The following is a 144,179-nucleotide window of genomic DNA, read 5'->3' on the forward strand; positions in this document are numbered from 1 at the left end:
TGTTTGTTTCTGGGAACTCTTTAGTTCCAGTGAAGACATACACAGACATCTTATCTAACTGTGTGCTTTAAACTTAGTGGCAACAGTTTGGGGAAAATGTCTACAACCCTTTGGCCATATTGTTTTCTTCTTTTTGTTATTCAAAACTTGTTATTCAGGGGAAAAGAGCTGTAGTTATAAACTAATAATTCTGCCTTGAATTTAAGAAGAAACGCAGGCTGTGCACAAACATCTGAATTATAAGAAGAAAAAAATATATGGATGTGAGTGGAATGGTGGTGCAGTGGTTAGCACTGTCGCCTCACAGCAAGAAAGTTTTGAATTTGAGTCCCGCACTCAGCTGGGGCCTTTCTGTGTGCAGCTTGCATGTTCTCCTCGTGCCTGCATGGGTTTCCTCCCACAGTCCAAAAGTCATGCAGATAACATCAACTGCCTACTCTAAATTGCTCAAAGGTGTGAATGCGGGTGTGAATGGATGTTTGTGTCTGGGTCAGCCCTGTGATGGATTGGTGACCTGCCCAGAGTGAACCCCACATCTCGCCTGATGTCAGCTGGGATTGGCTCCATCTTACCTGCAACCCACAATGGATAAGTGGTACAGAAAATGAATGAATGAATGAAACATATGTGCATTTTATCAGTCAAGTTCAAATTAAAATGCTGGTGTATCCTGCAACATCACAAGCATAAAAAACTAAAAAGTTTGTAAAGAATCAACAGGGAAAAGCCAAATTTTGACAACTCTCAGGGCATGATTAATGGTATTATTCATAGATTAAAATACACAATTTTGGTCTTTCATAACAAACAAACAAACAAACAAACAAACAAACAAAAAAAGCAATTCATTTTTGCTGTAAGGGTGTGCAAACTTTTGCAATCAACTGTAAATATTTAATTATAACGGAAAAGAAAAAAGTTCATTTTCTTCAAAGGGTGTGCAAACTTTTACACTCAACCTGTAATTATTTATTTAATTATAATGTAAAAGCAAAAAAAGCCCTTCATTTTGTTCTAAGGGTGTGCAAACTTTCGCAGTCAACTGTAAATATGTATTTAATTACAATGGAAAAGCAAAAACAAACAAACAAACAACCCCCGCCCCTTCATTTTGTTCTAAGGGTGTGCAAACTTTTGTACTCAACTGTAAAAATGTATTTAATTACAATGGAAAAGCAAAAACAAACAAACAAACAACCCCCGCCCCTTCATTTTGTTCTAAGGGTGTGCAAACTTTTGCACTTAACTGGAAATATGTATTTAATTATAATGGAAAAGCAAAAAAAAATCCTTCATTTTGTTCTAAGGGCGTGCAAACTTTTGCACTCAAGTGTAAATATTTATTTAATCATAAATGGAAAAGCAAAACAAACAAACAAACCCCTTTCATTTTGTTCTAAGGTGTGCAAACTTTTGCACTCGACTGTAAATATTTAATTATAAGTGAAAAGAAAAAAAAATCATTTTGTTCTAAGGGTGTGCAAACTTTTGTACTCAACTGTAAATATGTATTTAATTATAATGGAAAAGCAAAAACAAACAAACAAACAAACAACAAAAAAACCCTTTCATTTTGTTCTAAGGTGTGCAAACTTTTGCACTCAACTGTAATTATTTATTTAATTATAATGTAAAAAAAAAAAAGCCCTTCATTTTGTTTGAAGGGTGTGCAAACTTTTGTACTCAACTGTAAAAATGTATTTAATTATAATGGAAAAGCCCAAAAATTAAAAACTTTCATTTTGTTCGGAGGGTGTACAAACTTTTGCACTCGACTGTAAATATTTATTAAATCATAATGGAAAAGCAAAAAAAAAAAATCCTTTCATTCTGTTTTAAAGGTGTGCAAACTGTTGCACTCAACTGTAAATATGTATTTAATAGTGCTGTCAAGCGATTAAAATATTTAATCGCGATTAATGTCGCGACTGTCGTAGTTAACTCGCGATTAATCGCAATTTAATCGCACATTTTTGTCACATGAAAAACCATTGTAATTCTCTTATCAGCATAAAAAAGTGAATGGGCTTGCTCACCGTTCGAACTACGGGGGGACTCGGGAGATCCGAGATCCCCTGAAACAGACATGAGATCCCTTGAAAACATGATTTGGGAAATGTTGGGGGGTCTCTAAAATATTGGCAAAATGATGTTTATTGACATAGCAATCGTGTGTAACGGGAAGCATTTGCATATCCGAAGTGAGCGCGCGATGGAGAGCCGCGCTCTGAGACAAGCGCAAGCACCCCCCCAAGGGAATAAAGGGACCCCCCGAAAATATCGGCATAGCATAACATTGCAGAGCATAACACGTCTTGTCACAGCCACTGCAAAGTGGGGCTGGAGCCGCCGATGGGAAAACGAAACCTAAGCCGAGCACCGTGGCTCTTCGGGGGAGGGCAGAGGACTCTGGCTGTGCGGGGCGTGGCATCATGTCACAGAGCGTTAATCTCGCGATAAAAAAATTATCGCCGTTAAAATTGAGTCAAGTTAACGCGTTAATAACGCGACATTTTTGACAGCACTAGTATTTAATTATAATGGCAAAGCAAAAAAAAAGAAAAAAAGAAACCTTTCATTTTGTTCTAAGGGTGTGCAAACTTTTGCACTTAACTGCAAATATTTATTTCATCATAATAAAAAACCAAAAAAAATCAAGTTTTACTTTGTGCATTTTGGAACTTTATTCAAAATCTGTGCAAGTAAACACCAAAATGAATACATTTAAAAATGATATCACAATAATATTCAATATGCTGCAGTTCAAACATGTATTTTTTTGTTGTTGTTGTTTAAAACCAAGTTAAATCCTCAAAGCGTGAGAGTAAATCCATAACTGCACCGTTGCTGTACATGACGTGATTGTTTTACCAGTTTGGTTTTCCTCTTGTAAAAAATAAAATAGAATAAAAACCAAAATAAATATTAGTTTTTATATGCACATCTCTTTCAAAAGTTCAGATATTTTACTCAGCAGTGTATTTCTGAGAATAAACAGACAATACATTTTTTTTTAATCAGGCTTCATGACAAAATAGTTATGCTTAAGACTTGAATTCCTCCATGAGCAGTAATACGTAGGAACCTTCTCATGCATCTGCATGCAACAGGCAGCTGTGGACTGTTGAATATCTGACATAACACAACATCGTTGCAGAACGGATTATTGTCATTTTACCGAGAGACACATGCAAAAAGTAGGATCAAAAAACAAACTTAAAAAAAAAAAAACCAACCCTTCTCTAATTATGTACATATTCACACAGCCGTGACAGCTGTGTGGACTCTTTAGGAAATTCCAAAACTAAAAGGTTTCTCTTTTTCAGTCATATAAAATAGCCATCTTTCATAAAGATAAAGATTACGGTATGTACATAAATATAGTTTATAACAAGACTTTAAGATTGAGGGACAAAAATAACGTGTTATATTCCCATTCTTCAAAGGTAAGACCATTATCATAGACATTATCATATGCAGGGAATGACAATCGTAGCACAGTACTCCCGTAAAACACGACCGTTAAAACAACACACATTCCGCACAGAACTAGAACACTCTCTGCATCTCCGGCAAGCTCGATTCGGCTTGTTTTAATGCACCTTTTTTGCATAATGCTAGACATTTATGGCACATGCTGATGCTGATACCTATTCATATAATCAGATTACATCTTCATCTTTAGCTGAGCAACATATCAAATAATTTATCAAGTTTTTTTTTTGTACCATTTTCTTCTTCATCATCATCATACAGGGTATTGCAGAAATCTCTATTCTTGGCTTGGTGCAATGAAATGCTAAGTTATTTGTACTTCACAAATTAGTAAAAAATAAAAGCAAAAATAATAAAATGAATAAATAAAAAGCCACCAATACCAAATGATACAAATCACATATCATGCACATACGATATTGTGTTTTTATACTGATGAACCGATGAAAAGTATGAGCGAGATAAATAACTGTATACTTTTGTGCAGCACATCCCAAAGAAAATTAAAATTTGCTTCGGGAAGTTGCCGGAAAAATCAATGACATAACCTGCAGCACTATGAAAACTATCAAAATTCAACAATGGAGGAAGTCTGATTCGGAAATGTAGATATATTATCAGGCGCATGTCAGGAACATGTTATATTTTAACAATCAAACAAGTTTTAAAAATCAAAAAGGTTCAAATAAGAATATGAAGTATTTTTTGTTAGGTTTTTGACATTGAAAACCATTCAGATAAGAAATGGCAAGAAACGAAGCACTGATTTTACAGAATAGAGAGTAGACAACAGTTTTCATATCAACAAACAAAATGGCAATACAGAGAAGCAAGAAGAATGAAGAACAAGACATTTTCATTCCAAAGCAGTCTTCTTCATGACTTCTTGAGCGACCCGTTGATCCGTGGTGAGTCAGAGCTATGAGTCCCATTGTGATGTGGGTTTTGTTGCAAGTGTACTTTGAGGTCAAAGGCCTCAGAGTCATCTTTCTCTTTAGTCTGCACTCTGCAAGGTCCTGACTTTGCTTCAAGCTCCATTCTGTCCCTAACCAAATGTGCATTGCTCCTCTGGAGCATATAATACAAAATAGGGTTAGCTTTAGTCAATCGTGGAGAATCCAGGTGACAGTCTTGCGTTTTATCACCATTCACAAAACCAGTTGATGCCTTCAAGTCTCTCTGTGACTCGATGTCATGTCTTTTTGGCCTGGACGAATCCTGCTGAACATCAGAAAAGAACTCTTCTCTGCTTATTCCTGCTCTTGCTGAAGGTGCCTTGCCCTGGTTCAAGGTCTGGCCAAAGCTTTGAAGTTGACCGTTGTTACATGGTTCTTTGATCGTACTCCCATTTTGGACCGGACGTTCCAGCGAACTGAACGTACCCCTTGACTGAGACAGTTCCTTCAAACAGTTGTCTGAAAGAAGTAGCTGCTTCAGGACATTGAATCCCCCATTTTGGTTACGTGGTGACTCACACGGTGGAAACTTAGCTGGAGGACTGTCTGCCTGTGGAGGGCTGGATGGATTGCTGGAGTCTTGAGACTCTTGAATTCCAGAGGTGGAGCAATCGCTATCATCCTTTTGGCTTTCAGATCTATTATACGTTCTCTGCTGGGTCGGTTTAACATGGTCCTCTGGTGGTTCAACCGAAAATTTCCTTTTCTTAGGTATGGTTGGTCCCTGGTGATGTTCCACTGGCTCCTCTTTAATGCATCCCTGATTTGAGTGCTCTAAAAAGTTTGGCTTTAGGTTTCTGGGCTTCTGATGCAGGAGATGACAAAGGAGACCATCTCTAGGGACAGCCACTGGGGAAAGTGGTTCTTCCTTTATACTTCCCTGATTGAGAGTGTGGGGACTCTGTCTGTGTGACTCTGCTAATTTCTTCTGCCATTGAATGGCTACTTTTTCATCATTACACTTTTCATCTTCTCCAGGCTCAATTTTGACTGCAAGATCTGTTGAGGGTCTGTTCAACGCATTGTGAGATTTTGAATGATTCGCTTGCTTTCCAGAGTCTCCTTTTCGCTTAGTGCCAACTCGTTCTTTTTGAGATTTATTCCCCAAAAGAAGCTGTAGGACTGTACGCCTCTCAAGGAGATTTTCAATCTCGGAATTATGTTGTGGAGCTTCTGCCACAAGAGAGTTTACTGATTTCACATGAGGGGGGTTGTTTTTCTGAACTGGTACAGCAAGCTTTTCTAACAAAGTTGAAGACTTTGAAGTTCTAAACTCTTCAGTTTGTCTTTTGACTGGAGGCATAAGAGCCTTCGGTGTGGGGGAACTGGCAGCATTTTGTTTTCCACACTGAGCTAAATTTTGTAACAGTTTACTAGCACTAAATGCTCCTTCTTTGACACTTGAAAGTGGTTTATTCTTACACAGATCCAAGGGTACTGACTGTGTATGAGGAGAGTTATGCACATTGTAAGGCGATGCACGGATGTTACAGTCTCTGCCTTGGGAAAATGTTGGCAGTAATTTAGGACTTCTGGCATTCATTCTACAATTAGGGCTAGGCTCTCTTGTATCCTTACACTGACCTGGATAAAAAAGAGTGTGATTACTTGTTGATGCACTACTGACCTTAGGTAGGAGCTTAGGCTGTAAATCTGGATTATCAGGGGCTTTGTTTGTCTTCTCGATGTGTTTTTGATCGAGAAGCAATTCCAAAAGGGTAACCTTGTGGTGGGGTTTAATCTCTGAACAAGTGTGTAACTCTTTGGGTTCTGTAAGCAATTTTGAAGTTGGACTCTCTGATGTCCACCTGCTTTTCAGACACTCTGTGACCTTGTCTAGTGCAGGTGAAGATGAAGAAGAGAGTGGTGTTGAGATATTCGCTTTGTTCTTCAAAGAGAGGTCGATAGGAGAGCAACTGGAGCGAATACTCTCACCATCACTGCTATCTTTTGGTATGCTGTTGGAATTTGAGTGTTCACTGTCTGAGAACATAGGAGACCCTCGATTCAAAAAGATGTTCGCATCATCCTTCAGGTGATCCTGAGAAATAAGTCTCTGTGGTGTGTTGTGGCTGTTGAGAAGTTGAAGGAGCAGACTGCTGCAGGTCTGTGATGGCCTGCCATGCCTTTCAAAAGGTCTGCGCTCCCTGAAGGGATGTGTTTTCCGCACTGAACCTACTGACCTATTCTGTCCTGTATTTAGGCTTTGATTTTGTCTGCTCGAGCTTGTTGGCATTTGCGACGGTATCCCATTTTTGGACTGTAAGGAGCCATGTCCATCATGGTTTGTCTGAGATATTGTAGGCTGTTTCTTTTCTTGAGTTTGCTGTGTGGCAATGGCTGCAAGCCTTTCGCTGGCAGATCGCCCAGCCAGTTGAGCTTTAAGTGCATGTTCTCTGGAATACTGCTGCAGGTGAGCCTCACTCGAAAGAAGAAGGGCCAGCTGACTGCAGGCCACACTGGGTTTTGGTGAAGGAGCCGGACTGGACCTGATATTTACGAGACTGGCAACAGCTTTTAGACGCTCAGTGCAATGAAGGGATTCTGGTGAGGAGGACTGAGCACTGCGCTGTAGTGCTCCTGGAGACTTTGATAACCTTTCCTGGCTGGGTTGTCGGTGGTGGTGGTATATCTGACTGCTGGTATTGTCCTGCATTGTACTGTTTCCAGCCAAACGTAGGCCAGATCCGTCAGATCCATGGCCATGCTCTGTTGTCTTGTCCTCTTTAATGGGGTTACTGCCCGAACTGGATGCCTTCTGTGGTGTCAAGTTTTGTACAATCTGCTGTGACAGGGCCACATTTTGGAGCCTTGTGCTGAAATTTTGAAGCAGACTTGCCAGCAATGTGCTCTCTCCTTTACATTGCAGTGAACCATTCAGGCCACCACAGTGTTCCTGCTTTCTCCCATTGAGCTCAGGAGAAGGCACAGACATTTGTCGCACTTGGCTCTCATTTTCAGTCCAGACTTCAGAGCGAAGCAGCCGAGCTTTCTTCACATGATGTGTTGACCCTCCTTGGGGAGTTGTTTTGTCCTGTTCCTGCTGAACGCTATGCTTGGGCAATGTAAGCCCTGGTGTCTCCTTATTTCTCTGCTCCTCGTTGCCTTTTTCAGCCTCACTTTGCTGTGTTGCTGTGGCACTTTGCGCTCCTGCTACCCGATGCATGAGTAAGCCTTCCAGATATGTTAGAACAGCAGAATCCTGGTGTGTCTCAGGGCCAGTCTCTTCCCCATGAGTCATGTTCAATATTATGGTCCCTTCTTTGGCTGGCCACCACAACAGAGAAGAAAAATGTTCGGACAGTTTCCAGCAAGAGATCCAATGGCTTTTCGCTTCACAATATAGCTTTTCAATCCACACTGGTTTGGGGGATGAAATACAATTTTACAGGGTATTTCCCTGTCATAAAAGACGTTGCGGAAATATCCTCCTTTATTTTTCTATGGCAGAAATAGGACCACGGTCATGGTGTTATGATTCTTGGGAGTTTCCATTTTAGTAGATGTGTAACAAGTTTGCTTCTTGGGTACTGATTCAGGCAACTGGCCAGAACATGATGTCCTGAGCACAGGCAAATTTGGAGATGGTCCTGTATGATAAAAGGGGGGGGGAGAGAAAAATTGAATGACAAACTGGATCTGTAGGATTCTGCTCACAATACTACATTTAACAGTTATTCTACAAAATCGAGTCGTACATGAGCTGATAGCCGATGAGGTGCATAGCACGGAGTTGGCTATGAGTCATGTACAATAAGATTGAGTGGAATAACTGTTTTATTTTATTCACATTCACTGGATTTTGAGAAACAGAGCATTTTTATTTTAATTTTTTTGCAAATTTGATAAAAAAAACTTTATCCAAAACGTCCAACAAAATCATTTCCGCTTAGAATATAAACAAACCAGAGAAATGACAGGAACAATTTGTGAAAAATGCAATAATAATAATTCTTGAAAAAAAGATACATCCTTATCATCAAATATTTTTATTCCGTATTTTGTTTTTTTGTATTTTGGGGGCTTTTGTTTTTGAGTAGAGTTTTTATTTCATACTCGGTTGATTCAGCAACACGCTCTGCCATTTTGTTTTTCTCTACTCATGGTATATGAGCTGATATCCTAGTGGTAGAGTAGCCAATCAGAGTGTGCGATTGCTCATATCCAGTGAATGCAGATAGAATATATACAACCCCAATTCCAAAAATGTTGGGACGCTGTGCAAACTGTAAATAAAAACAGAATGCGATAATTTGCAAATCATGAAAACCCTATGGTTCATTAAAAATAGTACAAAGACAACATATCAAGTGTTGAAACTGAGAAATTTTATTGTTTTTTGAAAAATATATGCTTATTTTGAATTTGATGTCAGCAACACATTTCAGAAAAGTCGGGACAGGGGCATGTTTACCACTGTGTTGCATCACCTCTACTTTTAACAACACTCTGTAAATGTTTGGGAACTGAGGAGACCAATTGCTGTAGATCTGAAAGAGAAATGTTGTCCCGTTCTTTTCTGATATACAATTTCAGCTGCTCAACAGTTCGGGGTCTCCTTTGTTGCATTTTGCACTTCATAATGCGCCAAATTTTTTAACCGGGAGACAGGTCTGGACTGCAGCAGGCCAGTTTAGCACCCGGACTCTTTTACTACGGAGCCATGCAGTCGTAATATGTGCAGAAAGCGGTTTGTTGTTATCTTGCTGAAAGAAGGAAGGCCTTCCTTGAAAAAGATTTGGTCTGGATGGCAGCATATTGCTCTGAAACGTGTTTATATCATTCAGCATTAATGATGCCTTCCCAGATGTACAAGCTACCCATGCCATGTGCACTAACGCACCCTCATACCATCACAGATGCTGCTTTTGAGATGTGCACTGATAACAAGCCGGATGGTCCCTCTCCTCTTTAGTCTGGAGGACGTGGTGTCCGTGATTTCTAAAAAGAATTTCTACTTTTGATTCGTCAGACCTCGGGACAGTTTTCCACTTCGCCTCAGTCCATCATAAAAGAGCTCGGGCCCAGAGAAGGGGGTGGTGTTTCTGGATATTGTTTATATCTGGTTTTAACTTGCATTGGTGGATGCAGTAATGAAGTGTTTTCACAGACGATGGTTTTCTGAAGTGTTCCTGAGCCCATACAGAGATTTCTCCAGATTCTCTGAATCTTTTAATGATATTATGGACCATAGATGATGTGATCCACAAATTCTTTGTGGTTTTATATTCAGGAACGTTATTCTTAAATTGTTGCGCTGTTTGCCCATGCAGTCTTTCACAGAACAATGAACCCCGCCCCATCTTTACTTCTGAGAGACTCCGCCTCTCTGGGATGCTCTTTTTATACCCAATCATCTTACTGACCTGTTGCCAATTAGCCAAATTATTATTATTATTTTTTTTTACCATTATGCAACTTTTTCAGTCTTTTGTTGCCCCGTCCCAACTTTTTTGAAACTTGTTGCTGACATCACATTCAAAATGAGCATTTATTTTTTCAAAAAACAATAAAATTTCTCAGTTTCAACATTTGATATGTTGTCTTTGTACTATTTTCAAAGAAATATACTGTAAAGTTTCCATGATTTGTAGATTATCTCATTCTGTTTTTATTCATGCTTTATACAGCGTCCCAACTTTTTTGGAATTGGGGTTGTACAGTATATACACAAATTGTACGGTATATAATAAAATAAAGAATGTACAAACATTGATTTGTGGAAATGTAAAATAAATTCTCAGTAAAAGTGTTTTTTTTTCTTTTTCTCATCAGCTTGGCTAGCAACAGTTTGTTGATGCACAAGGACAACTGGAGAAGGATATTAAGCATGAAGTCAGCCTGGAGTCAGTTCACACACACACACACACAAAAAAAAAAATATGATCAAGGACTAGTGAGTTCATGCTCTCAGAGGCATTTGGTCAGTTTTGTCTTTTTGCACATGAAACAAAAACAAGAATTTGTGTGAGGATTGAAGGTCATGACAGAACTCTTGCCAGAATAATCACACAGCTGCCAGGTCAGAAGTCAGCTCGTATTTCGATTTGACATCCTACAATTCCTGTTTCCTTTGGCCTTTCTTAAACATGGTGGTAGGTAGATTGGTGACTCCAAACTTCCTTCTAATGTGACAGTTATTTCAATGCAAATTTTGAAAAAAAAAAAAAAAAAAACAAGCCACGATATTATCGATACTAAATGAGATCCAAGTCAAAGAACACAGCTCAGCAATCAGTGAAATGTCAGAGTTAACCACAGCTAACACTAATTGGCATCTTTGCTGGCTTTGCTTTCCAGAGACCATAGAGGGGAAGGAGATCTCATGACCTTGTCAAGCTACTGCTCCATGAAGCAATGGTGGTGAGTGTCACAAGCCACTAACAGCCTTGAAAATGAACCAAACTGCCTCTGATCTGGATCAGAAGAACGTCTACACAAAGTGCGACTTCCAGTGATTTATATTTTAAATTATACAATTGCTTTTGCTGATCCGTTATATAACTATAAAACATCAGGGGTTCATCGTGTACCAACTTTGTCGCAAAGCACTCGCAAAGAGTCCTAGCTGCAAAAAGTACATCATGGATTTGGGCAATAAATCTTGTAAATTGATTAAAACTGCAGAATGAGAATGGGGAGGAGACGGAGGACAACAACCTTCCCTTGTTTTTGCCAACTGGTTTCTTTTCTTTTTATGAAGTATGTTCGCACAAGTGTAGACATGACAAAGACAGGATTAAGAGCAGGTTCTTTTCAGTGCTCATGTTTCATGTTTGGGGTGTGAATACACTACCGTTCAAAAGTTTGGGGTCACCCAGACAATTTTGTGTTTTCCATGAAAAGTCACACTTTTAGGGCGGCACGGTGGTGTAGTGGTTAGCGCTGTCGCCTCACAGCAAGAAGGTCCTGGGTTCGAGCCCCGGGGCCGGCGAGGGCCTTTCTGTGCGGAGTTTGCATGTTCTCCTCGTGTCCGCGTGGGTTTCCTCTGGGTGCTCCGGTTTCCCCCACAGTCCAAAGACATGCAGGTTAGGTTAACTGGTGACTCTAAATTGAGCGTAGGTGTGAATGTGAGTGTGAATGGTTGTCTGTGTCTATGTGTCAGCCCTGTGATGACCTGGCGACTTGTCCAGGGTGTACCCCGCCTTTCGCCCGTAGTCAGCTGGGATAGGCTCCAGCTTGCCTGCGACCCTGTAGAAGGATAAAGCGGCTAGAGATAATGAGATGAAGTCACACTTTTATTTACCACCATAAGTTGTAAAATGAATAGAAAATATAGTCAAGACATTTTTCTGGCCATTTAATCGACCACACAAATGTGATGCTCCAGAAACTCAATCTGCTCAAAGGAAGGTCAGTTTTATAGCTTCTCTAAAGAGCTCAACTGTTTTCAGCTGTGCTAACATGATTGTACAAGGGTTTTCTAATCATCCATTAGCCTTCTGAGGCAATGAGCAAACACATTGTACCATTAGAACACTGGAGTGAGAGTTGCTGGAAATGGGCCTCTATACACCTATGGAGATATTGCACCAAAAACCAGACATTTGCAGCTAGAATAGTCATTTACCACATTAGCAATGTATAGCGTGGATTTCTGATTAGTTTAAAGTGCTCTTCATTGAAAAGAACAGTGCTTTTCTTTCAAAAATAAGGACATTTCAAAGTGACCCCAAACTTTTGAACGGTAGTGTATATTTTCCTGCTCCATTAAAGTGCCATTCCACCATTGGATGTATTCTTTGGCATAAAATACAATATATTTTATGACAACATGACTAGACAGAGAAATCTTTTAGCTTCAAAATGATATATCAAACATAATTTTTTGACAACGACAAGTATATTAATTTTGCGACCAAAGTCACCTACCCTTTTAATTTCCGCGCGGTAGTGAAACGTGATGTCATCTGCAGGTTCCCCTTCTTGTGTACCACGTGTCGGTCTATTTTTAGACCAGGAAACCCCCAAAGTGAGAGAGTCATTTCTCCTCGTATATGGGGGCCAAAAAAATTGCGAAAAATTTTGAGTTAATCTTTCAGTTAGCTAGATTTATTGGTATTAGCTAGATTTATTGGTATTATTTTTATCGCGTTCTATCCGCCATTGCTGCTAATATGTGCCACGTCACACGTCACGTGGTACACAAGAAGGGGAACCTGCCGATGACATCACGCGCGGAAATTAAAAGGGTAGGTGACTTTGGTCGCAAAATTAATATACTTGTCGTTGTCAAAAAATTATGTTTGATATATCATTTTGAAGCTAAAAGATTTCTCTATCTAGTGATACCATTTATATATGTTGTCAAAATATATTGTATTTTATGCCAAAGAATACATCCAATGGTGGAATGGCACTTTAAGGTAGAAAACAGGGCTGTGTAGGAACCCTTAGACAGACAGGTGCTCAAAATTAAAAAAAAAAAAGGCACAATGATCACAATTTTAAAGCAGGACAGTACTACAGTATAACCTGCTGAACTGTCGCTACTGATATTCGAATAAAAAAACTATAGAAAATATCTTTAGGCAAACAAAAATAATAACTACAATAACAGTAGGGTTGGTCAAATGTTCTGTAGGAAAGGCCTGGATTGGTCAAGCGTGTCTGCTGGAGCATGTCAGCACTGCTCTGTGAGTGGGCAGGACAAGAATTAAACTTTAAGATATCACTGAAGTTGTACATGAATATAATTCTGCAACCTGACAGACAGCAGCTGGACCTTTTATTTAGAGTTAATTTATAAATAATTTAAATTTCTATCACTTATAAATATATATTGTATACATAATATATTCCCTGTATAGAAATTTAGACATTTAACAGTTATTCCATGAAATCGAGTCGTACATAAGCTGATAGCCAACAAAACGCGTAGCACCGAGTCGGCTATAATCCATTTACGACGAGGTTGAGTGGAATAACTGTTTTATTCTATCCACATTCACTGGATTTTGAGAAACGGAGCATTTTTATTGTTATTTTTTGCAAATTCGATAAATAAAAACTTGATGCAAAACATCTGAGAAAGTCATTTCCGCTTAGAATGTAAACAAACCGGTGAAACGACAAGAACAATTTGTGAAAAATGCGACAGTAATAATAATAATTCTTGAAAAAAAAGATTTGTTCTTACCATCAAATACTTTTATTCCATATTTTGTCACTTTTTAAAAAAAATATTTTTTTGGCGGGTTTCTTCTTCTTCAGGGTTTTTTTTGGCGGTTGGGAAACCAATTTATTAAAGGTGCATCACTGCCACCAACTGGGCTGGAGTGTGGAACAGGAGCTGGTGGGTAGGTGGGTGGGGGGGGTAATTATATTCTTTTAGCTATTTCTGCTTCTTTTAAATACTTGATCATTTTTGTGGTTTTGTTTTCAAGTTTTTATTTCATTCTCGGTTGGTTCAGCAACACGAGAATGAATTTGTTTTTCTCTACTCACGGTATATGAGCTGATAGCCTAGTTGTAGAGTAGCCAATCAGAGCGTGCGATTACTTATATCCAGTGACTGTGGATAAAATAAATATAACGCAGTATTATGACTTATGTATGGGGAGGCCATGGCCTAAGGGTTAGAGAAGTAGCTTTGGGACCAAAGGGTCACTGGTTCGATTCCCTGGGCCAGCAGGAATGGCTGAAGTGCCCTTGAGCAAGGCACCTAACCCCAAACTGCTCCCCAGGCTGCTCTGGGTATGTTGTATATCGCTTTGGATAAGAGCATCTGATAAATGATTGTAATGTGTATATGTTTCTAAATGGAGGAAGTGGGTTAATGTTGGTTCCTGAACAAATGCTGCAGTTTTCTTCGCAGTGATGTTTAATCCATTTAGAAATCAGGCATTTTAAAATCATTTTTAACACCAAAAGAGAATCCGTAGTCAAATCTGTACTCGGACACTGGAGTGAGTTCAGGAATATGACTGAGCAGTGCTTATTCTGTCTGAGAATCGTTAAAACCCTGGTTATTTATGACCCCTTATTGGCTGTTCTATTCAGGTCTACAACGTCATTATATTATCACCATAAGAGATGAGTGAAGACACGCCTGAACATGTATCCTGGGGGAAAAAAAAAATCCCTGCAAAACGAGCAGCCCGATATTAATGGAAAGGGCTTGATATCCGGACTGGATCCTTCATTTGTCAAGAGCAAGGTTGAAGATTAATTGACCCTGGGAAAAAAATACCACATAATAAATTATCTCCACGGTCCAAAAATTGTATTCCATTTATGCTATTTAAAATGCATGATGAAGCAAAAGAGGCAGAACCTGCTCCTGTTTGAAGTCAAGGTCATTCCCTGAGCCAGGGCTGTTTGAGTTGATGCAACAGCTGGCGTCCATACAAAGCATTAGGCCCTAATAAAAAGTGACAAACCTGCCCTTGCTTTTGCGCATACGCATCCAACATCTGACAAGTCTTTGCTGCGCAGATGTGGCCTCAGCATTAAACGAGCGCTCAAGGTTGGCACGGTTCGACATCAACACAGCAAGTGCGGCGCTTAAGCTCTGCTTGCACGCCGGAGCTGCAACATCACATTCCTAAGATAACGTTTCATGACTCAGTCAATCATGGCACTGTTCAAACTGGGTCACTGTGACCTACTTCTAAAGAAGCATGACGGGCATCAGACGCTGCCATTTTCCAGCTGGAGTCCCTCATTAGTGCTCCACCAATCAGGCTGGAGTTAAAGGCATTAGCTTGACCTACATTGCTCATCCAAAACGGAGGAATCTGTATACAGCTCGAGTGGAATAAACAGCACGGTTGTCAGGAACGACAGCATGACCTTAGACCGGTGGAGTATTGCTAATCGTAGATAAGCTTAGGTTATCTGTCATATGAGAAATAAAACACAACAGGGTGTGCTGTTATAGCAAAATAATCAACAACCAGGTGGTGTGATGCAGGCTGACAAACAGCGTAGTTACTCCTACCATCCTAAAGTTCATTATTTTCCAATAACAGCCACGAAGCAACTTTCGTTTACATTACACCGGCTGCAAAACCTTTTCGTTTGTCCTGAAGTTAACTCACAGGTTGTAATCTCACTGAGAAAATAAATGCACATTTACATACAGTACGCTCTACTCTATTATACATACAGGACACTTTCTCGATGGAATAAAAACATGTTCTATTCCCTTCTAGCGGGTTTCATTCATTCGGTTTGAAAGCATGCGATATTATTAGCATATCGCTTATCCTACTGTACGTGTATTATGTCACTCTACCCAATGGAGAATGAGCATTGAATATGGTTTATGATATTGCATGGTTGTCAAGACAACATGACATCACACGTCGGAGATGTAAAAGCAAGCGACTGGGACAATTTGTAAACAAACATGGCCGCCAGGTTTGCTTCATTAAACACAGAAGATCTTGAGAGAATTTTGAAATAGAAAGACGCATCGAATACCTGAAAGGAATGTGTATGTATAATAATAATGAGACCGTTAGTGACGGTGTAGCTCATTCCAGCCCCATCTAGTCCAGAAGGAACGATCTAAAGTGGGTCACCTTGTGCAATAAATGTTGCAAGCTATACACTACCGTTCAAAAGTTTGGGGTCACTTTGAAATGTCCTTATTTTTGAAAGAAAAGCACTGTTCTTTTCAGTGAAGATCACTTTAAACTAATCAGAAATCCACTCTATACATTGCTAATGTGGTAAATGACTATTCTAGCTGCAAATGTCTGGTTTTTGGTGCAATATCTCCATAGGTGTATAGAGGCCCATTTCCAGCAACTCTCACTCCAGTGTTCTAATGGTACAATGTGTTTGCTCATTGCCTCAGAAGGCTAATGGATGATTAGAAAACCCTTGTACAATCATGTTAGCACAGCTGAAAACAGTTGAGCTCTTTAGAGAAACTATAAAACTGACCTTCCTTTGAGCAGATTGAGTTTCTGGAGCATCACATTTGTGGGGTCGATTAAATGCTCAAAATGGCCAGAAAAATGTCTTGACTATATTTTCTATTCATTTTACAACTTATGGTGGTAAATAAAAGTGTGACTTTTCATGGAAAACACAAAATTGTCAGGGTGACCCCAAACTTTTGAACGGTAGTGTATACACTATATACAAGCTATATATAGAAGCTATATCCATCCTGGGAATACCGAACAATTTACCAGAAAGAATCCAAAACGGTGAGGAATTGACCGAGAAGAAGTGATTTTTATTGAACTGCTCATTAAGGCTTAATTAGTCCATAACTTCATGAATAATTGTAATAAAGCAAATCTGGGTAGAAGTTATATGCACCCTAGGTCCCCCTACCTTCATGCCAGAAAGAATCAAAATCGGTGAAGAATTGAGAGAGAACAAGCGATTTGAGTGAAAACTGCTAGTTAGGGATTGATTAATTACTGCATATCTTCATTATTATTTGAAATTATGCAAATTTGGGTAGAAGCTATCTATGCACCCCAGGCAGACCTACCTTCCTGCCAAAAAGAATAAAAATCGGTGAAGAATTGAGAGAGAAGAAGCGATTTTCGTGAAATGTGGACGACGCCGGACAGACAACGGACAACACATGATGGCATAAACTCATCACCTGTCGGCTGGATGAGATAAGGATATTGGCTGGCTTTTTTCACTGGTGACTGATTTACACGAATACTGTCAATTATAGTCGGTTCTGTCGTGTCTGAATGCCTACTAATTCCAGAAATTTCTCCTGTTCCTCGTTTGTTGGCTTCATCGCACTCAATCCTGTGCTTCAAAGTTGTCAGCACATTTTTCCCTGAAAATGTTTTGGCTTCTGTTCTCACACTATCCCATCCTGATGATAGGAAGTCGCAGGATTTGAATTCAGTCTCATCTCAGTTGCAGGTGTACTTTGTGTTCGTCAAGGCCAAATACTATAAAATAAGGCCATTGTACATATAACAGCCGAGATGCACGATAAGCTAAATATTTTCAGTTTACTCGTGGAAAATGGCTCAATTTCCTCGGAGGAATCAGACTGGGACTATTAGCCGATGATTATTCCACAGAACTGTGCGAAGATATTAAGACCTGGGTTATGTGAATTGCGAGGAATGGGCCTGAGAAACGCAATTACTGACCTGCCATAGAGAACACTGGAGAAAGATGTAATAATATAACTCTCTGTGGATTGCTGCGAGAAAATACAGGGTTATAAATAATATATAGCGATACACTGTGAAAACATTCATAAGACAGCAACTAGGGTATATTGATGAGAATCATTAACGTGAACGACCTCCGAAAAAATCCTGATAATAGTCTCTGACAATGTGCAAACAATAAAATACAGCATCTTTATCCCCTCTGTCATTAACCGGAGTCATTACGGCCTAATAAACGCCAGGATAGTTGTTATTGTTATTGGCTCAACATGATGTAATCAGACACAAGACAACTCCGAGCTGACAAAATATCGACTGCCTCAATATTTCCAGTCCATATTATTGGTCACTGTGGGACTCTTAAGCCAAGCTGGAAGCCTAATAACCGAGTAGAGACAATTCAATGTTTCATAAACACAAGCACTTAAGCAACAATGACTTGTCTCTGGTGTTTAAAAAGGAAAGTACATTATACAAATAAGATCCTTTAAGCTGACAAAAACTCCCCATGTCACTATTTACTGTAAAAGAAGATAGCAATCAGATAGTCATATAGGTGTCCCACAGGGTTCAATCAAACACTCCGGTTCAGATCTGCTGATGTCATCAGCCACTTCCTCTCTCTACACTCTACATAAACATTGTACAATCTGCTCTGACATCTCATTTTAATTATTTAAATACAACCCCGATTCCAAAAAAGTTGGGACAAAGTACAAATTGTAAATAAAAACGGAATGCAATAATTTACAAATCTCAAAAACTGATATTGTATTCACAATAGAACATAGACAACATATCAAATGTCGAAAGTGAGACATTTTGAAATTTCATGCCAAATATTGGCTCATTTGAAATTTCATGACAGCAACACATCTCAAAAAAGTTGGGACAGGGGCAATAAGAGGCTGGAAAAGTTAAAGGTACAAAAAAGGAACAGCTGGAGGACCAAATTGCAACTCATTAGGTCAATTGGCAATAGGTCATTAACATGACTGGGTATAAAAAGAGCATCTTGGAGTGGCAGCGGCTCTCAGAAGTAAAGATGGGAAGAGATCACCAATCCCCCTAATTCTGCACCGACAAATAGTGGAGCAATATCAGAAAGGAGTTCGACAGTGTAAAATTGCAAAGAGTTTGAACATACCATCATCTACAGTGCAAGTGGAAAACTGTTCTGTGGTCAGACGAATCAAAATTTGAAGTTCTTTATGGAAATCAGGGACGCTGTGTCATTCGGACTAAAGAGGAGAAGGACAACCCGAGTTGTTATCAGCGCTCAGTTCAGAAGCCTGCATCTCTGATGGTATGGGGTTGCATTAGTGCATGTGGCATGGGCAGCTTACACATCTGGAAAGACACCATCAATGCTGAAAGGTATATCCAGGTTCTAGAGCAACATATGCTCCCATCCAGACGACGTCTCTTTCAGGGAAGACCTTGCATTTTCCAACATGACAATGCCAAACCACATACTGCATCAATTACAGCATCATGGCTGCGTAGAAGAAGGGTCCGGGTACTGAACTGGCCAGCCTGCAGTCCAGATCTTTCACCCATAGAAAACATTTGGCGCATCATAAAACGGAAGATACGACAAGAAAGACCTAAGACAGTTGAGCAACTAGAATCCTACATTAGACAAGAATGGGTTAACATTCCTATCCCTAAACTTGAGCAACTTGTCTCCTCAGTCCCCAGACGTTTACAGACTGTTGTAAAGAGAAAAGGGGATGTCTCACAGTGGTAAACATGGCCTTGTCCCAACTTTTTTGAGATGTGTTGTTGTCATGAAATTTAAAATCAGCTAATTTTTCTCTTTAAATGATGCATTTTCTCAGTTTAAACATTTGATATGTCATCTATGTTCTATTCTGAATAAAATATGGAATTTTGAAACTTCCACATCATTGCATTCCGTTTTTATTTACAATTTGTACTTTGTCCCAACTTTTTTGGAATCGGGGTTGTATACACCATATCCTCTAAAGTATGTATATACCGTACAGTATACACTCACCGGCCACCTTATTAGGTACACCCATCCACTTGCTGTTTTATGCCGTTATCTAATCAGCCAATCCCTTGATGCATAAAATCCTGCAGATACAAATCAAGAGCTTCAGTTAATGTTCACAATGTTCAAACATCAGAATGGGAAAAAAAATTGTGATCTCACAGTGAAGTGGCTCAAACCAACACTGTGGCACAAGTGTTGGTTTGAGCCAGATGGACTGGTTTATTTGAGTATTTCAGAAATCTCCTGGGATTTTCACACACAACAGTCTCTGGAGTTTACACAGATAGAATGGTGCCAAAACCAAAAAAACATCGAGTGAGTGAATGACAGTTCTGTGGGTAGAAACAAACACCTTGTTGATAAGAGAGGTCAGAGGGAAATGACCAGATTGGTTTGAGGTTTTTGGCCAGGAAGGATATAGTAACTCATATAATCACTCTTTACAACCGTGGTGAGCAGAAAAGCATCTCAACATGCAACAGCAGAAGAACACATTGGGTTCCTGCAGCCAAGAACAGGAATCTTAGAATCAAGAACAAGTTCCTGTTAAAGTGGCCGGTGAGTGTGTATATAAATGCATGGGGGGGCAGATTTTTCTCAGTCTGATGTCATTTATTTATGACTAAACAGCCAAACAGGAATTTATGCACGCACAGTTGTAACTGTACTGTTTCTAGAAACTTTATAGTGATACAGATCCAGTAATCACATTCTCTAATAACTGATAGAAGTAGCCAACCGCAGTATATCACATGAAACGTCATCTAGCATGTCTTCCTGTTCTGTCTATCATCATGTAATTCATGTACAAAGTCGTACAAAATTAGAAAAGTAGAAACTTGGTTGTGGGCGGCGCGGTGGTGTAGTGGTTAGCGCTGTCGCCTCACAGCAAGAAGGTCCGGGTTCGAGCCCCGTGGCCGGCGAGGGCCTTTCTGTGCAGAGTTTGCATGTTCTCCCCATGTCCGCGTGGGTTTCCTCCGGGTGCTCCGGTTTCCCCCACAGTCCAAAGACATGCAGGTTAGGTTAACTGGTGACTCTAAATTGACCGTAGGTGTGAATGTGAGTGTGAATGGTTGTCTGTGTCTATGTGTCAGCCCTGTGATGACCTGGCGACTTGTCCAGGGTGTACCCCGCCTTTCGCCCGTAGTCAGCTGGGATAGGCTCCAGCTTGCCTGCGACCCTGTGGAACAGGATAAAGCGGCTAGAGATAATGAGATGAGATGAGAAACTTGGTTGCATCAAATATAGGATGTATTTGAAGAGTTTGGTTCCAAAACGCGATAAACGGCAAATTTGAAAAATTGAAACTCCCGCCACCAAACCATCAGCAATTATCATAGTTTACTCATACCATATTCAGTTTTCACCAAAACACGATATCTGCCATTGATTTACACACTGCATTACGGCCTTTCCCCTGTGATGACCTGGCGACTTGTCCAAGGTGTACCCCACCTCTCGCCCGTAGTCAGCTGGGATAGGCTCCAGCTTGCCTGCGACCCTGTAGAACAGGATAAGCGGTTACAGATAATGGATGGATGGATGGATTATGGCCTTTCATTCCAAAACTCAACAAGCGCCATGACCAATTTTTCTCAAAACCAGACATATCCATTTGGCCAATCAGAGGCCGCCACTGGCTTGAAGTCTTCTAAGGTGGTTGTGCCCATGAAGTAGGAAATCGCTTCAGCACTTCTTGCATTTATTGGAAAATTTCACGCTTAATTATGAATAATTTCAATAAAATAATCTCATCTCATTATCTCTAGCCGCTTTATCCTGTTCTACAGGGTCGCAGGCAAGCTGGAGCCTATCCCAGCTGACTACGGGTGAAAGGCGGGGTACGCCCTGTACAAGTCACCAGGTCATCACAGGGCTGACACATAGACACAGACAACCATTCACACCTACGGTCAATTTAGAGTCACCAGTTAACCTAACCTGCATGTCTTTGGACTGTGGAGGAAACCGGAGCACCCGGAGGAAACCCACGCGGACACGGGGAGAACATGCAAACTCCGCACAGAAAGGCCTTCACCGGCCACGGGGCTCGAACCCGGACCTTCTTGCTGTGAGGCGACAGCGCTAACCACTACACCACTGTGCCGCCCTATAAAATAATCTACAAAATAAAATAATCTGTCATGAAAGAACACGGTTAAGTGCACTTTAAATAGAAAGGGATATGTAGCATTTTGGGGAAAAATGCCGTGGCATGGATATGTAGCGACTTGACAAAAAATAATTCCTTGGTTCAGTTAAAAGTTGTTAATTAGTTCTGGATTTCATTTTTGAAGTTTATTATCATTAAGGAGTTAGTCAATAAATTTTAAAACAGGATACAGTGGTTTTCCTTTTATCACTTCCCGTAATCAGAAAAAGTGATTTTCTCAAAATAATGGAATTGGATATATAGCGTTTTGGAACCAAACTCTTCATTTTGTGCCAGAAATAAACATCTTCCATACAAAAAAATTCATTTAATCAGATTCAGATTTATACACAGCTACACCAAGCACTTCAGAAAAGCTTGAAGAGATTAGACTGTCGTTATTTCATACAAATTCGACCTAAATGATCAGGCTCTGTCGTGGGTCTGAAATTAAATGAATTTATAATGTGTTGTTCAGCCACAATTAGAAAAAAAAAAAACAAAAAAAACCCCTGATTTTGTTAACTTATATGCTTTCTAAATAAATTAATTGTATGATCAGCACTTAAGTGTGATTTATAAACCTGAAAAATATAAACTAATATCAAACATAAACATCAGATAATAAGAATTAGATAGATCCCTTACATGGAACTACAATGAGCCAGTCACATTTGAAATTATATAATTATTAAAGGTCTAGAAAAAAAAAAATCCACAAACTTCATCTTTAAAGGCAGGGTAGGTAATTTTTGAGAAGCATTTTCTGTTACATTTCTTGAAATTCTCTTAACGTCCCGGCAGCAATGAATGAATCAATTGCTCTGATAATAAAAAAGAAAAAAAAAGTGTAATTTTTGGCAGTCATAGGACTCGCTGTGTGTCCTCCACAAGGCGAGACAGACATATTGGAGACATATTGCTAAATCCAGAGAGCTAGTCGACAGCTGTGAGGACTAACAATAGCCATGTTCGTTGTTCATGTTCACAGTGATAATATTGGGTGTTTTCTTACATGTGAATGAGACGAGGTAGTTGGATATGATAATGATGCATTACGCTCCTCCCCCAATGATCTCTTGCTCTCTCAACCAAAAGGTTGATATTTTCTAACCAGTGTTACAAGCGGTGCAAATCATTATGGAGGATAGTGTATATATCCAGTACTATTAGTAATCAAATTCTCTAATAACCGATAGAAGCAGGGCTTTTCAAAGTGTGGGGCGCGCCCCCCCTGGGGGTCGCCAGAGTTCTTCAGGGGGGGCGCAACGTGAGAGACAAAATGGATCGGTTTTTAGCTGTCTATGGTTTTTAGTACCTAAAGCTACAGTGAGTGAGGAGACAAAGTCTGGGCCAAGCAAAAAAACAGAGCCTCCAGGATGTTGCGATTTGCAACTTCAGCGCAAATTCAACCAATCCCCGCGAATTCAGGGCGGTGCTGCAATTATATCCAATCACCGCAACTTTCCCGCAAATTTGACCAATCATTGGCGTCGTCTTGAGGTGACGTCGACAAACTACCTTCCGCCTTACTTCCGTGTGTTCAAGAGAAGCAGCATGCGCGTCGTGTTGCCAGATTGGATGATTTCAAGTGCATTTTGGCGGGTTTTGAACATATTTTGGACTGGAAAACGTCAGCAGTATCTGGCAACACTGAAAGTGTGTTATGTTTACAGTGAAGGACTGTGCACTTTTTTTTTTTTTTTTACTTAATACAAGAAGTTAATGGATGCCAACATTTTTGCCAAAATGGTATTTTATTTTCCATTGTTTAGGCAGCTTCAGCATCATACTGTGAGATTCTGTTCAAATTGTTTTTTTCTTCTATGAAGCCTGAGCCACTTATTTTATTAGTTTATAATTATTGTTTAATTTAGTCTTCAGGAGAGACTGCCTGCACACAGTACTAGTATTAATAGGTTTTTTTTTCTTACATGAAAGCTGAGGCATTTATATTATATTTGAAGGTAACTTCATGTTGTGCTGTGAGGTTCTATGCACTTTAACTTTTGAACCAACAGGTGCATTTGGATAAGTAAAGCCTATTTTTCTGCATTTTTGTAGTCCTGGTAATCTTTTATATTGGTAAAGTTGTTTATAGGAACATTTCTCTTTGTTTTTTTAATCAATAGTTTTTCAGTAATAACTTAATATTTAACATATCAATCAATTTTAATCACAAAAAGAGAAAATCGCAACAATTTCTCGCAACTTTCACTTCCTCCCGCAATGTAATCGCAACAAAAACCTAAAAAACACCGCAACTTTCATCGCACTTTTTTGGAAACCCCCCGCAACATCAGACATTTTAGCCTGCAACAATCACAAAAAAGGCCCGTGGAATCCTGGGGGACTGGAAAAAGAAGGAAGTATGACCACGATTATTTAAAGTTTGGATTTTCATGGACTGGATCTGAAGATGCTCCACTGCCACAGTGTGTTGTCTGCCAAGAGATGCTAGCTAACGATGCTATGGGATGTTTAAAATGTGTAAAACAAGATGTTTTAAAAAGCACAGATGTTTAAAATGTGAAAAAGAAAAAAATAATGTGTACAACAACCATTTTTTTAAAAATACGAATGGAACATTAAGTATAGCAACAACAAAAATTGTAAGGGGGGGCGCTGTTGTTTATTTGCTCTCCGAGGGGGGGCTGACTCTCCCACACTTTGAAAACCCCTGGATAGAAGTAACCAACAGCAAGCAATCAAAGTCCTTCCCACGCCATGTGGCGGCGCCAATCTCCGTTTCTGTAGCCCTTGGACTCTTGCCAATTACATAGCTAGGGTTACGGGGGGGGCTAGTCCTCTGGTAACCGCGAGAGTTTGATTCCCCACTCGCATCTGTATTGCAGCGTGCCTTGCCAGTAGGTACCATTTTTATGACGGTCTTTGGTACGACCCGACTGTGACTAGAACTCGCGATCTCCCGATCGAGAGGTGGACACACTAACCACTAGGCCACTCGCTGGTAACCAACAGCAATATATCACATGAAAGGTCATCTAGCATGTCTTCCTGTTCTGTCTATCATCATGCGATTCAAGTACAAAGTCGTACAAAATTAGAAAAGTAGAAACTTGGTTGCAGCACACAAAGAGTACCAGTCAAAAGTTTGGACACGCCTTCTATTTCAATGACTTTCATTATTTTTATTCATTAAAAGACACTTCATGTCTTAAAGTAATGATAGATGTCGTTTCTCTTTACTTAGACTACGTTCAGACTGCACCCTGAATGACCCATATCCGATTTTTTTGCCCATATGCGACCTGTATCCGATTTGTTATTGACAATCTGAACGCCACAGATCCGATTTTTTTCACATGCGACCCAGGCCGCTTGGATATGTGGTCCTAATTCCGATGCATATCCGTTATTTTCACATGCGACTGCAGTCTGACCGGACAGGTCGCATTCATGCGACCTACACGTCATCAACAAGAGACAAACGTCACTATTCTGCGTTGGCTAATCCCGCCTCTCTGGTGGAAAACAACAACATTTGTACAGTTTTCAGAATTTAAATAGACTTTTATAGAATTGATCAAGCTAATGGTGGATTTGGTAGGGACCTGGATGTTAAACCATCCTGTATAAGAGCAATTCCAGCGTTATGGACGTGACACTTGAACTCAAAATGGCAACAAATGACCCAGTGCATGTTTTATTGTCTCCCAGTATTTAAACAGGTGTTGCATATTTTAAGGCTGTACCATACTGGAGAAGTGATAGAACAAGAACAATTCCCATAGTACATCTAGGGCATGCCAGAAAACGCCAATAAAAGATGCGTTATGGATGTGACAGAAAAAGTATCACTTTTCTTGGGTGACTGTACATTTTTATCAAACTCTGTGAAATCGTAAACCTAATGTCGAAATGGAGAGATCCATTTGATAGAGGGGTCCAAGGTGAATATTAAAAAATCTTTGTTTAAAATATTTTGTATTTCATGCAGAGTTTCGGAAGGAAAAGTCAGCGTTATGGATGTGACGAAATTCCGTTATGGATGTGACGCGTCTGAAATAGACATGGCATATGTTTAGAAAATCAGCAATTTAACCACCATAACCCTTTGAAAAACTCTCTAAATATCAGCTAAAACTATCAAAGTTCTTAAATAATATTGATGATGGCTATTGTTTTGCTGTTTTGTGGATTTTAGCATACATTTCTGTGGCTTGTGGCAATAATATAGAATTGTACATGATCAAAGTTGATTTTAGCTTGGGTTTTACATTATAAGAAAGAAAGACTGACAGTGACATATTAGGTTGGTTACAAATTGGTTCAACTTATTCACACCTGTAAAATACAGGCCTAGGTGATATCTCTGGGAGTGGTTTTGATGTATTACATGTTGCTTTATTTTTGCATGGTGAGGTTGACATTTACATGGAATTGCCCATTACAAGATTATAAGATTGTTCTGGAAATTTCCAGTAATTTGACACCTTCGGTCTCATTAGTCTGCTGCCCACATTAATCAGATTATTGTGTGAGTTCCGCCGCCGCCACAAAAACCACATCGCCAGGTCTCGCCTCATCTCCATGCTTTACTTGCAAACTTGAAGAGTGCGCTTTTTTTTTGTTTACGTATTACGTAGATGTGCTTATTACGTGTCAATTTGCGCATGCGGGACACTTTTGGGTCGTTTTCCGTTCATATTGGAGATCGCATACAAGTCTCATATAACTGGTAATGTGAACGGCCTAACAAAAAAATCGGATTTCACAACAAATCGGATATGGGTCGTTTCAGGTCGCAGTCTGAACATAGTGTTAGTTGAGTGGTTCTTGACATACAGACGTGGATACATTTGCTGGTACCCTTCCATCAAAAAACAAAAAGAACCCACAATTTTCTCTGAAATGACTTGGAACTCATCGCATCTCATTATCTGTAGCCGCTTTATCCTGTTCTACAGGGTCGCAGGCAAGCTGGAGCCTATCCCAGCTGACTACGGGCGAAAGGCGGGGTACACCCTGGACAAGTTGCCAGGTCATCACAGGGCTGACACATAGACACAGACAACCATTCACACCTACGGTCAATTTAGAGTCACCAGTTAACCTAACCTGCATGTCTTTGGACTGTGGGGGAAACCGGAGCACCCGGAGGAAAACCCACACGGACACGGGGAGAACATGCAAACTCCACACAGAAAGGCCCTCGCCGGCCACAGGGCTCGAACCCGGACCTTCTTGCTGTGAGGCGACAGCGCTAACCACTACACCACCGTGCCGCCCCTGACTTGAAACTGACAAAATTAATTGGCATCCATCATTGTTCATTCCATATTTAATAATCAGACTTTGCTTTTGATTTGTGATTCAACTGAATATTCGGAATAACAAAACAAACAAAAATGGCAGGGACAAGGTTACACGGATGGTACTCTTAACTTAATATTTTGTTGCACAATCTGTAGCACCAATCACTGCTAATAAGTGATCTCTGTCGCTCTCAATGAGACTCCTGCATCTGCGGACAGGTAGTTTGGCCGACTCTTCCTGAGCAAACTGCTCTAGCTGTCTCAGGTTTGAAGGGTGTCTTCTCCACACTGCATGTTTGATGCAGTCTTTCCAGAGATGTTTGATTGGATTCAGATCAGGGCTCAGAGAAGGCCACTTCAGAATAGTTTTGTTCTTTGCCATTCTTGAGTGCTTTTAGCTGTGTGTTTTGGGTCTTTATCCTGTTGGACGACCCATGACCTGCGACTGAGACGGAGCTTTCTGATTCTGGGTAATACGTTGCACTCCAGAATGCCTTGATAGTCTTGAGATTTCATTGTGCCCTGCACGGATTCAAGGCACCCCGTGCTAGACGCAGCAAAACAGCCCCAAATCATAACCGAGCCTCCTCCGTGTTTCATAGTAGGTACGGTGTTCTTTTCTTCGAAAGCTTCATTTTTTCTTCTGTGGATAGTCACATAGCGCTGATGTGACTTGCTAGTACTTTCTCCCAGAAGCATTGCAGACTGTCAATATACATTTTAGTAAAGTCCAGTCTGGCATTTTAAGTTTTTCTTTCAACAATGGAGTCCTCCTGGGTCTTCTTCCATTGAGTCCGCTGTTGCTCAAAAAGTAACGGATGGTACAAACAGACATTGATGTACCTTGACCTTGGAGTTCAACTTTTATCTCTTTGGAAATTGTCCTTGGCTCTTTGTCTACCATTGGCACGATCCTTCTGTTCAATCTGTGATGGATTTTCTTCTTGCAGTCACGTCCAGGAAGGTTGGCTCCAGTCCCATGGAACTTAAACTTCTTAATAATATATGCTACTGTACTCACAGGAACATCAAGCTGCTTGGAGATGGTCTTATCACCTTTGGCTTTAACATGCTCGTCTATAATTTTCTTTCTGATCTCCTCAAACAACTCTAACCTTTGCTTTCTCTGGTCCATGTTCAATGCGGTGCACACAACGATACCAAACGGCAGAGTGATGACTTTTCTCCATTTAAACAGACTGAATGACTGATTACAAGACTGAACACATGACACTAATTAAAGAATACAGCTAGTTTGAAATATCACTATAATCCAATTATTTATAATCTTTTCCAGAGGTACGAACAAATCTGTCCAGGCTATTTTAGAACACCTTTCAATATAAAAAGCAATAATTTATTTCTTTTCACACTTTTTTTTGTGCTCTATGAGATATGAAAGGCATGTATGTATTTCATCTCATCTCATTATCTCTAGCCGCTTTATCCTGTTCTACAGGGTCGCAGGCAAGCTGGAGCCTATCCCAGCTGACTACGGGCGAAAGGCGGGGTACACCCTGGACAAGTCGCCAGGTCATCACAGGGCTGACACATAGACACAGACAACCATTCACACTCACATTCACACCTACGGTCAATTTAGAGTCACCAGTTAACCTAACCTGCATGTCTTTGGACTGTGGGGGAAACCGGAGCACCCGGAGGAAACCCACGCGGACACGGGGAGAACATGCAATCTCCGCACAGAAAGGCCCTCGCCGGCCACGGGGCTCGAACCCGGACCTTCTTGCTGTGAGGCGACAGCGCTAACCACTACACCACCATGCCGCCCCATGTATGTATACATGAGAAAAGTGCTTTCAATTTCATGACTTTTCAGGAGGAATAAAGCATTGTTTCAATGAGCTCTAAGGGGACCAAATTTGTCCACATCTGGAATTAACAATTATTTACCGAAGGTGAAGTGAGTATCGATGAGTCTGAGGTGGATAATTGTTTTAGTATAAATACACAGGTGATTATTTCAAAAAAAAAATCTTATTTAAAAAAAAATTCAAAAGCGGTATGCAAATATAATAAAGGCGCAGCGCACAGACTTATCTATGCCGAGCCACATAAAATCCTTTGTTATGAAATGAATAAAATAAATCACAATTCCACCTTACCTTTGAATAGTTTTAGACCAAACTTCGTAGCATCTTTAGCGCTTTTAGGAACAGCATTTTCTTTCATGATTTGTAACTCTTCCTCACTTACGGTGACGAAACGATCGGCCGCCATGTTGCCGAGTCGCTCGAGGTGATTATTGAGAAATATTCCGAATTTCTCGACCAATCAGCATGTGCGAGTTTCTCTAATCACCTGCGTACTTATACTAATATGTATGACTACAGTTGTGGAGTTGAATAGAGCTATTTATTTATAGTATTGTTATTATTTACGATTTACTGTTTGATCTCAAACACATTAAGAAGGCAAGAAACTCGTCCACTAATTAATTTTTGACGAGACACACCTGTTAATTGAAAAGCTTTCCAGGTGACGACCTCATGAAGCTGGTTAAAGAAGAACTGAAGGCAATTTTTTTTATTATCAAAATTCTATTTCTCATTTTATTAAATATACAAATGCATTTTTGATCGCTATTTTGTCGCTGCTATAGCAAGTTCTGAGTGTTTGAAATATGCTCTGTAATATATCAGTCCATATGTCAAAGCAACGGCCGTAAACGAGATTCGTTGAGACCTGTGCGAGACATCGTAGGACGGAAGTAAAACGGACGGCGGAAATCAAAACGACCAACCCTGTGTCTGAAATCGCTCACTCGTTCACTATTCCCTACTCCCTATATAGGGAATTACTACACAGAGTGAGCTCATTGGTAAAATGAAAAAACGCTTTCGGACACTAGTCCGTCGCGCTGGTATTTACGTCATTACTGTCGCACAATTAAAACGTGCCAGATCAGTCAGCTGGTGGGTTTCAAAATAATAAATACATGCGTGTGTTTCTGTGATAAATCCATATTATACTGAGCGTATTTCCCACATTAATCAATACAAAGTACCTGCAGCTTTCAGTTCTTTTAAATCAAGGCTGAATACTTTCTTCTTCATCGCTGCCTTTTATTAAATCAAATTTGAGGCTTTTAATTTGATTTCTTTCAGTGCGACCGCGATGCATGATGGGATATATTGCTTTGGTTAGTGACCATCGGTTGTACACTACTTTTCATGATGCATTGTGGGATAGTTTGCGTGCACTATATAGGGTGTAAATAATCCTCACTAAGGTTTCGGACAGCGCTACAAAATGGCGTCCTCACTATATAGTGCCCTATATAGTGAGTAGGGAGTGATTTCGGACACAGGGCAACATCTGCCAACATTGTCGAAAGACGCGTGCCCTCTTTTGAATGCTGATGTAATCAAGTTGGAAGTTTTGTTTGTTTTGATAGCAATCAGGAAAGTTTGAAAAAAGTCGGCAGTAATCGTCATTTAAACTCGTTTTTGTGCAATATTTCATTTGGAAAACAGTTTTCAAAATGGCGGCACGGGCACCTGGCTGATGCTTCACGCTTCGAAGTCTCGCACAAGTCTAAACTAACTAACCAAACCAAACGAGCTAAATTCAACATGGCTAAAAACCGAATAGGCTGATAAGTATAATATTTAATTGCAATTGCTGTAGTCGCCAATACGAGTCACGATATAAGGTTACGAAAACCGAAAACGTAATTGAATAACACGTTAATTAAGAAATAAAGCAAGTTTAAAAATGACTTCAGTTCCCCTTTAAGATAATGCCAATAGTGTGCAAAGCATCATCAAGGTAAATGGTGGATACTTTGAAGAATCTAAAATATGAAGCATATTTTGTTTTTTAGTACTTTTTTTGTTTACCATGATTCCATCTAGGGCGGCACGGTGGTGTAGTGGTTAGCGCTGTCGCCTCACAGCAAGAAGGTCCGGGTTCGAGCCCCATGGCCGGTGAGGGCCTTTCTGTGCGTAGTTTGCATGATGTCCGCGTGGGTTTCCTCCGGGTGCTCCGGTTTCCCCCACAGTCCAAAGACATGCAGGTTAGGTTAACTGGTGACTCTAAATTGAGCGTAGGTGTGAATGTGAGTGTGAATGGTTGTCTGTGTCTACCGGTATGTGTCAGCCCTGTGATGACCTGGCGACTTGTCCAGGGTGTACCCCGCCTTTCACCCGTAGTCAGCTGGGATAGGCTCCAGCTTGCCTGCGACCCTGTAGAACAGGATAAAGCGGTTAGAGATAATGAGATGAGATGATTCCATCTATGTTCCATATGTTCTTTCATCATTTTGATGTCTTCAGTATTGTTCTACAATGTAGAAAAGCATCAACATACAGAAAAAGCTATGAATGAGTGGAGTAGGGGTGTAAAAGCTTTCGCCTGCTACTATATATAAGGCGGCACAGTGGTTAGCACTGTCGCCTCACAGCAAGAAGGTCCGGGTTCGAGCCCAACGGCTGGTGAGGGCCTTTCTGTGCGGAGTTTGCATGTTCTCCCCGTGTCCGCGTGGGTTTCCTCCGGGTGCTCCGGTTTCCCCCACAGTCCAAAGACATGCAGGTTAGGTGTGAATGTGAGTGTGAATGGTTGTCTGTGTCTATGTGTCAGCCCTGTGATGACCTGGCAACTTGTCCAGGGTGTACCACGCCTTTCGCCCATAGTCAGCTGGGATAGGCTCCAGCTTGCCCGCGGCCCTGTACAGGATAAGCAGCTACACATAATGGATGGATATCAGTTTCTCAGCCAGATGTTCAAACACTTTTTCTCGGAGCCTTGAATTATTTGTTTGGTCTTTGCTCAATTTTTATCTGTGGAATTTATAGAAATCTAGAAACACCCTTAAAGATTACAAACCGCAGCTTTAAACTGCAAAACCTAAGCTCATATCTAACACCTACACAATACGAACACCATTCACGAAGATTAGTAACTCATAACTCATGGCAGATCCTCAGCCAAACGCTCACCCTGGTCTAGTCAAGTGTGATTCCTTTGCTTGAACCGGTATACACCTAATTTCTATCGGCATTCATTTCTGGGTCTGAAATATGTTAATGGATGCTTTAAACTGACAAACTAAAGTCAGCCTGAAAATCATTGCACAACTTCAGCAGAAATACAAACTATTTATTTCTCCTCATCTGAAATTCTTTGTGTGGTTATACTAAGTTTACACCTACCCATATCTGGAGGTAGAGCTTATTTCTGGGCCTGAAAAAATGTCAAGAGCAGCTCTAAATGTTCAAACTAGGTAGATGAATTACATGTGACATGCATGTTCATGAATTATCTTAGAAATTAGGTGTCAGATTTCCAGAAATACTTTTAAAGAGCATAAAGAATACACGTCTCACCTTGAAGTAGATAAATGAGATCAAATAATAAAGGCTAATTCTGTTAGAATGTAAACAACACACTTTTGTAACTTATGTCAGTTCCTCAGCCAGACATTCGATCATCTCAAGTCCAAGTATAGAGACCTACCATGATGCTGAGGGTTGATGCCAAGAACAGGTACAGTGTGGTAATCAATTTGCTCTGCAGGCTGGAAGGTAGGTCTGAATACTAATGTCTGCACAGCACCCCCTCTCCCTCCATTAGACTCTCTCTCTCTCTTTCCTCTTTTTTCTTCCTGTCTCCCTTTCTGGGCTTGACACCTCAATGTGCCCCGATCCAGAGCAGTAGCTAAAGGGCAACAGCTCATCCTCTGTGCAGATAACCACTGCCACTAATCAAGCGTGTGTACGTGTGTGTGTGCGCATGCTACAGTATGGGATTAGAGGGCTTGCTCAGTGCAACTCAGCACAGAACCGCAGCTAAGTGCTCACACAACAAGGTCACCATTAAACCTGCAGTAACCCTGCCACTGCCTCCCGTCTCCTGCCCACACACACACACACACACACACAGATCCTATCCCTCATTTCACTTTTTCAAGTGCACACAAATCTCTGTCGCCAATCTCCGCCAGGTAAGGATAATTCATCATATTTTACTAGTGACGGCTTTCCACCTCGCCTGAATGATATTGCATCCTGGCACGGTGACAAGAGCAAGGCGCAGGCGGGTTGCTCTCCGCCTCTGAGGATGCTCCACTGCATCGCCACACACTCACTTTTATACCACTGAAGTGTGTGACTATGTGTGTGTGTGTGTGTGTGTGTGTGTGTGATACAAGAAGTCAGAGAAGTGGGCTCTGGCTGTTTCACTATGCTCAGGGATGAAAGCTTAAGCCAAGCTGAGATGCTTGAATGGACATGACTGTTACTGCCCAAGTTCAGCCTGAAGCACTTAGGAATCCATACTTTTTCTTCTCTCATAGAGAAAGAGAATGAAATGCAACCTGCTCTCTGGCTGGAGAATGCACTACATTCATATAACAGTATGAAATAGCATTTGGAATCATGAAGTTTTCATCATGAACAACCTGAGTTTTTTAGTTTTCAGGAAGCATCCAGGATATAAATTGAGCCACTTAATTAATTGATTGCTTGATTAACCAATCAAATCAACCAATCACCCACCCACCCAACCAATGAATCAATCAACCAATCACCCACCCAACCAACTAAACACCCAACCAATGAATCAACCAGTCGTCCAACCAACCAATTAATTAACCAATCAACCAATCAACCACCCAACCAACCAACCAACCAACCAACCAATCAACCAACCAACCCTCTCACCCAACCAACCAATTAATCAATTAATCACCCAACCAACCAATCAATCAACCAACCAACCAACCCTCTCACCCAACCAACCAATCAACCAACCAACCCTCTCACCCAACCAACCAATCAATCAATTAATCACCCAACCAACCAATCAATCAACCAACCAACCCTCTCACCCAACCAACCAATCAATCAATTAATCACCCAACCAACCAATCAATCAACCAACCCGCTCACCCAACCAACCAATTAATCAATTAATCACCCAACCAACCAATCAATCAACCAACCAACCAACCCTCTCACCCAACCAACCAATCAATCAATTAATCACCCAACCAACCAATCAATCAACCAACCAACCCTCTCACCCAACCAACCAATCAACCAACCAACCCTCTCACCCAACCAACCAATCAATCAATTAATCACCCAACCAACCAATCAATCAACCAACCAACCCTCTCACCCAACCAACCAATTAATCAATTAATCACCCAACCAACCAATCAATCAACCAACCAACCCTCTCACCCAACCAACCAATCAACCAACCAACCCTCTCACCCAACCAACCAATCAATCAATTAATCACCCAACCAACCAATCAATCAACCAACCAACCCTCTCACCCAACCAACCAATCAATCAACCAACCAACCCTCTCACCCAACCAACCAATCAATCAACCAACCAACCCTCTCACCCAACCAACCAATCAACACCAGTTCATACCATACGTTTTACTCCTTTTATACTTACATTTCATTTTGTCCAAGGTTCATGAAACAAGTTCCTTTTATCACGTACATATTCTATACTATTGCAAATACTATAAACAGCCATCCTTTCATCAGCTTTTCTATTTTCTCTCTCTTGAACTTAGTTACAAAATTGTAGCTTGTCATAAACTTCCTGTCCTCAAGACTTCCCCATGTCAGAACATTTCAAATAACTCAAAGAACGCCGAATTCGGCATCAGACTCCATTTCCCAGAATGCACTTGCGCCAACAAATATGGCCGCCATCGACTCCGATTCCTACGTCACATGTTCAAGTTCACCCGATTACTCACTGCACACACTTCGACTCAATTACTCCAAATGATACGAGCGCACACCCCAGTCTTTGGTTTTACGTTTGCGCATTCTGGTTTTGCCCCACATTTCCTTCTTGTTTATCAATCCTTGATTTGTGCCGACGTTTATGCACAATATTTACAAGGCAAGTTCCTGTTTCAGAAACATTAATGTAGTTGCTCAAGCATCTGTGACATGTGATTCGCCTCGTGATAGAAAATTCATCCAAACCTTCTAGCAAATCAGCTTCAAGAATTCAACAGCACTGTAGTACGAGCAGCTTTTTGCCATGTAACTGGGACATCGTTTAAAAAATGTATAATAGACATATATTTCTCTGACATGTTTGGACTTCAGGGGACATATAGGTCACTGGTGTTAGTCATCTAAACATAGAAACTGGAATATTAAACATTCGAATGTAGATTTTTGTTTTCGCTTATGAATATGTAAATACGATTGCCCTACATTGTGTGTTATTCCACTATGTAAAGACTGTCGAGTGCGAGTTGTGCATTTGATAGGAGACGGAAATACAATGTCCTTATTCTGTCAATAAGGACACAGCCAGAGCAATAAAGGGTTACTGAGTACATAATGAGCATCATTATCACTCCCAGACAGAAGGATTTGACCTCCATGATGCTGTTTCCGACTCAGCAGGAGGGTGCTGGAGAGACTGACAGAGAGAGAGAGAGAGAGAGAGAGATGCAAATGAGAGCGAGTGAAAACAAACGAACAAAACACAGGCTCAGAAATCAACTGCATTGAAAATTTCATTCTCTACGCTCTAGATTGAGAAGAAAGAGAACTCGGGCGAAATGCGTTTTGTTGTACGTTGTGTAATGTGCCCTTGACATGTTGGCATCAGGTGACACTTTGTCACCGGCCACCTGGCAGATCTTCCACCTTCTCGGCCACTTCATCCTCCAGTGACCTAAAACGGTGACCGAGCCCCTCCTCCTTTCATCCGACAGGCCCCTCCTCCTGCTCGGGGAAGGTCGAACGGGTCAGCGTGTCCTCATCTGTAATCCGCTGCCATTCGTCAGCAGCCGGGGCTGGGGGAGGCAGCCTCGCAATGATGGGAGAATGCCCAATTAGGCAGCTGTCACACAAAGCGGGGGCGACAGAAAGTCAGCGATCGAGGTAGGGAGGTAGTGGGGAAAAAAACATCCCCTGCTGTCTGCTGAAAGGATGAGCAGCTGTGAGTGCCAATAACAGCAATATGTTAACCATTTCCACCCGAAAGGGCATGGAGAGAGCGTCAGGTTGCTACGTTCACTCTTATTTTATCTGGCGCGTAACAAAATATTACACCCGGTGTCATGCACAGCTGCTCAGGAACCTGGCTCGGGTTCTAGCACCTCGATTGGGGCCATGCCGGAAATGCATTCGTGTATATTTTTTAGATCTATTTGAGTCAATCACATATGCACACACACACACACCACAAAAATAAAGGATCAGGACCTGTAAGAGGAGTTCAGCACCCAGAAAAGGGCAAACACTCTATATTTTCTATAACAACAGCTCTGAAAGTAGTGCAGCTACAAATCACAGGTTTATATTAATGCACTCTTTTTAATACCCTCATCATTTCTATCGTACCAACTCATTAACGAGGCCTTTATATGAAATAAAATAACGTTTTGGGGAAGGACCCTCCAGTGTCAGTGCTTCGTAAGATTCAGGAACTTCAAGAGAGAAAAAAGAGATGCTAGTGTCAGAACAACGTACCGTAGTAGTTTATAGCTACAATATATAAGCTACTGTGCGCTCTGATTAGCTACTCTACTACAAGGCTATCAGCTCATATACCATGAGTAGAGAAAAACAAAATGGCGGCATGTGTTGCTGAATCAACCGAGGACGAAATAAAAACTCTACTCGAAAACAACCCCCCCCCCAAAAAAAATACAAATAAAAGCAACAAAATATGGAATGAAAGTATTTGATGGTAAGAACGTATATTTTTTATTTTTCAAGAATCATTATTATTGCCGGGCGGCACGGTGGTGTAGTGGTTAGCGCTGTCGCCTCACAGCAAGAAGGTCCTGGGTTCGAGCCCCGTGGCCGGCGAGGGCCTTTCTGTGTGGAGTTTGCATGTTCTCCCCGTGTCCGCGTGGGTTTCCTCCGGGTGCTCCGGTTTCCCCCACAGTCCAAAGACATGCAGGTTAGGTTAACTGGTGACTCTAAATTGGCCGTAGGTGTGAATGTGAGTGTGAATGGTTGTCTGTGTCTATGTGTCAGCCCTGTGATGACCTGGCGACTTGTCCAGGGTGTACCCTGCCTTTCGCCCGTAGTCAGCTGGGATAGGCTCCAGCTTGCCTGCGACCCTGTGGAAGGATAAAGCGGCTAGAGATAATGAGATGAGATTATTATCGCCTTTTTCACTAACCGCTCCTGTCATTTCGCCGCTTTGTTCACATTCTAAGTGGACATGATTTTGTCAGATGTTTTGTATCAACTTTTAATTTATTGAATTTGCAAAAATGCTCTGTTTCTCAAAATCCAGTCAATGTGGATAGAATAAAACAGTTATTCCACTCAATCTCGTTGTACATGGATTATAGCCGACTGTGCTACGCGCATCGTCGGCTATCAGCTCATGTACGACTCGATTTCGTGGAATAACTGTTAAATGTTTAAGTGAGAATAGCGGCGAATTTTTTTTTTCTCGGCTCTTCCGTGACAGACATTAAACGTAATTCTGAATACCTTCTGTGATAAAATTTGGGATCGTTGGCAAATTGCTGTTGTATAAGAAAGGAAAAAGAGTTCTGGTTGTATTAAGTAATATCACACAATCATCTCATCTCATCTCATTATCTCTAGCCGCTTTATCCTGTTCTACAGGGTCGCAGGCAAGCTGGAGCCTATCCCAGCTGACTACGGGCGAAAGGCGGGGTACACCCTGGACAAGTCGCCAGGTCATCACAGGGCTGACACATAGACACAGACAACCATTCACACTCACATTCACACCTACGGTCAATTTAGAGTCACCAGTTAACCTAACCTGCATGTCTTTGGACTGTGGGGGAAACCGGAGCACCCGGAGGAAACCCACACGGACACGGGGAGAACATGCAAACTCCACACAGAAAGGCCCTCGCCGGCCACGGGGCTCAAACCCGGACCTTCCTGCTGTGAGGCGACAGCGCTAACCACTACACCAACGTGCCGCCCCATGCTGGTTTTATCTCATCTCATCTCAGTATCTCTAGCCGCTTTATCCTTCTACAGGGTCGCAGGCAAGCTGGAGCCTATCCCAGCTGACTACGGGCGAAAGGCGGGATACACCCTGGACAAGTCGCCAGGTCATCACAGGGCTGACACATAGACACAGACAACCATTCACACTCACATTCACACCTACGGTCAATTTAGAGTCACCAGTTAACCTAACCTGCATGTCTTTGGACTGTGGGGGAAACCGGAGCACCCGGAGGAAACCCACGCAGACACGGGGAGAACATGCAAACTCCGCACAGAAAGGCCCTCGCCGGCCACGGGGCTCGAACCCAGACCTTCTTGCTGTGAGGCGACAGCGCTAACCACTACACCACCGTGCCGCCCCATGCTGGTTTTATACGATAGTTATATCAACAACAAATATGAATTGATATTTTGGATCCAATACAGCTAAATGTTGTTTATTTTTGCTTTTACACTCACTTTATAGCTATCCGGTTAGCTAGCTCACACTGTTGTACATTCACGTTAAAAATGTTTGTGAGATCAGTGTCCCTTTTTTGCAATCTGAAAATATGAGCGTTCGTGTTTTACTTCAAAAGTTACAGCTGTCAGACATGTAGAAAGCTATGGCCTAATGGTTAGAGAAGCACCTTTGGGATCAAAAGGTTGCCAGTTTGAGTCCCTGGATCAGCAGGAATGGCTGAAGTGCCCTTGAGCAAAGCACCTAACCTCCAACTGTTCCGCGGGCTGCTCTGGATAAGAGTGTCTCCTAAATGCCATTAATGTAACACCGCGTCTTATTTGTGATGCCCATTGATGATGTCGTTAACGCTACTGTTTTGAACAAGGAATTGGATGTTTTTGTGATCCAGACAGTGAATTACACATCCCAGTGTGTCTATTCTGAATATAAACAGTCTTGGAACGCCACTAGATCAATCAAATTAGTGGACCAGAACTGGTGTATAATGGAAATTCATCAACCTGTGAGCAGGAACAGTAATTCAGCTTCATCACGTTGAACATTTTCCGAAAATACCACACCAAGTCTTTGATTCCTGACATGTAGGACAGGCAATCTACAATAAATAAATAAATAAATAAATAACCTTCTGCTGTACTTTTCACATTTTTTTCCCCCTCGTAGCCATTTTCATAACCTTTCCTTCGCCGTCACAATCCCTCCTGTTTCTCTGCCATCCTTGGAACCAGCCGGCAAAATACAGTTACTGAATATTACAAGTTTAATCAGAGATAAATGAGGCCCTGGAAGGGAGAGGGAGCTGACTATGGGTTGAATAATCTCCCCATTCTTAATTAAATGACTGAAGAAAAGCCAGCACATTAAAGGAATGAGAGCGCCTGGATCCCCTGCCTTCTCCCTAGATGGGAGAGAAGTTAATAAGACAGTGAAGCCTCCGCAGTCATCAAGAGCCAAAATCAGGCACCGGAAGAACAGAGAGTTTTCAAGGATGTGACCGAGCTCTGACAGAATAGGGCTGAAGGCGAGTTAGATAACGCCACTACTGCGAGACTTCAACCAAAAGCGCCACTTTAATATAAAATCAGAGACGGCAAGCACAAGTCTGATCATTTGCAATGCACAGTGTGAAGCCTGCATAAATTACACAACTTGGTGGAATGGCTGGATTGTTTCTGTTTAATTAAGGAACAATTACGTGACATTTGCAAGTAAAGAAAAGGAGAATGCAGTCTTTTGAAACCTTTGTCTTACCGGTATGAAGTGTTCTTAAAGAGACATGGTGAAAGGACTAACAGTTAAAAATCTTCTCAACTAAATTAATACTCCGGTAAAAGCTGAAGTACATCTTTATATTATATAGACATGAGTGTTTTAATGGGAAATACGACACTCATATTTTTCATACAAGCTCCATTTGGGACATGGAGAACCAAAACCGTGATATAAATCTCTATATGTCATTCGTGAAGAAATCAGTGAATTGTTTTGATAAATTTGGGGACTTTTTGTTTGTGAATGTGTCTGTATAATAAAAATAAAATCACACGTTGGCTTGAAGATGTGAAATTTATCTTCTCGTATTGAAAAACTCGCATTTTTCATACGAAATACATCACTGAGTAACGTATTTAAATAATATTGGCTGGCTTTTTTCGTAGTCTATCAGATATATTCCATTCAGCTAACAGGACACTGAATGAGTCGAAGACGAAAAGCTAGCCAACATTATTATTATTATTATTATTATTATTATTATTATTATACATTCCTTTCGGGTGTTCAATGCATCGTTCTCTTTCAAAATTCTCTCCAAATCTTCTGTATTTAATGAAGTAAACCTGGCGGCCATGTTTGTTTACAAACACTACGTTCAGACTGCAACCTGAAACGACCCATATCCGATTTGTTGTGAAATCCGATTGTTTTGTTAGGCCGTTCACATTACCAATTATATGAGACTTGTATGCGATCTCCAATATGAACGGAAAACGACCCAAAAATGTCCCGCGTGTGCAAATTGACACGTAATAAGCACATCTACGTAATACGTAAACAAAAAAAAAGCGCACTCTTCAAGTTTGCAAGTAAAGCATGGAGATGAGGCGAGACCTGGCGATGTGGTTTTTGTGGCGGCGGCGGAACTCACACAATAATCTGATTAATGTGGGCAGCAGACTAATGAGACCGAAGGTGTCAAATTACTGGAAATTTCCAGAACAATCTTATAATCTTGTAATACAGGATGGTTTAAGTTATAAATCAGTTATAGAAACTGTTTTATTTAATCAAGCTAACAGATCAACATCCAGGTCCCTACCAAATCCACCATTAGCTTGATCAGTTCTATAAAAGTCTATTTAAATTCTGAAAACTGTACAAATGTTGTTGTTTTCCACCAAAGAGGCGGGATTAGCCAACGCAGAATAGTGACGTTTGTCTCTTGTTGATGACGTGTAGGTCGCATGAGTGCGACCTGTCCAGTCAGACTGCAGTCGCATGTGAAAATAACGGATATGCATCGGAATTAGGACCACATATCCAAGCGGCCTGGGTCGCATGTGAAAAAAATCGGATCTGTGTCGTTCAGATTGTCAATAACAAATCGGATACAGGTCGCATATGGGCAAAAAAATCGGATATGGTTCGTTTCAGGGTGCAGTCTGAATGTAGTCATATTATCCCAGTCGCTTGCTAGCGCAGAAGTTTTACGTCTCCGATGTGTGACGTCATGTTGTCTTGACAACCATGCAATAAAGTAAACCATATTCGACGCTCGTTCTCCATCGGGTAGAGTGACGTAATACACGTAGGATAAGTGATACGCTAACAATATTGCATGCTATCAAACCAAATGAATGAAACCCGCTAAAAGGGAATAGAACACGTTTTTATTCCATCGAAAAAGTGTCCCGTGTGTATAATAATTCCTGATATTTCACTCTGATGACGTCACTCCCAGTGTTTTTCCGCTGACTAGATGCATGTTGTCAAAATAGCTAACCGGTTCAAAATGAAAATTCTTTTGATTAACTTGCAATTTTGTTTCTTTCTGTGGACGTGTCCATATAATATGAAGAACATTACACGGTGGATTTCTTTGTAGATGATGTCAAGCTGGCACGAGTCGAACGCTTCAAGTACCTTGGTAGTCATGCCTCCAAAGACTGTATGATGAATGAATAGATTAAAGTATGAGTACAAAGTGCTTCTTGTGCTGTCGGATGTCTGCGGAAAGGAGGGTTTGACTGCAGAGATCTGACGACGGTGACTAAAATCAAAGTCTACGACCAGTGTGTTACCCTTCTTCTTCTGTATGGCAATGAAATATGGACTCTTCACCAAAAACATGCAAAGCAGTTAAGAACTATCCAGCAACGTCAACTTAGGTCTAGTTGACAATGATGAATCAAATGGGATCATTTTGTCATGAATGAGGAAGTCTTAGAAAAAGCTAATGTGGAAGACATAGAGATCAAACTGGTCAGAAATCATCTCCATTGGACAGGGCATGTTTGCTGTATGGATGATGACAGACCGGCCAAGGCCTTGCTATATGGTGAGTTGGCTGATGGAACAAGAAAAGTTGGTTGGCCAAGAAGACTTGCAAAAGTGCTCTCAAGCTTGGCGAGGCTATGACAGACTGGAGGTCTATGGTTAATGACTTTAGGAAGTGGAGAGCCCTTACACTCAACATCTGTCGCAAGACTGACATCAATAGAAAAGAAGGCCAAGAAAAAAGACGTGAAAAGTGCCATAATAGTTCGACATTCTTTTTTTCCAACTTCAATGCTTTACAAACTATGGACTATTTGATTGTTTTTACTGTGTTCATGTCCATATCGGCATACATGTCAACCTTTGGTCAATCAAACCTGTATAACCAACCTCCAAAATCCGTATTTCCCTTATAAAATCCGTATAAGATGCAAATTAAAATAATTTACCTAAAATTTGAGTGATAATTAACAATGATATATCCCAGTTACTTTTTATTCAATATTAATAACAATAAACCTTCAGAATGAATACAAAGCTCTAATGTTTGACAAAAACACAAAGTGTTATCAGCGTAGTTACGAAGGAAATACTTCGTTGTTTGGAGACAGGTTTCACCGAGCGGCTATTATGCACGAGACTTCATATTAGCCACAAAGTCAGAAAAATCTGTTCGTAAAATTACGTTATAATGACCAAATACAATGAAAAGTATTTTTCCAGTCTCACCTGTGAAAGGTAATCCCATGTGATCTCGTTTGGACAGTAAACCTGTTGGTACAGTTAAACGCAGCACATGAATGAGGCATCTTTATTCTCGGCTACTGTCTAGACGCTATACCAGAGACGGTTGAAGAATCTCCACTTTGCCACATCCGATATGGCGGCGAGGATGACGTATGATTCTACGCAGAAATCTGTGGTTGGTTGAAGAGAGCAACTGGACTTGCTTGAAGATTCTTGAAAACGTTTCGAAACGTTTTCAAGAATCTTCAAGCAAGTCCAGTTGCTCTCTTCAACCAACCACAGATTACTATGTACCTGGATGACTGAGATTCGTCAAAGATATGATTCTATGCAGAAGGCGGCGTCTATGTTTATATGTCTATGACTTCCCGTTTGGCGGGATTCTCGCAATGCGGTGTGCGCATGATCAAAAGTGGAACGAAGTCTTGCTACCACAAGATAACGCGCGATTTCATAAGACTCTTTACTGGCTGTCTGTGGTGTACAGTACGTTTGTAAATGTTATGCGCTCTTTTATCATCGTGGGAATTGATTATAGCTCTAAATAAATATTGAAGTTTTTTTAAAGAATCCGTATAACTTTATTTATACGCCCGTATACTACATTTATTGAATCAAATCCGTATAAAATACGGACATTCCGTATAGGTTGACATGTATGTATCGGGTGTAAAGGCGTGTATATACGGTGGCGCGAAGACATGAAGTTTATCTTCTCGTGTTGAAAAATATATCACTCGTTCGCTTCTCTCACTTGTGAACATGTTCAGCACTCAAAGATAAACATATCTTCGCACCACCATGAAATATCCTCTATATATTCTTTACTCAACTTAAACATCTCAGCAAAGTTCTCAACCCAACAGCACTCCATAAACCACACAAAAAGAACTGAAACTTGCAAAAAAAAATTCCAGTGATTGGAAAGGGAAGACACATTTTTCTTCTTTTTCTCAATCTTTGCTTGATTAACATGGTCACGGTGGTACGCACGCACTTCTGATTTACATTATCTGCAATATCGTCCACTCCTTAATCCACTTTTCCCTGTCCCAATCTTTACAATTTATCTTACAACAGAAATGGTTGTGTGTATCATAGATATACTGTCTGCATTTACACTTTCCCTTTGTTTACCACAGCAATCGATCACTTTTAGCTTTCAAGGAAGAAAAAAAAAACTAATAATGATCAGAAATCCAGTTGTTGCTTCATACTCGTAGGTTCACAAACAGGTATTCTGCAAAGATTTTGTCCAAGATGTAAGGCAATAATAACCAAGCAGGTAGCAGCTTTCAAACAATAATGGTCATATCAGACGCTCGCTGGCCGTGCTGTGAAAATTGTGCATGCAGACGCTCATCTAAGTTTCCAAATATGTCATTGTTTAACTTTTGAATATTTTCTATCACAAACACTCTCATTAAAAAGCGTATAACCTCTGGGGGCGTCGTGGCTCAGGTGGATAAGGCGTGCTTTCCAATGAAGGTACCGCGCCTTTTAAATTTGATACCTGGTGGGTGCGTAAGTTCCAATAGAATAACTAGAAACAAACAAAGGGAACTCGCACACCTAGATGCCGATATAATAATGCACTTATATACTTATATAGGGGGGACTCTAAATCGCCAGTTGCAAGACACTTCAATGAAGCTAAACATTTGGCTAATGATCTTAAAGTGCCATTCCACCATTGGATGTATTCTTTGGCATAAAATACAATATATTTTATGACAACACGACTAGACAGAGAAATCTTTTAGCTTCAAAATGATATATCAAACATAATTTTTTGACAACGACAAGTATATTAATTTTGCGACCAAAGTCACCTACCCTTTTAATTTCTGCGCGGTAGTGAAACGTGATGTCATCGGCAGGTTCACCTTCTTGTGTACCACGTGTCGGTCTATTTTTAGACCAGGAAACCCCCAAAGTGAGAGAGTCATTTCTTCTCGTATATGGGGGCCAAAAAAATTGCAAAAAATTTTGAGTTAATCTTTCAGTTAGCTAGATTTATTGGTATTAGCTAGATTTATTGGTATTATTTTTATCGCGTTCTATCCGCCATTGCTGATAATATGTGCCACGTCACATGTCACGTGGTACACAAGAAGGGGAACCTGCCGATGACATCACGCGCGGAAATTAAAAGGGTAGGTGACTTTGGTCGCAAAATTAATATACTTGTCGTTGTCAAAAAATTATGTTTGATATATCATTTTGAAGCTAAAAGATTTCTCTATCTAGTGATACCATTTATATATGTTGTCAAAATATATTGTATTTTATGCCAAAGAATACATCCAATGGTGGAATGGCACTTTAAGTTTGTTGGCATTGACAGAGTTCTCCCCAATCATCGTAGTAGTTGTACTAGCCAGTTTTTACTGAGATGTGAGGCCAGATGGATTTTTTATTGAAAAACATTGCAACCGAATGGACTGAATGATGATTTTGACTTGACTTGTTTTCTATGAATAGTTTGTATACTTAGTCTTACGCTTATTGTCCGATGTTTTTTTTTTAATTATTATTTTTTTTCTTTTCATGTGACATTTGTTGTAATTATGTATTATGTCATTGGTTGTATTATGGCGGGAACGGTGCTGATGATAGGATGTCTTTATTCATGCACCCTAACCTGCACTCAGGCTTGGTTATAGGCCTACTACCTGTCTTCCGTGTATGTGGCCTTGTCTATATAAGGGCGTGTCTTTATTTTTAATTGTTTGCACTGAGGATGGTCTGATTGTGACCGAAACGTTTGTACTTTTCACTTTGGTAGCACTTTTTGTTTGTTTTAATCAGGGTTTTGAACCGGTTCAAGGAACGAAAACGAAAACCGGGAACTTTTTCTATTTCACATGGAACAGAAACGAAACCAGAAACTTTATTATTTTTTATGTTCCGGAACAGAAACGCTTATTAAAAATAATGGTAATCGGTTAATACCGGTTTTTATTTCGTTCCTCAAAGTTTCCGTAGCCTACAAATAAAAAAGTCATTCTTCTCCTGCGCAAGTTTCTATGACCCGCTGGGGTTCACTTCCTGTGTGACGTTCGCTGACTGAATGGAGAGAGCGGGAAGGTGGACTACTATCACGTCTCCACATCTTAAATAAGAGGTAAATATTGCAGTCTATCGTTATTCAAAAACGTCAAACACGATATCAATATATTTGTCCACGTTAATGAGAGGCTCGCGAACATTAAATGACGTTAACCTCTGTTAGCCTATCAATGCATAGGGCCTGACTAGCCTTTGGCAACACACTAAACTAATTATCTTTCATTTTTGGCACTTTTTCTGTTTGTGTAGATGGGAAGACATACTGAGAATCCAAATCGCCAACATTTGAAATAATAATTGTTTTGAATTACTTCTTGTCTTATTTAATGAAGGTTGTAATAGAATTAGCCTACATTTGGCTTAAGCTGGATGAGACAGAGACATAATTTTATAGCCATTTGTTAAACAGCTGACAGGGAACGTAATTAACCGTTCCGGGAACGAAATTTTTTTGTTCTAACCGGTTCGGGAACGTCTATTTAATGGTGGAACCCAAAACCGGAAACGTTAAAATTCCGTTTCTGTTCAGAACGAACCAATAGGAAAAAAATTCTGGTTCAAAGCCCTGGTTTTAATATGCAATAAAAGTGCATTATTATATCGGCATCTAGGTGTGCGAGTTCCCTTTGTTTGTTTCTTTTCAGGTGGATAAGGCGCCATACCATAAATCCGGGGACCCGGGTTCGATTCTGACCCGAGGTCATTTCCTGATCCCTCTCCGTCTCTCTCTCCCGCTCATTTCCTGTCTCTACACTGTCCTATCCAATAAAGGTGAAAAAGCCCCCCCCCCAAAAAAAAAAGCTTATAACCTCTGCTTTGCAAAGAAATGTATCTGGTTAAGATCTGTCCAGTACTTTCGGAGTAACGGCAGGTTGAAGTCGGTACAACAGAGTAAAAACTCTGCTTGCGTGACGTCAGGAAACTGCCGGTGCTTTTCTTTTTGAGTCACGGGAAAGCGGTCAGGACCTCTCTCTCTCTCTTCTGATTGGTTTCCGACTGGATTACTCGTGAATATCAATCAGATAACTTTTATAAAGATGTTCTCTCGCTCGTAGTGGGCGGCACGGTGGTGTAGTGGTTAGCACTGTTGCCTCACAGCAAGAAGGTTCTGGGTTCGAGCCCAGTGGCCGGCGAGGGCCTTTCTGTGCGGAGTTTGCATGTTCTCCCCGTGTCCACGTGGGTTTCCTCTGGGTGCTCCGGTTTCCCCCACAGTCCAAAGACATACAGGTTAGGTTAACTGGTGACTCTAAGTTGACCGTAGGTGTGAATGTGAATGGTTGTTTGTGTCCCTGTAATGATCTGGCGACTTGTCCAGGGTGTACCCCGCCTCTTGCCCATAGTCAGCTGGGATAGGCTCCAGCTTGCCCGCGACCCTGCACAGGACAAGCGGTTATGGAGAATGGATGGATGGATAACTAGTAGTTGTTTTGATGAAAAATACTGAGATCTTAGAGGTCGGAATGATATTAAAAAAAAATGGAAGTCAGAAACGCGAGTGTCAATTTCAATTCAATTAATGTGAATTGTTTATTGGATGTGGCTCACACAGATTTTTCCAGGTTCGCCTTGAAAGCTGTGAATATTAATCAAAATGAGAATGATTTATATTATTCATATAAACACTAGTAGGCCTTACTTCTGAAAAATACAAACGCCTAAAGAGCACAGAGAAAGGATTAGAAATAATATTTTATTACTTTTTTATTTTGATAGAGAATGGTAGATGTGAATGACATTCAGTGCTTATTTATGCACATTTTATAATTCACACTGATTTCTCCTTCTTTGTGATGTATAAATGAGAGTTAAGATCAGCTTTATATTGCACAAATAAAGCCATTTGGTGAAACTTTGAATTAGAGAGTGTACCGATTTAACTTGTGTCCCTAATTAGCATAATTCATACTAATTAAATACTAATTTGCGTAATTTCATTCATCTCATTATCTCTAGCCGCTTTATCCTTCTACAGGGTCGCAGGCAAGCTGGAGCCTATCCCAGCTGACTACGGGCGAAAGGCGGGGTACACCCTGGACAAGTCGCCAGGTCATCACAGGGCCGACACATAGACACAGACAACCATTCACACTCACATTCACACCTACGGTCAATTTAGAGTCACCAGTTAACCTAACCTGCATTTCTTTGGACTGTGGGGGAAACCGGAGCACCCGGAGGAAACCCACGCGGACACGGGGAGAACATGCAAACTCCACACAGAAAGGCCCTCGCCGGCCCCGGGGCTCGAACCAGGACCTTCTTGCTGTGAGGCGACAGCGCTAACCACTACACCACCGTGCCGCCTAATTTGCATAATTTGTTTTTACTATTTTTCAAACTTTGTATTCAGTATACAGCCATCTACAGTATGTCCCTGCCAATTTCCAGGCAAATATCTTGAACAAATAGAAAAGTTATTCAGAAAAAAACGTTTGCTCTCAGGCCAGGACGGCTTGCCATCATTGATGGAACAATGAATTCTGAATTATACCAGTGAATTCTAAAGGAAAATGTCAGGACATCTGTCCATGAACTGAATCTCAAGAGAAGGTGGGTCATGCAGCAAGACAACGACCCTAAGCACACAAGTCGTTCTACCAAAGAATGGTTAAAGAAGAATAAAGTTAATGTTTTGGAATGGCCAAGTCAAAGTCCTGACCTTAATCCAATCGGAATGTTGTGGAAGGACCTGAAGCGAGCAGTTCATGTGCGGAAACCCACCAACATCCCAGAGTTGAAGCTGTTCTGTATGGAGGAACGGGCTAAAATTCCTCCAAGCCGGTGTGCAGGACTGATCAACAGTTACCGCAAACGTTTAGTTGCAGTTATTGCTGCACAAGGGGGTCACACCGGATACTGAAAGCAAAGGTTCACACACTTTTGCCACTCACGGATATCTAATATTGGATCATTTTCCTCAATAAATAAATGACCAAGTATAATATTTTTGTCTCATTTGTTTAACTGGGTTCTCTTTATCTACTTTTAGGACTTGTGTGAAAATCTGATGATGTTTTAGGTCATATTTATGCAGAAATATAGAAAATTCTAAAGGGTTCACAAACTTTCAAGCACCACTGTACCTGAGAAATGTCATGATGTACTGTAGTTTGGAAACGTAGCAAGTACAAAGTATTGAAAGTATTTTTTTAAACGTTTTATCTGAAACAAAAACTCAAGGTCTTTAATCTAACAGATTCAAATACAGTAACATAGGCATATATTCTTCCCTGCTCATGTTTTTTTTTTTCCCTTACACTAGCCAAGGACTTGAGGCACATCTCGCATAAAAGGAAAAAAATATCCTTCTGTATGCAGTTTGATCTACTTCCTAAAGTATGCCAAAGATTTCAGATGTTTCTGTGCCATCGTTTAATACCGGATTTAATAAGACATGCAGCGTTAAAGTGTTCTAATTCATCTGTGGCTCCCAAATACTGTATTTGCCCTGAAAGTGACACACATCTTGTTTCTAGTTTCCGGGAATTCCATATGGGAAGAAAGCTCAGATTTGGGTAGTGAAAGTAAATGTGTAGACAGCTTGCTTTTGTGAGTTCCTTTTTTTTTTTTCAGCTCTAAAGGTAACATGAATAATAAAACACGCATGCAAGGGTCTGCTAACCGAAAAAGCTGACATCTTTTCAAAGTTGGCCATACAGTAGCAGTGGTGTCTAAACCCTGATTTCTTCATAAGAATGGGTTACAAATGATAAATTCTTGTCTATAGTCGCAAACATCGTACAATTGTGCATAGTAACATGACCTTTTTTAATGTTTTGTTTTTAATCTGACAACTTTTGAAACATTTCTAAAGAATAACGTAATAAGGTATGGTAATTTTAGTATTACCAGATATAGGATGGGGGCGGCACGGTGGTGTAGTGGTTAGCGCTGTCGCCTCACAGCAAGAAGGTCCGGGTTCGAGCCCCGTGGCCGGCGAGGGCCTTTCTGTGTGGAGTTTGCATGTTCTCCCCGTGTCCGCGTGGGTTTCCTCCGGGTGCTCCGGTTTCCCCCACAGTCCAAAGACATGCAGGTTAGGTTAACTGGTGACTCTAAATTGACCGTAGGTGTGAATGTGAGTGTGAATGGTTGTCTGTGTCTATGTGTCAGCCCTGTGATGACCTGGCGACTTGTCCAGGGTGTACCCCGCCTTTCGCCCGTAGTCAGCTGGGATAGGCTCCAGCTTGCCTGCGACCCTGTAGAACAGGATAAAGCGGCTAGAGATAATAAGATGAGATGAGACCAGATATAGGCAAACTCACACCCATGTGGATTTTTCTACATTTATGAGGACCTTCCATTGATGTAATGACTGCTGCAGCTAATTAATGCTATGCTACACCTAAACCCAACCCAAACTTAAACCTCAGTAGCTCTTTTTGTTTAAAAAAAAGAAACAAACACACTGTCGAAACACTACTTTTGTGAGGATATTTGACAATATGATAATCTCATCTCATTATCTCTAGCCGCTTTATCCTGTTCTACAGGGTCACAGGCAAGCTGGAGCCTATCCCAGCTGACTACGGGCGAAAGGCGGGGTACACCCTGGACAAGTCGCCAGGTCATCACAGGGCTGACACATAGACACAGACAACCATTCACACTCACATTCACACCTACGGTCAATTTAGAGTCACCAGTTAACCTAACCTGCATGTCTTTGGACTGTGGGGGAAACCGGAGCACCCGGAGGAAACCCACGCGGACACGGGGAGAACATGCAAACTCCGCACAGAAAGGCCCTCGCCCGCCACGGGGCTCGAACTCGGACCTTCTTGCTGTGAGGCGACAGCGCTAACCACTACACCACCGTGCCACCCCACACATCTGGCATCTTAAAACTGAGATTTTTTTTTTACTTGAATATGATGTAAATAGCATCTAAATTGATAATAGAATCAATAAAGTTCTATCTAATCTAATACAATTAGCTACAATAGTGTGTTTTAATAATACCTTTTTGCAAAATGTTATATCTCTTGCCTTTGATTAGTGCAAATAATTTGGTTAAAGTCCTTCCTGTGCCAGGACCTGGTCTTCCCAGGCAGTCTCCTGTCCCAGTACTAACCTGGCCCTGAAAGTACATTGGGCAGCACCAATCTCCATTTCTATAACCCTCTACCTCTCGCCTACTACATCATGAGGGTTACAGTGGGGGGCTAGTCCTCTGGTAACCGCGAGAGTTTGACTCCCTACTGTATTGATGTGCCTCGCCAGATGGCAATAGGTACCATTATATGATGGTATTTGGTATGACCTGACCACAAGTAGAACTCATGCGCTCCTGGTCAAGAGGCGAACACACTAACCACTAGGCCAACTCATGGTAAATAATTTGATCACTCCTAAAAAAAAAAAATACTTAAAAACATTCGGAAATATTTGTTCATGGGCAGATCCTGTATACAGTGTGTACATATACGATCCAGGATCAGGTAGTTGAATACATGTAACATATGAATACCGTATGTAAATATAACAGCTGTTAGTTAGCAAGATTAGTTTAGCTACTGAGCTTCTTAAATACTATCTTACTAATTAATTCATCTAATGTAGCTCTCCGGGTTAAGCTAATGTTATACTATTTAACTGCATACAAGTAGCAGGGCTGCTAGCTAGCTATATAAAGTCAGGCTAATTTATTTACTCATCTCATCTCATCTCATTATCATAGCTGCTTTATCCTGTTCTACAGGGTCGCAGGCAAGCTGGAGCCTATCCCTGCTGACTACGGGCGAAAGGCGGGGTACACCCTGGACAAATCGCCAGGTCATCACAGGGCTGACACATAGACACAGACAACCATTCACACTCACATTCACACCTACGGTCAATTTAGAGTCACCAGTTAACCTAACCTGCATGTCTTTGGACTGTGGGGGAAACCGGAGCACCCGGAGGAAACCCACGCGGACACGGGGAGAACATGCAAACTCCGCACAGAAGGCCCTCGCCGGCCACGGGGCTCGAACCCGGACCTTCTTGCTGTGAGGCGACAGCGCTAACCACTACACCACCGTGCCGCCCCTAATTTATTTACTTACTTACTTAAAGCTAGACTGCCTTTCAGATTTTTCAAGTGTCGGTCATAAAAAAAAATTTCCCCGACACCCAATTATTTTTGTTTAGTGGATTGAAAGCTACTGAATTTGAAGCACAGACTTCCAATTTTATTCATTTTGTCTAATAGAACAATTAATGAATTTAGAGCCACATGGCCCTAAATTCTCCGCTATTTTTTCCTGCTTCACCATGATATGACATCATGCATCATGTAATGGGTTTTCCCCATTCACACAAGGCATTGTGGGATACAAATTTGAAACAGGAGAGAAAAATGGAGGACGTGAGTGTGCGAATGAAATGTGAAAGAACGACTACAGTAACGGAAAGAAAGCGAGAAGAAAAGACGTTATGTTCTATATGAAGGAAAGGAAACGCAGGACCAAACTAATAAATATCGGCGCTCAGCGAGCACCTCGGTGTGATCAGCTGTTCGTTTAGTGACAGAATGATGGAACTGTCAGTGCACGCTCAAAGGTAAACCTGTAGATGGCAGTAATGCAACACTGTGGCTGCCAGCTGCCGTAAAACCCAAAAGAAGAAGAAGAAGGTAAACCTGCGCATGCGCACACGGACTTCCTCTGTCTGCTTGACTGCGCGAAGCAAGCGATTTCATGCGCATTATTTGCTCGGGAATCCACTCAAATTAAATAACTTGCCAGCCACAGAATGGCCTGTTTGGGTTTTTTTTTGAGATAGTTGTATTACAGAAATAAACATATATCACAAAGACCAAATTTCAGTGGAAACAAAATTTCACCAATTTTATGAAATCGAAAGGCCGTCTCGCTTTAATTGCATGATTAACCAAATTGGCCATGAAATATCCACAGTTGCGCTAACATCATTTAAAACTCAACCACTGAATCATTACATTGACCAATTTCAGATATATAGCCGTGACGGATATAAGCGAACTCCATGTAGTGATACAACAGATTTCTCAATATTACATTCGACTCATTTTACACATTCTACTAATCTGCTATCGGCTCGACCTCACACCTACATAACTCCATTATCAGAGTTAGCATGTCGTGTAGCCAGGACAGTTGACTAGCGCTGAGTGTTGATCCTCATGGGTGGGTTCCCATTTCCTATCCTGGCCTTCTCACAGTGTCTCTGTACTGCTTTCCTGTCCTAGAAGAGCTGACTACACACTTCTCCGTGCTTTGACTTTAAATAATAATAAGCACTTTTGAAGGACTTAAAAAAGACAAAAGTAATGAACGCATCTCGGTAGAGGTAACTCAGCCCTTGCCATAGACGGATGGGCAGGACGAGGCCTTGCATTGGCAGTGCTCGCTCTCACCAGTGGTAATTAGCACAAATGAAGCAGGATTAAGAAGTTAATGGGGGGGGAAATGGCATGAATCGCAAAGCTAAACGAGTCAGCAAACTTCAGGGGGGTTGTCTTCTTGAGCAGTGTTTACACTATTGCAATGACGCACAGCCATTTAGTCTGGCTTTAAAGGTGTCCAGATATGTCTCATCTCATCTCATCTCATCTCATCTCATCTCATCTCATCTCATTATCTCTAGCCGCTTTATCCTGTTCTACAGGGTCGCAGGCAAGCTGGAGCCTATCCCAGCTGACTACGGGCGAAAGGCGGGGTACACCCTGGACAAGTTGCCAGGTCATCACAGGGCTGACACATAGACACAGACAACCATTCACACTCACATTCACACCTACGGTCAATTTAGAGTCACCAGTTAACCTAACCTGCATGTCTTTGGACTGTGGGGGAAACCGGAGCACCCGGAGGAAACCCACGCGGACACGGGGAGAACATGCAAACTCCGCACAGAAAGGCCCTCGCCGGCCACGGGGCTCGAACCCGGACCTTCTCGCTGTGAGGTGACAGCGCTAACCACTACACCACCATGCCGCCGTCCAGATATGTGTCGGGTGTATTTGATTACTATTGTTATCAGTGATCGGTGTAATATCAAAACAAAGTGAAATTAATACTTGAGCTGGTTTTCTATTTGGGTGTTTAGAATGGCTTCATGCTACACAAATATGGTATATACACTCACTGGCCACTTTAATCGGAACTTGGTCTTGATTCTAAGATTCCTGTTCTTGGTTGCAGAAGTGGAACCCAATGTGTTCTTCTCCTGTTGCGGAGGCGAAGTGGCCAAGTGGTTAGAGCGCTTGACCACTAAGCGAACGGTCCCCGGTTTGAGCCTCGGCTCGATGGGGATCTGGGGCTCGCTCCCTGTCCACCCAGCAGTGAATGGGGACCTGGTGGAAACACTGGGGGAAGTAAGGCGGCGAGGAAAGGAACTGGCCACCCTACCTCACTATGCCGATGGCCCAGGACAAGTGCGCTCTCTAACAGGCACTCCCCCAATGTACGAATCGTATATGGGACCCTCTCTTCTTCTTCTTCCCCTGTTGCATGCTGAGATGCTTTTCTGCTCACCGCGGTTGTAAAGCATTGCTATGAGTTACTATATCCTTCCTGGCAAAAAAGCTCGAACCACTCTGTCCATTTTTCTCTGACCGGTCTTATCAACAAGGCGTTCGTTTCCACCCACAGAACTGTCCCTCACTCAACTCAATGCTTTTTTGTTTTTCGCACCATTCTGTCTAAACTCTAGAAACTGTTGTGTGTGAAACCCCAGGAGATCAGCAGTTTCTGAAATACTCAAATAAACCAGTCCATCTGGCTCAAACCAACACCCACGCCACAGTGAAAGAAAGTCACACTTTGAGATCACAATTTTTCCCATTCTGATGTTTGAACATTGTGAACATTAACTGAAGCTCTTGATTTGTATCTACAGGATTTGATGCATCGTGCTGCTGTTGAGGGATCGGCTGATTACAGAACTGCATCAAACAGCGGGTGTTTATTAGGGTGTACCTAATAAAGTGGCTGGCGAGTGTAAAACAGTCATAAGTATGTAATATTTAATCGAAATTGCAATTCCTCCGTATATACAGGACCTGCTTGAGCTGACTGTTCGGGAAAAATGAGTTCGGTGAACTTGATTTGTTCTGTTTGTACTGTGGGTGGAGCTGATTTCTGGGTCAGAAAAAAAAAATCTAACTAAAGCCTTAATATAGAAATCTAGACATATATAGCTAAGAAACAAATTGCAAATTGTATCTTTTGTACGTTATGCTTGAAATTAGATTACTATTATACATCTGAGGACACTTTTAAAAATGACCAAGTGTGACTTTAAAATTTAAGAGGTCATGAGTAGTTACTTCCTGCTTCCTGCATTTGAATCAAGTTGCATTCTGGTTTGTCTGAAAGCCTTTCTAGAGCAACTAAAATGATAAGTTTTTGCAGTCAGTCTGATCTGAAGACTCCTAACCATTTGCGTAGATCTAACAAACGATGCCTTTTTAACACACACAGTATTACTGGTCTGTAAACTTTGTTTGATTATGTAGTATAATTATGTAGCATTATGGGAAAACCCATCGCATGATGGTGTGATTGTACAAGTAACAGTTTCGACTAAGTTCTGAAAAAGACAGCTATCTAACAACTTGATCGAAGTGTGACGTTCTCTGTGTAAAGCTACGGTCACACTCCAGCTCGCGATGCTTTGCGATGGGTTATCGATGAAAACGAGGTGTTTTGGTGACGATGCATGGCAACATACAGGTGATATAAAAGTTGTGGTCACACAGCAGGCGAACACTTGACTGTCTCACCTTCGTGCACTCGAGCGGCCGTGCTCGCTCACAGGACCCAGTCGTTATGGGAAACACCTGATTCTGATTTGAGCGCAATCAGCACGTGCATATAAGGACACAGAAGCTTTGCGAAGTATTATCATCATCATTGTCACATTTGTTTCTAGCCGTGTTCATGACTCTACTTTCAGTTTCATTTTTGTAAATATCACGCCTGGTAATAAACACTCTTCCTGCACTTAGCGCCGTCTTCTGCCGCATACCTGACAGAATACTTCATAAAGTCTCTGTGAAAGCAGCGTCCTTATATACGCATGCTGATTTGAGCTCACATCAGTATCAGGTGTTTCTCATAATGACTGGATCCCAAGACCGCACACAACCCACTCCAAAGGATCCCGGAATGTAAATGCACATTTTAAGTCTCAGCGAAGGTTAGGTTATACCGAGCCGCTGTGTTGATGAGACTCCTGTGAGCATCGGGGACATGGATTCGAGACAAATACATCTCAAGAGGCTTGATGAAGGTTCCTCGAGCTTCAGGAAATATTCCCAAGCCTATCTGTGAGTATTCACTGCTTAGTTTGCCAACGAAAACATCACCACCAAATTTCAATGCATGCATTTGAAATTTTCCGCAACGTTTTTGGCCACTCATGAGGCCAAAAACACAGCAAAAAACAACTCCTGAAGCTCGGAGCACAGTCACTGTGTATTGCATGATTGGTGGTGATGCTACCAATTTTTCATCGCGAAGTATTCGCAAACTCATCGCGAGCTGTAGTGTGACCAGGGCCTACGGAAATCCCACTTAGCTCTCAAGGCTTGCTGTTCATTTTTAGGCAGATTTGTTTCAGTTTTCCTGCTGCGTTTGTTAAACTGGCTTCTTACACAACATGACACACATCTTTACACAAAGATGAAAAAAGCAAATAAAAGATTTTCAGTTTGTTTTGGTGAAAAAATATGTGTGTTTTTTAAATTAACAGTGAACTTCTATCTCAAGTTCAAGTTTTGGCCCAAACTTGATTTGTCATCTATTTTTGGCACCCAAAGGGTTTTCCCAGGCTGGTGTTTTTCTTGGCCATGTTGTCTCTGGCTTGCTAATTAGTAATCTAGATCGAGGTTGCTTACACAGCGGGGGTCCAAAAGTCTGACAGCACGACTGAAAATTTTGCATTCTTTTCATTTCATACACAATTTTTCATTACAATGTACACTACCGTTCAAAAGTTTGGGGTCACCCAGACAATTTTGTGTTTTCCATGAAAAGTCACACTTTTATTTACCACCATAAGTTGTAAAATGAATAGAAAATATAGTCAATACATTTTTCTGGCCATTTTGAGCATTTAATCGACCCCACAAATGTGATGCTCCAGAAACTCAATCTGCTCAAAGGAAGGTCAGTTTTATAGCTTCTCTAAAGAGCTCAACTGTTTTCAGCTGTGCTAACATGATTGTACAAGGGTTTTCTAATCATCCATTAGCCTTCTGAGGCAATGAGCAAACACATTGTACCATTAGAACACTGGAGTGAGAGTTGCTGGAAATGGGCCTCTATACACCTATGGAGATATTGCACCAAAAACCAGACATTTGCAGCTAGAATAGTCATTTACCACATTAGCAATGTATAGAGTGGATTTCTGATTAGTTTAAAGTGATCTTCATTGAAAAGAACAGTGCTTTTCTTTCAAAAATAAGGACATTTCAAAGTGACCCCAAACTTTTGAACGGTAGTGTACAGCCCTGTGTAAAAGTCTTAGGTACACGTAAAGAAATGCTGTCGATCAAAAATGGCTTAAAAAATAATGAAATGAAATGTTTCAACATTAAAAAAATACTATAAACAGTAATCAGTAAACCACAATAAATGAAAAAAAGTCAATATTTGGTATGAGAAGACCTTTTGCTTAAAAAAAAAATAGTAGTCTGAGGTCCAGTGAGTTGCAGTTTTATGCGGAAATGAGCTGCAGGTTTTACTGAGCATCTTCCAGAACCAGCCCCAGTTCTTCTGGACACTTTGACTGTCACACTCGCGTCTTCATTTTGCACCAAAACCCAGCAGCCTTCATTATGTTTTCTTTTTAATCTGAAAACTGCTCTCTTATGGATGCTTCTCAAATACAATTCCCCCCCGTAACATTTAATTTTGTGCTGGAAAACGAACGTTAGGACTCTAAAATGTTTTTGTAATATTTTGACTCAATAATGTAGAAGCCATAAAATAGAAATCTAGAACAAAGTTTGTCTCATCTCATCTCATTATCTCTAGTCGCTTTATCCTTCTACAGGGTCGCGGGCGAGCTGGAGCCTATCCCAGCTGACTACGGGCGAAAGGCGGGGTACACCCTGGACAAGTCGCCAGGTCATCACAGGGCTGACACATAGACACAGACAACCATTCACACTCACATTCACACCTACGGTCAATTTAGAGTCACCAGTTAACCTAACCTGCATGTCTTTGGACTGTGCGGGAAACCGGAGCACCCGGAGGAAACCCACGCGGACATGGGGAGAACATGCAAACTCCACACAGAAAGGCCCTCGCCGGCCACGAGGCTCGAACCCGGACCTTCTTGCTGTAAGGCGACAGTGCTAACCACTACACCACCATGCCGCCGTGTAAAGTTTTCTCAAAATCCAGTGAATCAAACAGTTATTCCACTCAATCTCGTCGTACATGGCTTCTAGCTATCAGCTCATGTACGACTCGATTTCGTGGACTAACTGTTAAATCGCAGAGATAAAATCTGAGATTTTGTGTAGGGGAGTTAACGTGGCCAATATAAATATTGAATTTATTCAAGAAATGACACTGAACTTCGGGCGGCACGGTGGTGTAGTGGTTAGCGCTGTCGCCTCACAGCAAGAAGGTCCAGGTTCGAGCCCCGTGGCCGGCGAGGGCCTTTCTGTGCGGAGTTTGCATGTTCTCCCCGTGTCCGCGTGGGTTTCCTCCGGGTGCTCCGGTTTCCCCCACAGTCCAAAGACATGCAGGTTAGGTTAACTGGTGACTCTAAATTGACCGTAGGTGTGAATGTGAGTGTGAATGGTTGTCTGTGTCTATGTGTCAGCCCTGTGATGACCTGGCGACTTGTCCAGGGTATACCCCGCCTTTCGCCCGTAGTCAGCTGGGATAGGCTCCAGCTTGCCTGCGACCCTGTAGAAGGATAAAGCGGCTAGAGATAATGAGATGAGATGAGATTTTCTGTTCATTTGTAAAAAAAAAAATCCTAGATTTTTAATATGGTCTTAAACATTTGGACGCCAGTGTATGCTGATAAAAGCGGCATACGAATAAAATTATGTTCACACGTGCTTAAATGAACTGCACTGGAGTAAATACACGGTATTTAAACAGACTAAAATACTGCTTATAAGTGTTTCAATGCTTTAAGCTATGAGTCCAAGCTAACTCTGCATGTAAAAAAAAAAGCCTGTGGAGAGGCCGCCAGAGAACAGCATGTCTCAGGATGTCTGCAAATAGGGGAGATGAGCAAAACCGGCTGAGCAAATGAGGCCCTGGCAGTGCTCGTCAAGTACAGCGGGAACTCACTTCTGCCCAGTGCATGAGACGACTTTCACAGCAACCCCATCCTCCCTGTTCTCTCCCTTCCCCCACACGCTCACACTCACACAGCCACATAGCTTCCCTCCTCTCACATACACTCGACATCTCATTCTCTCTCTCCGGCAGCTGAATGTCAGGGGGTGAGCGTGCATGACCTTGAGTGGCGTCAGAGGCACAGTGAGGGTCGCGTTGCCTGCAGCCGCCCTTCAACAACATCAGCAAGACAAAAAAAATCTCCACGGTGACTTGATGCATATCTCAAAAATTCTGCCTTTCTCCAGTCTGGATTATCAGTATGGAGACAGAACATTTCAGCCAGGCTGTGCACCTTTAACCTTATGCCGTGACGGCTGGCTGCAAATACGAGACCTATTTCTATACGCCAGACTCATTCAATGACGTCCAGCTGCATAAAATTCCTTGCTGGATGGACAGCATAATATTACTGATATTGTGATAAATGAGGTCATAGTATGCTTTTTGGATATATCGTATCAGAGAAATACCTTGGGGAATCGCCATGATGTTTCTGTTACATCGATAAGCGCCTAATGTTGAAGTTTTTAATGCCGAAACTAAATTCTAAAGGTTGATGGTGATGGTGCCAGTGCCATGAAAGATCCTGTTACAAATTGTTTAGAAATGCGGTATTTATTTGGCTGAGAAACTTCTGCATAGAGAACATTATATTGTCGACTTCTGACAAGAAAAAAATAATCACACTTGTAAATCTACATGCCGCTAGTTTCACAGGAGAGGTTTTTGTTGTTGTTGTTGTTTAGATTATAAACAAGATGCATACATCAGTGTTAATTTCAACAAGAATTTTAAATTTAGCCGCTTACTGAAAATTGTAGTTACCTTTTAGTCATAATTTAGTCACATTTTAGTCTTTTCTGTCTTTCTGTTTTACAGGGATCCCAGCAGTAATTGAAAAAAATAGAGGAATGTAAGAAACTATCAGCAGGGGTCAAGGGGGCTGCCTGAAGCTGTTGAGATTTTAACATTTAAAGATGCTATAGAACACATTTTTTACATAGATTTAACGTAGAAAAGCAACAGAATTTAACAATAATGTGTATCTATTTGATGCCATATTTTGTAATCAATGACATAAGTGGCAAAAAAAAATTATAAAAATTAGACGAAAATGTAGCTTTGAAGAATATACTTGCCTAAATATTCCACTGATTTTGTTATAATATAACAATAGTATCCATAGTTCATCTCATTTGTTTATTTTTTTGTTTCAAGTTAATGTCAAAACTAGTCTAATATAAGCCACATTCATTTTTCAAAAATCATGAATATGAGCAGAAATCAATGATTCAGTAATATTAGGTATATACATATGTACAGCAAATACTGGAGATATTTGATTTAAACCTTTCTCTTTTTGAAAGGTTTCACTGCAAAGGAATTTAATGCTCTTTTCTGGGGTGCATTCTGTCTTTCCTCCAGTTTTCTCTGCTTTTGTTTCTCTGATCTTTCCTTCTGCTTTTCTGATGTTCCTGCAGTGCTCTGAATTAAGTTCAACACATTAGAATTAAATTAAGTTCAACGCATTAGAAACAAAAGCACGAACGGAGTTAAAACATGTTTTCTAGCAAATGGGCGCAGCCATATTGTTTTCTCGTTCTATCGCGTACAGTCTCGCGGTATTTACATCAATTTAACTTCCGAGTGTTCCCGATCAGCCCGGTAGATGGCGGTAATACACATCGATTGTTAACCACCAATAAATCGACAGAAGAAGAAGAAGAGTGTTCCCGAATGTCAACGAGAACAAACGAAGCCGACGAAAACATCGCTAAACAAGCAAACCAAATCAGAACGTATTCTGCTGGTCATTTTACTTAAACATATTTTTAATGGATATACAAGAGATTTAAAAAAAACCTTTCGCTAGAAAATAGCGGAATTCCGCTAAATAGCGGACGTCTGGGATCCCTGGTTTTAGTCCAGATTTAGTCAGTGGATCTCAGTTTTAATTTTCGTCGAATTTTAGTCAAAGTTTTCGACTTAATTTCCTCAGACAGTTTCATGTTGTAAAATGTGCCCTGTAGCTAATTATTGAGTGAAGTTACTGAGTGAATTTGGTACACTTTGATGGTGATATAAATCACTATTTTCATATACAGGCTGTTTCATGATCATAGTTGTCTTTTTTTTTTTTTATAACACCAACTAACTCTCCTGCAACTAGGTCTAGTACATTTATATTTATTCTCTCCACATTCACTAAAGCAATCGTGCGCTCTGATTGGCTACTCTACTACAAGGATATCAGCTCATATACGGTGAGCAGAGAAAAGCAAAATGGCGGAGCATGTTGCTGAACCAACCAAGGATGAAATAAAAACTCTACTCAAAAACAAAAGCCCCCAAAAAATGCAAAAAAAACCCAACAACATAGAGAATGAAAGTATTTGATAGTAAGAATTGATGGTATTTTTCAAGAATTATTCTTGTAGCATTTTTCACAAATTGCTCCTTTCATTTCGCCGTTTTTTTTGTTTTTTACATTCTAAGCGGAAACGATTTTGTCAGACGTTTTGTATCATGTTTTAATTGATCGAATTTGCTAAAAATAAAAATAAAAATGCTCTGTTTCTCAAAATCCAGTGAATGCTGATAGAATAAAACAGTTATTCCACTCAATCTCATCGTACATGGCTTATAGCTATCAGCTCATGTACGACTCGATTTCGTGGAATAACTGTTAAATATCTGCTGGAGTTTCTTCTACCTTATTTTACAGGGACACACCTATAGCCCGACCTACACACTAATGTCTCTTACTGTATAAGTTCTTATAAATATGTCTGTAAGAGTCAAATGCGGCTCAGTTTTGACCTTGTGGTCGTTTCATTTAATTCTACTTTCATTATTACACTTAGACACTTTTACTGGTTAAATCAGAATTGCATTTTTAAACACTAACTAGGTTTTACTTTGAGACGTATACAGTACTTTGATTCACAATAGAAAGATATTTAAGTGGAAGTTACAATTTTTGTAAACTAAGCACCTCTGACAGGATTTTTTGTCCATCAAAAATGTCCTGTCCGGAAATCACTGACCATATGATGAGATTGTAAATGATTTTTGAAGAAAATATTTGTCTCTTTTGAAGCAGAATATTCTGCTGTTGCATAGTAAAAGAAAAAAAAAACAGGACTTGAAACAGATGCGAGACACATTTGCAGCGGAGCTTCCCATGTGGTTGAAATGTGAATCTGTCAAAAAGTGTCCTCTTGGGAAAACCACAAGGATTGTGGTCACCACTTCAGCTGTTATTACAGTCACCACCGTGTACAAACATCGCTGCACAGTATGTACTTGAAAATTTGTACTTAACATACATCACATTTCATTTCAACAGCTTTTACCTCGCCCGTGACGGCATCAGCAGGGTGAGGTATTGTAATCAGTACGGTTTGTTTGTGTGTTTGTTTGTGTGTCTGTCTGTTAACAATCTAGCGTCTAGACGGTTGCACCAATTGACTTCAAATTTTCAGGGTAGGTGGGCGATGGTCCATAGATTACCTGATTAAATTTTGGGGGTAATCGGATCAAGGTGAAGGTCAAGGTCACTGGAAAGGTCAACCTTTCGGTCAAAATATTCCATTATAACTCAAAAACGGTTGCTGATAGACAAATGATTACTATTATGAGCATACAGGAACTCCCATATGGCCTTTCATTTGGCACCATAATCTTTGACCTTGAGTGACCCTGAAAGGTCAAACTCAAGGTCACGGATTTTCAGAGGACTGTAACTTGAAAACGGTTGATGGTAGACACATATTTACTATTATCGACTTATAGGAAGTGCCATATGGGCTTTCATTTGGCACAGTGATCTTTGACATTGAATGACTTTGAAATGTCAAATTCAAGGCCATGGATTTTCATAGGACTATAACCTGACAGCTGATGATTGAGAAATATTACCATTATCAACATATAGGTATAAAAGAAGTGCTGCCGGGCGAGGTTTGTTTTGCCTGGCAACACTTGTTCACTTTGTATCCCTCAAGGCCAATTTATGCTGACAACCCAGTCCTCACAGATAGCGTCGCAGACAGTGTCTGCGTAGCCCCCCCACCTTCGCAGACGCTCTGCGAGCACCTCCCAAAAATTGTGACCACTGCAGAAGCCTCGCAGACAGCGCCGCAGACAAGAGGGCTCTGATTGGTCCACTCTACATCCGCTGTACACGCACTTCCGCTTCCCTACTTTCCCAGTTTGGTTTGTTTTCACGACCAGCATTTTTAAAAACACGAGCGAAGATGGAGCAGCACGAAGAGCGGTTGATTGAGGAAGTACGTACATCTATACGACTCCAGTTCTAGTCATTATAAAAAAAAAAGTTCTATTCATTATAAGTAACCGGAGGATAAACACTCCACTAACCACACCCACCAACTACTCCTAGCGACTTCGCGCCCCCTTGCGTTGTGCCGGTGAATAACATCGCGCACGCCTATTACTCCCCGCTCAACAATAAATTACAACTGTCTGCGAAAAGCTATCTGCGAAAGCCTTGTCGCAAGAGCATGCAGAGGCCTTTACTCTTGTGGACTATTAGAAAGGTGGTCAATTTTAGAAATACACTAGACGCTTCTTCTCACCACAGTGACACGCCCAGTACACAACCTGTAGCTCTGGCATTCTGCGCAGTTCATTTCCATCTCAAAAGGTCATTTTTGGCAGCAGAGAAATACAAAAATCCGAGGTTTGATTTTTGCACTCTTATGGACCTGAAAAGTTTCTCCTGATTGTCAAACAGCCCATAAAGATTTGACTTCATTCAGACCAATGCTGGTGTGTGTGTGTGTGTGTGTGTCCTGACTCATAAACCTGTTAGAATCCAGGAGCTTTGTGAAATCTGCACGAGCAGCTAAGCGAGAGAGCCGAGCGAGCCGGATTCCCCGCATTCCCAACTATGGTCAGGAACGTGAAACAGGGAAGGTAACATACTGTAATGGATTTTGTTGAAAGATATTTCTTCTGGCTGTAAAAATTCCTTTGAGAAATAAGTTAGGTTGTCTGCCTGAACACAGCCAGCTAGTTCGTCTCGTCTTTATTTGCCAGAGCATCAGGAACAGAGATTTTGCCATAATTTTCTTTGTCAAAAATATTTTCATTTATGTTGTCATTACAGTGTAGTCCTGAAATACAAGGCCATCAACGAAGACTTTTCTTCTTTCTTTCTCTCACATTTTTATTCACTTACACATTTCATCTGACACACATGAAACTATAATAATCATGAAGAATGATAAACACATCATGTATTTGAATTCAAAGCAAACTGTTCAAACGAAATATGAAAAAAAATATACAATACAGTATAAGCGTCAACCATTCATCATATCATGAGTTCATATCTATAAAGAAGACATTCTGAAGTGGTTATGTTTTGTTTCTCATGACCAATTCACAGTCCCATTTTTGACTAGTGGCACTGTCTCTGAACAGATTAGGGCGTATTCACACCTACGTTGTTTGGTCCGGACTAAACGAACCAAATTTCCCTTGGTCCAGACCTTTTGGGTTGGTCTGAATACAAACCACTGAACTCTGGTCCGGACCAAACAAGCGGACCGAGACCGAGCTGCAAGGTCGGACTCGGTCCGGACCAAAGGAACCCTGGTGCGGACCTTTTGGAGGTGTGAAAGCAGACCGGACCTAATCCGACAGTTTTGCTTTTTTGTACCTCGGGAGCTTCCGTCGTTTGTCGAGCATTATGGGAAACAGAGTCTTGACACTCCACCACAAAGTGCAAACACTGTTTCGGTTGTCAAGGGAACCTTACAACAGTTGTTCAGTCATTCAGACCAGTGGTAGGCTAGACTACAGAGTACAAAAAATGAGTAGGGGGCAAACGTGGGCCGAGGAAGAAACGCGTACCCTTGTGGATATATGGGCAGATGTCCACATATCTGAGCTTTTGGAGAGAACACACAAAAATGCCGACGTGTTTGCTGTATTCAGTGAGAAAATGAAGGAGAAGGGGTTCACGCGCTCCCCAGAACAATGTCGGATAAAAGTGAAGAAACTCCGTCAGACCTGCATTAAAATCAGGGACATTCTTTCAAAAAGTGGCGGTACTAGCGACGCAAAAAAGAAATTCATCTATTATGATGGATAAGGCGAATATCCCGACACGTACCTCCTCCGTCTTGCGTGAAGAGCCAGAACTGTCACAACATGATGTGCGCTCATCAGCGCCATCCTCCGTAGCCGCCTTGCCCTTTGTCGTCGTCGTTGATAAATTACTTGTACAACAGCATAGTAATCGCACAATTGTGAAAACAGTAAAAACTGGAAAAAACATATAGCTTTGATGACATTAAAAAGAATAACAGCACGGAAAGCCTCCATGACTACTTTTGAACTTAACGCTTTGTGCGCGTGTCGTCTCTGACCAATAGCTGAATGACCTCAGGGCGCGTGGCTTTGTTGACAGATTTTGGTCCGCTTACTAAAATGTACAGTGTGAAAGCGAACCGCACCAAAATGAAAAAATAAAAAAAACATTTGGTTCGGACCAAAGCAAGTGAAATATCGAACTATACTGGTCTGAATACACCCTTAGATACAACTATTTTAAAGTTGACATCAGGAGAATAAATGTGCATGTCTGTACTTTAGTCCTTAGCATTCTGTTTGCATTACGATTCTTTGATAACAAATGCTGTTATTCCGCTGATCAGACCTGAGCAGGCTTGTAGTACTTGAGTCCGATTCGTGCCCTAATTTTAAGGACTTGTGACTTGACTTGAGCCTAGGTCACAACCAGACGTACGATTTTTTGGCTGTGCGATTTTTGGCATTTCCCAAATCGCTGCGTTTTTTTTGTTCGTGGAGAAAGACGCACGTTGGCCGTAAGTTTGTCTTGCAACCTGAAAAAAACGTAAGTGCCCGTAGAGTTTGTTTGACATGACAAAGAACCTCTGCAGCCGGTCTACGGCTCGAAAATCAGCACATCACACGTGCGCCCTCCGTGCGTTTCACGCGCGCCCTCCGTGCGTTTCTTGCGTTTTTTGCACGTAGACCGGCCATAGGAGCACGTACGGCCGGTTGTGACCGAGGCATTGGACTTGAGCACTGATGACTCGGACTTGTAAATTGGAGACGAGGACTCTGATTTTTTTCTTTATTTTTTCGTAACACGCCACAATAATTTGGCATAAAATATTTATATCTACATTAATTTTTATACTAATTTTGTGCAAGAGAATGCACATTCACCTGTTCATACTTCATGCTCAGGAACAAACTAACATTAATGGCGCTGAAATGCCTGGAGAGACGCCCCTAGGATTGTCCGCTTTGCTTATACAGACTTCTCGTGCAGTGGGAAAAAATGCACTGCTATGTGTTCCATATGTCGAAGAACTATCGAGGAGACGACGGGGACGACCTCGAACTTCAATCGTTATTTAGCAAGACTCCACCCAGAGAAAGAAGTTACACGCTATGTTCATTGCCCTGTTGATAGTGGGCGGGGCTTGTTGAGCGATGAACTAGCTAGTGTTAACCCTCTCTCATGTTATTTGCCCTGTTGATAGTAGGCGGGGCTTGCTGAGCGATGAACAAGCTTTTTATCTGTAGCCTGTTAACTAAAATGGGGCAGTCGAGCAGTAACGTTAGTCCGACACAGTAGCAGAGACGCTTTCACATAAAGGCAGCAACAGCCACCGTCAAATGGTGCGGGTGGAGTCTTGTTCTCGGACTTGACTCGGGTCAATAGTGGACTCGACTCGAAATTTTCTTTCATGACTTGGACTTGAACACTGGGGACTCGAGACTAGACTCGGACGCAAGGTTTAGTGACTCGACTACAACACTGACCTGAGAGGGGAAATAATTTAAAAAAAATATATCTTTGAAAAACCCTGTCACTTGTCTCTAGTCAAACGAGGTGCCTTTATTTAAACAGACTCACTAGCCACTTTATTAGGAACACACATCCATCCACCCACCCACTGTTCTGTGTTATGCAGTTGTGTAATCAGCCGATCCCTCGACAGCAGCACGATGCATCAAATCACGCAGATACAAATCAAGAGCTTCAGTTAATGTTCACAGTGTTCAAACACCAGAATGGGAAAAATTGTGATCTCAAAGTGTGATTTCCTTTCACTGCGGCATGGGTGTTGGTTTGAGTCAGATGGACTGGTTTATTTGAGTGTTTCAGAAACTGCTGATCTCCTGGGGTTTCACACACAACAGTCTCTAGAGTTTACACAGACAGAATGGTGCCAAAAAAAAAAAAAATTGAGTGAGCAGCGACAGTTCTGTGGATGGAAACGAACGCCTTGTTGATAAGAGAGGTCAGAGGAAAATGGCCAGATTGACTTGAGCTTTTTTGCCAGGAAGGATATAGTAACTCATAGCAACGCTTTACAACTGTGGTGAGCAGAAAAGCATCTCAGCATGCAACAGGAGAAGAACACATTGGGTTCCACTTCTGCAGCCAAGAACAGGAGTCTTAGAATCAAGACCAAGTTCCTATTAAAGTGGCCGGTGAGTGTAAATCACATGCGTACTGTACATGAGATCGGATAAACCAGAACAGGGATTATTACCGAACTCTATGTTTAGAGTTGCTCAAATACAGCCAGGTTTTTTCATACGTTTATCGGCAGAACTTTTTACATGTACCTGAGTCGAGCTGACTCCACTGAAATACTCTGCAGGCTCCGTATCTGGACCACAGCTCACCAGTTGACGACTTCTCCTTATGTTATTATGTTCTTGTATATATTCTTGTGTGCTGGTTCACAGCCACTATAAGACACAGCCAAGGCGTAGATTATTATGTACAGCATTACATTATCACTTCATGCCATGACACCCAAGATGGGCAGCTTATTTCGAGAGCAGCTTGATACAAAGAGAACATTTGTGACGCCAACGATGACAGGTTCTTGGAGGTGCAGGCCCCCTTCTGAGGAAACGGAGCTGGCTCTGCTGGTGCATGAAACTTTACACCGTTCAAAATGACGACCATGCGTGCAGCCAGCTGTTCTTGTCCTGCACTTGAGGAGGCCACGCTTCTGCCATAATGCCAATGCTTGGTCAGTTAACCTCCGGGAAATCATCATGGAGGGACTGGAATTCGTGTCGTGTACATCATCCTATTCTGGTATGGCCCGAGAATACGCTGCCAGATACCTTATCTGAAAGTACTACGCTTGCAGGGTGGCCTGTGGCATAACAGATAAGTTTACAAGCCTGGCATGGATGGGTGGGATGCCTGAACATGGTTTCCTTGACACAATATAAAAGGAAGGGTCACCTATTCGTAGTATAGGGTGTGTCCTGGGTTTAAATATTAAATTCCTATCAGAGAGAGAGCATGGTGGAAAAAAAAAGAAAAGAACCATCCTTTTCTGATCCAGAAAAGCATTTACTCAAATTTTTTAGCTCATAATTTGGTCAAAAAGTGGTTCACGCTGTCGCCTTACAGCAAGAAGGTTCTGGGTTCGAATTATGTGACCTACTGAGGTCTTTCTGTGTGGAGTTTGCATGTTTTCCCCGTGCTTACGGTTTCCTCCAGCAGTCCAAAGACATGCAAATAAGATCAACTAGCTACTCTAAATTACCCATAGGTCAGAAAGTGAACCGTTGTTCATGTCTGTTTGCCCTGTGATAGATTGGTGACCTGTCCAGGGTGAACCCCGCCTCTCGTCTGAAGTCAGCTGGGATTGGCTCCAACTTCCCCCATGACCCTGACAGATAAGTAGTATTGATAATGGATGGATGGATGGATGGATGGATGGATGGATGGATGGATGGATGGATGGATCTTTTTTGATTTGAGGGAATCACTGTTTAAAGCTGCTATAATATGTGGACAGATAGAGCTATCCTGGAGAACTATTTAACAATTATTCCATGAAATTGAGCCGTACATGAGCCGATAGCCGACGAAGCGCGTAGCACCGGGTCGACTATAAGCCATATACGATGAGATTGAGTGGAATAACTGTTTTATTCTAGCCACATTCACTGGATTTTGAGAAACAGAGCATTTTTATTTTTAGCAAATTCGATAAATAAAAATACTTTACAAAACGTCCGACAAAATCATTTCTGCTTAGGCGGACTTCTTAAAAACCTATCGATGGCTGCACGAATTTACTTTAGCATTGTTTTTTTTTTGTAGAAAGTGCCGTCTTGCTGTCATACTGAGGTATAGAATAGCTTTAGACATTTATTTAATTCTTCCTTGGACATTTCAGTTAAGCAATTTTCAAACTTCTTTGAGCTTTTCAACCAGTCTAAAAAAAATTCAACAAATTTTAATGCTTAAAAATGAAGAATGTAAACAAGCCGGCGAAATGACAGAAGCAATTTGTGAAATTACCATCAAATACTTTCATTCCATATTTTGTTGCTTTTTTTTTTTTTTGGTGTGTATTTTTGGGGTTTTATTTTTTGAGTTTTTATTTCATCCTCGGTTGGTTCAGCAACACGCGCCACCATTTTGTTTTTCTCTACTCACGGTATATGAGCTGATATCCTAGTTGTAGAGTAACCAATCAGAGTGCGCGATTGCTCATATCCAGGGAATGTGGATAGAATAAAAACTTATATAACTACTCCATCCATTTGTCATATGCACAATAAATGGTTAAAAATTATACTGTGTCCTCGTAATTGCCCCGGCTTCCTGCCTCATGCCCAGTGTTTCCGAGATAAGCTGCGGATCCACCTTGACCATGACCGTGAAAAAAAAAAAAACCAACCAAACAAAAAAAAAAAAAAACAATTGCTTGAAGGAGAGAATTGTAACCATTGCCAAATTGTTATGGTCTAAGAGGAATAATATTCTTCAGTACGTAGTGTTATAGAAAAATAATCAACATCAGGGTTGTAAGAGTAACTCCACTTCACGTCGACGCCACGTCACACCACCTCATCGTTGATTATTTTCCTCTGACAGCAAAAGTATCATGAATGTTACATGAACAATGATGGAATGGACTTCTTCTTCTTTTTCAACAAAGTACTAATGAGTGCTATCCATCAGCCAAATCATATCAGATGCCAAGAACACACAGCTGAAGTCATTTTACATTAAATTAATTATTACAGCGTGTTCAGAGCTTCATCACTTGTAATATGTAGTTATGAATTTCCATTGCCAACAAATTAATAATTTGGAAAAAAAATAACTGTAAATAAGAATACATATATAATTAATGTCACTTGGTAATCCTGGTAATATATGGTTTATGGAACGGACGTGTTACATCTCTGGATATCCAAGATTCTTGACTTTCCACACCACTGTAATCATTATAAACATTTCGATGTACTCCAGAAGAAACTCTACAGAGTGAGTTTCTTTCAGATGTTAACTAGATATATGAATACGTAGTAAAAATAGGTCACTTCCTTTTAACCCGACAAAAGAAAAGTTCCAGTAAGTAAGTTTTATCTTCAACTTTAAGAAGTACCACCTTCATTAATCCCAGCGATGAGAGATCACACACTCATGTAGCTGTGCGCGTTTGAGCCCTTATCAGGCAGCATGCATGTGAAACGGGCTGATCTTAATTAAATAGTGATTCTAGCCAAAGGCAAGGCTGCCTAGCACTCATTTCACCAACCTCATAGCCGGCTTTTCCCCAATCAGCATGAAGCTCATTGAGCAACTAATGGCAAAGGACTTTTTTTAAGCATGAAAATCCTTCGGTTGTGTGGAATACAATAGCTAAAGCAAATGGGTTTTATTTTTGTGATCGAATGAATCAATGTATGGTTAGTGCTATTGTTTCTTTCAGATTTCATATGTTTCCATCCAAAAGTCTGTCATCAATGAACACAATGTTCAGTTTATTTATGGAAATAAACAAATCTCTGACACATTATATTTACCTCCGCCAGCTTGGTTTGTTTGTTTGTTTGTTTGTTTGTTTGCTTTTCCCAATGTAATTCAAAAAGTAGTGAGTGCATTTTGATGAAATTTGGAGAAAAGGTGAGCCATGGGCAAAGGAACAATGGATTAGATTTTGATGCAATTCTGGATATGTATGTGGATCCAGAATCCAGATATATTTGTGAATCTAGGATTTTTTGCTTTTCCCAATGTAACTCAAAAAATAGTAAACAGATTTTGATGAAATTTGGAGGAAAGGTGAGCCATGTGTCAAGGAAAATGTGATTTGATTTTGATGCAAATCTGGATATGTATGCCGGTCCAGGATCCAGTTTTGAATGCAGATCCAGGATATTTTTATGTTTTCCCAACATAACTCAAAAAGTATTGAACAGATTTTGATGAAATTTTGAAAAAAGGTGGGCCATTGGTGAAGGAACAATCGTTTAGATTTTGATGCAAATCCGGATATGTTTGCGGATTCAAAATCCAGATATGTATGTGGGTCCAGAATCCAGATATCTATGCAGATCTAGGATATTTTTTACTTTTACCAACGTAACTCAAAAGTAGTCAATGTATTTGGATGAAATTTGGAGGAAAGGTGAGCCATGGGCCAAGAAACAATTGATCAGATTTTGATGCAAATCCGGATATGTATGTGGTCCAGGATCCAGATATGTATGCAGATCCAGAATCCAGATATTTATGCGGATCCAGGATATTTTTGTCTTTTCCCAACGTAACTCAAAAAGTAGTCAACATATTTGGATGAAATTTGGAGGAAAGGTGGGCCATGGGCCAAAGAACAATTGATTTGGTTTTGATGCAAATCTGGATATGTATCTGGGTCCAGGATCCAGTTATGTATGCAGATCCAGGATATTTTTGGTTTTCCCAACATAACGCAAAAAGTATTGAACAGATTTTGGTGAAATTTTGAGGAAAGTTGGGCCATGGGTGAAGGAACAATTGTTTAGATTTTGATGAAAATCCAGATGTATGCGGATCCAAGATCCAGACAGGTATGCGGGTCCAGAATTCAGATATGTCTGCGGATCCAGAATCCAAATATGCATGCAGATCCAGGATGTTTTAGTCTTTTCCCATTGTAACTCAAAAAGTCATGAAGAGATTTTGATGAAATTTGGAGGAAAGGTGGGCCATGGGCCAAGGAACAATTGCTTAGATTTTGATGCAAATCTGGATATGTATGTGGTCCAGGATCCAGATATGTATGCGGATCCAGAAATTTATGTGGATCCAGGATTTTTTTTTTTACTTTTCCCAACGTAACTCAAAAAGTAGTGAACGGATTTGGATTAAATTTGGAGGAAAGGTGAGCAATGGGCCAAGGAACAATTGCTTAGATTTTGATCCAAATCCAAATAAGTGGCTTGGCACAGGTATGCACTCTACCGAGTGCCCTTCGAGTTAAATTATGATTGATCAGTCTGGAAGGAGTCTCTGTTGTCAGTGCTTTGCCAAAACAGTCTATATTTTCCTCAAGTCTTCAGGAATTTACACGTTATGGTTTGTCTACAACATGACAAGCTGTGATTTTTGTCTTATTAACTTCACAAGAGAGGAAAAACAAGAGGCAGCTGAGGGAATGACTGTTTATAGCTGCTGTAACATCGTGCATAAACTATTTTTTAATGGGCAACTTAAAATGGATAAAAAGTGTCATTCTGTTAATGTATTATTCTTTAATAAATTACAATTTCTTAGTGTTGACAAACTGCTGTGGTATAACAGGAATACAAGACTTCAGGACATGCCATTATTGGAAAATAATAAACTTTGAGGTGGTAACAGTATCAGGCTGCATCACATCATACTGATGTTGATTATTTTCCTATAACAGCAATTAAAATCTAGGATTGAACACAATTAAGAGGCAAATCCCTTTGTTGAAGATTATTTGGCATTCGATTAAATCATTTTTTTCACTTTGTTTTCCCGTTTGTGTAGGAAGCAAACATTTACAGTATGTAGTATGTGTTCTTAAACATGGAGCATTACTACAGCTGGACACACAGCCAATATAAACAGACAGTATAAAAATAGACATTTCGTGAGCTGGAAATTGTTGTTGTGTTGGACTGCGGTGTGTCTTCTCTGTCTCTTGCATACCTCCCTGCGTGCAAACTGCCAGTCTCACCCTGGCCTGACCTTCAGCACAGAGAGGCAAACAAGTCTGACCCTCTGTTAAACTTCCCTCGGCTGGATGATAAGCGGCTGTTTAATTATATTCATCTACATGGATCTGACATTGTTCCAGGATGAAGTCAGAGTTCTGCAAGGTTACCGAGTGCTGAAAGTGGATGGGAATTTTAAACGCCACACGCTGCAGCACTTTGCAGCCAGCGACTATATTTTCTGTTTTGTTCCACGAGCCACAAAGGACAAGCATCACTACTTGTTAGAGGGCAAACACAGGGATTTTGCAGATATCACCAGTACACACTGTAAGTTGGGATTTTCACTGAGAAATTTGCATAAATTAGGTAAATGCAACGATGTGCCACAAAACATTGTGTAAATTTAATCCAAGGAACTTTTAGAATATATAGGATTGTATCTTAGCAGACTCTTTAGATTTAAAACATAGTATTTGTTCATCAAGGATAACTGAATGAACCCTTCAATACAGTGCTATACATTAGTATACCGCAACCTGGCGAGACCAGGAGATTGTGAGTTCTACTCGCAGTTGGGTTATACCAAAGACCATCATAAAAACGGTACTTAGTACCATCTGGCAAGGAACACCACAGTACAGATTACCCTAGCTATGTAATATGCGAGAGACTGAGGGCTATAGACACTGAGATGGGCGCCAACCAATGTGCCTTAAGGGTCTGGTTAGCACTTGGATGGGAGACTGCCTGGGAAGACCAGGTCCTGGCACAGGAAAGAGTTTGACTTTGATACATTAGTACCAAAAGAAATACTCCAGCAAAGTAGCTGTGTTATATGTATGTGATAATACACGGCGAGCCATGCTGTAAAAGGGAAATGAGACCGTCACTGACGGCGTGGATCACTCCAGCCCCGTCTGATCCAGAAGGAACATCTAAAGTGGGCCACCTTGTGCAATAAATGTTGCAAGCTATAAACACTATATACAAGCTACTGTATATATAGAAGTGATATCCGCCCTAGGAATACTGACCTATTTGCCAGAAAAAATCCAAAACGGTGAGGAATTGACCAAGAAGAAGCGATTTTTGTTGAACTGCTCATTAAGGCTTAATTAGTCCATAACTTCATTAATAATTGTAATGAAGCAAATCTGGGTAGACGTTATATGCACCCTAGGTACCCCTACCTTCATGCCAGAAAGAATCAAAATCAGTGAAGAATTGAAGGAGAGGAAGCGATTTGTTTGAAAACTGCTCATTCAGGCTTAATTACCCCATATCTTCATAATTTTTTGCAATTATGCAAATTTGGGTAGAGACCATATGCATCCCAGACAGACCTGCCTTCCTGCCAAAAATAATACAAATCGATGAAGTATTGAGAAAGAAGAAGCGATTTTTGTGAAATGTGTACAACGCCAGACAGACAACAGATGATGGACAACTCATGATGGCATAAATTCATCACCTGTTGGCTGGATGAGCTAATAATCAACGCCAGGGTGGTATAACACGATGTATTATATTACAGGCATTTAGCAGACACTCTTATCCAGAGCAACTTACAACAGGACCCTGACATACCCCACCCAGGGAGCAACTGGGGGTTAGGTGCCTTGCTCAAGGCATTTAATCCTTTCCTGCTGGTCCAGGGAATCAAACCAGCAACCTTTTGGTCCCAAAGTTACTTCTCTAACCTCTCAGCCATGCGAAGCAAGGAAACCAGGAAACATAAACTCCTCTGTCTTGAAGACTTTCCCATGGTGGAAAATTGACTGTTACAAATTGCTAACACTGGAGACTCATTCCCGAAATGTTGCATAAACATCCCCTAACAGAAAACGTCACCATATCAACGAGTATACATTTTTCTTTGTTAAATAACAACATTTCTGGTTTTTTCGGTGTATTATTCGTCTTAGATAAACGTGGCATGTGGAATCATTAACGTGTTTCAGGGATGTCCCACATCACTAAACGTAAAGTTATCAAATTCAAAATTATAATGACTGTTTCCTGTAGTATAAAGGGAATAAAACACTTTTGCGATGTGCTGTTAGAGCAAAATAATCAACCCATAGACCCACATCATGCCCATGTGTTTTATTTCTTACCTAGACTTTCATTATAAGTGATTAACCAGATTTTCTTTCTTTTCTCGGTACAGGAAAATGTCAAAATTCTGTCCTGTGGTAATCACACATACGCTTCCAGATCAGGTTTAAGAGGAAATAGGTCATACGGCTTCTTTTATTAAGTGAAACTGGAGTGCGTGAGACCCTTCATGTATGTGAAGGACGCTGAAGTGTTCCTGACAGCAGCCGTTCCCATAACTCACACACGGGTCAATTCTCTCTGATAGATAGGTTTACATGTGTGTGCACCCTGGGGAAAGAGTGAGCAGGGCACCTATAAAATATCCTTAATGGCTGCACTCGGTGCTCCTCCAGTCCTCATCACATTTACAGGCAACCCAGATGTTTTATCACCTTCATCTCTCCTTGTTAGCTCTGCCTCACCCACACAGCTCAGGTGGATGTATCGACACTAGCGCTAATTAGATCGTTGCCCTTATTTATGGCATTCAAATGTTTTCAGGTCAGCTCTAATCTCATCCTAATCAGTAAGGTCAACCCACAAAAAAGTGCAGAGAGATTTAGAAAAAAAAAAAAAAGGCCAACTCCATTGGTCCAGGTAAGGGTGTCTGCCGCTAACTGGTAAATAGCGTTATATAAGCAGCACAATGGCACAGAAAAAGGTTCACTACTGTGGCTTCACTGAACCATATTTGAAATGGTGTCACTGCATCAGAGATGAGATCTACATCAGTACACCAGAACACGTCGGGTCACGAGCTATCTGATGGCTGATAATATCAGTGAGGTTGCTTCACGCTACAGTTACCGTGTTTCTTCAACCTCTTGAACCAAAGACGACTGAAAGTCTCATTCAGTTCCTGGATGAGTTCCTGTTTTGACTTCCCATCATACTGCAGGAACCCTGACCATCACGCTAGCGCAAAAGCAGAAGTGACACAAACCACAGTTAGCTCATATTAGCATGTGACAACATTACAACACAGTAAACATTGTGTATGAAGCTTGTTAAAACTGAAGTTATGTTTCTTTTTGTCGTTGTTTTAGATTGTTTATAAAAAGCTAATTCATTTCCGTTTCGATGGATAATTCTAGCTATATAAATTACCAAACAGGACTTTCGAGATAAAAATTCGCAGACTGCTGCATAACTCAGATGTAGATTCGGACCAATCATCATGGCATGGAACTCTGCATGCTAATCCAGCTAGCTAACTTCACTAATGTTAGCAATGAACAAATTGTACTTATTTTGGAATGTCTGTTTGGTTTGACTGAGTTAAATAAACTGCTCAGAATACGATAACAGAAATCGAGACTCTGATACTAAAAACCCCCGCATGTCGGTGAGAAATGTGAGCAAGTTTACTAGCAGCTAGCTAGCCGAATAGTTAAGTTAGCCAATGTTAGGGATGAATTCATTAGTTTCATTATGGTATATTCATCTAGTAATATGAAAATGCAAATTGAGTCACCAAAGCTAAAATCCCACCCAAGCCTGTGAGAAATGTGAGCTAGTTTGCTAGCAATTAGCTAACAGCATTGCAAATACACTAGACACCAATCAGCCATAACATTATAACCACTGACAAGTGAAACGAATGACATTGAATGTCTCATGACAGTGGCACCTGGTGGGATATATTGCAGAGCAAGAGAGCAGTCATTCTCATCATTCTCATTATCTCTAGCCGCTTTATCCTGTTCTACAGCGTCGCAGGCAAGCTACGGGCGAAAGGCGGGGTACACCCTGGACAAGTCGCCAGGTCATCACAGGGCTGACACATAGACACAGACAACCATTCACACTCACATTCACACCTACGCTCAATTTAGAGTCACCAGTTAACCTAACCTGCATGTCTTTGGACTGTGGGGGAAACCGGAGCACCCGGAGGAAACCCATGCGGACACGGGGAGAACATGCAAACTCCGCACAGAAAGGCCCTCGCCGGCCACGGGGCTCGAACCCGGACCTTCTTGCTGTGAGGCGACAGCGCTAACCACTACACCACCGTGCTGCCCCAGAGAGCAGTCAGTTCTTGAAATTGATGTCTGTCCCTCTGAGTTACATGTCAATCCTGAGATTGAGATGCTGACCTCTTCTGCTCCTTGGACCTGCCTGATCAATCCTGATACCCTATGTCTGGCTGGAGTCTCATCACATCGCTCCTGTAGAGGACGGCCTCATATGGACAGTTGAAAGTCACACCTGGAGGACGCTCTGGACGCTTACAGTAACGCTTTTATGGCTGAAGACTACAGTTGACTTGCTAACTTTAGGACTGCAGTTGTCATTAACAGTTTTGCACTCAAGTTTCCATCAATGAAGAGTTATAACATCAACAAAACTGACTTCATGTTAAAACTGTTAAAAAATAAAGTTATAATCACGCTATCTGTTATCACCCAAATGAGGATGGGTTCCCTTTTGAGTCTGGTTCCTCTCGAGGTTGCTTCCTCATGTCGTCTGAGGGAGTTTTTCCTTGCCACCGTCGCCACAGGCTTGCTCATTGGGGATAGATTAGGGATAAAATTAGCTCATGTTTTAAGTCGTTCAAATTCTGTAAAGCTGCTTTGCGACAAGGTTTATTGTTAAACGTGCTATACAAATAAACTTGACTTGACTTGACTCGATGTGTTGGAAGCAGGAACCAGAGCGTCAGCGATGCAGTAGGTCGCACAGCCGTACCATGAGAAACCGGACTTGTTTATAATTAGCTAAGTTGCTCTTCATGAGAACAATTAGATCTCCCAAACAAAACAGTCAGACAGCGTTCAAGATAATGTTTTTTTTTTTTGTGTGTGTGTAGCAAAAAATGCTACACAATAGTAATTTTGTGTAGCAATTCCAAAATGACAAGTTTACAACAATGTTTTATTGCAGTGAGCCTTTATAGCATTGTGCTAATATGCAAATGTAATGGTACAACTACTACAGCAAGCTTTAAGACCCATTTTTGATCATTACACACATTACTCATATCCAGCTAGGAATGTCATCTATTTGAGCCCTCATTTTAAAGCTAATTTTGTGATCAAGAGTTCTGAGTAATGTTAAAAAAGGTTTTGGTGTACTTCTAAATTTCATGAATAATGCTATTTATGCTTAAAAGTTATAATGCCCCAACAAAGTTAAAGGCAAAGTCCAACACTGTAATGGCTTATCTGATACAAAATATTTAGTTTTAATTTGTGCAAATAAACTTTTGGGACATTCCGTTTCAAATACTGGATTCTGTATTTTCCATCCGTTTACCATGATCGTGGAAAACCATTGTCTCTATATTTTTTATTATTATTATTTATCCATCCATCCATCCATCCATCCATCCATCCCCCGCTGGACAATCAGTGACTGACTAACCCAGTTACCCTGGGAATGTTTTACATTTTACAATGCGATACCGGCTATCTTGAACGCTGCAGTCAGAATCAAAATCTGGTGAAAACTCCGGGAGGAGTAGCAATTTTCCTTAAAGTTCGTTAACCAGCCTAATTGGCAACTTGTTAAAGAGAAATCAAAAAACCTTTAGATTTTGATTAGATCTTCCAAACAAAACAATCAGAATCAAAATCCATTGAAAACTCCGGGAGGAGGAGCAATTTTTGTGACTTGTGGATGGACAGACGATGGGCACCACGTGATGGCGATAGCTCATTGCCCTACAGCCAGTGAGCTAAAAAAAATGGGCAAATTGACAAGGGCCTACCAAAAGTACCTTTCTGTTTTAGCCAGCATTAACTTTTTTAGCAGTTTGTGCTACAGTAGGATTCTTCTGTGGGATTGGACCATGGGTGGATGGATGGATGGATGGATGGATGGATGGATGGATGGATGGATGGATGGGCTAGCCTTCATGCCCATGTTGTGAACCCTGTCACCAGTTCACCAGTTGTCCTTCCTTGGACCACTTTTGGTAGGTACTAACCACTGCATACCAGGAACACCCCACAAGATGTGCCATTTTGGAGATGCTCAAATGGACCCAGTCATCTAGCCATCACAATATGGCCCTTGTCAAAGTCACTCAGATCCTTACACTTGCCCATTTTTCCTGCTTCCAGCACATCAACTTCAAGAACTGACCATTCTCTTGCTGCCTAATATATCCCATTCCTTGACAGGTGCCATTGTAATGAGATAATCAATGTAATTCACTGTACCTGTCAATGTTTTTAATGTTATAGCTGATTGGTGTATAACATCATCAATACAAGGGTGTTTATTTTCACTCCTATTACTTTTTTGACTCTCTATTTGTGTAAAAAACAAAAGTATAGTGAAATGTTCTCGGACATCACCTCTTACCTAAAATAAGTAAGATTTAGTGTTAGCTTGTTAGCTAGATGCTGTTTATAGCAGGCATGACAACTGCAAATTCTTATTTCAGCTGAAAGTGAGCTGGGGATCTGGGGGCCACAGGTCTCCAGCTGGTTCCAAGTCGGCGCCTTGGTGGGGGGACAAGGGGGCTGAGCCCCCCAAAAGCTCCTAGGTTTTAGCAAATTTTAAGGGCTTTCAAAACCTCTATTTTGAATAAAAATTTCATATTGCATGCAATCATCTCATCATCTGTAGCTGCTTTATCCTGTTCTACAGGGTCGCAGGTAAACCGGAGCCTATCCCAGCTGACTACGGGCGAAAGGCAGGGTACACCCTGGACAAGTCGCCAGGTCATCACAGGGCTGACACATAGACACAGACAACCATTCACACTCACATTCACACCTACGCTCAATTTAGAGTCACCAGTTAACCTAACCTGCATGTCTTTGGACTGTGGGGGAAACCGGAGCACCCAGAGGAAACCCACGCGGACACGGGGAGAACATGCAAACTCCACACAGAAAGGCCCTCGCCGGCCACGGGGCTCGAACCCAGGACCTTCTTGCTGTGAGGCGACAGCGCTAACCACTACACCACCGTGCCACCCTGCATGCAATCAGATTTTAATAAAAGATTCTCACATACAGTACAAGAAAGTGACTCAACATCAAACTCACATTTTTAGAGTGTTATTTCCAAAATGATAGAAATATTTCCATATTCAATCATTTTCCTCTAAGTGTTTCTGAAAGCACATTATCAAATGTATTTTTAAGTTTGTTTCAGATAGGCGATATTGTATGGATTCAAGTGATGCCCTTAACAACAATGAGTAACTAAAGTCAAAGTACTTACAAATTTGATCGAAAGGCATCTTGTTTGAGAAAACTTCAGGTCAACACACTCCATCCAACTGTGTTCATATCAATAGGTCTAATTACAAGTCACTTGCCACAAACACAACACAAAAATGTAAAATGAGTTTCTACTTGCTCTGAGAGCAGGCTGGACACTCTTGCTTTTGTCTTAGTTATTGAAGTTTCTTTCTCTTTGCTGCCAGTGCTGTTAGACTTTCAACTGCTTTTCTTTTCTGTTGTTGTAGGTGGGCTGTTTGAGCTCTCTTTTCTCCATTCAGTACGGTGCTTCTCAAAATCTGCTGCCTTTCCTACTTTGCAGTGGTCTATCAAGCCGCCATTTGGAATAGCTGATTGGTTCAAAGATCAAAAGATAGTTTGGGTCAGCCAATCACTGCACGTTTTACAGAATGTATGGCTTTCAAGAGGTTTTCTGGTTACGGAAAGAAGCGATTTGCTCCGAATGTTTCATGGTTCACTTCTACGCTGAGAGGGACTCAGCAAAAATCTAACCCCCCCCTAAAATTTTCTCCTCAAATTTGGACGAGTCACAAGAATGACCCATTTGGCTAACAAAACTGCGGAAATACGCGGATCTGCAGAAAATTGTCATCCCTGTTATAGTAAAAAAAAAAAACAAGAAGCCAGAGTCATCTATATCCCCCACCCTATATACCAACTATATACCAAGTTTCAAGATATTATTTCTCACATTTTTCAAGTTCTGCTGCAGGAAACCAATCCTACCTCTTTACACTGACCTCAACAGCCCATGGCATAAACCCAGAGGACCTTTGGTCCAGGTGAGCTAAAAATGACAATTTCTCACATTTCTTAGTATCAAAAGGTACATATACATTACTTAATCAACACGTATACCAACTTTCCAGACCATACCACTCATAGTTTTCAAGTTCTGCTCTGGAAACAAAACCTACCCCTAAGACTAACCTGAGAGACTAAGTCTGAAATTGTTTCCACGGAAACATGAAAAATTAAAATTTCTCAAATTTCTTAGTATGAAAAGGCACATCTACATCACCTTGTTAACATGTATACCAAGTTTCAAATCCGTATCATAAATAGTTTTGGATATATGCTCCGGAAACAAACTAAACTAAGTCAAAATCTAATTTTTATGTAAAAATTTGAAAACTACTTTTTTTTTTTCAAGAATCCAAAAGAGCAAAAGACACCGGTTCACATGTTGCTTGATATGTATAAAAGTTTCATGAAGATATCTTCAGTAGTTTTAAAGATATGGCCCGGAAACGAAAATGTGACTGGACGGACGGAACCCATTTCTATATCCCCCACCAAACTTCGTTTGGGCGGGGGATTAAAAGCTAGTGAAGAGGTTTTGGACATTCTCTGAAGTTTTTGTTCAACAATCAGCAATGTGAGTACAGCAAACACCAACTTTGCAGAAAAGTGCTTCCTCTGGAACTCATTATTTCTGACATCCAACTCAGAAATTGAATTTCCAACATGGCTGCTTATACCATCAGCTGTAAACACAGAATCACATCTCTGCTATAATTATCATTTAAAATGGGTGCTTTCTTTGGAGCTATCAATATACATTGGTGCTTGAAAGTTTGTGAACCCTTTAGAATTTTCTATATTTCTGCATAAATATGACCTAAAACATCATCAGATTTTCACACAAGTCCTAAAAGTAGATAAAGAGAACCCAGTTAAACAAATGAGACAAAAATATTATACTTGGTCATTTATTTATTGAGGAAAATGATCCAATATTACATATCTGTGAGTGGCAAAAGTATGTGAACCTCTAGGATTAGCAGTTAATTTGAAGGTGAAATTAGTGGGCACCCTGTTTTATTTAAAGAACAGGGATCTATCAAAGTCTGATCTTCACAACACATGTTTGTGGAAGTGTATCATGGCACGAGCAAAGGAGATTTCTGAGGACCTCAGAAAAAGCGTTGTTGATGCTCATCAGGCTGGAAAAGGTTACAAAACCATCTCTAAAGAGTTTGGACTCCACCAATCCACAGTCAGACAGATTATGTACAAATGGAGGGAATTCAAGACCATTGTTACCCTCCCCAGGCCAGGAGTGGTCGACCAACAAAGATCACTCCAAGAGCCAGGCATGTAATAGTCGGTGAGGTCACAAAGGAACCCAGGGTAACTTGTAAGCAACTGAAGGCCTCTCTCACATTGGCTAATGTTAATGTTCATGAATCCACCATCAGGAGAACACTGAACAACATTGGTGTGCATGGCATGGTTGCAAGGAGAAAGCCACTGCTCTCCAAAAAGAACGTTGCTGCTCATCTGCAGTTGGATAAAGATCACGTGGACAAGCCAGAAGGCTATTGGAAAAATGTTTTGTGGACGGATGAAACCAAAATAGAACTTTTTGGTTTAAATGAGAAGCGTTATGTTTGGAGAAAGGAAAACGCTGCATTCCAGCATAAGAACCTTATCCCATCTGTGAAACAACTGAAGGCCTCTCTCGCATTGGCTAATGTTAATATTCATGAGTCCACCATCAGGAGAAAGCAAAGGTTCACATACTTTTGCCACTCACAGATATGTAATATTGGATAATTTTCCTCAATAAATAAATGACCAAGTATAATATTTTTGTCTCATTTGTTTAACTGGGTTCTCTTTATCTACTTTTAGGACTTGTGTGAAAATCTGATGATGGTTTAGGTCATATTTATGCAGAAATATAGAAAATTCTAAACGGTTCACAAACTTTCAAGCACCAATGTACAAGCACATGAGTTAGTCAAATTAGTTTACCATCTACAGTTTACCTTCTCAAAAAAGCTGTCTGAACGTCATGGGGTGTCCATGTTTGGTTGTTTTTTCCCACTTTGTCACTCGAATGTATGGAAGTTAAAAATGGCAGAATTCCGAGCTCAAACTTCTGAGCAAAACTCAGCAGGACATCAGACCTGGTTTCTCCATTCTCCACTGGTGAGTTCCTGACCAGTTCTCCTGAGCTTCTGTGAAACTCCATGTAGTAAGCACGTCCCTAAAGTTCCTGTAACAGTTCTTTATTTCCTGAAAAGTTTTCCATGTTGCAAGAGTGGCTCATTTAAAATCTCCTCAGCTTGACTTTGACACGTTGGATTGAGATAAACTTGTCTCTGAGGCTGGGGAAGATCCAGTCACTTGAATTCAAGGTGACAGCTTCGTCACCTTTCATATCTTATGCAACACTCACTTTGTCAGGGAAAACATGCTTGGCAAAAAGCCATCAGTCATCACTTTATCTAAAAGAAGAAACCCTTTTACAATCCGAGTCCTACAAAGAGACACCTACTAACATATCAAACGCACACCGTTCGTTATGTTATCAGGAAGATCTAGCCATCAAACAAGTGCCACACTTTTTGTGTACCTTTAGCCCAGATAATTTTAACCGAGCGTAGCAGTTCTGGCTCTGTGCTCTACTTCCATTATGCTGATGCCTCAAATGAGCACAGCAACTCTGCACAAAGCTTACTAAGCCTACGCCATGCAAAGAGACCTAAATCTGTGCAAACACTTGTCTGAAGCCTTTTGACTTTTTTTTCCATGTTGGTCTTGAGATAGAAAGCTTTTAGTGGGATGTTTAGAGCAGCAGTTTAAATGAGGTGCTAAAAAAGTGACTAATTAATGAGTCACCTCTGATTCATTTAAACCACCAAACACTTCCCAAATACATATCTGTTTACTGAAAGCCTACTCTTTAATTTCTGGACACTTGTCAACTGTAAACCAGTGGTTCTCAAAGTAGATTCCATAAAACATAACCATTGAGTCTGTGATTAAAAATAAAATGTTACACTTATGGAACTGGCGGCACGGTGGTGTAGTGGTTAGCGCTGTCGCCTCACAGCAAGAAGGTCCAGGTTCAAGCCCCGTGGCAGGCGAGGGCCTTTCTGTGCGGAGTTTGCATGTTCTCCCCGTGTCCGTGTGGGTTTCCTCCGGGTGCTCCGGTTTCCCCCACAGTCCAAAGACATGCAGGTTAGGTTAACTGGTGACTCTAAATTGACCGTAGGTGTGAATGTGAGTGTGAATGGTTGTCTGTGTCTATGTGTCAGCCCTGTGATGACCTGGCGACTTGTCCAGGGTGTACCCCGCCTTTCGCCCGTAGTCAGCTGGGATAGGCTCCAGCTTGCCTGCGACCCTGTAGAACAGGATAAAGCGGCTAGAGATAATGAGATGAGAATGAGATGAGACTTATGGAACTTACATGCCAACATAAAGTTATATTTATTTTTCAGTTCCTAGGGTGATACCTTCAAGGTTATTTCTTTTGCGCTTTTAAAATGTATCTTTCAGTTGGAAAAATTTATTAAGATACACAAATGGACAATAATAACACAAATGCCAAACGCCTTCAGTTGCTTGAGGGTACCACCTCAGGAACAAGGAAATGTGCACTTTATTTTTTGTTGCTTGAACACATGGAGTAGCAATTCTGGATTAGCAAGCAGGATATGAGACCTGGTCCCTCCAGTAGAAATGCATCCATAGTTCTTAAGTTACTGAAATCGGTGTTGGGTTTCGAAGATTATTCCTGTGCTGAATACATACCTAAAGTTCATAAATTACTGAAAAGGTTCCTGGTTTTCTTCTAATATTATTCCTGCTTTCAAAAGATACCTAAAGTTTGTTAAGTTACTGAAAAACTTCTAGGTTTTATAGATTATTCCTGTGCTGAAAATGTACCTAAAGTTCATAAGCTTCTGGAAAAGCTCTTACACTTCTGAAAATAGTTCTTCTCTGAAAAGGCACCTAAAGATAATTATAAGTTACTCAAGTAGTTCCTGGGCTTCTGAGATTATTCCTGTATTGAAAATGTACCTCAACTTCATAAGTTCCTGAGTTATACACTGAGAATATTCCTGCGGTGAAACAGTACCTACAATTTGTAAAAATAAAAATTTTAAATTTAAAAATTCCTGACTTTGAGAATATTTCTGTGTTGAAACTATACCTAAAGTTCAGAAATTACGATAGTTTCTAAGCTCCTGAATAGTGTTGTCGACTTTTGAGAATAATCCTGCCTTGAACACATACATACAATTCAGAAGTTACTGAAAAACATTCTTGGTCTTCTGAGAGTATTCCTGCACTGAAATCATAAATAAAGTTCATACTTTCCAGAAAAATAATATTCCTGCAATGAAAATGGACTGAAACTCCATAAATGACTGACAAACATTCCTGGGTTTCTGAGATTATTATTATACTGAAAACTTTCCTCAAGTTAAACTGTTAAAAGGTTCCTGGGTGTTCAAACCAGAAGTTTGTTTATAAGTTACACTTATAAGTTTCTGGAGAAGTTCCTGGGTTTCTGAAATTATTATTCCACTGAAAATGTACCTCAGGTTTGTAAGTTTCTCGTAACGTTCCTAGTTTTCTGAGAGTATTCCTGTGCTGAAAATGTACCTAAGATTTGTAAATTTCTGGGAAAGTTATGGATATCTGAGATTATTATGGCACTGAAAATGTACTTAAAGTTTGTAAGTTTCTGGAAAAGTTCCTGGGTTTCTGAGATTATTCCTGCATTGAAAATGGACCGAAAGTTTGTAAGTTTCTGGAAAAGCTCTTGGGTTTCTGAAATTATTATGGCACTGAAAATGTACTGAAGGTTTGTAAGTTTCTGGAACTGTTCTTAGTTTTCTGAGATTATTATTCTACTGAAAATGTACCTAAGGTTTGTAAATTTCTGGAAAAGTTCCTATTTTTCTGAGATTATTCCTGCACTGAAAATGTACCTAAGGTTTGTAAGTTTCTGGAAAAGTTTTTGAGTTTCTGAGATTATTCCTGTGCTGAAAATGCACCAAAAGTTTGTCCATTTCTGGGTTCAATCCCTAAATAATATGTTGTGGAAACTGCTGGTGGAAAATAAAGGCATAAAAAGCTCCACAGCTCCAATAAATGGCCGAGGTATTACTATACACATTTAAATAGCTGGATGATGTTCATAACCCAGAATCCATGAAATTTATTTCACAGTTAAAGAGTCCTTTACCGTAACTGTGAAAAGTTTGACAGCCGCTGCTCTCAATAACCTTGCCGTCGTAATTATCCTGAATCACTTTCTGGATAATGGAAGACTTTCTGGTCATGGAAAAATGACGGTAGTAAACTCTGCTTGACCTTGACTTCTCCAGTGGAAAACAACCTTGAACTATTGTCAACACCTGACAAAGGCACAGAGGTCTTTATCTTCTCAACAAAGTGATCAAGATCAAGTTTCAGCCTCCATTATTTTGGATGGTCACTAAAAATACATGAGCGAACAGAGCTGTCCCAGAGAGAGCTGCTCGATGATCATGTCAGGTTGGAGAAGATTTCGAGGCTGTGTTTAACCCTTCACGACCTAGCCACTGCCTGCTTACCCAAACTGAAATGTCACACAAACCGTGTGAATTTTACACGTGTGGTTTTCAGACGTTTCACGTTGTGATATTAGAACTTTTCATATTTAGTGCATGTGCTGTTTTTTTTCCACAATTCATTCATGCTTATGTTATTTTTTCTACACATAATTCAGATAGATAGATAGGTAGATAGATAGATAGATAGATAGATAGATAGATAGATAGATAGATAGATAGATAGATAGATAGATAGATAGATAACTTTATTGTCATTCACCTGTACATTCAGAATGCACATTTGAGCGAAATTTCGTTCCACTGGCTTACGTCAATATAACTCCTGCATATAACAATTCCACATAGTGCGGTAAACAAAAATATCAAATTTTACGATTAGATATAGTAACTATGCAACATACACTATATTGCACAATAAAGGATTTATAGCAGCATATACGGTAGGATATTGCACATAATCTGGATAGTGAAGTTCTTGTTCAGATATATATGGTCGGTTTATTTCCATGTGGATTTTTTTTTTATCCACAAATTTTCATTTAGTTTCATATTTTCTCTTCTATAATAAATTTATTTTCATGTTAATTTTTCACATGAAGTGCGTGCGTGTGTTTTTTATTTTCTCAAATTATTTTTTTTCACAATTTATTCATTTATTTACATGTTAATTGTTTGCACTGAGTGCACATTTTATTTTTTCACAGTTTTTTTTCCCCCATGTGATCCAATTATTTTCACAAATTTAATTTTTCAAGTGTTACATTACAGGCATTTAGCAGACGCTCTTATCTAGAGCGACGTACAACATACTAGAGCAGCCTGGGGAGCAGTAGGGGGTTTGGTGCCTTGCTCAAGGGCACTTCAGCCATTCCTGCTGGTCCAGGGAATCAAACCAGTGACCTTTTGGTCCCAAAGCTGCTTCTAATTGTTACAATCGGCCATGGCTTGCCCATGTATGTATGTATGTATGTATGTATATGTATTCACATATTACTCATGATGTCAGATGTTTAACTGGAATTTCAGCTGTTCAAATGCACTTTCTTGGTTATTTTAAATGTGAAAAATGTACAGTACTGGGCAAAAGTCTGAGACACGTGCAAAGAAATGCTGTCGACCAAAAATGGCTTAAAAAATAATGAAATGAAATGTATCAACATTAAAAAAACATTATAAACAGTAATCAGTAAGCCATAATAAATGAAACAAAGTCAATATTTGGTGTGAGACGACCTTTTGCTTAAAAAAAAAAAGGTAGTCTGAGGTCCAGTGAGTGCAGTTTTATGCGGAAATGAGCTGTAGGTTTTACTGAGCATCTTCCAGAACCAGCCCCAGTTCTTCTGGACACTTTGTCACACTTGCTTCGTAATTTTGCACCAAAAACCCAGTCGCCTTCATTATGTTTTCTTTTTCCATCTGAAAAGTGCTCTCTTATGGAATACGCTGCTCAGATCCAAACATTTCATGTGAAGTGTATGTGTCAAAATCCCAAACTGTTTCTCATGGTAGTTAAACCATGGCATCCATGTGACAAATCTGAAGAGCCACTGAGAGCAATACGCCAAACAAAAACAAGGGATTACACCAGGCTCCATGACCATCACCTCTCTCAGAGGGCATGCATTAGCATATGAAAGTGTCACACTCGCAGCACAGGACTGCAATATTTACTCAGCTGTCTTTGCTGCTTCTGTCCTCCCTATAACCACAGATTCCTTCCACACATGCAGGGCAAACACCCGGCGCTGAAACAATGTCCCATGACCTGTACTGTAAAAAATGTCTCCCCTGGGTTGCAGCATGGGCTCTACAAAGAGTCACGGTGTGATGGTGGCCACCGTTGCTCGGCAACAGATCAGCCGGGTCTCTTACAATACAGTAATTCAGCGAGCAACACTCTCGAGTGCTTACACGTTCATACTGAAATAGCTCTTGACAATGAACTGACTTCACCTGTTCCAAACATCTGTGGAGCTGTTCAGGATGTTCTCTCTGAGAACCCAGTGTTCATTTTCAACCAGGTGCACATGTGGTTTTCTTTCATATCTTTTCTTCACCGTGTTTTTCCGATTTTATGGTAAAAATTGGCTCGCAAGACTCACAATACTGCTCTCACTGAAACCTGCCCTGTGTTCAACTGTACTGACTAACTAGCAAGATTGAATTATTACAGTACACTTCTTCCAGGAGAAATTTCCAAAAAATTCAAAAGAACAAAAGCAGTGAGTTTGGCTTCTATGCAAAAAGCAAAGAGAGTCCCATATACGTTTTCGTACATTGGGGGAGTGCCTGTTCGAGAGCACACTTGTCCTGGGCCATCGGCATAGTGAGGTAGGGTGGCCAGTTCCTTTCCTCGCCGCCTTTACTTCCCCAGTGTTTCCACCAGGTCCCCATTCGCTGCTGGGTGGACAGGGAGCGAGCCCCAGATCCCCGTCGAGCCGAGGCTCAAACCAGGGACCGTTCGCTTAGCGGTCAAGCGCTCTAACCACTTGGCCACCTGCGCTCCGGCTTCTATGCAGTTGAAGTTGTAAGAAAGGATACACAAACGCTCACTCTCAGCCATAAACTTCACATTAACCTTCATACCTTTTAATACAAATTGAACCACGCAAATGGTGACAAATTTGTGAGACAATGTTGCTATAAACAGTAGATTTATTTCTCCACATTTAGCCTAACTACTGCTTTGTACTGATGCTTCTGCAAATTGAGATGATTTGGATGAAGCTTGCATTATTTTAAAGTCCCTGACATTAGATACCAGTAGATTCCTCAAAATCTAGCAAAGTAATCCAGCAATGCAATTTTCTAAAACTTGATAAGTCAACTAACTGAAGTTAAACATTTCTAACTCAACTAAAACAGTTCTTGAAAAATGTACTTGCAGTAAGTTTAACTGAAGTGTAAAATGTTTAACTCAGGTGACTCAAATTTCTTAAAATGTCTAACTCGAGTGATTCAAATTTCTTAAAATGTTGAAATCAGGTGACTCAAATTTCTTCAACTGTTTAACTCGAGTGCCTCAAATTTCTTAAAATATCGAAATCGGGTAACTCAAATCCCTTAAAATCTCTAACTCAAGTGACTCAAATTCCTTAAAATGTTGAAATCAAGTGACTCAAATTTCTTAAAACGTTTAACTCGAGTACCTCAAATTTCTTAAAATGTCTCAGTCAAGTAACTCAAATTCCTTAAAATCTCTAACTCAAGTGACTCAAATTCCTTAAAATGTCTCAGTCAAGTAACTCAATTTCCTTAAAATCTCTAACTCAAGTGACTCAAATTCCTTAAAATGTCTCAATCAAGTGACTCAGATTTCTTACAATGTCTACTTCAATAACTGAACTTAACATGCCTAAGTCAACTAACCCAGGTTTCTAAAAATGTCGAACACAAATAAATCCAGTTTCCTAAAAGTGACTCAAGTTGCCTAAAATGTTTAATTCAAGCAAAATTTCTAAAAATGTCTAACAAGTATGTCAGGTTTTCTAAAAAGTTGACCACAAGTAACTCATTTAAAATGTTTGAATGAAGTGAGCCAAGTTGCCTCAGATGTTTAACTTAACTGAGTTTTCTAAAAAGTTGAACACAAGTAACTCAAATTTCCAAGTAAAATGTCTAATTCAAGAAACTCAAATATCTTACAATATCTAAGTTAAGTGACTATTTCTAGCACCACTTGCATGTCTAAGTTTTGGGGGTTTTTTTCTTCTTTTTTTTTTTTTTCTTTTACACATCGTACCCAGGGATGAAGAGTAACCAAATTCAGCATGGTAATAACGACAAAGTGTGGGATCACAGATTTGTTACGTCACTATACCATTCTGTACTGTTTGGTGGAAACATGCTGTAAATTACCTTATATAGAATCAGCACCAATATTTTTGATCATACAAACAGAGCGGTTTCTTTTTAACATGCTGCGTATACACAAGCCAACATGTCTGGACTACTCAGTGTTAGCCAGCCTCATTCAATATGCATGGCTTGTTAGTGATTTCTCCCTCAAGTCCATAGACTTTGGTATCGTAATGAATTTGACCTTCAGCAGATTCAGCAGGGTGAATGGGAACAGGTCCCAAAGGAGTGTTTTCCAAAGCTGAATTTATATGTTCTTGTCCTGCTAGTCACTATGAGCCGGAATTCGAGTTTGATTCGTGTTGCGGAACGACAGAACTCTTGCCATAATAGACTCGGGATATAAGTGGTGCTCAGATTCCTGATTTAGATTACAATATAACTCATAACTCAAATATCTTGCATTATTGTATGTTATGATTAATAGGCTGGTTAATAGGTTAGATTTAATTAACTCGAAAGGACATGCAGGTTTGCTAAATTGAAACTGTGATTTAGTTGGGTTGGGTTGGGTTGGGTTGGGTTTTCTGAACCACTAAGGAGTAAAACAGGTCGACTTCCTGTCGATTCAAACTTTGGACAGTTATATATTGGAAACGGTCATTTCATATCACAAACATATCAACATCCATGTCTGAAGTTATGATCAGCGAAGAACATGCAGGCATGCCCCGCCCCCATATCCATGACCTAACCTTGTTACATGTCAAGAGATGTTTCAACATGGCAGGAAATCCATAACTCTCTTCTTTTCCCACTTCAGTACACACCAATATTCTCTCTGTCGCTCACCATACATCAATCCTTTCAGTCATTCAAAAATTCTGAAAAAAATGCCCTTTTAGTTAATTGCTGGGCAAATTTAATTTCTAAAAAAGCTCTTCAAGGAGTGAGAAGTAATGAAGTTGGGACGTCTCCACCAATCCCCACCCTCTTCTCATCACAGGGCTGAGTGTGATTGTTGGACACTTACATTAGAGTCGGATGATTATGTAGGGTGAAGTGCTCCACAGCGCAGCTTATTGTAGCTGACACAATGCCCTTGTCTGAGCTACACAAAGGACAACCGGTTAAGAAGTTTGTGAAGGACAATCCTCCTCCCCCCACCATCATCACCACCCCAACCCGTAACGAACAGAACGGCGCTGCGGCAGCCTTGGACTCGGAAATTCTCCGCTCAACAGGGGACGTACATCAATCCGTCAGGGTCCAACCATAGACAAGCCCGTAACCTTCAAAAGTCTCAGCATCGGTGTAGAATGGCTAGCATTCAGAGCGAGCTACTTTTCTCTCTGGGCTTTGCTTAATATAACCGCCGGCTGGTTAAATTAAGATGCCGTTGAATAACACTCCTAAGTCCAATTTAAGCACAACCCCTACTGTGTCCTCTCGAGCCCTCAATTATACTGAGAGTGCCACAGAGTAACCTGCTGCAAACTTCTTCCTGTAGCCATTAGCAACAGGGTGAAAGAACAGGAACTCTGTGTAGGAAAGGTCAAGGTGTAAAAAAATTAGTTATGTAAATCTAGACAGATGAAAATAGACTATGTGCCAGCCTGGGAAATCCCTTCCGTTTATAGGATGAAAGTGTTATTTTTTTTCTAATTTTGTTTCCCTTTTGCATGCATCTGAAGTAACATTCTAGTATTTTGTCGGTAAGGTGAGTCTGTTTACGTACAAAACATGAAAATGGAGAGTATCAATATCAATTTCACAACGCCATCTAGCTATACAACAATTTGATCAAAGCCTGATGTTCACTGGGTGGAAAAAAAAAATCACATTTCCTAACAAGCAAGGATTTGGATTTGAGGCAGATCTTTCGGCAAAGTGATCGCTTCTACCACTGCATTTGTGAAACTGATTGCTTATACAACATGAACATTGCTGGGAGACAGTCTCGGCAAGGTTAAGGAAGAAACATTTCCATGCCATTTTGGTGAAATGTATAGTTTTTTAGCTCTTCCAGCTGTAGGCCAGACCAGATAAGCTTATGCGATCACGTGTCGTTCATCCGTCGTCATCGTCCATTCACAATTTACAAAAATCGCTACTCTTCCTACAGGATTGATCGGATTTCGATCAAACTCACAAACAATGTTCTCCAGGTGGGTGTGCATAAAAGTTATCAAGATGATGGCACCATCTGTCATATTTAAAATTTTATGGGCGTTTGAACATTTTGGGTGATTCGTCACATTAAACGCTACTCTTCCTAAACTGCTGGGACGTTTTTACTGAAATTCACTCAAAAGACTCTAAAGACAGATTCCAACAAGAATTGTTCACCAGGTGGTGCCACCTGTCATGGATGCGGCTACACAGGGGTCACGTGCAATTTCACAAAAATCACTACTTCTCCTCCAGAAGCGATCAAATTTTGATCAAACTCATATGGAATGTTCCCCAGGTTGGTATGTATAAAAGTTGTTAAGATGGTGGTGCCACCTGTCATATTTACGATTTTATGGGCGTTTGAAAATTTTGGCTGACTCGTCACACCAAACACTACTATTCGTAAACTGCTAGGATGTTTTCACTGAAACTCGCCCAGAAGACTCTAAAGACATATTCCAATAAGAATTGTTCACCAGGTGGTGCCGCCTGTCATGGATGCGGCTACACAGGGGTCAAACGCAATTTCACAAAAATCGCTACTCCTCCTACAGGATTGATCGGATTTCAGACTCACACCCAGCAACAGTGGCCGGTATGAGCTCCAGCCTCATTGAGGTTATTATTATTATTTTTTTTTTTTTGCCGACAGGTAGTCAAACCCCAATTTTGCTTAAAACAGAGACATCCGACTGGTTTTCCCAAACCGCCACACAAATACTGTGAAATAAATTCTATACAAATATGGAAATAATTGTCAAGGCTTCCAAGCCTACCTATATACAATTTTTTAAACATATTTTACCAAACAGATCTCTACAGTTCTGGCAGGTCAAATAAATTTTTATGCATTTATTGAAACACCATTTTATGTCTAAATCTTTTCATTGCAATTACATTTGCTGTTAGACATTTTACCAGTTACAGATTATTTTTACAGTGTGTTGTATTAGGCTTTTATGATTCTAACAGGATAGGATTTTACTGAAATAATTTACAATAACGTTTGGTAAACCATAACACCATACTGATTTTACTCTGGTGCTTTATGGTCATTATAAAGATTATATATTTAAATGTGACTTTACCCTGGTTTTCCTGTAGTCCTAATTTGAATTTGAGCTGTTCTGGTCCTTTTAAGGTGACTATACACTCACCGGCCACTTTATAACTTGATGTAAGTTATTTAATCAGCCAATCAGTTGACAGCAGCACAATGCATCAAATCATGTAGATACAAATCAAGAGCTTCAGTTAATGTTCACAATGTTCAAACATCAGAATGGGAAAAAATGTGATCTCAAAGTGTGACTTTCTTTCACTGTGGTATGGGTGTTGGTTTGAGCCAGATGGACTGGTTTGAGTATTTCAGAAACTGCTGATCTCCTGGGGGTTTCACACACAGCAGTCTCTAGAGTTTACACAGAATGGTGCGAAAAACAAACAAGATCAACTGTGAGCTACTGCTCACTTATGTATCCCCCCGCTGCTCTCACTTATATCAGAATGCAAGCAATCGAAGGAATAGGACACTTATTATGAATGTTGACTTCAAAAAATAATTAACCCTGAAACGAGTAAGTAAGGGCGGCACGGTGGTGTAGTGGTTAGCACTGTCGCCTCACAGCAAGAAGGTCCGGGTTCGAGCCCCGTGGCCGGCGAGGGCCTTTCTGTGTGGAGTTTGCATGTTCTCCCCGTGTCCGCGTGGGTTTCCTCCGGGTGCTCCGGTTTCCCCCACAGTCCAAAGACATGCAGGTTAGGTTAACTGGTGACTCTAAATTGACCGTAGGTGTGAATGTGAGTGTGAATGGTTGTCTGTGTCTATGTGTCAGCCCTGTGATGACTTGGCGACTTGTCCAGGGTGTACCCCGCCTTTCACCCGTAGTCAGCTGGGATAGGCTCCAGCTCGCCTGCGACCCTGTAGAAGGATAAAGCGGCTAGAGATAATGAGATGAGATGAGACGAGTAAGTAAAGAGCAGTGTTCTCCCCAGGGATTTCAAACAGCATCCTGGTAAACTGTCATTTTGAAATCACATTTTGCTCCTTGAAATAGCGTCAAAATCCACCCTATACGTTTCGTAAATACATTCAGTCGGTAAACAGGAAGTCAATGTGGGACAGACCTGAAAATAGTATACACGGTATAGAACCCCAAGCTGAAGCTCCGTACCAAATATCAAGCAGTTGTGATTTGTAGTTGCTGAGAAAAAGGGTGTTTTGGACGGACGGAGATACGGACAGACGGATGGACAGAGGTAAACCAGTATACCCCGCCCTCCCCTCCTGAAAACAGTATACATGATATAGAACCCCAAGCTGAAGTGTGGTACCAAGTACCAAGTGGCTATGATTTGTGGTTGCTGAGAAAAAGGGTGTTTCGGACGGACGGAGATACAGACGGACGGATAGAGGTAAACCAGTATACCCTCCTCCTGTGAGTGAGTGAGTGAGTGAGTGAGTGAGTGAGTGAGTGAGTGAGTGAGTGAGTGAGTGACAGTTCTATGGGTGGAAACAAACCCCTTGTTGATAAGAGAGGTCAGAGAAAAATGGACAGATTGGTTTGAGCTTTTTTGCCCGGAAGGATAGAGTAACTCATAGCAACTCTTTACAACCGTGATGAGCAGAAAAGCATCTCAGCATGCAACAGCAGAAGACCACATTGGGTTCCACTCCTGCAGCCAAGAACAGGAACCTTTGAATCAAGAACAAGTTCCTATTAAAGTGGCCAGTGAGGGTATGTTTGAAAGACACGGTTTCAGAGAATGGTTTAGAATATATTACTTGTCAGTCATGTACCGTAATACTCAGGTCTCAGGAGTCAGGAGTCTTAACACATGACATTGTTCCATGATAATAAAATAATGTATAATAAAATCTTATGAAAAAATACTGGTTTTGGCCCATATCATGTGCTTGTGGTTTGAGACTGGGTTGATATTCAATGCAGAAGTAAAAAAAAAAAAAAAAAAGGTTATTGCCTTTTTCTCTCCAACTTGCCCCTGATCAAGGATAAAAAAAAAAGCTCTATGACAGCCTTGTACGATTATTTCTGTGATTATATCTTGTTCCAGTGCAACCAAAAGAAGTGACCTGACTTAAAAATATATTTAATTTAATACTTTAATACTGTATGTAGTGTAGTAGAGACTCCTGTATCTGCCCTACATCATGAAATAAATATACTCGTATCAAATTTTTTAGCAACTCCTTTAAAATTTAGTATGTTATTCTTTAACCGGAGAAAACTGAGATGGCCAGGAAACCGGGGGTTTCTTCACTTTCATGAAATAGTTCTCCATGTCGAGGAAGCAACTTTCACACCTCCAAAATCTCAACAACGCATTGTTCGACTCTACAGTGCTGGAGTTCAGGCAAATTCTTTGTTCAAGTGATTTTTTTTTTTTCATCCCACTCACGCCTACAAATAGAAAACATGCAACTTTTTTTTATTTATTTTTTTTTTATGAGGACACTTTGAGACAGAAATTGTGTGTTTATCACTATTATAGTATAAACATCGCTTTATCACAACCATCCCTTATTTCATCCTCTTTTTGCTGAAACATTTTGTGAAGAGTTTTCTTTTTCTGGGAAAAGCAGAGGACTTTTTTTTTTTCATTCATTGTTGCCCAGTGAAAAAGTGCACTCTATGGCCAAAAGTATGTGGACACCTGACCATCACACCCACATGTGGTTCTATCTCAAACTGTTGCTACAAAGTTAGAAACACACAATTGTATCGAATGTCTTTACAACCCCGATTCCAAAAAAGTTGGGACAAAGTATAAATTGTAAATAAAAATGGAATGCAACAATTTACAAATCTCAAAAACTGATATTGTATTCACAATAGAACATAGACAACATATCAAATGTCGAAAGTGAGACATTTTGAAATTTCATGCCAAATATTGCCTCATTTGAAATTTCATGACAGCAACACATCTCAAAAAAGTTGGGACAGGGGCAATAAGAGGCTGGAAAAGTTAAAGGTACAAAAAAGGAACAGCTGGAGGACCAAATTGCAACTCATTAGGTGAATTGGCAATAGGTCATTAACATGACTGGGTATAAAAAAGAGCATCTTGGAGTGGCAGCGGCTCTCAGAAATAAAGATGGGAAGAGGATCACCAATCCCCCTAATGCTGCGCCGACAAATAGTGGAGCAATATCAGAAAGGAGTTCGACAGTGTAAAATTGCAAAGAGTTTGAACATATCATCATCTACAGTGCATAATATCATCAAAAGATTCAGAGAACCTGGAAGAATCTCTGTGCATAAGGGTCAAGGCCGGAAAACCATACTGGGTGCCCGTGATCTTCGGGCCCTTAGATGGCACTGCATCACATACAGGCATGCTTCTGTATTGGAAATCACAAAATGGGCTCAGGAATATTTCCAGAGAACTTTATCTGTGAACACAATTCACCGTGCCATCCGCCGTTGCCAGCTAAAACTCTATAGTTCAAAGAAGAAGCCGTATCTAAACATGATCCAGAAGTGCAGATGTCTTCTCTGGGCCAAGGCTCATTTAAAATGGACTGTGGCAAAGTGGAAAACTGTTCTGTGGTCAGACGAATCAAAATGTGAAGTTCTTTATGGAAATCAGGGACGCCGTGTCATTCGGACTAAAGAGGAGAAGGACGACCCGAGTTGTTATCAGCGCTCAGTTCAGAAGCCTGCATCTCTGATGGTATGGGGTTGCATTAGTGCGTGTGGCATGGGCAGCTTACACATCTGGAAAGACACCATCAATGCTGAAAGGTATATCCAGGTTCTAGAGCAACATATGCTCCCATCCAGACGACGTCTCTTTCAGGGAAGACCTTGCATTTTCCAACATGACAATGCCAAACCACATACTGCATCAATTACAGCATCATGGCTGCATAGAAGAAGGGTCCGGGTACTGAACTGGCCAGCCTGCAGTCCAGATCTTTCACCCATAGAAAACATTTGGTGCATCATAAAACGGAAGATACGACAAAAAAGACCTAAGACAGTTGAGCAACTAGAATCCTACATTAGACAAGAATGGGTTAACATTCCTATCCCTAAACTTGAGCAACTTGTCTCCTCAGTCCCCAGATGTTTACAGACTGTTGTAAAGAGAAAAGGGGATGTCTCACAGTGGGAAACATGGCCTTGTCCCAACTTTTTTGAGATGTGTTGTTGTCATGAAATTTAAAATCACCTAATTTTTCTCTTTAAATGATACATTTTCTCAGTTTAAACATTTGATATGTCATCTATGTTCTATTCTGAATAAAATATGGAATTTTGAAACTTCCACATCATTGCATTCCGTTTTTATTTACAATTTGTACTTTGTCCCAACTTTTTTGGAATCGAGGTTGTACACAAGAGGCCCAAACCTGTTCCAGCATGACAATGACAATGCCCCTGTGCACAAAGCGAGCTCCATGAAGACATGTTGTGTTAAGGATGGAGTGGAAGAACTCGAATATCCTACACAGAACCCTGACTGAACTCAACCCCACTGAACACCTTTGGGATGAACTGGAACTGGAGCCTCTTCAACCAACATCAAGGCCTGGTCTCACGAACGCTCTTGTGGTTGAATGAACACAAATCCACACAGCCACGCCCCAAAATCTAGTGGAAAGCCTTTCCGGAAGAGTGTGGGATGTTGTATGAGAGCAAACGGGAATAAATCTGGAATGAGATGTTCAATAAGTATACATGAACGTGGTGTCCACAAACTTATAGCTGTATAGTGTAGGCTGATCTTCGCAAACAAAACTATATTTTTGTATTTGTTTAAACTTTCGATACACTTCATGGTGATGTAACTTGTACCTGTAGCTATAAATGCAAAAATATCACTCGCTACTTGCTCTGAATCGCACCACCTGCTGCACTACACTCATCAGCTAAGGGACTATCTGTTTGACGACAGAACAATTTTCACGAAACGCTTTTGCTTAATGCGCATTCATGCACGATAGATTAACTTTTCAAAATCATGAAAATGCAAGTTTGAGGAAAGACTGGTGTCAAGCTTGGTTCCTGCTGACTACACACACAGTCACCTCAGATTAAATAATATTTGTATAAATACACAGGTGATTATAGAAAATCGTGCGTGTTGATTGATCGAGAAATTCAGACTATTCCTCAATAATCACCTTGAGCGACTCGGCAAAATGGCGGCCGATCGCTTCGTCACCGTAAGTGAGGAAGAATTACAAACGATGAAAGAAAACGCTGTTCCTAAAAGCACTAAAGATGCTACGAAGTTTGGTCTAAAACTATTCAAAGGTAAGACGGAGTTGTAATTTATTTTATCGATTTCAAAACAGGGCGGCGCGGTGGTGTAGTGGTTAGTGCTGTCGCCTCACAGCAAGAAGGTCCTGGGTTCGAGCCCCATGGCCGGCGAGGGCCTTTCTGTGCGGAGTTTGCATGTTCTCCCCGTGTCCGCGTGGGTTTCCTCCGGGTGCTCCGGTTTCCCCCACAGTCCAAAGACATGCAGGTTAGGTTAACTGGTGACTCTAAATTGACCGTAGGTGTGAATGGTTGTCTGTGTCTATGTGTCAGCCCTGTGATGACCTGGCGACTTGTCCAGGGTGTACCCCGCCTTTCACCCGTAGTCAGCTGGGATAGGCTCCAGCTTGCCTGCGACCCTGTAGAACAGAATAAAGCGGCTAGAGATAATGAGATGAGATGAATCACCTGTGTATTAATACTAAAACAATTATCCAGCTCAGGCTCCACGAATATTGGTGATTATTGTCCATACAGGACACTTTTTCAATGGAATAAAAACATGTGTTCTATTCCCTTCTAGTAGGTTTCATTCCTTTGGTTTGATAGCATGTGATATTGTTAGCATATCGCTTACGTGTATTACGGTACGTCACTCTACCCAATGGAGAATGAGCGTTGAATATGGTTTACGGTATTGCATGGTTGTCAAGACAACATGACAACAATGTCACATGTCGATGATATGTAAAACATCCGCACTAGTGAGCGACAATGAAAATTTGTAAACAAGCATGGCCACCAGGCTTGCTTCGTTAAATACGGAAGATTTAAAGAGAATTTTGAAAGAGAAAGACGTGTTGAACACCCGAAAGGAATGTGTATGTATAATAATAATAATCTCATCTCATCTCATCTCATTATCTCTAGCCGCTTTATCCTTCTACAGGGTCGCAGGCAAGCTGGAGCCTATCCCAGCTGACTACGGGCGAAAGGCGGGGTACACCCTGGACAAGTCGCCAGGTCATCACAGGGCTGACACATAGACACAGACAACCATTCACACTCACATTCACACCTACGGTCAATTTAGAGTCACCAGTTAACCTAACCTGCATGTCTTTGGACTGTGGGGGAAACCGGAGCACCCGGAGGAAACCCACGCGGACACGGGGAGAACATGCAAACTCCACACAGGAAGGCCCTCGCCGGCCCCAGGACCCGAACCCAGGACCTTCTTGCTGTGAGGCGACAGCGCTAACCACTACACCACCGTGCCGCCTAATAATAATAATAATATTGGCTGGCTTTTACTTGTGGTATATCAGATATATTCCATTCAGCTACTTGTCTTCGACTCGTTCAATATCATACTAGCTGAAGGGAATATATCTGATATACCACGGAAAAAGCCAGCCAATATTATTTAAATAATAACCTTGACTTCGTCTCGGATATTATTCAGTGATATTATTCACCTTGCCTTCAGTGAATAACTGTTAAATGCTACTACTAAGATGGTCCTGGGTAAGACTTTAAACTGCATCTGATGGTGAGGCCCTGGCTCAGGAGTTCCAGGGTTCAGGGGAGAATGTCACTACCCCCTAGTCACCACTGTTCTGGGACACCCTTGGGCAAGGTGCACAACCCATAAACCTCCCAAGTCAGGGTTATGATACCTCTGCCACTGTGGTATAGGTTCTTGTTAGAATCAAGTGGATGGGGTGGGCCCCCGAGCAATGCTCACTGCCGCTGTTGTGGTCAGGACTTTAGGTCAAATGGATAGGGGTTAAGGCCCCCGACAAATGCCTAGTCCTGGGTGCGGCAGAGAATTACAGACGGCGCATTACGGCTGCAACCTTCATCTTTCCCGGCATCTTGACTATGTCTTGCCCTGGACTCAGAAAGTTGAAAGGCCAAGTTTGGTTCCGGTTTGTGCACCCGGTTCCATTTACACGCACATGCTGCTGCTCCTACTACTGCTAAGAAGAAGAAGAAGAAAGATGCTCGCTAGACCCGAACATCTTTTACAAGTCATGCTCATCGTTGAAACTTTGGCCAACACTACACTTTATTACTTTGAGGTTTCTGTGTAACCAAAACATGAGACTGGGCAATGCATTTGGGAGACTGGGGCCCAGTCAGCTAGCTACAATTTATGACTTGTCCACCCGTGGATTGTGGCGTATGACTGCTCCCAATACACACATTAACATTATACTCACAGATACATACCAAGATGCAGAAGTATAAATCAGGCCTAGACCTGTACTGACCATCGGAGTACCAAGGCTACGACAGATTTTCCATTTTAAAATAAAAGGCCATTTTTTTTTCCAATATGGCTTCCAACCAAACTCATCAATCACACATTACAAACATAAACAGCCTAAAACAGAAATCCCAACAGGCCAATCTCAATCCTCCATCCGCTCTTCCTCCTCTTTCTCCACCCCCCCCCCACACACTCTCACAGTGTCCTGAATCGTGATATATTTGAGTACATGAAGTACAGAACTCTTTGTCAGAGCCATATTGAGCTCCGTCTTATCTGTTTCAACACTGTGCTGTTATTATAAACACGGAAAAACAAATCTTAAACCATTTAGCGTGAGTACACCGTGATCTCTTATAGCTTTCAAAGGGAACACAGGACATACAGTGAGAACCTGGTCGTCCTGATACAGTACAGTGTGATGTAAAAAACCTGTTGGTGCGTACGAGAAACACTCTGATCCATGCCTCTGTGCTTGTTTCTTGTTTAGCGTCTCGGCGTGAGACGTTTCACTCTAGGTTAAAGAAGCTGAAGGAGATTTCACGCATGTGCAGTGCGGCGCCTCGTCCAGGCGCCATAAATCGCATGCATAATACTAGTCCACTCTATAAAAATGTCACCGGTACACCCCGCTCGCCCTGGGCTGACATTTCTATTCTACAGATGGAAAAATCATTTCAGTGCGGCACTGCTGACAGATGAGCTGGCACCCAGAGACATGATTTAAGATCCTTCTTTTCCTTTTGCCCTCTACTTTTGCTTACGCTGTTACTTTTAATACAGGACTTTTTTGCTTGCATTTGTTTCCTTTATTTCCCTCCCCCTCAACTCCCAGCCTCCTCCTCCTCCTCCTCTTCATAGCACGAGCCAATTTAAGAGCTACTGTAAATGTCTTCTCCTTAAAAGCTGCTGCAGAGCTAAGATCTTTTGCTGGCATGCTCTCGTCGAGCCGTGGCGTTTACAAGAACACGTCCTGCCAGTCATTTCTTTTCTTTTTTCTTTTTTTTCTTGCTTGCAGACGCACTTCGTCGCTTGATTTATCTGACCTCGATCTCACTACGAGGGCCGCTGTTGTGTTTCTTTCTTCTTTTTTTTTTTCCTTTCCAAAACTATGCATAATGCAGCTCAATCTCCATTACGATCAATCAATTACGGGTCACGATGGAGGGACGTGATGACCTTACGTCCAGTAGACGAGCCTGTCATTATCTCCAGAACAATTAAGCCCGTAATGCATGCATGCACAAAGAGGTTGCACATACACACAAGCGTGTTCTTCTCCTGTCCTTATTTCCTCATCCTGCCTTTCACACACACACACACACACACACACACACACACACACACACACTCCCACTGCTCTTTTTCACTCCCACAATAGCATTTCTAATTCTCGCTGTAATTGCATTCAGCATGAAGGTCAAAGTCCCATCACCTGGGCCGTGTAAGTTCAAGTCAGCATGTGATAAACATGCGTGGAACGCTAATTTCGCCGAACAAACAACACGAGGGTTCATAAACCTTGTATTTTGCCCTCAAAATGACTAACCTGTGCTCATTTCTGTTGGTTTTTTTTCAGACTTAGATTGAATGTGGAAGAAGGAACGTGGAGTAAAAAGTACCGCAGATATCATACATCAGAAAAAAAAATAGTACTCATCAAATATTTCTGCAACTCTTTCAAAATTTAATCAGTTTTGATTTTTTTTTTTTACCTCAGAAATAGCATCCGCTCGATGGAAAAAAAAAAAAAGTGCCTTGAGTGTTGAACCTACGGTACATCTATCCAAAAAAGAAAACAGCTTTTTGGATTTGGATGGATATCAGTTTCCAGTTTCACACACACACAAAAAAAACCCAAACTACAGACTTTAACACTATATATAAATACTATCATAAAAAACTGCTGTAGCCATCAAACCCCAGATATCACACAGAAAATAAACAGTATTCATTACATCCACTGTAAAAAAAAAAGCTAACAGAGTTATTTAAGGTTATTATGCCTCCGCCACCTTAAAGTGCCATTCCACCATTGGATGTATTCTTTGGCATAAAATACAATATATTTTGACAACATCTATAAACGGTATCACTAGATAGAGAAATCTTTTAGCTTCAAAATGATATATCAAACATAATTTTTTGACAACGACAAGTATATTAATTTTGCGACCAAAGTCACCTACCCTTTTAATTTCCGCGCGTGATGTCATCGGCAGGTTCCCCTTCTTGTGTACCACGTGACGTGTGACGTGGCACATATTATCAGCAATGGCGGATAGAACGCGATAAAAATCTCATCTCATCTCATTATCTGTAGCCGCTTTATCCTGTTCTACAGGGTCGCAGGCAAGCTGGAGCCTATCCCAGCTGACTACGGGCGAAAGGCGGGGTACACCCTGGACAAGTCGCCAGGTCATCACAGGGCTGACACATAGACACACAACCATTCACACTCACATTCACACCTACGCTCAATTTAGAGTCACCAGTTAACCTAACCTGCATGTCTTTGGACTGTGGGGGAAACCGGAGCACCCGGAGGAAACCCACGCGGACACGGGGAGAACATGCAAACTCCGCACAGAAAGGCCCTCGCCGGCCACGGGGCTCGAACCCGGACCTTCTTGCTGTGAGGCGACAGCGCTAACCACTACACCACCGTGCCGCCCCGCGATAAAAATAATACCAATAAATCTAGCTAATACCAATAAATCTAGCTAACTGAAAGATTAACTCAAAATTTTTCGCAATTTTTTTGGCCCCCATATACGAGGAGAAATGACTCTCTCACTTTGGGGGTTTCCTGGTCTAAAAATAGACCGACACGTGGTACACAAGAAGGGGAACCTGCCGATGACATCACGTTTCACTACCGTGCGGAAATTAAAAGGGTAGGTGACTTTGGTCGCAAAATTAATATACTTGTCGTTGTCAAAAAATTATGTTTGATATATCATTTTGAAGCTAAAAGATTTCTCTGTCTAGTCATGTTGTCATATATTGTATTTTATGCCAAAGAATACATCCAATGGTGGAATGGCACTTTAAAGTGCAGGAGGCATTATGTTTTCGGGTTGTCCGTCTGTCCGTGCGTCCATGCGTGCGTCTGTCCGTCCCGAAACCTTGTAAACACAATATCTCAAAAGCTAATGAAAGGAATTTCACCAAACTTTCACCATTTGTGCGCTTTGGGACAAACATGACCTGATTAGATTTTGAGATCAAAAGGTCTAAGGTCAAGGTCACTGTGAGGTCACATGTCTGTCCGAAAACCTTGTGAACACAATATCTCCAAGGCAAATGAAAGGAATTTCACCAAACTTTCACCATTTGTGCATTTGGGGACAAACATGAACTGATTAGATTTTGAGGTTAAAAGGTCACAGGTCAAGATTACTGTGAGGTGAAATGTCCATCCCCAAATCACAACTTAATAAGGTGTGTAGTCTACCAGGCGGAGGCATCCCCATCGACGCCGTTGGCGTCGAGTTCTATCTAGTTTTCTTTTTTAATAGTGATTGCATCTTTTCTTTCTTCGCTTTTAACACCGTCTAAGAAACGTTAAAAAACACTCTATGTAGCAACAGCATGTCATAGAAACTATAGCAGCTATTATGCTAGTACAGTTAGCAAACATTTCTGCAACTCCTTCAGATGTTTGTCACTTTCTTTAGTTAGATTTGATTTTCGACATCCTCTGTAATGTTTTGGGATAGTTATGGGTTCTTTGCCTTACACTGTCACAAAAAAAAGAGGACAAAACTGCTAGTTGTTGTTCTAGCTATGCTATGCTATGCTACGCTATGCTATGCTATAACTGCGACTCGGCCTTGACCGCCCACATCCACCATGACACACAGAGAAAAAGCTCAAGATAACCTTTATGATATCGTGAAACTTTCTCTCAGAATATGATGTTTGTGTTTTAAAATAGGTATGGGTAAACTACACTTTCAGATTTGTACTTTCTTCATGAATTCTCTGTGATTGGGAAACAACTTTGGTGTCGTGTTCTTGACACAGAGAAAGGGATTATGGGTAATTGCTCATATCTGTGCAAAAAACAAGCCAACACTTCATCCCACACTTACTATATATTGATATAAGTCGGTTATATCGACCAATTAATCAGAGCACACTTCACTCATTAATCATTAGTATACCCCCGCTCTGTTATACCTCCGCTCCGAAGGAGGGGAGGGCGGGGTGTACTGGTTTACCACTGTCCATCCGTCCGGCCGTATCTCCATCCGTCCAAAACACCCTTTTTCTCAACAACCACAAATCATAGCCACTTGGTACTTGGTAGCAAACTTCAGCTTGGGGTTCTATACTATGTATACCGTTTTCAGGTCTGTCGCACATTGACTTCCTGTTTACTGACTGAATGTATTTACGAAACATATAGGGTGGATTTACAAAAATTTTGCCACATTTTTCTCAGCAACTACAAATCACAACTGCTTGAGATTTAGTACTGAGCTTCGGCTTGGGGTTCTATACCGTGCATACCGTTTTCAGGTCTGTCCCACATCGACTTCCTGTTTACCGACTGAATGTATTTATGAAACATATAGCGTGGATTTACAAAATTTTCATAACATTTTTCTCAGCAATTACAAGTCATAAATGCTTGATATTTGGTACCGAGCTTCAGCTTGGGGTTCTATACCATGTATACCGTTTTCAGGTCTGTCACACATTGAGTTCCTGTTTACTGATTGAATGTATTTACGAAACATATAGCGTGGATTTACAAAATTTTCATAACATTTTTCTCAGCAATTACAAGTCATAAATGCTTGATATTTGGTACCGAGCTTCAGCTTGGGGTTCTATACCATGTATACCGTTTTCAGGTCTGTCACACATTGAGTTCCTGTTTACTGATTGAATGTATTTACGAAACATATAGCGTGGATTTACAAAATTTTCATAACATTTTTCTCAGCAATTACAAGTCATAAATGCTTGATATTTGGTACCGAGCTTCAGCTTGGGGTTCTATACCATGTATACCGTTTTCAGGTCTGTCACACATTGAGTTCCTGTTTACTGATTGAATGTATTTACGAAACATATAGGGTGGATTTTGACGCTATTTCAAAATGACAGTTTACCAGAATGCTATCTGAAATCCCTGGGGAGAGACACTGCTCTTTACTTACTTGTTTCAGGGTTCATTATTTGTTGAAGTCAACATTCATAATAAGTGTCCTATTCCTTCAATTGCTTGCATTCTGATATAAGCGAGAGCGGCGGGGGGATACGTAAGTGAGTAGTAGCTCACAGTTGATCTTGTTTATAAAATGTCTAAAGACATTTAACATATAAAAGTCATGAAAGCATCATCAGTACCACTGAGTTCTTTCTTAACCAACACCAAATCTCTACTGGAAGAGTCGCAACTCATCTACACAACCAAACAGCACCATCTACAAACACCTGAACTAATAACTCTGTGACCTGTTAACCTTTAACCCCTGACCTATTGGCATTTACTTCAGCTCCAGCTCCATTCTGAGTGGAAATGTAAAGAAGATAATCAAGTCTCAGCGGCAAAAATCTATACGAAATCCATACTCCGTTATTATCATGATAATCAGCGTTTAACACTGTGATAATTCTCGCTACTAGTTTAATTCATAATGACTTGATTTTTAAGAATCGGCAAGAAATGTCATCACAATACTCGATACTGAATCACGGTAGTTTTGCACAGTGTAAATACGTACAGTATGTTTTCATTTAAAGTTTGGAACACATTTACCCAGAGCCAGTTTCATCATAATCATCGTAATAATCAGTTATTTGTTAAACTGAGCAATAATGAAGGTATAAAATCCTAATGATGCTCACAATACTCTGAAAAGTGTATCATGGTAAGATTCGGACATTTTCACAATTATTCACAAAATATGATGTTTAGTTTTGCTGAACTGTCATATCTGCAAAAAAATTAACAAATTTATCAAGAAAATGGAGATGAAATACTATAAGTCAATTGTTACAGTAAATACCACTAGTGTTATAAATCATACGGTGCTTACAATATTCTGAAAAGTCTACCATGTTGATATACTGTATTATTCCATCCACATTTGCTGGATATGAGCAATCATGCGCTCTGATTGGCTACTCTACTACTAGAATATCAGCTCATATACCATGAGTAGAGAAAAACAAAATGGCAGCGCATGTTGCTGAATCAACCAAGGATGAAATAAAAACTCTACTTGAAAACAAAACCCTGTCCCGACTTTTCTGAAATGTGTTGCTGACATCAAATTCCAAATAAGCGCATATTTTTCAAAAAACAATAACATTTCTCAGTTTCAACACTTGATATGTTGTCTTTGTACTATTTTTAATGAACTATAGGGTTTTCATGATTTGCAAATTATCGCATTCTGTTTTTATTTACAGTTTACACAGCGTCCCAACATTTTTGGAATTGGGGTTGTATGTATTCTATCTGCGTTCACTGGATATGAGCAATCGCACACTCTGATTGGCTACTCTACCACTAGGATATCAGCTCATATACCATGAGTAGAGAAAAACAAAATGGCAGCGCATGTTGCTGAATCAACCAAGGGCGAAATAAAAACTCTATTTGAAAACAAAACCCCAAAAAATGCAAAAAAGAAAAGCAACAAAATATGGAAAGTATTTGATCGTAAGAATGTATATTTTTTAAAATTTTCAAGAATTATTATTATTGCATTTTTCACAAATTGCTCCTGTCATTTCACCGGTTTGTTGACATTCTAAGCGGAAATGATTTTGTCAGACGTTTTGTATGAAGTTTTTGTTTATCGAATTTGCAAAAAATAAAAATGCTCTGTTTCTCAAAATCCAGTGAATGTGGATAGAATAAAACAGTTATTCTACTCAATCTCGTCGTACATGGATTATAGCCGACTCGGTGCTACGCGCCTCGTCGGCTATCAGCTCATGTACGACTCGATTTTGTGGAATAACTGTTAAATATCAACGCCATGAAGAGGAATAAGAATATTCTTAGTCAATAAGCAAGAATAAGAAGGGGAAATTAGTTAGCTATTATTAACTCTTATTCATCTCATCTCATCTCATCATCTCTAGCCGCTTTATCCTTCTACAGGGTCGCAGGCAAGCTGGAGCCTATCCCAGCTGACTATGGGCGAAAGGCGGGGTACACCCTGGACAAGTCGCCAGGTCATCACAGGGCTGACACATAGACACAGACAACCATTCACACTCACATTCACACCTACGGTCAATTTAGAGTCACCAGTTAACCTAACCTGCATGTCTTTGGACTGTGGGGGAAACCGGAGCACCCGGAGGAAACCCACGCAGACACGGGGAGAACATGCAAACTCCACACAGAAAGGCCCTCGCTGGCCACAGGGCTCGAACCCAGGACCTTCTTGCTGTGAGGCGACAGCGCTAACCACTACACCACCGTGCCACCCAACTCTTATTCACTCCAGTGAAAAAATTACATTTCTAAATTTGACGAAATGAGATCCAGTTGAGACAGAAAAGTCTATCATCTTAACATATAGCACTATCATGACACCTTGAGACATTTTCACAATTTGCCAAATTTGGTGATTAAAAAAAAAATAGCAAAAAAAAAGTCTGTTACAATCAGTTACTTGTTCCAGGCCTCACCGTGTGTATTGGTATATACTAATCAGCAGCATAATGGATAAAATCCTGCAGATACAAATCACGAGCTTCAGTTAATGTTCACAATGTTCAAACATCAGAATGGGAAAAATTGTGATCTCAAAGTGTGATTTCCTTTCACTGTGGCGTGGGTGTTGGTTTGAGCCAGATGGACTGGTTTATTTGAGTATTTCAGAAACTGCTGATCTCCTGGGGTTTCACACACAACAGCCTCTCGAGTTTACACAGACAGAATGGTGCCAAAACCAAAAAACATCAAGTGACTGAGCGACAGTTCTGTGGGTGGAAACGAACGCCACGTTGATAAGAGAGGTCAGAGGGAAATGGCCAGATTGGTTCGACCTTTTTTTGCCAGGAAGGATATAGTAACTCATACACTACTGTTCAAAAGTTTGGGGTCACTCTGAAATGTCCTTATTTTTGAAAGAAAAGCACTGTTCTTTTCAGTGAAGATCACTTTAAACTAATCAGAAATCCACTCTATACATTGCTAATGTGGTAAATGACTATTCTAGCTGCAAATGTCTGGTTTTTGGTGCAATATCTCCATAGGTGTATAGAGGCCCATTTCCAGCAACTCTCACTCCAGTGTTCTAATGGTACAATGTGTTTGCTCATTGCCTCAGAAGGCTAATGGATGATTAGAAAACCCTTGTACAATCATGTTAGCACAGCTGAAAACAGTTGAGCTCTTTAGAGAAGCTATAAAACTGACCTTCCTTTGAGCAGATTGAGTTTCTGGAGGATCACATTTGTGGGGTCGATTAAATGCTCAAAATGGCCAGAAAAAATGTCTTGACTATATTTTCTATTCATTTTACAACTTATGGTGGGAAATAAAAGTGTGACTTTTCATGGAAAACACAAAATTGTCTGGGTGACCCCAAACTTTTGAACGGTAGTGTATATAATCACTCTTTACAACTGTGGTGAGCAGAAAAGCATCTCAGCATGCAACAGCAGAAGAACACATTGGGTTCCACTCCTGCAGCCTCCTGATTCACAGGAATCTTAGAATCAAGAGCAAGTTCCTATTAAAGTAGCCGGTGAGTGTATAACTCATCTCATCTCATTATCTCTAGCCGCTTTATCCTGTTCTACAGGATCGCAGGCAAGCTGGAGCCTATCCCAGCTGACTACGGGCGAAAGGCGGGGTACACCCTGGACAAGTCGCCGGGTCATCACAGGGCTGACACATAGACACAGACAACCATTCACATTCACACCTACGCTCAATTTAGAGTCACCAGTTAACCTAACCTGCATGTCTTTGGACTGTGGGGGAAACCGGAGCACCCGGAGGAAACCCACGCGGACACGGGGAGAGCATGCAAACTCCGCACAGAAAGGCCCTCGCCGGCCCCGGGGCTCGAACCCGGACCTTCTTGCTGTGAGGCGACAGCGCTAACCACTACACCACCGTGCCACCTTTGAGTGTATAACTGCATTATATAAATGCGATATTTAACAGTTATTCCACAAAATCAAGTCATACATGAGCTGATAGCTATAATCCATGTACGACGAAATTGAGTGAAATAACTGCTTTATTCTCTGCACATTCACTGGATTTTGAGAAACAGAGCATTTTTTTATTTTTTACAAATATGATAAATAAAATAATATCCGCTTAGAATGTAAACAAACTGGCGAAATGACAGGAGCAATTCTCGAAAAATGTGATAATAATAATAATAATAATAATAATAATAATAATAATTCTTGAAAAATAAAAAAAAGAATATGTTCTTACCATCAGATACTTTTATTCCATATTTTGTTGCTTTTTTTTGTATGTTTTGAGGTTTTGTTTTCGAGTAGAGTTTTCATTTCATCTTCGGTTGGTTCAGCAACATGATCCGCCATTTTGTTTGTCTCTACTCACTGTATATGAGCTGATATCCTAGCAATCGAGTAGCCAATCAGAGTGTGCGACTGCTCATATCCAGTGAATATGGACAGAATGATAAATATTGCTTTATACACATCCTTGACTTATCCAGTTCTTTCTCTTTCTTATTTTCTTTACTGTCCGCTTGGTTTACGCGATATCTTAGCTAACCTTTTCGCATGAATGAATGAAGGCAACGGTAGCCAGAGAGCTACGGTAGTTATGTATGAGAAAACATCTGTAATTAGGTACAAAGTGCCAATGTGCGCGTGTATGTGTGGAAGCTTTTACCGCAAAAACAAACCATTTTACAAAATCAGGGAAATTCCTACTTATCATATTCATCTCAAATCATAACCCAGTCAGTAATAGTCAAGTTATAAATCCTAACAATGTCCACAATACTCAGAAAATTGTATTATGTTAATGCAGTACAACATGAATCATATCATCATATTATCATTTTATCATATCATATTTCCCAGCCATAATTTGATTTATTACTTAATAAACAAGTTTAAAATGACATTCATACACGGTATTCCATTTACAAGACAGATAATTTAATGATTAGGTTTGAATACGTATTTTCAGACATGACTTGTGTTCCAGCAGCTCACTGAGAACACCTTTCAGTTATGTAGCTGCATTAAAGCAAGACTAAATGGAGTAGTATCCCTAACACAGGATCAATAACTCCATCAATGATCGCAGCTTTGACCACTCATTGACCTACTCCCTCTGCTTAAATGGAGTAAATAATACGGCAACACTTTCCATGAGTCAGGTGTCCGGAATGCATTATAAGTGCATTTGTAAGGATGCATGATAATACATGAAAGAAGCCTCTATAACTGTACATATATGCTCATAAAGACATCCATAAAATGCTATAACAGCACGGCATAGGGCACAAAGTGACATAATGAATTATAATACATCTAGTTACTAGTAAGAGCGCTACTATGAACCGACGTTCATCATACTCATACACTTCAATGCTGCTCTTCCGCTGAAGAACGAAGCTTCATAGCACCATGTGACATAATGCATATATTTTATAAATCAGTGCCATAAAGCTTTATGTCAAATCGTATGTTCATTCACAAACTCCGAGCTCTCAGCACGCCTCCACTCTAACCTGACATAAGCCTCTATAACTGTCTGCATTAATGTATGTTCATTAATTCAGACATGAAGTGTTATATGGACAGTTATAATAGTCTCAGGCTTCATACCACAAACTGTCATATCATAACATAATGCATTATAAAGCATATTTAACCTGTTCTTAGAGTTACTGACAGGAGCACTGTGATGCTATAATGCTTTATAACAACTGTTCTGTTCATTCACGTAGTGCTTTATATAGACTCCGAGCTCGAAGCATACCTCTACTCTAACCTGATCTAAGCTCCTACAACAGCACACAAATCTTTACACACACCACACACACGCTGTCATGACGGCATACCATATTATAAAGCACAAAGTGTCATAACGCATTATAAAGCATATTTGATCTGTTCTGTTCTATATTACCATTAACAAATGTCATGTTCGTTCACATAATACTTATAGACACTCAGCTCAAAGCACGCCACTTTGACTTGACATAACCTTCTATAACTGTCCATAAAATGGTATAACCACACAGTATCAGGCTTCAATGCTTTCGATCAACGAAGCTCACCGAGCCAATCGCGCACTTGAGATTGATATTTAATAATGAATGATTTATGCTTCACTTCCAGTGAAAATAAATGACATGAACGACCAAAGCATTTGTTATACAGCATTATAAGAATGTTTTAGTATAGTAGCAGGTCTAATGTCTTATGTTATGTTATGTTATGTTATGTTATGTTATGTTATATATTATATTACATTGTGCTATGAAGCTTTATAGCACTGGTCTGCCAGGAACAAGTACCGGTACAGTAGGTGCATTATAATAACATTGCATTATGTCACAGCCCTTACAAATAGAGTACAGTATTATGAGATTAAAACATTTTATGATTTTTTTTTTTAATTTATCCCAAGCCTGAGGAAGCATTATGTAGGAATGGTTTATATATATTTTTGAAAATGTATATATTTATGAATGCATTAAGACTGATTCATTAAAAAAAAAAAGTGATGCCAGGAAATAATAATAATAATAATAATAATAATAATAATAATAATAATAATAAAGCGACCTCTTGTCTTGTGTGCCATGAATGCTGTCTGGATTTCATGCCATCTGTGTGTGTGTGTGTGTGTGTGTGTGCGCATCACACTCCTGTCACATCTACAGCCCAAATCTGCTCTCAGACACTGGATTACACGCACAGTAACGCACAGTAGAACCCCAAAGAACCGCACCAGAGACAGAAAATACCATGAGGTTCGATGCCCAGGCTCAGTGGCATTCAGGAGGTTGTTGTTTATCTGCCCCGCAGACGCGCGAGCGCAGCCTGTATGGCGCATTGGGCGCTTGGGCTGTGCGTGGAGGCGCGCGCGCTGCACATCCATCCATCCATCCATCCATTCATTCATCCACCCATCTGGAGCTCTAATCCAGACCCCACTTCTCCACCCGTCAGCTCCGTACCTGCTCACTCGCATGGCTTTCCATGCCATGCCATCATCTCTCCACTGCGTCTTGTCTTTCTTTCCTTCTTTCTTTCCTTCTTTCTTTCTTATGCGCGTCCCCGCCACCGCCGCGTCCACGTCGCAGCTTCTTCTTCTTCTTCTTCTCCTTCTTCTCCTTCTTCTTAATTCTCCTTATTCTTATTCTTCTATTTATTATTATTATTATTATTATTATTATTATTATTATTATTATTATTATTATTCCTCTTCTTCTTCTTCTTCTTCTTCTTCTTCTTCTTTCTTCCTTTGTTCAGATTAAAGTGATAAAATCTCAGTCCAACCCGATTTTCTCCAGCAGTCCTGCGATGGATCGAGTGGGATCGGTGATCCCAGGCATCCCACTGCCACACACACACACACACACACACACACACACAGGCTCCACTCCTCCTGTACGCGGCGCAGCCGGCAGTCTTAAAGCGACAGTAGGGCTGTTTGTGCTGCTCAGGTTCCTCTGGGTGAGAAGATGAGATATGAGATATGAGATGAGGAGACAGGTTTGAGGATTTAAGAGAAACAAGAGGTCCGGCACTTCCTTCCTGGCTTCCTTACGCAAGCGTGTGTTTGTCTTATCAGGAAAAGCTGGCACAAATTCAGCATTATTGTGACAAAATGTTGTCCGAGTCAACAAATTTCAAGCATCAGGCCTGATTGTGAACATCAGGAACAGAAACCGGGTCTTGTACTATGACATAATCGAAGAACAGCGATATGAGAAGAAGGAGAAGAAGAAGGCTTTACTGATCACAAGTGCACTCAAGCACAGACTCAATTGTGACAAATTATTGTGACAAAATTTTGTCCGAGACAACAAATTTCAGGGTGGCACGGTGGTGTAGTGGTTAGCGCTGTCGCCTCACGGCAAGAAGGTCCGGGTTCGAGCCCCATGGCCGGCGAGGGCCTTTCTGTGTGGAGTTTGCATGTTGTCCATGTGGGTGTGCTTCGGTTTCCCCCACAGTCCAAAGACATGCAGGTTAGGTTAACTCAGACCTGGGCATTTTACGGCCCGCGGGCCGCATCCGGCGTAAGGTCTCATCTCATTATCTGTAGCCGCTTTATTCTACAGGGTCGCAGGCAAGCTGGAGCCTATCCCAGCTGACTACGGGCGAAAGGCGGGGTACACCCTGGACAAGTCGCCAGGTAATCACAGGGCTGACACATAGACACACACAACCATTCACACTCACATTCACACCTACGGTCAATTTAGAGTCACCAGTTAACCTAACCTGCATGTCTTTGGACTGTGGGGGAAACCGGAGCACCCGGAGGAAACCCACGCGGACACGGGGAGAACATGCAAACTCCGCACAGAAAGGCCCTCGCCGGCCACGGGGCTCGAACCCGGACCTTCTTGCTGTGAGGCGACAGCGCTAACCACTACACCACCGTGCCGCCCCCGCATAAGGTTAATTAGAAATTACAAAATAAAGGTATTTTCTAATTTTACCTCATGCATGGACTGAACGTGCGTTGCTTTTATTTTGAAGTTGTGTTCAACAAAAACGCAATGCGTGCGACATGAACATGACATGAAATCCCACGAAACCTAATCCCACGATAACTACTTCCGTAATTTGTCCAGACCAACCACAAACTTGTACGTCATCCTTCAAACAGTCCAGCCAATCACATAGTGTGACATCACCAGCAGGCGCCGGAGCCCGAGACGATCTGTAGATCTGATACCTACACCGAATCGACGTTGTTGCGAGCAGATCACAAGAAGACTTTAGTCCCCAAAATGTCCGCAAAAAGAAGAAAGGTAGATGCCAAATGCAGGGCTTTCAACAAAACATGGACTGCTAAGTATTTATTTACTGAAGTCAGAGATGAAGCCGTGTGTTTAGTTTGCGGAGAGCAGATCGCAGTGTTCAAAGACTACAATTTGAGTCGGCATTACCAAATGAAAAACACCAAATGAGGTGATTAGACTACAAATGTGGGCATCATTATTATAATATGATGTATCTTGCTTGATATTTGGAGTAGAAAGACAATATTGTGATGTCTTTATTGTGTTTTGGGGTGAATGTGACTGAAAAAATGGTACAAACGCTCACATTTTGTTAACCATTGTTTTGGGGAATTTGATTGAATAAATGACATTTTTTGTAAGGCAACCTCGTTTTTTCCATACTCTTACCAGTCTTAGCAGCTTGTAAAAACAATGTTATTTACTGCTTTATATAAAGAAATACAATTAACATTATGCAGAATTTAGTTCAGCCTTTTGGTCCGGCCCTCCACAAAATTTTCTGTTTTTCATGTGGCCCCATGGAAAAAATAATTGCCCACCCCTGGGTTAACTGGTGACTCTAAATTGACCGTAGGTGTGAATGTGAGTGTGAATGGTTGTCTGTGTCTATTGCCGCTTTTCCACTACCAACGCGGCTGAGTCGGGCTGAGCCGTGCGGTGCTGAGTTGGGCTGAGTGGGGCTGTTGGAGTTGCATTTCGACTACAACCGCGCTGAACCGTGCTGGCTGGAAGTGGGTGGACACATTGGGTGGAGTTAGCGAAAGTGGGTGGACGTCAGGTGATGTCGTTATGCGGCGCAAACAGTGACATCAGTGACCTTTTAAGCGGTAGTCTCACAACCCGGAGAGTAAACAATAAACATGGAGGACATGGAGTCGTTAGTGTTGCTGGTCTTGGTGCTGTGGCTTGTTGTCACCGACAACGCCAACAGATACTGGCAAGAGCGTATAGATGAGGCAAGGCGCATAAGGCTTCATAATTCTCGTAATTCGTAATTCTCCTTCTTCCGGGTTTACGGTGTTTACAGATCCCAGCGTGCTCGCGGGGCGTGTGTGGGCATGTGAGGACACTCCTCCTCACCAATCAGTGCACAGGGGAGTGTCTCCTCACGCCCCCAGCCTCACTCAGCTCGGTTTGGCTCGCTTCAGCCCCACTCCAAAACCGTGCAAGTTTTGGGGGCTGAGCAGGGCTGAAGCGAGCTGAGTCGTGCTGTTCTTAGATAGTCGAAACGCGAGCCGTGTCGGGCTGAAGTGAGCTGAAGCGAGCTGAAGTGAGCTGAAAAAGGGTAGTGGAAAAGGGCCATATGTGTCAGCCCTGTGATGACCTGGCGACTTGTCCAGGGTGTACCCCGCCTTTCGCCCGTAGTCAGCTGGGATAGGCTCCAGCTTGCCTGCGACCCTGTAGAACAGGATAAAGCGGCTAGAGATAATGAGATGAGATGAATGAACAACAAATTTCAAGCATCAGGCCTGATTGTGAACATCAGGAACAACAACCGGGTCTTGTACGGCATGGTGGTGTAGTGGTTAGCACGGTCGCCTCACAGCAAGAAGGTTCTGGGTTTGAACCCAGTGGCCGGTGAGGGCCTTTCTGTGTAAGACATGCGGTTAGGTTAATATGGGATGGCCTTGAGCGAGGCACCTAACTCCCAACTGCTCCCTGGGCGCTGTTAGCGTGGCTGCCCACTGCTCTGGGTATGTATGTGTGTGTGTGCTCATTGCTTGCGTGTGTGTTCACTGCTTCAGATGGGTTAAATACAGAGAGGAAATTTCACAAGTGTGTGATGAATAAAGTTGTGCTTTCTTTCTTTTTTTCTTTCTTTGTACTATGGCATGATTGAAGTACAGTGATATGAGAAGAAGAAGGCTTTACTGATCACAAGTACATTCAGGCACAGACTCAAGCTGACACAAATTCAGCGTGATTGTGACAAAATTTTGTCCGAGTCAACAAATTTCAAGCATCAGGCCTGACTGTGAACATCAGGAACAGCAACCGGGTCTTATACTATGACATAATCGAAGTACAGCAATATGAGAAGAAGAAGAAGAAGAAGAAGAAGAAGAAGAAGGCTTTACTGATCACATGTACACTCAACCACAGACTCAAGCACAGTGAAATTCCTCCTATGTGTTTAACCCATCTGAAGCAGTCAACACACACAAGTGAGCAACGATTGCACACACACATACCCAGAGCAGTGGGCAGCTATGCTACAGCGCCCAGGAGGTAGTTCAGGGTTTGGTGCTTTGCTCAAGAGCACTTTAGCAATGATACAGAGAGAGAGGAAAGTGCTGTTCATTCGCTCAAACCCCCTCATATTTTTCTTGGGAATCGAACCAGCGACCCTTTGGGCTCAAGCCTGCTTCTTTAACCTTCATGGCTGACCCGATGGTGCCTGGACCACCCTATGACACCCCGACGAAAATCTAGCATGTCAGAATGTTTGTATTTTCTCACCTAGTTTGAAAACAAGGCAGCATGGTTGTGTAGTAGTTAGCACTGTCACCTCATAGCAAGAAGGTTCTGGGTTCGAACCTCATGGCGGATGGGGGGGGGGGCTTTCTGTGTGGAGTTTGCATGTTCTCCTGGTGTTTGTGTGGGTTTCCTCAAGGTAGAGAGTCCAAAGACATGTGGTTTGGTTAACTGGCTACTCTAAATTGCCCATGTGTGTGAATAGTTGAGAGGAGAAATAATAATAATAATAATAATAATAATAATACAGTAGAAGGCAACAGGAAACCACTACTGTAATTCTTTCCTAGAACCTTCTATGGCTGGAGCTATGTCACTGCAGTTATACGCCAGAGAGAGTTTGAACACTCCTACATGTTCCTCGATAGCCATGACTGACAAGTTCTTGACCCTCCTCCCCGACGGCATACAAGAACGATGATTGGTCGAGGTCAAACTTGTTGTCGTGCTGCCAGTCTCCTGACAAAGACACAACAACAATTTATGACATTATGATTGCTGAATCTCAAACAATGACCATCATGAAAGACGTATCATGTAGCCTGATCCCGGGATTGGCTACTACCCTTATAAGAGCCTTCCAATGATGTAATTATTGACATAATGCAGCTAATCAAAGGAGAACTAAAGGCAATTTTTTTTTATTATCAAAATTCTATTTCTCATTTTATTAAATATAGGAATGCATTTTTGAGAGCTATTTTGTCGCTGCTATAGCAAGTTATGAGTGTTTGAAATATGCTCTGTAATATATCAGTCCATATGTCAAAGCAATGGCCGTAAACGAGATTTGTTGAGACCTGTACGAGACATCGTAGGACGGAAGTAAAACGTACAGCGGAAATCAAAGTGACCGACATCTGCCAACGTTGTCAAAAGACACGCGTGCCCTCCTTCGAATGCTGACGTAATCAAGCCAGAAGATTTCCCTGTGTCCGAAATCACTCCCTACTCACTATATAGGGCACTATGTAGTGAGGACGCCATTTTGTAGTGCTGTCCGAAACCTTAGTGAGGATTATGTGGGAAATGCGCTCAGTATAATATGGATTTATCACAAAATTACATGCGTGTATTTATTATTTTGAAAACCCACCAGCCACCTGATCTGGCACATTTTAATTGTGCCACAGTAATGACGTACTGTAAATACCAGCGTGACGGACTCGTCCTTATCCTGTCGTCTTTCCGACTCTTCTCTACTCGACGTTGGTTTGAAGTCGTATGGAATAATCTCCATCACTGATGAAGCTGGCAAACCTCGAAATTAATTTAAATCAGAATGATATGGCGATCTGGCTGCTGTGTAAACAGTTTTCAAAATGGCGGCGCTGACACTTCATGTTTGAAGTCTCGCACAAGTCTCGTGAAGATCGCGCGGATAAGCGACGCCTGCCGTGGACCAAACGAACCACATTCAACATGGCTAAAAACCGAAAAGGCCGATAAGTGTAATATAATATGCTAATACGAGTCACGATATAAGGTTAATAAAACCGAAAACGCAATTGAATAAAACGTTAATTAATAAATAAAGCAAGTTTAAAAATGACTTCAGTTCCCCTTTAACACTATTCTACACCAAACCATAACATCAACACCTAAACCTCAGTAGCCAAAAGGAAGCCATTTGGCCCTTTAAGATAAAAACTGCTGGTTATTTCAACCCCCCCCCCCCCCCCCCCCCCCCCCACACACACACACACACAAACACACACACACATCATTTCTGAAATCTGTGAATCTACAGTCCATATCATGTATCACCGACAAAATCAATGCGATTACGACAGTTTATTCACTTATCTATTTAATATTTATGCTGTAATCATTAATTATATCAACAGATACATTGCATTCCATTTTTAATTCTATAATGGGATCAAAAATCTAAAAATGTCTAAAAATTGTTTTGAAAATAACTCTGATTACTGATGTACTGTGTACCATACATCCGTATGCACTTGTATGCAGTTGTTATTATCTCATCTCATCTCATCTCATCTCATTATCTCTAGCCGCTTTACCCTGTTCTACAGGGTCGCAGGCAAGCTGGATCCTATCCCAGCTGACTACGGGCGAAAGGCGGGGTACACCCTGGACAAGTCGCCAGGTCATCACAGGGCTGACACATAGACACAGACAACCATTCACACTCACATTCACACCTACGCTCAATTTAGAGTCACCAGTTAACCTAAGGGCCTCTGCATGCTCTTGCGACAAGACTTTCGCAGATAGCTTTTCGCAGACAGTTGTAATTTATCGTTGAGCGGGGAGTAATAGGCGTGTGCGATGTTATTCACCGCCACAACGCAAGGGGGCGCGAAGTCGCGAAATCGCTAGGAGTAGTTGGTGGGTGTGGTTAGTGGAGTGTTTATCCTCCGGTTACTTATAATGACTAGAACTGGAGTCGTGTAGATGTACGTACTTCCTCACTTCCTCGATCAACCGCTCTTCGTGCTGCTCCATCTTCGCTCGTGTTTTTAAAAATGGCGGTCGTGAAAGCAAACCAAACCGGGAAAGTAGGGAAGCGAAAGTGCGTGTACAGCGGATGTAGAGTGGACCAATCAGAGCCCTCTTGTCTGCGACGCTGTCTGCGAGGCTTCTGCGGTGGTCACAATTTTTGGGAGGTGCGCGCAGAGCGTATGCGAAGGTGGGGGGGGGTACGCAGACACCATCTGCGACGCCGTCTGCGAGGACTGGGTTGTCAGCATAAATTGGCCTTAACCTGCATGTCTTTGGACTGTGGTGGAAACCGGAGCACCCAGAGGAAACCCACGCGGACACGGGGAGAACATGCAAACTCCGCACAGAAAGGCCCTCGCCGGCCACGGGGCTTGAACCCGGACCTTCTTGCTGTGAGGCGACAGCGCTAACCACTACACCACCGTGCTGCCCAGTTGTTATTATGATGCATATTATTTTGTTATTATAGTTATTTATTGAATTTGTTGAATTTCCTGGTCACTTACATTTAATGGTTTAACAAAGATTATGAGGAAAAATAAACAAGTCTAAAAGATGTCAGCTTGAAACAAACTAATTTTAATAACACAAGCAAAAGTACTGTTAACAATGCCTAGAATTTAACACAGCGTACATGGTTTGGGTTGTGTGTGTGGAAAGGGGGTTGTATTTGTAGTGTTGTTGTACTCAAGTCTGGTCTCAAGACCACTTTTTGAAGGTTTCAGTCTTGTCTCAGAATCGACCGCACTTTTACTCGGTCTTGTTTCGGTCTCAGACATAAAGGACTCGGGATTTTATTTCAAGACCAGTCAAGACCACAACTGTGGGGATTTCACTAAATTACCTGTGCATTGTCTGATTTATTGATTAACACTGTTACTGTGATTGGATGTAAAATTTCCTGCTTCAAATGCGACCAATAACGTGACTCGCTGCTAATTTTAAATTTTCCTTCCTGTTAATAGCGGTCACCCCTCCCCCACCCTTTTACACACACTGCTCTTATTCTGGTCTTGACTCGGTCTCGCCCTGCCTTGGTCTTGGTCTTCACTTGATATCAAACCCTCAAAGTTTTAGTCTTATCTCAGTTTTGAAGCACTCTGGTATCGGTCATGACTTGGTATTGGTTTAGATGGTCTTGACTACAACACTAGTATCTGATATTTAATTTCTAGGTCATAAGGTGGTCCAGGTATATTCTGTTTTATTCTCTCCACATTCACTGGATATGAGCAATCGTGCGCTCTGATTGGCTACTCTATTACTAGGATATCAGCTCATATACCATGAGTAGAGAAAAACAAAATGGCAGAGCGTGTTGCTGAACCAACCGAGGATGAAATAAAAACTCTACTCGAAAAAAAAAAAGCCACTTCGTCAAAAGGTACTAAATGTGTGCACAGGATGTTCAGTATCAGAAGATAAGTAAAAGAGTCCTAGGATGACCACAGAGCAGTCTTGATGGTTACAGCAGCAGCTCTTACAGTGGTGCTTGAAAGTTTGTGAACCCTTTTGAATTTTCTATATTTCTGCATAAATATGACCTAAAACATCATCAGATTTTCACACAAGTCCTAAAAGTAGACAAAGAGAACCCAGTTAAACAAATGAGACAAAAATATGACACTTGGTCATTTATTTATTGAGGAAAATGATCCAATATTACATATCTGTGAAAAGTATGTGAAACTTTGCTTTCAGTATCTGGTGTGACCCTCTTGTGCAGCAATAACTGCAACTAAACATTTGCAGTAACTGTTGATCAGTCCTGCACACCGGCTTGGAGGAATTTTAGCCCATTCCTCCGTACAGAACAGCTTCAACTCTGGGATGTTGGTGGGTTTCCTCACATGAACTGCTCGCTTCAGGTCCTTCCACAACATTTCGATTGGATTAAGGTCAGGACTTTGACTTGGCCATTCCAAAACATTAACTTTCTCCTTCTTTAACCATTCTTTGGTAGAACGACTTGTGTGCTTAGGGTCGTTGTCTTGCTGCATGACCCACCTTCTCTTGAGATTCAGTTCATGGACAGATGTCCTGACATTTTCCTTTAGAATTTGCTGGTATAATTCAGAATTCATTGTCACATTAATGATGGCAAGCCGTCCTGGCCCAGATGCAGCAAAACAGGGCCAAACCATGATAGTACCACCACCATGTTTCACAGATGGGATAAGGTTCTTATGCTGGAATGCAGTCTTTTCTTTTCTCCAAACATAACACTTCTCATTTAAACCAAAACGTTCTATTTTGGTCTCATCTGTCCACAAAACATTTTTCCGATAGCCTTCTGGCTTGTCCACGTGATCTTTAGCAAACTCCAGACGAGCAGCAATGTTCTTTTTAGAGAGCAGTAGCTTTCTCCTTGCAACCCTGCCATGCACACCATTGTTGTTCAGTGTTCTCCTGATGGTGGACTCATGAACATAAACATTAGCCAATGTGAGAGAGGCCTTCAGTTGCTTAAAAGTTACCCTGGGTTCCATTGTGACCTTGCCAACTATTACACACCTTGCTCTTGGAGTGATCTTTGTTGGTCGACCACTCCTGGGGAGCGTAACAATGGCCTTGAATTTCCTCCATGTGTACACAATCTGTCTGACTGTGGATTGATGGAGTCCAAACTCTTTAGAGATGGTTTTGTAACCTTTCCCAGCCTGATGAGCATCAACAACGCTTTTTCTGAGGTCCTCAGAAATCTCCTTTGTTTGTGCCATGATACACTTCCACAAACATGTGTTGTGAAGATCAGACTTTGATAGATCCCTGTTCTTTAAATAAAACAGAGTGCCCACTCACACCCGATTGTCATCCCATTGATTGAAAACACCTGACTCTAATTTCACCTTCAAATTAACTGCTAATCCTAGAGGTTCACGTACTTTTGCCACTCACAGATATGTAATATTGGATCATTTTCCTCAATAAATAAATGACCAAGTATAATATTTTTGTCTCATTTGTTTAACTGGGTTCTCTTGTTCTACTTTTAGGACTTGTGTGAAAATCTGATGATGTTTTAGGTCATATTTATGCAGAAATATAGACAATTCTAAAGAGTTCACAAAATTACAAGCACCACTGTGGGTACGAATCGACAGTACCCAGGTGAGATTATCCACTAATGCAAATTTAGACTTGCATATAAACTGTTTTTTTTTTTTTTTGGTTGGTTGGTTGGTTGGTTGGTTTTGTTGTTGTTGTTTTGGAAGTGCAGATTTTTGAGATGTCCATGTTGGACTGTTGACATCAGCAGAAAGTGAGCCACAAGTACAAAATTCCATGAAGCTTAAAAAAAAAGGGGGAAAAGTCAAAGTTTTTATGTCTGAGATATTTACCTTCATATTTGAGTCCAAAGGTGACATCCTGGTTAGCACTTCCCCTCAGCCCATATCCTTGTTTATACCTGTCTTCCCAGGGAGCCTAAGCCCTTCCTGCTCCATATTAAAGCTCAAACGAAAGCAGCGGGATTAAAGGTCAGTGTCTCCTGGCAGTCCGACTGTTTTCCTTCATAATCATCAGGTGCTGAGGCCAAAGTCTGCTTTGTGTCAGTCTGTTGTATGACACAGGGCAGCGGTCAGGGCTGAACTACTCTTTGAACGGTTAAATGTTTATTTTTGGTGTTATATTTGAGGAAAAGGTTGTAACTTGACCGTTTGAAGGTGGTAGTCGTTTATTCAGGTGATTTGGGATTAAAATGGGAAAAAAGCTGGGTAGTGGATATATTATTACATGAATATAATTAAAATCGTTTATGGAATGTTGTACTGTCTATACAGACAAAATAACAACCCAAACATAGTGTTTTATTAATGTGTTGAGCCATGATGTGCTCCCAGAACAGCTTCAACGCACCTTTTCATCAATTCTACTCATCTCTAGAACTTTATAGTGATGATTTATACCATTTTTCATCCCTTCAGTGAACCCTCGTGCCATGTGGGTGGGGGCGGAGTCATCCTCAAAGAGACCACACCCATCAGATTAGAAATGATTCCTGTATAAGATAAAGGTGATCAGTCAGAAGAATTGCAGTATTGATTTACTGTAACGTTTCGCTTTAAGGAGACGAGTGGACCAGCAAAAATAAATAAATGCCCCCCTTCCTCAACATACCAGAGTCACCATGTTTGTTTCTTTAATTTGTCATTTGGCGGTAAGTTAAAAAAAAAAAAAAAACAAGACAGATGGGAAGCAAAGAAAGTTCAGAGTTTAGTCTTTATAAAATGCCTGAGAGAAACAAAAGGCAGTCCTCGTAACTTAATACAGTGAGAACGCCAGTGTGGATCTGCAGAGGAGGAGCAGCAACACCTTCACATCATTTCATATTCGAGAAAGCTGTGAAAGTCCATTCAGGATCTCAGGACACTTTTGACTCCACAGGTTTTGTTTATTTTAGCTTTTAAAAAAAAAAACTTAAATGTCATGTGACATGTGGGGTGAAGTGTGCGAGTCTGGTCTAATCATCATCATCATCATCATCACAAAAAGGTTTCATACAGCGTAATGTAATGTAATAAAATAATTAACAGTTATTCCACGAAATCGAGTCGTACATGAGCTGATAGCCGATGAGGCGTGTAGCACCGAATTGGCTATCTATCCACCTTCACTAGATTTTGAGAAACAGAGCATTTCTATTTTTATTTTTTGCAAATTCGATAAATTGTGAGACTTTATACAAAACGTCCGACAAAATAATTTCCGCTTAGATTGTAAACAAACCGGAGAAATGACAGGAGCAATTTGTGAAAAATGCATTAATAATAATTCTTGGGAAAAAAAAACATTCTTACCATCAAATACAACCCCGATTCCAAAAAAGTTGGGACAAAGTACAAATTGTAAATAAAAACGGAATGCAATGATGTCGAAGTTTCAAAATTCCATATTTTATTCAGAATAGAACATAGATGACATATCAAATGTTTAAACTGAGAAAATGTATCATTTAAAGAGAAAAATTAGGTGATTTTAAATTTCATGACAACAACACATCTCAAAAAAGTTGGGACAAGGCCATGTTTACCACTGTGAGACATCCCCTTTTCTCTTTACAACAGTCTGTAAACGTCTGGGGACTGAGGAGACAAGTTGCTCAAGTTTAGGGATAGGAATGTTAACCCATTCTTGTCTAATGTAGGATTCTAGTTGCTCAACTGTCTTAGCTCTTTTTTGTCGTATCTTCCGTTTTATGATGCGCCAAATGTTTTCTATGGGTGAAAGATCTGGACTGCAGGTTGGCCAGTTCAGTACCCGGACCCTTCTTCTACGCAGCCATGATGCATTTTTTTGCATTTTTTGGGGGTTTTGTTTTCGAGTACCGTAGAGTTTTTATTTCATCCTCGGTTGGTTCAGCAACACGCTCTACCATTTTGTTTTTCTCTACTCATGGTATATGAGCTGATATACTGTTCTACACCTGTATATGATTTACAATTAGCATTACCAGGGGTGATATCTCTGACCACCCTAAAAGACTCATTCATCTGCATCGTGTGATAAAAACAGCAGTGAATACCGACAACAGTCCAACCAGCTGGTCAGAGATACGTATCACCCCTGGTAATGCTAATTGTAAATCATATACAGGTGTAGAACAGCATATCAGCTCATATACCATGAGTAGAGAAAAACAAAATGGCAGAGCGTGTTGCTGAACCAACTGTGTTTGTCTGGGTTTCTTCGGGGTTCTCCAGTTTCCTTCTAAAAACGTGATCGTAGGTGGACGAAGATCCCATCCAGGATGTATTCCCACCTCACACCCAGCGTTCCCAGGATAGACTCATAATACATGAAGAACTTTAAAATTCTCCAGCCAGCTACTTTTTTTTTTTACTTTCCCATTGACTCGTTCAAGTTCTTTACTCATGTCTGAATATGATATTTATTTCTGTTTGTCTTTATTTTTCTACAACTAAATAGATAGCCAGACAGACAGACAGACATGACGGATCCTGAGTCTATCCTGGGAATGCTGGGTGTGAGGTGGGAATACATCCTGGATGGGATCTTCGTCCACCTACGATCACGTTTTTAGAAGGAAACTGGAGAACCCCAAAGAAACCCAGACAAACACGGAAACAGTAACCCAAGCTCAGGATCAAACACCAGTAGCTATGACTCAGCAAATGTGACCGGTGTGGTTCTGCATTGTGTTTTGGGTAGAAATGCTGTGACACCAGGACCTCTTTGGAGATGATCTCCGTTTATTGTGAGCCTGAGATAATGAACAAAAAGGACAAAGCACGTTGATGTAAATAGTGCTGCCCGCTCCAGCTCCATCCCAACAGGAGAATTATACAAAAGGGGGCAGCGCACAGCGTACATAATAAAATATTTTACAACGATTAAATTACAGTGTTGGAAATAAGGCTGGACCGGCGGACATTGACCGGTAATTTTCGCATTTGTCCATCTGTATTTCAAAAGCAGCAAACCAAATGGCCCATGAAAAAATTGTAAAGATATGGGTCGAATCTACTTCTAATTTTCTTCCAGATGTTACGCTGGGTGAATACATTATGTCATAACACAGCCTGTGAAACGGGGCGCGATTTTAAAAATTCATAACTCGGCCACCGATGGTCCTAGCCCTGCCAAAATGTCCAGGCATCTCTCTCTCCCTGAGTGGCAAACTAAATAAAAAACAATAATAATACACTCAGCATTCATTGTTGTTTTTATTACACGATGCAGATGAACGAGTCTTTTAGGGTCGACAGGATCTGATTGATCCAGTCGGTTGATGAAGAATTCAGTTTACATGAAACTTTGCAGTACAGTATTATGTTTGCCAAACTGCCAATCAATGGTTATGCTGTTATTATTATGTGCATTTTTTTTATTCATAATAAGAATGACAGTCAGTCATATGCTTTGTAGGATGTAGATTTATATTTTAATAGTTTTTATTTTCTTCTATTTTCTAACTTCTAGTTCAGCAGATTTGAGTCTGAATGCCAAATGATATTCCCATGTCTAGTTTTGAGTCGTTTTAAAAGTCCTTTTGTGACAAAGTCACTTGGAATCTCGAACTCAAAATTTTAAATCTATTATGTAAGAATATTTGTATTGTTAATTACTCAATTTCGCAGGCAAGCTGGAGCCTATCCCAGCTGACTACGGGCGAAAGGCGGGGTACACCCTGGACAAGTCGCCAGGTCATCACAGGGCTGACACATAGACACAGACAACCATTCACACTCGCATTCACACCTACGGTCAATTTAGAGTCACCAGTTAACCTAACCTGCATGTCTTTGGACTGTGGGGGAAACCGGAGCACCCGGAGGAAACCCACGCGGACACGGGGAGAACATGCAAACTCCACACAGAAAGGCCCTCGCCGGCCACGGGGCTCGAACCCGGACCTTCTTGCTGTGAGGCAACAGTGCTAACCACTACACCACCGTGCCACCCCGGGACCAAAAATATATAAAATAAACAAGGAGAAACATTAAGATAGATTATGATTGTTAACTGACTGAACAATGACATTTACCTCTCCAACAAAGGGGCAGAGATAATGACACAGAGGGCATTTATGTGGAAAAAAAATCACAGAAGAAAAAATTAAAGAGGAGTGGCTTTGGACTACACACACACACACACACACACACACACACACACACACACACACACACACACACACACACACACACTGTCCAAAATCACTCACTACTCACAACAACCCTGATTCCAAAAAAGTTGGGACAAAGTACAAATTGTAAATAAAAACGGAATGCAATGATGTGGAAGTTTCAAAATTCCATATTTTATTCAGAATAGAAAATAGATGACATATCAAATGTTTAAACTGAGAAAATGTATCATTTAAAGAGAAAAATGAGGTGATTTTAAATTTCATGACAACAACACATCTCAAAAAAGTTGGGACAAGGCCATGTTTACCACTGTGAGACATCCCCTTTTCTCTTTACAACAGTCTGTAAACGTCTGGGGACTGAGGAGACAAGTTGCTCAAGTTTAGGGAGAGGAATGTTAACCCATTCTTGTCTAATGTAGGATTCTAGTTGCTCAACTGTCTTAGGTCTTTTTTGTCGTATCTTCCGTTTTATGATGCACCAAATGTTTTCTATGGGTGAAAGATCTGGACTGCAGGCTGGCCAGTTCAGTACCCGGACCCTTCTTCTACGCAGCCATGATGCTGTAATTGATGCAGTATGTGGTTTGGCATTGTCATGTTGGAAAATGCAAGGTCTTCCCTGAAAGAGACGTCGTCTGGATGGGAGCATATGTTGCTCTAGAACCTGGATATACCTTTCAGCATTGATGGTGTCTTTCCAGATGTGTAAGCTGCCCATGCCACACGCACTACTGCAACCCCATACCATCAGAGATGCAGGCTTCTGAACTGAGCGCTGATAACAACTTGGGTCGTTCTTCTCCTCTTTAGTCCGAATGACACGGCGTCCCTGATTTCCATATCTCATCTCATCTCATTATCTCTAGCCGCTTTATCCTTCTACAGGGTCGCAGGCAAGCTGGAGCCTATCCCAGCTGACTATGGGCGAAAGGCGGGGTACACCCTGGACAAGTCGCCAGGTCATCACAGGGCTGACACATAGACACAGACAACCATTCACACTCACATTCACACCTACGGTCAATTTAGAGTCACCAGTTAACCTAACCTGCATGTCTTTGGACTGTGGGGGAAACCGGAGCACCCGGAGGAAACCCACGCGGACACGGGGAGAACATGCAAACTCCGCACAGAAAGGCCCTCGCCGGCCCCGGGGCTCGAACCCAGGACCTTCTTGCTGTGAGGCGACAGCGCTAACCACTACACCACCGTGCCGCCCCTGATTTCCATAAAGAACTTAAAATCTTGATTCGTCTGACCACAGAACAGTTTTCCACTTTGCCACAGTCCATCTTAAATGAGCTTTGGCCCAGAGAAGACGTCTGCGCTTCTGGATCATGTTTAGATACGGCTTCTTCTTTGAACTATAGAGTTTTAGCTGGCAACGGCGGATGGCACGGTGAATTGTGTTCACAGATAATGTTCTCTGGAAATATTCCTGAGCCCATTTTGTGATTTCCAATACAGAAGCATGCCTGTATGTGATGCAGTGCCGTCTAAGGGCCCGAAGATCACGGGCACCCAGTATGGTTTTCCGGCCTTGACCCTTAAGCACAGAGATTCTTCCAGATTCTCTGAATCTTTTGATGATATTATGCACTGTAGATGACGATGTTTTAAACTCTTTGCAATTTTACACTGTTGAACTCCTTTCTGATATTGCTCCACTATTTGTCGGCGCAGAATTAGGGGGATTGGTGATCCTCTTCCCATCTTTACTTCTGAGAGCCGCTGCCACTCCAAGATGCTCTTTTTATACCCAGTCATGTTAATGACCTATTGCCAATTGACCTAATGAGTTGCAATTTGGTCCTCCAGCTGTTCCTTTTTTGTACCTTTAACTTTTCCAGCCTCTTATTGCCCCTGTCCCAACTTTTTTGAGATGTGTTGCTGTCATGAAATTTCAAATGAGCCAATATTTGGCATGAAATTTCAAAATGTCTCACTTTCAACATTTGATATGTTGTCTATGTTCTATTGTGAATACAATATCAGTTTTTGAGATTTGTAAACTATTGCATTCCGCTTTTATTTACAATTTGTACTTTGTCCCAACTTTTTTGGAATCGGGGTTGTATATAGTGGACTATATAGTGAGTTCGCCATTTTTTCATGCTGTCTGAATGTGTAGTGAGAATTACTACACCCTATATAGTGAACTCATAGTATCCCACAATGCACTGTGAAAAGTAATGTACAACCAATGGTCATGAACCAAGCAATATATACCATCATGCATTGCGGCCACGCTGAAAGAAAAGCTGTAAAAGCTGTTTCATAAGGAGCGTTAAGTATTTTAGGTTGAGTATAGCAGTAGTTTGTTTTTTCTTATGACAATGGTCACGAGACAAATTTATAAGTTGTGGCATGAAAATGGCAATTATACAGTATTGTAGTGTGTTGGGGTGAATGGATGGAGGAAGAAACACATTATAAATGGACATTCAAGTGCAATTAAAAATAGTAAGAGAATAGAAAATGAGCTATAATAGAATAAGACAGATAAAATACAAGAATAAAAGTGACTGTGCAGAGCAAGGAATTAATCAAAAGCCTCAAATTTGATTCATAAAAGACAGCAGGGAAGAAGAAAGTCACCAGTGAATCTATGCATCTGTGAGCTCATGTATGTAGAAGACGGTAGATAGCACTTACATCTAAGTTTGTTACGCTGCCCTGTGATGCAGATGTGATTGGCTGGCTTTACGTCTCTCAGACCAACTGTGTGTTACCCTGTGTCTGAAATCACTCACTGCTCACTATATAGTGGACAAAATAGGGAGTTCGCCATTTTGTAGTGCTGTCTGAATGTATAATGAGAATTATTACACCCTATACAGTGGTATGCAAAAGTTTGTGCACCCCTGGTCAAAATTGCTGTTACTGTGAACAGTTAAGCAAGTTGAAGATGAAATTATCTCCAAAAGGCATAAAGTTAAAGATGACTCATTCCCTTTATATTTTAAGCAAAAACAATTTTTTTATTTTCATCTTTTACATTTTCAAAATGGGCGGCACGGTGGTGTAGTGGTTAGCGCTGTCGCCTCACAGCAAGAAGGTCCTGGGTTCGAGCCCCGGGGCCGGCGAGGGCCTTTCTGTGCGGAGTTTGCATGTTCTCCCCGTGTCCGCGTGGGTTTCCTCCGGGTGCTCCGGTTTCCCCCACAGTCCAAAGACATGCAGGTTAGGTTAACTGGTGACTCTAAATTGACCGTAGGTGTGAATGTGAGTGTGAATGGTTGTCTGTGTCTATGTGTCAGCCCTGTGATGACCTGGCGACTTGTCCAGGGTGTACCCCGCCTTTCGCCCGTAGTCAGCTGGGATAGGCTCCAGCTTGCCTGCGACCCTGTAGAAGGATAAAGCGGCTAGAGATAATGAGATGAGATGAGACAGTTTCAAAATGACAAAAAAGGAAAAGGGCCTGAAGCAAAAGTTTAGGCACCCTGCATGGTTAGTACCTAGTAACACCCCCTTTGGCAAGTATCACAGCTTGTAAACACTTTGTAGCCAGCTAATAATCTTTCAGTTCTTACCTGGGGGATTTTCACACATTCGTCCTTGCAAAAGGCTTCCAGTTCTACAAATTTCCTGGGCTGTCTTGCATGCGCTGCTCTTTTGAGATCTATCCACAGATTTTCAATGATGTTTAGGTCAGGGGACTGTGAGGGCCAGGGCAAAACCTTCAGCTTGGGCCTCTTGAGGTATTCCATTGTAGATTTTGAGGTGTGTTTTGGATCATCGTCTTATTGTAGGACCCATCCTCTTTTTAACTTCAACTTTTTTACAGATGGTGTGATGTTTGCTTCCAGAATTTGCTGGTATTTATTCGAATCCATGCTTCCCTCGACCAATGATGTGCCCTGTGCCACTGGCTGCAACACAACCCCAAAGCATGATCGATCCACACCCATGCTTCAGAGTTGGAGAGGTGTTCTTTTCCTGGAATTTGGCACCGTTTTTTCTCCAAACATACCGTGGGCAAAAAGTTCTATTTTGATTTCATCAGTCCACAGGACTTGTTTCCAAAATGCATCAGGCTTATTTAGATGTTCATTTGCAAACTTCAGACGCTGAATTTTGTGGCTAGGACGCAGGAAAGGTTTTCTTCTGATGACTCTCTCATGAAGGTCATATTTGTTCAGGTGTCGCTGCATAGTAGAACAGTGCACCACCACTCCAGGGTCTCCTAAACCTTTCTGAAGGTCTTTTGCAGTCAAACAGGGGTTTTTATTTGCCTTTCTAGTAATCCAATGAGCAGTTCTTTCAGAAAGTTTTCTTCATCTTCCAGACCTCACCTTGATCTCCACTGTTTCTGTTAACTGCCATTTCTTAATAACATTACAATCTGAGGAAACAGCTACCTGAAAACACTTTACTACGTTCTTGTAGCCTTCTCCTGCTTTGTGAGCATCAATTATTTTATTATTCAGAATGCGAGGGAGTTGCTTAGAGGAGCCCATGGCTGTTGATTTTAGGGACAAGGTTGAGGAATCAGAGAATTTATACAGCTTTGAAATCTGCATCATCTGACCTTTCCTAATGAAGAATTTGAACACGCCACAGCTCAATAAGCTAATTAAGGTCTGGAACCTTGGTAAAAGTTACCCGAGAACTCAAATGTATTGGGGTGCCCAAACTTTCACATGGTGTTCCTTTTCTGTTTTCACTCTACAATTGTACAAAACAAAAATAATACACAAATCTTGCAGAAAACGCTGAAAAGAAATGTGTCGTCTTTACCTGTATGCCTTTTGGTGATCAGTTCATCTTCTGCTCACTTCACAGTAACAGACATTTTCAGTAAGGGTGCCCAAACTTTTGCATGCCACTGTATAGTGGACTGACCACGAGTTGGCCTAGTGGTTAGAGTGTCCGCCTCTCAGTCGGGAGATCACAAGTTCTACTCACGGTCGGGTCGTACCAAAGACCATCATAAAAATGGTATGTACTGCCGTCTGGCAAGGCACGCTGCAATACAGATGCAAGTGGGGAGTCAAACTCTCTCAGTTACCAGAGGACTAGCCCCCCACTGTAACCCTAGCTGTATAGCTGAGAGGCCGAGGGCTACGGAAATGGAGATTGTCGCCGCACAATGTGCCCGATTGCATGGCGCAGGAAGGACTTTAGACTTAGATATAGTAGACTGGTACCAAAATCCAGAATTGTGACACCCAAAGGCATTTTTGAGACAAAGTCAGCAAACAGTCTTATTTTGTCAATTTGGGTGTGCCAAATTCAAATCTGCAATATGCCGAGCTCTATCTGACCTCTGTTGACCTCTAGAGGTCATTGAACTTTGGGCCTGTAAACGTCTCAGCTGAACCCAGTTTCTCAGCTTTCTAAGGAATGAAATGTACTAAAATGATTAATGAAGTTAGCAAATGGCCTTGTTTGTTAAATGTTTGGGTGCTGAATTCATTTTTCATTTGTAAAACGACATATGACCTCTGATAACCTCAAGGTCATTAAACTTGGCCTATAGGCCTATGCATTTAACGGCATTTTTAAACTGACTTTACTCCCCCAAAAAGAATATGAACAGACAAAAAACAAATAGAAAGGAACAAATACAACATTAAATGCCAGTCCATGTACATGTGACTTACTTTTCACAATGAGAATGCCTCGGCGATCACCTTACATAACATTGCATTACATTTAGCGGTTATTGTTTATACAAAGCTACTGAAAAAAGGACAGATTCAGCAGCATACAAAATGTGGGGGCATACAGGGTATACAGGTTAATCAGGGTTAGTGTATATGAGAGTTTTTTTCTTTGTTGTTTGTTTTTTGTAAAGGCTTTACCCCATTTAAAACAAAACAAAAAACAAACAACAAAGAAAAAAACTCTCATATACACTAACCCTGATTAACCTGTATACCCTGTATGCCCCCACATTTTGTATGCTGCTGAATCTGTCCTTTTTTCAGTAGCTTTGTATAAACAATAACCGCTAAATGTAATGCAATGTTATGTAAGGTGATCGCCTAGGCATTCTCATTGTGAAAAGTAAGTCACATGTACATGGACTGGCATTTAATGTTGTATTTGTTCCTTTCTATTTGTTTTTTGTCTGTTCATATTCTTTTTGGGGGAGTAAAGTCAGTTTAAAAATGCCGTTAAATGCATAGGCCTATAGGCCAAGTTTAATGACCTTGAGGTTATCAGAGGTCATATGTCGTTTTACAAATGAAAAATGAATTCAGCACCCAAACATTTAACAAACAAGGCCATTTGCTAACTTCATTAATCATTTTAGTACATTTCATTCCTTAGAAAGCTGAGAAACTGGGTTCAGCTGAGACGTTTACAGGCCCAAAATTCAATGACCTTGAGAGGTCAACAGAGGTCAGATAGCGCTCGGCATATTGCAGATTTGAATTTGGCACACCCAAATTGACAAAATAAGACTGTTTGCCAACTTTGTCTCAAAAATGCCTTTAACTCCTTAAATAAGCACTTTTTTGAATTTTGGTACCAGTCTATAGTGGACTCATAGTATCCCACAATGCATCGTGAAAAGTGTTCTACAACTGATGGTCATTAACCAAGCAATATATACCATCATGCATTGCGGTCGCACTGAAAAAAAAAGTGTGTTGGGGTGAATGGATGAAGGAAGAAACACATTATAAACGGGCATTCAAGTACAATTAAAAATAGTAAGATAATAGAAAATAAGCTAAAATAGGTAAAATACAAGAATAAAAGTTAGAGTGCAGAGTGAGGAATTAATCAAAAGCCTCAAATTTGATTTAATAAAAGGCAAAGAAGAAAGAAAGTATTCAGCCTTGATTTAAAAGAACTGAAAGATGCAGGTACTTTGTATTGATTAATGTGGGAAATGCGCTCAGTATAATATGGATTTATAACAAAAATACATCCATGTATTTATTATTCTGAAAACCCACCAGCCGACTGATCTGGCACGTTTTAATTGTGCGACAGGAATGACGTAAATAACGGAGCAGTGGAGTAGCGTCCAAAAGTTGTGGGTTTTTTTTCCCATTTTACCAATGAGCTCACTATGTAGTCCTCAATATAGAATTCCCTAGATAGTGAGTAGGGAGTAGTGAAGGAGTGAGTGATTTCGGACACAGCTACAGTCTACACAACTGATCTGGAGGCATTTTCTTGTCAGGTAGTGACTGTAACTACACTGCATTTCCGCAGAGAAAATGCAAAGTGTGCTTGCTGAGCTGTAGCAGAACAGCTATCATGCTAGCATGCTAAAAGCTAGCATGCCAACATGCTAATGCCAACATGCTAACAACTAGCATGCTAACAGTTAGCATACTAACATGCTAACAGCATACTAACATGCTAAAAGCTAGCATATTAACATGTTAATGATAACATGCTAATAGATAACATGCTAACAGCTAGCATTCTAACATGCTAATGATTAACATGCTTGTAAGACTTTGAGCGGGTGGGTGGAGCACAGAAGTACGGCAGGCCAGAACTGAGTTGCAAAAAACTTTTTATTGTGACACTTTCCAGTCGACACAATCTCCCAGCCACACAGACACGCACACACACACATCAGTCGTCTGGTTGGGGAGACAGCTCCCTTCCTCTGCTCTCTCTCTCCTTATATAGGGCGCGGTCACTGGGACAGACAAACAAACACAGGTTAATTGACATCAGGTGCAGTGATTCTGCCACTTACCTTCCCTGACTCCGCCCTCCGGTTACAGACCGATGCTTGACCACGCCCCCGCTGCCACAATGCTATTTGTTAAAATTCTAACACTTTAAAGGTCTGATGACACGTTTTTGACATCTTTGGCGATGTTTTATAACATAAAAAGTAATTCCCGATGATCCATATATTAATTCCCGAAGGCGCCTATTTTACAAGTTATGATAAAAAACGCGGCTATTTGGGCAAATTTGACGGGGCTGCAGCACCCAGGAGACGAATGAGGAGGAGGGGCTATATGACGTCAACAAAAGAATCTTCCTCCTCACATACCAGTTTGTTGTTGATGCGACAGGTGTTCAGTTTGTCATTATTAGTATTATTATTATACATAAAAAAATCTCCTTCTCGCCCCTGGCGGGGGGGGGGGGGGGGGGGGGGGGGGTATCCATGTCATCCTCAAGCTCGGGTCCTCTACCAGAGGCCTGGGAGTTTGAGGGTTCTGCGCAGTATCTTCGATGTTCCTAGTACTGCGCTCTTCTGGACTGAGGCTTCAGATGTTGTTCCTGGGATTTGCTGGAGCCACTCTCCCAGTTTGGGGGTTACTGCCCCAAGTGCCCCCACTACCACGGGGACCACGCAACCCTTGACCTTCCACATCTGTTCCAGCTGCTCTTTCAACCCTTGATACTTCTGAAGTTTCTCATGTTCCTTCTTCCTGATGTTGGCGTCAGCTGGGATCGCCACATCTATCACCACCACCCTCTTCTGCTCTTTGTCCACCACCACTACGTCCGGTTGGTTAGCCAAGATCTGTTTGTCAGTCTGGAAGCTGAAGTCCCACAGAACCTTGGCCCTGTTGTTCTCAGCCACCTTCTGTGGTATGGCCCATTGGGACTTGGGTACTTCTATTCCATACTGGTTTCAGATGTTCCTGTATACTATCACAGCCACTTGGTTGTGCCTCTCCATGTACACTGATCCAGCTAGCATCTTACACCCTGCTACTATGTGCTGGACTGTTTCAGGGGCTTCTTTGCACAGTCTGCATCTTGGGTCTGATCTACTCTGGTAGATCCTGGCCTCTATGGCTCTTGTGCTTATGGCCTGTTCTTGTGCTGCCATGATTAGTGCCTCTGTGCTGTCTTCTGTCTGACAATCTTCCTCCTCACTTACCAGTTTGTTGTTGATGCGACAGGTGTTCAGTTTGTCATTATTAGTATTATTATTATACATTATATATATATATATATATATATATATATATATATATATATATATATATATATCTCATCTCATCTCATCTCATTATCTCTAGCCGCTTTATATATATATATATATATAGTTATTATGCCTTCGTGTTGTGTTGCCGGCTTTTGCTCCAAAACCCACAAGGATGGGGTAAGTTTATTCAAGTTTCCCAGAGATCCCGAGCTGCATGCGAAGTGGGTGAAGCAAGTCAGGCGCACTCGTGACAAGTGGGAGCCCTCACCAACATCCGTCCTGTGCTCTGAACACTTCGATTTGGATTGTTTTGACACCCTTCCCAGCTTAAAAGAATCTCTTGGGTGTGCAGTTCAACACAAACGTGTGCTGCTACCATCAGCAGTGCCTACAGTATTCCAGAGGGGGTCTACTAGTAGCTATGCCGGATCCAGCAGTCGCCTGGGACAAGGCGACTCCTCCAAAGACAGTCCTCCTGTCAGAACATGTGTTAAGAAACGACATAAGATAAAGGTACGTAGAGCTATAGAGTGCTCCGACATGATGCTAAAAATAGTAACCATGCGGTCTGCGCAGCCATCTTGGAAGTGACTCGCTCCAGAGCGCTCATAGAGTACACATCATAGAGTACACATTCATGATAATCATAAATGTAATCATAAAGTCGGCGTGATATCAGTCATGTATTTGCTTGTGAAAGCTTGCGGCTTTCATGTAACTGCCGCCTAGCAACGAGAGGCAAAGGGTAAAGAGGGTAGGCTATCATAGATTCTATTCGGAAGAGATCAACACATGATTGCTTAAAAATTAGGTATTTTAACAATTTGCATCTGTTTTGTGATTATCGTGACACTTGTGTGTTATATAGAACTGTATGTCTTATCAGCACATCGAGGATCTTCCACCGGAGGCTTTAGCAAGTACTCGTAGCAACACTACACTTTACCATGTGTTGTTAGGGAACGGTAGCAAGTACCCCGATGACCGACTTCAAGAATATGTAGAAAAAATTTAGAAATTATACTTTCCAAAAGTCATTTGAGCTTAGTGTATTGCATTTCCATTTATATTGTAGGTTCTTGCTGATGTTTTTGTGGAGTATGACGCAGCTGCTGAATCAGAAGCTGCAGAGTTTGTATGTACTAGTTGTGAACATTCACATTATTATCAATCTCATTTATTTAAAATCAGATAAAATCATGCCATCATGATCACTGCTTAAAGTACCAGTATTTGGTTGTTGAAGAGCTAGCACTAGAAAGTTCACCGGCGTTTTCATGCACCATTTCCATTGAGTAGAACAGCCAGTGAACCGCAGCGTGTTCTTCCGCTGACGTCACAACATGGCCGCGAGCCACGGACCCAGTTTTCTTGCGCTGTGCAATTAAAAGTTGGATATTCGCGTAACAACAGCTTCTTTTCACGTAATTATAACAGAAATCCAACATGTTTGCCATGTTGTATAGTTTATTTAAGAAATTGCATAGAGTCATGTTCGTGTCATCAGACCTTTAAGGCTAATATGCTGACAGCTATCATGCTAACAGCTAACCGGCTAACATGCTAATGGCTAGTATGTTAACTTTTAGCATGCTAACACACTGAGGGTGAAATGCTAACAGCTAACATGCTAACAGCATGCTAACATGCTCAGGCGAACTCGCTAACAGCAAACATGCGAACTCTGCATCCTACCATGCTAATCCTAACATGTTAACAGCTCTCATGATAATATGCTAATGGTGAACATGCTAACAACTCGCAAGCTAACAGCAGGCATGATATCGTAATGGGTAACATGCTAACAGTTAGCATGGTAACACGTGAATGCTTATATGCTAATTGCTATCGTGTGTGCGTGTAAGTATTCCTAATAAAGTGGCCATTGAGTTGAAGTTGATTTGCTGTCAAAGTCTCAAATGAGCAGATCCTTGCCAAATTCATCATCACCTATGGGGGAAGGGAGGAACGACTCAGTCAAGCTTCCAATGATTAGCAGCAAAATGGAGAAAAAATGGACGGATGAAAGGCAAGACAAAGACAAGTGCGGGTCAGAACCGATATCATGTGTGTGATGGGTGATTTGGCCTGAGGTGCCGTATGAAGTTTGGTGGATGTGTGGTGAAGCGTTACTGAGCAAAACTCCATTCATTTGAATGGGGCCAAAAATCAATGGAAGCCTATGGAGGTAAAAAGAGACGCGTGAAAACCAAGGAAAAGACGAGTGCAGGTCTCAGATGAGGGGATGGATCTGTGCGGGGACTTGGCCTGAGGCATCAAGTGAAGTTTCTTGAAGTTTGGTCACTTGGTTAAAAAAATTGATGGAGAGTGAAAGTTTTTCTCCTGAAACACCATTCATTTTCAATGGGGCCAAAAATCAATGCAAGCCTATGGAGGAAAAAGGGATGAGCAAAAAGAAAGGAAAAATATGAGTGCGGGTCAGAACCGATTGCATGTATGTGTCGGGGGAGTTGGCCTGAAGTATCACATGAGGTTTGGTGCATCTGCGATAGAGCGTGTCCGAGTAGGACGAATCGATTCATGAGCCCTATTCATTCTCTATGGGAAAAAACCAAAAGAAAAATGACAAGAACAAGAGAACGGGCGTGTTGATCCAAAATCTGTATACAAGCACACTACACCACTTCGGGCCAGACGTCTCAGAGTTGGAACGGAGTAGTGGATCCAAAAAGCGTGTCGGAATAAGGCAGAATAAGTAAACTTAAGAAGAACAATAGTGTGCTTGCCTTCGGCTGCTGTGTGCTTGAGCACGAACACTAACTAATATTTTGTGTAATTATAAACACAGAGGTTGAACCGGTTACACAAAGACAACAGAGCACAAGCAAGACATGGACACTATACATAAAACGTTATTAACAGAGAGCTGAATAAGGCGTGACTTTGAAGATTTAACAGCATCAAAATGTCTACTGTCTTTCATACATCTTCATTCCAAACTTCACTAGGAACTCTTGACTATACAAAGAACCCACTGAAGAACTTTTTTTTCTTTCTAAAAGCATATAATCTGTTATAAAAGCATTATAAAATGTGTGGTATGACATTTTACATGAGGCCATGAGGTAAAATTGTGCCATAAAATATTCAGGAGCGATGAAGCACCGTAGCACTGGCACTGTGCCCACAAAGAGATGTTCAAAGGTCCTCTGTGGATGGAATTGCCATTTTCATGAAATTAGAGTCAAATTAAGACATCGGAGACCATGAGGGTTTGTACAGATCAAGTACATATGTGAGAAGACTCATTTATCTTGTGAAAAACGTCATTTAAAAAGGTAAGGCATCAGATTAAGGACAATTTCCAGAAAAGTCGTGAGAAAAAAATGACCCTTTAAAGTTTCTTACGTAAAGTTCTCCAAACTAGAAATGTGACTCTAGAACCCACTGAGGAACCCTTTTTCAAAGAGTGGTATATTATTCTGGTATACAGTGCCTTGCAAAAGTATTCATCCCCCTTGGTGTTTGTCCTGTTATGTTGCATTACAAACTGGAATTAAAATGGATTTTTGGAGGGTTAGCACCATTTGATTTACTCAACATGCCCACCGCTTTAAAGGTGCACATTGTGTTTTTTTATTTTTATTTTTTTATTGTGACACAAACAATAATTAAGATGAAAAAAACAGAAATCTGGAGTGTGCATAGGTATTCACCCCCTTTTCGTATGAAACCCCTAAATAAGAGCTGCTCCAACCAATTAACTTCATAAATCCCATAATCCGTTGATTAAGCTCCACCTGTGTGCAATCAACGTGTCACATGATCTGTCGCATGATGTCTGTATAAATCAACCTGTTCTGGAAGGACCCTGACTCTGTAACACTACTAAGCAAGCAACATGAGAACCAAGGAGCCTCCAAACAGGCCAGAGACAAAGTTGTGGAGAAGTATAGATCAGGGTTGGGTTATAAAAAATATCCCAAACTTTGAATATCCCAGGGAGCATCATTAAATTCATTATAGCAAAATGGAAAGAATATGGCACCACTACAAACCTGATGAGAGAAGGCCCCGCCCACCAAAACTCACAGACCAGGCAAGGAGGGCATTAATCAGAGATGCAACAAAGACACCAAAGATAACACTGAAGGAGCTGCAAAGATCCACAGCGGAGATGGAAGTATCTGTCCATAGGACCACTTTAAGCCGTACACACCATAGAGCGGGGCTTTATGGAAGAGTGGCCAGAAAAAAGCCATTGCTTAAGAAAACACATTTGGAGTTTGCCCAACAGCATGTGGCAGACTCCCCAAATACATGGAAGAAGATTCTCTGGTCAAATGAGACAAAAATTGAACTTTTTGGCCATCATGGGAAATGCCATGTGTGGCACAAACCCAACACCTTGAGAACGCCATCCCTACAGTGAAGCATGGTGGTGGCAGCACCATACTGTGGGGATGTTTTTCATCTGCAGGGACAGGAAAGCTGGTCAGGACTGAAGGAAACATGGATGGCACTAAATACAGGGCAATTCTGGAGGAAAACCTGTTTGAGTCAGCCAGAGGTTTGAGACTGGGACAAAGGTTCATGTTCCAGCAGTACAATGACCCTAAACATACTGCTAAAGCTACACTGGAGTGGTTTAAAAGGAAACATTTAAATGTCTTGGAATGGCCTAATCAAAGCCCAGACCTCAATCCAATTGAGAATCTGTGGCATAACTTGAAGATTGCTGTACACCAACGCAACCCATCTAACTTGAAAGAGTTGGAGCATTTTTGCCTTGAGGAATGGGCAAAAATCCTAGTGGCTAGATGTGCTAAGCTAATAGAGACATATCCCAAGAGACTTGCAGCTGTAATTGCAGCAAAAGGTGGCTCTACAAAGTATTGACTTTGATGGGAGTGAATACCTATCCACACTTCAGATTTCTGTTTTTTCATCTTAATTATTGTTTGTGTCACAATAAAAAAAAAAAAATGTGCACCTTTAAAGTGGTAGGTATGTTGTGTAAATCAAATGGCGCTAACCCTCCAAAAATCCATTTTAATTCCAGCTTGTAATGCAACATAACAGGAAAACACTAAGGGGATGAATACTTTCGCAAGGCACTGTATTATTCATTCAGCAGACACTTTTATTCCAAACATACTAACGGTAATAATAATAATAAATTTTATTTATATAGCACTTATCATAGAGAGGCTGCAGCTCAAAGAGCTTTACATTAAAAGATAAGACAAAAAATATAAAGTGGACATAATGATAAAACCTTTAAAAGACAATACTGACAAAATGGAAGGAAAGAAAAAAGTCACTATTACAGTGAAGGAAAAAAAGATAAAAATAAGATAAAATTGTATCGAAGCAACTAGCTGTATGCTAAATTAAAAAGGAATGTTTTCAAGCAAAGCAAACAGTAAGCAAGAGAACTAACTACTACATTAACACTGTTAAAATGTCGTAAAATTATAATAATGGAACATTAAGTGTAAAACCCTAACTAAAGGGTATGCAAACTTTTGCACTCAGCTGTACGGCTATCTACGTCCATTCAGATTTACCGTCCTGTTCTATGATTGTTGATGTATCTGATGAACTTTGATGTTTATGTGAATGTCAATTGCTTTGAACTTTGTTGCATGTTGGTTACCTTTGACTGACTGCTTTGTGGTTCATGTTTACAGCCTTCATGAATGCTTGCACGTAGTCCATCCCTCATCCATATTTGTCCATATCTCACAGCACACATGGTTTATTCATTCTACAATATTTTACATGTTTCTAGGTTGAATTTCTCTAATTTGTAAGTTGCTTTGGATAAAAAGCATCTGCCAGATGAAAAATACAGTACACTTTACAGTCAAAAAGGGGTTCTTCAAGGGGTTCTTTGTATCGGGAACATACATGTAATGATATATTGTTCGAGGATAAATCGCAACACAAACATATGATGATTCTAATTGAATTGTGAGTATAATCAGGCTGTGTAATCTTTTAGATTTTCTGAGCTGTAGTTGTGTTGTTTGGCATACAATAGCAAGAATGAACATGACTTCACCATAAGCGGAAGCAACACAGCTCGAATGCAGCAGAAGCACAAAAAACAGCTCTAAAACGTCAAAGAGCTGTTGTGTGATTGTGTACAAATAGATTTAACAAGAAATCAGAGCTCGCTTTTTACAGACTGCTGAAAGATAAAGAAAATTGAAAGAAGTACAAATGATCATAAAAGTTTATTAAGAAAAGGTATATTTATTATTAATTATTCATTTTTAATAAAATGGATATTTTAGTTAATATGCTCTTATCGTATTTTACTCCAACCTTTTACAAATGTGACTAAAAATTATTGTTGGTTATTAAGAAAATGAAATAAAAGTGTTTTTTTTTTTATTTAACAAAAGAAACATTTAAGTTGATAAATGATAGGAGAATAAATGTATTTTTTGGTAAGAAATTTTTATTAATTTAATTTTTTTTTCCAAAATATTGTGAGAAAATCGAATTGTGAGCCCAATATCATGACTCTAATCGAATTGAATCATGAATTGGGTGAATCGTTACATGGCTAAGAGGTAAGGTTTCTTCGTGTCTTAAAATAGTTCTTGTTTGGAAATGTTTATATTCGGGAAACAGCTTTAAGAATTCCCCCTAAAGTAACAAAGGTCAAGTCAAGTTTATTTGTATAGCGCTTTTAACAGCGGACATTATTGCAAAATAGCTTCACAGAGAATTAAAGACTTTAAACATGAGCTAATTTTATCCTTAATTTATCCCCAATGACCAAGCCTGTGGTAACGCTGACAAGGATAAACTCCCTCAGACGACACGAGGAAGAAACTTTGAGAGGAACCAGACTCAAAAGGAAACTCATCCTCATTTGGGTGATAACAGAAAGCATGATTATAAATAACTCGCTTCTATAACTGTGTCCTATATAGTCATAAAGTACAACTGTATAACCAGGAAAATCATTATAGTTTTAGCATGAAGTCTGTTTCGTTGAAGTTATAAACTGTTCATTGATGGAAACTTGATGCAAAACTGTTCATGACAACTGCAATCCTAAAGTTAGCAAGTCAACTGTCATCTTCAGCTATCATAGGAAAAGTGAAAGTGTCCAGAGCCATCATCCAAGTGTGACTTTCAACTGTCCATATGGAGTCGTCCTCTACAGGAGTGATGTGATGAGATTCCAGCCAGAAGTAGGGCATCAGGATGGATCAGGCAGGTTGGACAAAGGTCCAGTGTCATAGGAGAAAAAAAAACCCTGCACATTTAAAAAGCAAAAACTTTTATTTTACAGAATGTGCTCAATATGTCCACAATTTTTCATCAATACACAAATTCCCATGAGCGAATTCCACTATATGGCTAACAGTACATACGTAGACACATGACCATGAAACACAAGGCATGGCACGGTCATTCCTAAGGCAGGGGATTACTATAGAGTTTAAATTGTTCTCATCTCATCTCATTATCTCTAGCTGCTTTATCCTGTTCTACAGGGTCACAGGCAAGCTGGAGCCTATCCCAGCTGACTACGGGCGA

The 144,179-nt window shown here is 40.9% G+C and overlaps 1 protein-coding gene across 2 annotated transcripts; it reads right to left on the reverse strand.

Annotated features, from left to right (window-relative positions):
- Positions 1–2,740: 2,740 nt before the first annotated feature.
- On the reverse strand, positions 2,741–113,809 carry nrip1a (nuclear receptor interacting protein 1a). Of its 2 annotated transcripts, none has more exons than XM_060898200.1 (2): positions 113,431–113,809; positions 2,741–8,041 (listed from the first exon to the last, which is right to left on the reverse strand). In XM_060898200.1, exon 2 carries the CDS (start codon positions 7,690–7,692, stop codon positions 4,372–4,374), a length of 3,321 nt encoding a protein of 1,106 aa, XP_060754183.1. In that variant the 5' UTR covers positions 7,693–8,041; positions 113,431–113,809; the 3' UTR covers positions 2,741–4,371. The 2 variants fall into 2 exon arrangements, with proteins under 2 accessions (XP_060754183.1, XP_060754182.1); XM_060898199.1 differs by lacking the exon at positions 113,431–113,809 and adding an exon at positions 17,540–17,563.
- Positions 113,810–144,179: the final 30,370 nt, after the last annotated feature.

This window comes from Neoarius graeffei, chromosome 17 (genome assembly GCF_027579695.1).
Source record: "Neoarius graeffei isolate fNeoGra1 chromosome 17, fNeoGra1.pri, whole genome shotgun sequence".
NCBI classification, from domain to species: Eukaryota; Metazoa; Chordata; class Actinopteri; order Siluriformes; family Ariidae; genus Neoarius; species Neoarius graeffei.

Excerpts from the sequence above, each read along its gene's own strand:
- nrip1a (XM_060898200.1), bottom strand. The coding sequence starts at position 7,692 with ATGACTCATGGGGAAGAGACTGGCCCTGAGACACACCAGGATTCTGCT.